The 122,777-nt window shown below is 46.9% G+C and overlaps 6 protein-coding genes across 37 annotated transcripts in view; 2 read left to right on the top strand and 4 right to left on the bottom strand.

The window, feature by feature from the left end:
* Positions 1–15,884, bottom strand: part of TTLL4 (tubulin tyrosine ligase like 4) — a 45,951-nt gene extending 30,067 nt beyond the window's left edge. For all 6 annotated transcript variants that reach the window (XM_017856891.1, XM_017856890.1, XM_017856889.1 and 3 more), the window contains exon 1: positions 15,615–15,884. The gene's annotated coding sequence lies outside the window, so the exon portion shown is untranslated. The remainder of the gene's footprint in view (positions 1–15,614) is intronic.
* Positions 15,885–22,445: 6,561 nt separating this feature from the next.
* Positions 22,446–54,662, bottom strand: STK36 (serine/threonine kinase 36). Of its 4 annotated transcripts, none has more exons than XM_017856822.1 (27): positions 54,478–54,662; positions 53,777–53,949; positions 52,919–53,059; positions 52,728–52,805; positions 51,223–51,353; positions 50,419–50,668; positions 47,129–47,222; positions 46,664–46,833; positions 46,313–46,500; positions 45,684–45,783; positions 40,770–40,913; positions 36,723–36,902; positions 35,643–35,740; positions 35,037–35,142; positions 33,287–33,437; positions 32,870–32,997; positions 32,235–32,339; positions 31,752–31,850; positions 31,577–31,665; positions 31,233–31,296; positions 30,934–31,044; positions 29,143–29,217; positions 28,531–28,705; positions 28,137–28,284; positions 27,768–27,915; positions 26,426–27,172; positions 22,446–23,287 (listed from the first exon to the last, which is right to left on the bottom strand). In XM_017856822.1, the coding sequence occupies exons 2-27, from the start codon at positions 53,858–53,860 to the stop codon at positions 23,144–23,146; spliced, it is 3,948 nt and encodes a 1,315-aa protein (XP_017712311.1). In that variant the 5' UTR covers positions 53,861–53,949; positions 54,478–54,662; the 3' UTR covers positions 22,446–23,143. The 4 variants fall into 4 exon arrangements, with proteins under 4 accessions (XP_017712311.1, XP_017712313.1, XP_017712312.1 ...); XM_017856824.1 differs by having other exon boundaries at positions 28,531–28,702; positions 54,478–54,620; XM_017856823.1 differs by lacking the exon at positions 54,478–54,662 and adding an exon at positions 54,326–54,405.
* On the top strand, positions 54,619–62,092 carry RNF25 (ring finger protein 25). Its single transcript, XM_017856826.1, has 10 exons — positions 54,619–54,763; positions 57,690–57,764; positions 58,028–58,130; positions 58,223–58,290; positions 58,387–58,456; positions 59,739–59,810; positions 59,908–60,051; positions 60,723–60,815; positions 61,098–61,232; positions 61,436–62,092. Exons 1-10 carry the CDS (start codon positions 54,723–54,725, stop codon positions 62,012–62,014), a joined length of 1,380 nt encoding a protein of 459 aa, XP_017712315.1. The 5' UTR covers positions 54,619–54,722; the 3' UTR covers positions 62,015–62,092.
* Positions 62,093–62,524: 432 nt separating this feature from the next.
* BCS1L (BCS1 ubiquinol-cytochrome c reductase complex chaperone) lies at positions 62,525–66,634 on the bottom strand. 8 transcript variants are annotated; one of them, XM_017856851.1, is made up of 9 exons: positions 66,552–66,634; positions 66,141–66,270; positions 64,995–65,363; positions 64,757–64,896; positions 64,352–64,546; positions 64,048–64,111; positions 63,303–63,472; positions 62,982–63,099; positions 62,525–62,834 (listed from the first exon to the last, which is right to left on the bottom strand). In XM_017856851.1, the coding sequence occupies exons 3-9, from the start codon at positions 65,312–65,314 to the stop codon at positions 62,582–62,584; spliced, it is 1,260 nt and encodes a 419-aa protein (XP_017712340.1). In that variant the 5' UTR covers positions 65,315–65,363; positions 66,141–66,270; positions 66,552–66,634; the 3' UTR covers positions 62,525–62,581. The 8 variants fall into 8 exon arrangements, with proteins under 8 accessions (XP_017712340.1, XP_017712335.1, XP_017712338.1 ...); XM_017856846.1 differs by having other exon boundaries at positions 66,062–66,270; XM_017856849.1 differs by lacking the exon at positions 66,552–66,634 and adding an exon at positions 66,379–66,550.
* A 10-nt stretch (positions 66,635–66,644) lies between these two features.
* On the top strand, positions 66,645–91,496 carry ZNF142 (zinc finger protein 142). 8 transcript variants are annotated; one of them, XM_017856829.1, is made up of 12 exons: positions 66,709–66,920; positions 67,159–67,309; positions 67,484–67,584; positions 70,125–70,438; positions 75,053–75,652; positions 76,836–77,003; positions 77,914–78,738; positions 81,028–81,205; positions 82,309–85,279; positions 87,007–87,112; positions 88,947–89,447; positions 91,414–91,496. In XM_017856829.1, exons 4-11 carry the CDS (start codon positions 70,159–70,161, stop codon positions 89,414–89,416), a joined length of 5,598 nt encoding a protein of 1,865 aa, XP_017712318.1. In that variant the 5' UTR covers positions 66,709–66,920; positions 67,159–67,309; positions 67,484–67,584; positions 70,125–70,158; the 3' UTR covers positions 89,417–89,447; positions 91,414–91,496. The 8 variants fall into 8 exon arrangements, with proteins under 8 accessions (XP_017712317.1, XP_017712322.1, XP_017712318.1 ...); XM_017856828.1 differs by lacking the exon at positions 91,414–91,496 and having other exon boundaries at positions 66,645–66,920; positions 67,409–67,584; positions 88,947–89,831; XM_017856827.1 differs by lacking the exon at positions 91,414–91,496 and having other exon boundaries at positions 88,947–89,831.
* PLCD4 (phospholipase C delta 4) lies at positions 80,353–120,500 on the bottom strand. 10 transcript variants are annotated; one of them, XM_017856838.1, is made up of 18 exons: positions 119,777–120,498; positions 111,904–111,958; positions 111,609–111,767; positions 108,986–109,214; positions 106,156–106,285; positions 105,195–105,426; positions 100,542–100,743; positions 98,329–98,473; positions 97,194–97,346; positions 95,671–95,862; positions 94,502–94,597; positions 94,226–94,382; positions 93,757–93,873; positions 93,346–93,518; positions 92,127–92,262; positions 91,664–91,813; positions 91,480–91,587; positions 80,353–80,378 (listed from the first exon to the last, which is right to left on the bottom strand). In XM_017856838.1, exons 2-17 carry the CDS (start codon positions 111,923–111,925, stop codon positions 91,481–91,483), a joined length of 2,400 nt encoding a protein of 799 aa, XP_017712327.1. In that variant the 5' UTR covers positions 111,926–111,958; positions 119,777–120,498; the 3' UTR covers positions 80,353–80,378; position 91,480. The 10 variants fall into 10 exon arrangements, with proteins under 10 accessions (XP_017712327.1, XP_017712326.1, XP_017712325.1 ...); XM_017856837.1 differs by lacking the exon at positions 80,353–80,378 and adding an exon at positions 90,566–91,142; XM_017856836.1 differs by lacking the exon at positions 80,353–80,378 and adding an exon at positions 90,566–91,201.
* Between the last annotated feature and the right edge of the window lie 2,277 nt (positions 120,501–122,777).

Genomic DNA, 122,777 nt, shown 5'->3' on the forward strand with positions numbered 1-122,777 from the left:
ATAACAGCTACGGCAACTTCTTAAGAAATAGGCAAATAAGGTTGGGCACGGTGGCTCACATCTGTAATCCCAGCACTTTGGGTGGCTGAGGCAGGCAGGTCACTTGATGCCAGGAGTTCAAGACCAGCCCGGCCAACATGGTGAAACCCTGTCTCTCCTAAAAATACAAAAATTAGCCAGGTGTGGTGGCGTGTGCCTGTAATCCCAGCTACCTGGGAGGCTGAGGCAGGAGAATTGATTGAACCCAGGAGGTGGAGGTTGCAGTGAGCCGAGACCACGCCACTGCACTCCAGCCTGGACGACAGCATGAGACTTTGTCTCAAAAAAAAAAAAAAAAAAGCAATATAAAATATGTAAATTGAGACACAAAAGCTAAAATGTATGGGGGACAGAGTTAAAGTGTAGAAAGTTTTTATGGTTCTCAATTTGTTCATTTCTATTCTTTTGGAGTTTGAGACCAACCTGGGCAACATAGTGAGACCCTATCTCTACAAAAAATAAAACCACAAAAAATCAGCTAGGCATGATGGCACATGCTGGTAGTCCCAGCTACTTGGGAGGCTAAGGTAGGAGAAGCGCTTGAGCCCAGGAGATCAAGGCTGTGGTGAGCCGTGAATACACCATTGCATTCCACGCTAGGGGACAGAGCAAGATTCTGTCTCAAAAAAAAAAAAAAAAAGTTATCATCTCTCAAAATGACTTGAGAGGGTGGGCTACTTGGGAAGTTGAGGTAGAAGGATCGCCTGAGCCCAAGAAGTCGAGACTGCAGTGAGCTGTGATCATGCCACTACACTCCAGCCTGGATGACAGGGCGAAACCCCGTCTCAATAAAAAATAAAATAAAATAAAAATAACTATAAGCTGTTTTTTGTAAGTCTCACAATAACCACAGCGCAAAACCTCTAATAAATCCACTAAAATAAAAGCAATTAATTAAACCATACTACCAGAAAAAACTACAAAAACAGTAAGAAAGAGGAATTACAAAGCAACCACAAAACAAGCAGCCAAATGGCAGTAGTAAGTCCTTACTTATCAATAACAACACTGAATGTAAATGGACTATGAATAAAGGAAACGTGATATATATACACAATAGAATATAATGGAGCCATAAAAAAGGAATGAAATCCCATCATTTGCAGCAACATGGATGGTACTGGAGGTCATTATGTTAAGTAAAATAAGCCAAGCACAGAAAGACAAATATGGCATGTTCTCACTCATATGTGGGAGCTTAAAAAAATGGATTTCAGAATATAGAGAACGGATTGGTGGTTATCAGAGGCCAGGAAGAGTAGGGGGAAGGGTAGGCCTGTTTCAGGTAATGGAGCAAGAAGTAAGTCCATTTGCTTGAGTTGTTCACTGTTAAATTCCAATTCTACCAGTATAATTTCAAAGAAAAGTTGAAGTTGATTGGTGTGCTACCTGCTTTCTGGTCTGAGGAAAACCAAACTTCCCTTTAAGTAGTACTGAGGTTTTAAAAATGTTTTTTTTAATTTTGCAATTATCTCAGACTTGCAAAAAGTTACAAAAATAGTACAAAGAGCTCCTGTTTACCCTTTACCCAGATTCATCAAATGTCAATACTTTACCACACTTGTTTCATTATTCATTCATATTCTCTCTCACATCTCGGTGTGAACCGGTTTTTGAAATGTTTGAGAGTAAGCTGCAGACATGATACCCCTTTACATCTGAATACTTCCCAAAAACTTCCTAAATGTTTGCTAAAACCAGGATATTCTCTTATACTCAAAAAATTAACATTGATAATACTATAAACTATATTATTATTATCTACTACACAGACCTTATCCAAATATTGCCAATTGTCCCATCAATGTCCTTTATCTGGCCCAGGATCACAAGCTGTATTCACCTGTCGTATCTTTTTAGTGTCCTTTAATCTGTAATAGTTCCTCAGCCTTTATTTTTCTTTAATGAGCTTGACACTTCTGAAGAATACAGACCAGTTATTCTAAAGAATGAAACTCAATTTGGTTTTGTCTGAAGTGACGATATATCCTTAGTGGCATCATATCATGAGGCCCATGTCAATTTGTACTATTACTAATGATATTATGTGCTTCATGATATGATGCACTTAAGGATATATTATCACTTGTGCAATTTCCAAACAAAAATGCATCATCTTGAATGTGTTTTTGTACCCATTAATCAACCTCTCTAACAGCCAGTGAATTTGTAAACTCTGGCTCAAGGTGAGTTCAAGGGAAGGCATACTACTTAAGCCTGGCAGATAAAGTTTAATGGAAGCACTTTCTCTGGGACCCATCAACACACAAGCTGGTAGGAGTTCTCCAATACTTAGAGGAAAAATGCTATTTAAATGTGATTCTGTGTAAAACCTCACATCCCAATAAAACACAAGTCTTTGTTGTGTCCTCAATGGAGAAAACAGTTGCTGTCAGCACCCAGCTGAGAAACAGGAACCTAGAGGCTAAGACAAGGATTTTAGGGCTAGAGTCAAGGAAACAAGGGGTGGCAAGCTCAAGGGTTTCTATAACCACTGTTATTCAAAAGAAAAGAACATGTTATCTGTTCATCTCCTTGAAAATAAGGTGAGAATGTCATACTCTAACAAAGTCATGCTAGGGGAAAGTGAGAGAAGAACAGATCACTCATATTCCCCTCTTGTCCAATTAATCTTTCAGAGTCAGGGCGAAGAAATAAGCTGTAATTGCACAAAGAAGACTTCAATAAAAAATATTCAGGCACAAGGGGATCAAGGGGCTCAGTTCCTGGACAGGCATCCACACAACACAGAAACTCCCGACATGCCTGTCATAATGATGCTTTCACCCTGACCTTAGCAGATCTTCAATTCCACTTAATCCATCAACAAGTCCTTCCAGCTTCAAATATATGTCTTTGAATCTGGCTATTCTTCCCCATTTCCACTGTCATTACCTTAGTCAAGCTACCATCATCTCTCAACTGCTGATTTCCTGGCTTCTATATCATCTATTTTCCAGACAGTGGCTACTCTTTTCAAAACACAGTACTCTTTTTAAAACACAGCTTAAGACCATCTGATGGCTCCAAGGACTATGTGATCCGATTCCTGACTCTGACCTTATCCACAGCCATTCTTCCCCTCATGAGGAACGTTCCCACCCGTGGGCCTTTGTGGTTCCCTCTGAAACATTCAGATCTCTGAATGGCTCGCTTAGTTTCTTCACTCAGTATTCAGCTAAAAAGGCCTTCCTTGTCAACCCTATCTAATATGTCCTACCCCAATCATTTCTTATTTCATTACCTTGTTTTATTCCCTCCATTTCATTCCTCCACTATCTAAAATTACTATATGTTAATATTTCCTTACACTTGGCTCAAAAAAAACAACAACAATAGATGAACAAAGAAGCTGGTAATTTTTTTAAAAACTACCAATGAGATTGGAAAGAGACAGATGAGAAACTTATCTGTGTATACCTTTTCCTATAATTTTAATTTCTTTTTGTTTCTTTGAGACCAGGTCACTTGGTCACCAAGGTTTGACCTCCTGGACTCATGGTCCTATCTCACCCTCCCAAGTAGCGGGAACTACTGGTGTGTGCCACCACACCCAGCTAACTTTTTTATTTTTTGTAGAGACGAGGTCTTGCTATCTTGCCAGGGCTAGTCTCAAACTCCTGGGCTCAAGTGATCCTTCCACTTCAGCTTCCCAAAGTGCTGGGATTGCAGACATGAACCCCTACACCAGGCGCTAATGTTAACTTCTGAGTTTTAATTTTTTTTTTTTTTTTTTAATAGAGACAGAGTCTCACCATGTTGCCCCAGTTGGTCTCAAATTCCTGGCCTCAAGTGATCCTCCTGCCTCAGCCTCTCAAAGTACTGAGATTACAGGCATGAGCCACTGGCCCTGGTTATTTTAAAACAAAATAAAAACTTCAATTCTTTATGCATTTCTTTGCTATCTATCTTCCAGAATGAAAGCTCTTTGAGCACAGGGACTTTGTTCAGAGTTTATGTATCCAGTGCTAGAATGGTAATCAGGGCTCATTAAATATTTGCTGAATAAACAAATGCATCTACAACAGCTATGACCAGCTAAGGGGGGAAAAAAAGTTTTTCACTCTCTTACATAGTCACTCTTAACACAGCACAGAATATTTCACCTCTGGTCATCAAAATGTGTGTGAGACACACACACCAAGGAATGCTCCAGAGGCAACGAGCTGGATACCCTTTAATTCAATTCTGACATTCTCTACCTAAAGATAGCATCAGATCACACAGGTTAAGGGCTCAGTACCACAAGGCTGCTTCCATTTCAGATGACAACTGCAAGGCACAGGTTGTGACCTGTGCTTCTGATTGATTTGCTATAAATTGGTGTTCCCTGGCCAGGCGCGGTGATGCACACCTGTAATCCCAGCACCTTGGGAGGCAAAGGTGGGTGAATCGCTTGAGCCCAGTAGTTCAAAATTAGCCTGGGCCACATGGCAGAATTCCATCTCTTAATTAATTAATTAATTGGGGTAAACTGAAAACCCTCTCCTTTGAGTTTGATCAATTTGTTAGAACAACTCACAGAACTCAGGGAAACACTTCACTTACATTTACCTATTACAGAGGATACAGATGAACAGCCACATGGAAGAGATACACGATGCACAGGGCAAGGGATGTGGGAAAGGGCTTGGAGCTTCCGTGCTCTTACCAGGAGTGCCAGGTACATTCATGTGCTCAACAATCCAAACCCTGTTCTTTTGGGTTTTTATGCAGGTTCCACTAATAGGCATGACTGAATAAATCACTAGCCATCGGTGGTCAGCTCAGTCTTTGGCTCCACTCCCCTTCCCAGAAGTTGGGGGATGGAACTGAAAGTTCCAACCCTCTAATCACATGGTTGGTTCCCTTGGCAACCAGCCTCCCATCTTGAGCCTATTCAGGAGTCCCCAGCTATCAATCATCTCATTAGCATATAAAAAGACATTTATAACTTAGAAGTTCTGAAGGTTTTAGGAGCCAGGAACCAGGGGCACACACCAATTATAATCACACAATATGTTTTTTTTTTTTTTTTTGAGACAGAGTCTCAGCTCTATCACCCAGGCTGGATGCATGCCAGATCTCACTCACTGCAGAAGCTCCGCCTCCTGGTTTACGCCATTCTCAGCTGCTCAGCCGTCCCGAGTAGCTGGACTACAGCACCCGCCACCGTTCGCCCGGAGCTAGTTTTTTTTGTATTTTTTAGTAGAGACGGGTTCACTGTGTTACCAGGATGGTCTCGATCTCTGACTCGTGATCCCCCCGTCTCGGCCTCCCAAAGTGGCGTGGGATTATAGCTTGGAGCCCACCGGCACCGCGGCACTCTTTTTTATTTTTTTTTTGAGATGGAGTGTCACTCTGTCGCCCAGGCTGGAGTGCAATGGTACGATCTCAGCTCACTGCAACCTCTGCCTCCCGGGTTCATGCAATTCTCCCACCTCAGCCTCCCAAATAGCTGGAATTACAGGCACCCGCCATCATGCCCGGATAATTTTTGTGTTTCTGTAGAGAGGGGGTTTCATCATGCTGACCAGGCTGGAGTATTTCTTATTATATCACAATATCACATCAGCAAAGCTACAAGTTGGACCTCTTCACATGAAAAAGGAGCTCCCCTCTTACCACCATCTCCTTGTTGCTATTTTTTACTCAGTGCATGCACTCTGCCACAGCTGTACCCAACCCCTTCAATAGTGTCTTTCCTCCTCCTGAGGCCAATCCAAAATCCTCCACAGTTCTTTCATCCTCCCCCACATCAAATCAATCTGCTCTCACAATGTCAACTATTATCTGCAGAAGAGTCATTTTGCAGACTTGTCCTCTCAAGTTTCACGTCTGCATCACCAGCTGCCTGTTCCACCTTTCCCAATGCATGTCCAACCACTTCAATCTAGCGTGTCAAACTAGCTCTCCACTCCTAATCGTCCCATTTCCTTGAGTGGACCCTTCTTTCTCCAAATCACCTGAGAGGAAAACTAAGATATTTCTGACTTCTTCCTTTACTTTATTTCCCCCAAGGGAAACCAGTCATGAAATTTACGACACTCTGTCTACTTAGCATTCTTCCTCCTTTTATTATTTCTACCATGCCCCTAGATCTGGACTTACTGCAACAGTATTGACTGAAGCATGTGTCTCCAAGGTGTGCCCTTCCTAATTCCACCCTGAAGGCAACCTCCAGATTAACTTTGCTATATTGCTTGATGAGGTCATTCCCTTTTCAAAAATGGTCCATGAGTACTTACTAAACACTGTGGTGGCCCACCCGCATCAGAATAACCTGGGATGCAAAGTCCTGAGACTCATCTTCAAGAGGATTCAGTTGGTGTAGAGCAGGGCCATGAATCTGCAGTTTTAACAAGCATTCCAGATGACTGTCAAGTGAGATTTCTTAGCTTGGGTCCACAAGACTCCACAGTCGACCCTTCATTTTTTTTTTTAAGGCTTATTTCCGTTTCCTCCTACCTTGAACTCTGTTATGTGAACTGCGCTGGTCTTACACTGAACTCCTGGAATAAACCTTTCAAATGCCTGTCTGCAGGGCTTTACTCCACTAAGCTTCTTCCTTGTGAATCCTTACCATATTTTATTTACCTTTTCCAGACCCAGTTCAAGATCCACCCTCTCCATGAGCACCTGTGGTGTGTCCCTCTCACGTGGTAACTTCCCAGCTATCTTACACCACTGTTCACTTACCACATGCATATGCCCTATAAGCTTCATGACAGCTTTTATAGGAAATCTCTGGGGATCTTTAACCTCAAATGCAGAGCCACACTGGCAGAAGGCGGTGGGAAGAACCCTGGTCCAGTTTGGCCTCCTATTAGCAATATTGCCCAGTCTCCTTCCCCAACAACTTTATGGAACACTAGGGCTTCCTAGAACAAAGTTTTAAAAACAATTGACTTAGAAAAGATGGATATGTTCGATGTGAATTATACCTCCACAAAACTGTTAAAAATAAAAATAAAACTTGAATAAAGGGATAAGAGTGAAGAATAAAAAACTGCAGAGTTGTAGAGATCAACAAAATGGTCTGAAACATCCCTTTCTATTTGCATGGCTGCCTCAGCCCAGTCTCTAACCCCTCCAACACCAAGTGCAGGACTGTTAAGGCAGCAGCCTGACTGATGTCCCTGGCTCCAGACTCTCCCCTTTAAAACACCCAATCTCAGGAATCTGAACATCCTACTTAGTCATCTTCATGCAGCATTTGGAAACTGCCTATACAGTTCTGTCCTCCAATCTTTATGGGGTAATTTTGCCTCAAGTTTCCTCCTTAAAGGAGTGTGAATGATTAGTAGCCTATGTTAGAAAATCTATTGCTGGCTGGGTGCAGTGGTTCACGCCTATAATCCCAGCACTTTGGGAGGCTCAGGTTGAGTGGATCACCTGAGGTCACGAGTTTGAAACCAGACTGAGCAACATGGAGAAACCCCGTTTCTACTAAAAATACAAAATTAGCCAGGCATGGTGGTGCATGCCTGTAATCCCAGCTACTTGGGAGGCTGAGGCAGAAGAATCACTTGAACGCGGGAGGCGGAGTTGCGGCGAGCCGAGATTGCGCCATTGCACTCCAGCCTGGGCAACAAGAGTGAAACTGCGTCTCAAAAGAAAAAAAAAAAAAAAGAGATGAAAATCTGTTGCTGCTGTCACAAACCAACAAGTCTCCAGGGACCAGGCCCAGACCAACTTGGACAAGGTATCTATTTCTAGAGAAAGCAATTATTCATTACCCACTGATTAAATCACTCTCCTATATTACAAGAGAGTGTGGCTCTTGGGAAATGCAGTTTTACTTTCTTCCTTCAACTGTTTCCCTCGGTCACCGGGGGAACTCAGGACATCAGAAATGGTTCAGTCTACAGTCCACAGGATCTCTGATGAGATTACCTCAGTTGCTCAACAGTTATGTTAGAAGATAGAATTGACTTACCTGGAATCAAATAGAGGGGAGTGTAGGAATCACATCCATTTTCTCTTACAAGATAAATCCCAAGCTCTCTCTCCCTAAGGAAAGGTAGAGGAGTAATATATCTCCTAAAGCCCTACTAAGAGAGGAAGGTCAAGAATACAGCCTAGCCGGGCGCGGTGGCTCAAGCCTGTAATCCCAGCACTTTGGGAGGCCGAGACGGGCGGATCACGAGGTCAGGAGATCGAGACCATCCTGGCTAACACGGTGAAACCCCGTCTCTACTAAAAAATACAAAATCTAGCTGGGCGAGGTGGCGGGCGCCTGTAGTCCCAACTACTTGGGAGGCTGAGGCAGGAGAATGGCGTGAACCCGGGAGGCAGAGCTTGCAGTGGATCCGGCCACTGCACTCCAGCCCGGGCGACACAGCGAGACTCCGTCTCAAAAAAAAAAAAAAAAAAAAAAGTACAGCCTAGTGAGAAGGGTGGGTCCGTATAAGATTAGTGAAATTACAGGTAGCTGTTGTAGAGCACAGTTTAGGAATGCCAAACAAGTGAGCAAACCTGAGGAAAAGATACAGGTTACGGCAGCTAGATCTGAGGGAGGTAAATCTACAAATTACTGAAAAGTGAAACCAGTGGAAGGGTTTATGTAACTGAGTGACTACTCGCTCAAAGCATGGTCCACAAACTCTGAGGGGACCCTAAGATCCTTTCAGTGGTCCTGCTATGTAGAAAACATTTTCATAACAAAACTAAGAAGTAGCTGGGTGCGGTGACTCACACCTATAATCCTAACATTTTGGGAGGCCAAGGTGGGCAAATAGCTTGGGCTCCAGAGTTCAAGACCAGCATGGGCAACACGGTGAAACCTTGTCTCTACAAAAAAAATACAAAAATCAGCTAGATGTGGTGGTGTGTGCCTATGGTGGGAGGATCACCTGAGCCTAGGGGTGTCGAAACTGCTGTAAACCATGATTATGCCACCACACTCCAGCCTGTTTTCAAAAAAAAAAACAAAGAAAAAGAAAAAACCTAAGATGCTCTTTGCCTTTTTACTGCGCTGACCTTTCCACTGACAGCGCAAAAGCAATAATGAGTAAAACTGCTGGTGACTTAGCATGAATGAAGACGATGGCATCAAGTTGAAGTCTTCCCCACTACACCTTTCCACCACACAGTGAAAGAATACAGCCAGGTTTACTTGATGGCACAGTGCAAATTTTTTTTTTTTTTTTTTTTTTTTTTTTTTTTTTTTTTTTTTTTTTTTTTGAGACAGAATCTCGTTCTGTTGCCAGGCTGGAGTACAGTGGCACGATCTCAGCTCACTGGAAGCTCCGCCTCCTGGGTTCACGCCATTCTCCTGCCTCAACCTCCTGAGTAGCTGGGACTACAGGCACCCGCTACCACACCCAGCTAATTTTTTGTATTTTTAGTAGAAATGGGGTTTCACCATGTTAGCCAGGATGGCCTCAATCTCCTGACCTCGTGATCTGCCCGCCTCAGCCTCCCAAAGTGCTGGGATTATAGGCGTGAGCCACTGCACCCAGCCCGACACAGTGTAAATTATATTAAATCTTGATCCTTGAGCATGCTTTTTAATATTCTGTGTGATAAAATGTGAAATACATATAAAACATTTATACTGCATACAGAACGTGATGATTATCTCTAAATAAAGCACTTGTGTCATTGTCTGAATTGCAGGATTTTTTCTGTGGAACGCCATGTTTACTTGAAAGAATGAATGACACATAAGTAATAGTTATTCAGACTTTGGTATTTGGCAAAGGTTCTGGAAAATGAAACAAGGTAAGCCTGTCACTTCAAGGAAACCAACTGACTGTACTTGTTGCCAATGATAAAATTTGAGCTTCCCAAAGAAAATTAGAATTTTTGCAAAATGGGGCTGGAGGCGGTGGCTCACGTCTGTAATCCCAGCACTTTGGGAGGCCGAGGTGGGCGAATTGCCTGAGGTCAGGAGTTCAAGACCAGCCTGGCCAACATAGTGAAACCCCGTCTCTACTAAAAATACAAAAATTATTGTTGCCAATGATAAAATTTGAGCTTCCCAAAGAAAATTAGAATTTTGGCAAAATGGGGCTGGGCATGGTAGCAGACGCCTGTAATCCCAGCTACTCGGGAGGCTGAGGCGGGAGAATCACTTGAACCCAGGAGGTGGAGGTTGCAGTGAGCTGAGATCGCACCACTGCACTCCAGCCTGGGTGACAAGAGTGAGACTTCATCTCAAAAAAAAAGAAAAAAGAATTTTGACAAAATGGTATTTGCCACCATGAGTTTGAGTGCTTCCTAATACTTTACTTCTCTGAAGAGATTGTGGTGATATGATTTTTTTTGACACTATATAATAAACTGTGACATGTGGGAGATCTACATAATTCAGTGAACCAGTATTTTCAAACAGTCGCGCCTCGCATACTGTTTCAGTCAACAGAGAGTCCCCATAGAAGACAATGTCCCATATGATTTTCATTCTAGGCCAGGCGCGGTGGCTCACACCTGTAATCCCAGCACTTTGGGAGGCCAAGGTGGGTGGATCACGAGGTCAGGAGATTGAGAGCATCCTGGCTAACACGGTGACACCCCGTCTCTACTAAAAATACAAAAAAATTAGCTGGGCATAGTGGCGGGCCCCTGTAGTCCCAGCTACTCGGGAGGCTGAGGCAGCAGAATGGTGGGAACCGGGAAGGCACAGCTTGTAGTGAGCGGATTGCACTCCAGCCTGGTGGCAGAGCGAGACTCAAGAAAAAAAAAAAAAATTATCATTCTGTATTTTTACAGTAGCCTTTTCGATGTTTCAATGTTTACATGCGTTGTATTGCAACTGTGTTGCAACTGCAGACAATACTCAGCATGGTGACATGCTGTTCAGGTTTGTAGCCTAGGAGCAACAGGCTATACCACGGCTGTAAAGCATGACTGTATCACGTTACAGAATCATGCATGGATCTAAGACCCAGTCAAAGTGAGACAGATCCATGGATTTTAACGTAACAAAGTATGAAAAGTTCACTGATACCATTTCAGATTCTACACTGTAACTAGCCTTTACAAAATCATGCCTTGTTTTGCATAGCCAATAACCACAATTATCTGAGAAGACTACTGAAATACTTCATCCTTTTCCAGCCATATGTGTAAGGCTGGATTTTCTTCATTATTCAATCAAAACAACTATCACAATAGATTGGAGAAACAGATATGAAAATCCAGCTGTCTTCTATTAAGCCAGACACTAAAGAGATCTAAAAAACAATGACACTCTTCTCACTAATATGTTTTAAACAGTAGCATTTTTAAATGAAAACATTAAGTGAACTTATGCTAACCATAACTTAGGTCAGAAATGCTGTTTGCGTTAACTAACTTATGTTAGCATAAAGTTAATGTAAATTTTAACATAACTTATGTAAAAACGTTATTCATGTTAGTAATGGGCTTATTCCTTCTAAATGAGTATTTCAGTTTCTAATATGATAAATATTAAAATATAGGCTGAGCGCAGTGGTTCAAGCCTGTAATCCCAGCACTTTGGGAGGCTGAGGCAGGAGGATCGCTTGAGCCCAGGAGTTCAAGAGCAGCCTGGGCAATATAGTGAGACCCCATCTCTAAACAAAATTTAAAAATAAAAAATCGAATATTGAAATACATATATATCCCCTTTTTCTACTGAAGATTCCAAAGAGCTTTTTCAAGTACATAAAGAAATCCTGAGCCCAAAAGTTCTGAGCACTGCTGGTCTAGAGAAGCATTAGGGTCCAGCTTATCTATGAGGGCTCTGAAGGACAAGGTCCTTTGTATTGTAAGGCCTAAAAGAAACCAGCACTCTCAGTATTTGTTCCCAATTCTGCCAGAAGAGAAGGTAAGAAGTAAAAGGCATTAAAGGAAAACCTTTTATCTGCAATCTACTGACTTTTGGTGATTTACCAAAGCACCTGATCTCAGGTTAAAATCCAGACATTATGATCAGACAATTCCAAGGTCATAGAAGGAATCTAGTGAGAAAGATTCTAAACCTAACTCCAAATTATGAGTATCAGATAGATTCTAAAGTTAAGGCTTCATCTAGATACAGATTTTCAACAAGTAACAACTTGCTATTCACACATATTAATTTCTGTATCTAGTTATGTATTCTCTCTGTCCCCTTCTTCCTTCCTCTTTCCTCTGCCCATCCTTTCAATGTTGGTGTTCTTCTGAGTTCATACTTCTCACTCTACCTGACACACAGTGAGCACTCAACAAGTGGCAGCTGCCATTATTACCTCTCTCCCAGAGCCATCCCTTCCATGTCATGGCTTCAACCACCTCCTATATTCTCAACTCTGTCATCACCCAGGCCTCTCTTGTGAGCTCCAGATCTACAGAATGAACTCCTGGGCCTTTCTACCTGGATGTGCTGCTGCATCACCACCCACATGGTCACTGAAATCAGAAACCTACAATCATTCTACACTGCTCCTTGTCCCATTCTCCTACCTCTATTCTGCCACCAGGTTTTGCCAACATTACCATGGTTAAATCTCTCTAAACCCTCTCCATTTCCACTAGAGCAACCATAAAGCCTTCATCATCTCTAGCCTAGGCCACTATAATAGCTTTCTCATTGGCTCCCTGCCTCCAATCTAAAATTCTTCCTATTCAACCAACATATTGACACTACAGTAATCTTAAACCCAAATCTGACATTATTTTTCTGCTAATTATCTTTTTGTGGTTTTCCTGGAACATACTCTTTACTTGATTTTACTCATGTATCCCTAAAAGAATTTTTTTTTTTTTTTTTTGAGACGGAGTCTCACTCTGTCCCCAGACTGGACTGCAGTGGCATGATCTCAGCTCACTGCAAGCTCCACCTCCCGGGTTCACGCCATTCTCCTGCCTCAGCCTCCAGAGTAGCTGGGACTACAGGCGCTCGCCACCATGCCTGGCTAATTTTTTGTATTTTTTAGTAGAGACGGGTTTTCACCGTGTTAGCCAGGATGGTCTCGATCTCTGGACCTTGTGATCTGCCTGCCTCGGCCTCCCAAAGTGCTAGGATTACAGGTGTGAGCTACCGTGCCCAGCCCCTAAAAGAATTTTTAAAACCATGTGTTCCTTACATATGCGGTAACATCTAGACCAGACACAGTGGTTCACTCCTGTAATCCCAGCACTTTGGGAAGCTGAGGCAGGAGGATCACCTGGGCCCAGGAATTTGAGACCAGCATAGGCAACATAGCGAGACACCTATCACTACTAAACATTTTTAAAAATTAGCCAGGTGGGTGGCGCATGGTTGTAGTCTCAGCTACTCAGGAGGGTGAGACAGGAGGATTGTTTGAACCCAGGAGTTGGAATTTACAGTGAGCTATGATCACACCATGGCACTCCAGCCTGGATAACCTCCTGGGCTCAATACATCCTGCCACCTCAGCCTACAAACAGCTGGGACTACAGGAGCATGCCACCATGCTTGTCTAATTTTTATTTTTTTATTTTTTTTGTAGAGAAGAGGTTTCACCATGTTGCCCAGGCTGGTCTCGAATTCCTGGGCTCAAGCAATTAGCCTGCCTAGGCCTCCCAAAGTGTTGGATTTACAGGTGTGACCCAACACACTCAGTCTTAAAAATAGGTATTAACTAACTATCTTACTGAGTAACACACACCTAAACTAAATCTCTTTAAAATTTTACAAGTTTTATCCAAAATAACTTAAAACCCCACTGTCCCAAAAGACATTCCCATTACATTTAACTACTGTGTTCTTTTCAGAATATCCTAACAAGGAACACGCTTTACACTAATGGGATTGTGTATTGGGAAGCCTTCTGGGTTAGGAGGTAACCTAAATCACTAAAGGAGGTGTTCCTGAAAATAAGTATTTCCAAAGTATTCCTTGTTTGTATCTGAGGACGTTTTTACACTCAGGTCCATACACCACAGTAAAATTTAGGAAGTGTGAGGGATTTGCCACACACAGCCTCCTCCCCCTTTTTTGTAGGGGCAGTTTTAGAAAAAGAGTTCACTGGGGCCGGGCACAGTGGCTCACGCCTGTAGTCCCAACACTTTGGGAGGCTGAGGCGGGTGGATCACGAGGTCAAGAGTTCGAGACCAGCCTGACCAAGATGGTGAAACCCCATCTCTACTAAAAAATACAAAAAGCTAACCAGGCGTGGCAGTGTATGCCTCTAATCCCAGCTACTCGGGAGAATGAGGCAGGAGAATCGCCTTTACCCGGAGGTGGAGGTTGCAGAGAGCCAAGATCGCACCATTGCACTCCAGCCTAGGCGACAGAGCAAGACTGTCTCAAAAAAAAAAAAAAAAAAAAAAAGAGTTCATTGGGAAGCTGACGATCTGGAAATGTATTCATCTAAAGCTAGATGAGCAAGTGTATCCCTTGGGAGTCTAGGACCCTAATTACTCCACCTTGAAAACCACTGCTCCAGGGATGTAGTTCTAACTCAGCAAAACATCCAAGGCCCTTTGTAATCTAACCCCTACTAACTTCCCTCTTCCTGGATGGCTCCCTCCAAATCTAGCTCAGGTCTGTCAAACTGTTTCCAGTTCTCTTTTCAGGACTTGCTGCATCTTTCCTAAATCCACTGTGAATATGGAATGTCCTCCCACCTCTTTACTCCCAGAAAACACTTGATAATTTTTCAAGGATTGATTCAGTCCAATGAATAAGTAGCTGCTAACTTTCTGAGCACAAAGTGGGTGGTTTAAATGCAAACAGTGTCTCAGTATTCAGTGCAAGAAACAGAAGAATGGGATGGAACACTGTCCCAAAGGGTCCCCTAAATACTTATTGATTGGCTAAATCAACAGGTGTTGCAGTTAAGGAACAGGTGATTTGGAGTATCTGAGAAAGCAAAGACGATTCCATCTAGGAAGGATTAAAATATTTCCTAGATCCAGAATGGGAATGTGAAGACCAGGAGGAATGGGAATAATGTCGTTTTCTAAGTAAGTCCGGATTAAGTATGTCCCATTCTATCACAGCACACACCACAGTATGGCAAATGCTCGTTTACTTGATTAATAAACTCCTAGACGATAAATTCCGTGAAAACATGCTTGTCCTATTAGCCACTCTATCCCCTCAATCCCTTCCATTGTACCCAGGCTCACTAAATACTTGTCAATGTTTACTAAAAATTGTTTAGTGAATGATTAAAGGAATGGATGAATGAATTAAATTCCACAGGATCTCAGATCCTGTTTGAATCTGTAGAGTTTAGGAACGTATTCCTCTACAGATACTGAGGATGGAGAAGTAAAAATGTAGACATTCATGTTAAATTCGGCCCTGGAGCCTGCGAGGAGCTTAGGCTCACACCCAGAGAAAATTTAAACCTCAGCACGGCGGGACAGAGGTGGCTCGGAGGCAAGGACTAGGGGATGGGGCAGGGTTCGGGCATCCGGAGGCGAGGCCGACTAAGTTCGCGGGGCGTGGCGGAGAGGAGAAGGGCTCCGAGGAGGCGCGAAGTCCCGGCCACCCCAGGCCGCGGCTCCCTGGCCTCCCGGGTGATAAGAGGTGGAGGGAGGAAGCGGGGCTAGGGTGAGAGTGGCTGGAGGGCTGGGGACCCGCGCGAAACGACTCCGGTAGAGGGAGGTCGGGAGCGTGGGACCGGTGGAGGGTCTGGGGTGGGTTCCCCTGGCTCCGCAGCCGCACTCACCTAGAGGATCCACCTTCGCCCCGGCTCGGCACCTGCTCCACGCTACTTCCTCCCTCGGCCTGCTGGGCTACCAGGCAGCCTCAGGCGCCCCTAGCAACCACGCACCGCCACGCGTGACCCGCGCACTCGGCCGCCAGCGCTGCTGCCGCCTGCCACTCGCTGCGCGCGCCCCCAGCGGACAGACAGAGGGTCTGGAAGGAGAGGGCGGGAGACAAGCGCGGGTAATCTCGGGGGTTCTGGGGCCTGTGGGGCGGGTCGTCACCTGCCCCGCGCACGCGCAGTCCCTTCAGTGCGGTGTGATCCGGCGAGTGGAATTCTGGGAGATGTAGTCCCGGGGTTAAAGCGCTGAAAGGCTCCATTCTGAGCGTCCAGGACTCTCCCTTTCTACTCTGATTCCACCTACTCCCTATGGACTGTTTTCTTTTTTAGAGACAGAATCTTGCTCTGTCGCCCAGGCTGTAGTGCAGCGACGTAATCATAGCTCACTGTGAACTTGAACTCCTGCTCAAGCGATGCACCCGCCCCCAGCCTTCCTAGTAGCTGGGACTACAGGCACGCCACCATGCTGGGCTATTTTTAAAATTTTTTTCTTAGGACAGGGTCTCACTATGTTACCCAAACTGGTCTTAAACTCTTGGCCTCAAGTGATCCTCCTGCGTCAGCCTCCTGGTCGCTGGGATTACGACGGGAGCCCCCACGCCTGGCCTGGACTCTTTGGCCTTGCCTCAATTGAAAATCAAAGGGCCCAGTCTCTGTTGAAGGATTTCTAGTAAAAGCCTTTGAGTTTGCCCCCAGGAAAGGGGAGATTGCCCGATTCACTCCGCCTCCCTCTAACCCGACGCCCTTCCCTAACCCCAACCTATCCAGCAGGGCAAAATTAAAACCACCTGCCTGCTTTATGGGCTTCAAGTGTGAACGTTAGGAAATACTGACTCAATTCCTTATCTCGTTAGCTCCCCAGGCAAGACAGATCGTGCTCCTATCTCAGATGTCCGTAGACCTGAGAGATTTGGAGATCTAAGAAAGCTGGAAGATGAAAGGATCTTTCCTAGGCAATTGGCTACAGAAATAAAGGGGACAAAGATAAAACTAATCTGATGAAAACAATCTGGACCAGAGGAAGGATCTCAATAAATAACTTATTTAGTCAACAGTCGTTGATGGATGCTAAAAGTATTAGATAATCTACGGGAGAATTTTACACTGAAGGATGTACACTGAAGATCACCTGTATGTACTAATCAATCTTAGATAATGAAACATAGAACAGCTGTGCATTGTGTTTCTTGATGTGATGCAATTGCACAGAAATATTTATGAAGTATAGTGTATTTTTGTAAAAAAAAAAAAAAGTTGAGTGACTCTAATCAAATTTTGGCTATAATTTCCAGTTGACAGGAAAGAAACAACTGAATAACACTACAAAAAAGCAATCAGACAAATCCAGAATGTGGGCCAATGTTCAGAACAAATGACCTTTTCTTCCTTCAGCAATTTCAGGGTATAAAAATGGGGGGAGATGTTTTAGATTATAAGAAATTTAAGAAATATATTCAAATGTTGGCCAGGTGCAGTGTCTCACACTTGTAATCCCAACACGCTGAGGATCACTTGAGGTCAGGAGTTCAAGACCAGCCTGGGCAACATGGTCAAACCCCGTCTCCAACAAAAAATACAAAAATTAGCCAGGCATGGTGGTGCACACCTGTAGTCCCCAGCTACTCAGGAGGCTGAGGCAGGAGAATAGCTTGAACTCAGGAGGCAGAAGTTGCAGTGAGCCGAGATTGTGCCACTGCATTCCAGCCTGGGCAACAGAGCAAGACTCCATCTTGAAAAAAATAAAAATAAAAATAAATATATTCCAATGCAATGAGTACAGCTTGTTTGGATCCTGATTCAAACAAACTGTAAAATGACATTTTGAGACTGAGAAACAAAAATTCTAAGTCCCAACCAACTGAATGGACCCCGCCTTGGCTAAGGGGACGCTAGAGCAACCTTAAAAACTGAGTTCATGGCTATGATGAGATGGGAGGTCTAACATGCCTCAATATGCCCCTTCCTTATTAACCTTTAAGCAGAATTCTTTCCTAAGGAGTAAGCAGAAACCAGCTCTAGAAATCAAGAAAGGGATGATTCATTGGTTTTAGAGGCCAGAACCAGACTCCCTACTCTTTGCACTTTTCTTTTCTTTTCTTTTTTTTTTTTTTTGAGAAGGGATCTCACTATGTCACCTAAGCTGGAGTGCAGTGGCATGAACACAGCTCACTGCAGCCTCAAACTCCTGGGCTGAAGCAGTCCTCCACCTGAGCCTCCCAAGCAGCTAAGACCACAGACACAAACCACCACACCTGGCCAATTTTAAAATTTTTTGTAGAGACAAGATCTTTATGTTGCCCAGACTGTCTCTGCAGTTTCAAAGTGAAAGCTCATCAGTTTCACAATGCATCCCTTCCTAAAACTGACCATCTCCAGATGGGTTTTGGAGGAGGGTGCACAGTGAGGGTTTTCATTTCCTGTGCTATACCTTTTGACATCAGAGGGCTGAAAACTGCTCCCTAGGATCACGTGAATGCAGCCATTTTTTTTAATATGCAACCCATGAAGAGGCATGAAGCTCAGTTGTGCATGTACTTGTTTCTGTCATAAACAATCATGACTCCTCCTATAGCTTATTAAATATGTATATTTAGCCAGCCCACTCTGTGTAAATTCCTGTTCCCTTTACCCCTCCCTCAAAGTACCTGCTATCAGCTTCTGCCAGAAACTATACTTCCCAGCCTGTCAGAATGGTCACCTTGCAGGCTGCAACCCTTTATAAGAAATAAAGCTCTCCTTTTCAAATTTATGAGCCCCAAGATTCTTCGTTGTCAAGACTATGGAAAAATCTGAATAAGGATTGGGAACATTAAGAACATAGCTGATGTGGTAGGCCCAATGGCTCAAGTCTGTACTCCCAGCTATTTGAGAGACTGAGGTGGGAGGACTGCTTGAGTCCAGGAGTTTGAGGCTACAGTGAGCTAACACTGCACCACTGTGCTCCACCCTGGTGATCCCCTCTCTTAAAAAAAAAGAAAAAAAAATAGAGCATAGACAATGTTAAGAAACTACTATTTATTCTCTTATTGTAGGGAGCTGAATGGTGGGCCCCCATAGAAAAGATGTATCTGTATCCTAATTCCAGGAACTTGTAAATATTACCTTATATGGTTGATGGTGTTTAGGAAATGCCACCCCAAAATATGACACTCTGGTATGTTGATTACATTGGACAAAGGGCACAAGGTAATAGCAGATGCAGTCGGGGGGTTGTCTGAGTTCCTCCAAAAGGAACTCAATTGGTATGAATCCTTTCCCTGAGAATATTATCAACTGGGAAAAATGAACTCAGATCACAGGAGAGGAAACTGGAGGTTCACACTGTGCCCAGACAATCACCTATTCTCCTGACGGCTGCTGTGAGATAACTTTATTTCCTGAGAGACTTTTATCTACAGAACAAGACCACTTTCATTCACCACGTAATTCCTCCCCTCACCATCCCATAACTTGTGTCTCCACCACCTCCCAGAAGTCCCAAGCTCCTATTCCTTCCTGTAGCTCAGGATGCTATATAAGCCTTGAACATCTGACCCTTCTTTTGAGTCTCATATTTTGTAGGACACTTATGTGTATGTACAACAATAAATGTGGTTTTTCTCCTGTTAAACTCTTTTTTTTTTTTTTTGAGACAGGGTCTCATTCTGTTGCCCAGGCTAGAGTGCAGTGGCATGATCTCGGCTCACTGCAGCCTCTGCCTCTCGAGTTCAAGCGATTCTCGTGTCTCAGATTCCTGAGTAGCTGAGATTACAGGCATGCATCACCATGCCCGGCTCATTTTTGTATTTTTAGTAGTTTCACCATGTTGGCCAGGCTGGTCTCCAACTCTCGACCTCAGGTGATCCACCCACCTCAGCCTCCCAAAGTGCTGGAATTACAGGCATGAGCCACCGTGCCCAGTCCTTTTTTTTTTTTTTTTTTTTTTTTTTTGAGATAGTCTCGCTCTGTCATCCAGGCCGGAGTGCAGTGGCACGATCTGGGCTCACTGCAACCTCCGCCTCCCATGTTCAAGTGATTCTCACGTCTCAGCCTCCCGAGTAGCTGGGATTACAAGCGTGCACCACCATGCCCGGCTAATTTTGTATTTCTGGTAGAGATGGAGTTTTGCCATGTTAGCCAGGCTGGTCTCAAACTCCTGGTCTCAAGTTATCTGCCGCCTGTAGTCCCAGCTACTCAGGAGGCTGAGGTAGGAGGATTCCTTGAGCCTGAGAGGTCGAGGCTACAATGAGCCATGATCATGCCACTGCTCTCCAGCCTGAGTGACAGAGCGAGACCCTGCCTCAAAAACAAACAAACACCTGAGTAACAAAAGAATAGATATGGTAGCTGCTCAAGTAGTGATAGAGTACACTGAACTATCCTCTACCTGTGTGTGTGTTCAAAAATTTCCAACTGAAAGACAACATGTTCACATTGAACTTGTTCCCACCCATTACCACTCCACTGCTAGCTTTCTCCATTTCAGTTAATGGCAATTCCATTCTTCCGATTGCTCAGACCAAAAACCTTGGAGTCACCCTCGANCTGTCATCCAGGCCGGAGTGCAGTGGCACGATCTGGGCTCACTGCAACCTCCGCCTCCCATGTTCAAGTGATTCTCACGTCTCAGCCTCCCGAGTAGCTGGGATTACAAGCGTGCACCACCATGCCCGGCTAATTTTTGTATTTCTGGTAGAGATGGAGTTTTGCCATGTTAGCCAGGCTGGTCTCAAACTCCTGGTCTCAAGTTATCTGCCGCCTGTAGTCCCAGCTACTCAGGAGGCTGAGGTAGGAGGATTCCTTGAGCCTGAGAGGTCGAGGCTACAATGAGCCATGATCATGCCACTGCTCTCCAGCCTGAGTGACAGAGCGAGACCCTGCCTCAAAACAAACAAACACCTGAGTAACAAAAGAATAGATATGGTAGCTGCTCAAGTAGTGATAGAGTACACTGAACTATCCTCTACCTGTGTGTGTGTTCAAAATTTCCAACTGAAAGACAACATGTTCACATTGAACTTGTTCCCACCCATTACCACTCCACTGCTAGCTTTCTCCATTTCAGTTAATGGCAATTCCATTCTTCCGATTGCTCAGACCAAAAACCTTGGAGTCACCCTCGACTGCTTTCTTTTGGTCATACCCCCACCTCCAATCAGTCAAGAAATCCTGTTTGCTCCATGTCCAAAATATATTCAAAATCTGACTACTTTTTTATCACCCCATTGGTATCACCCCAGTTGCCATCCAGGACGCCATTGTCTCTTGCCTGGATTATTATTGCAATAGCCTCCTAACTGCTCATCCTACTTCCCATTCTCCCCTACTCCCCATAGACATTCACAAGACCAGAATGAAGAGTGATCCTTTTAGGATGCAAGGTAGATCATGTAATTCTCTGTTCAAAAGGCTCCAATAGATGCATCCTCCATTCAAAGTAAGAGGCCAAGTCTTCACCAAAGGTCTACAAAGTCTGCAACATCTGGCCCCCACCATTACCTTCCTGTCTCATTTCCTACTATTCTCCACCTTTTTTTTTGAGACGGAGTCTCGCTCTGTCGCCCAGGCTGGAGTGCAGTGGCCGGATCTCAGCTCACTGCAAGCTCTGCCTCCCGGGTTTACGCCATTTTCCTGCCTCAGCCTCCTGAGTAGCTGGGACTACAGACGCCCACCACCTCGCCCGGCTAGTTTTTTTTTGTATTTTTTAGTAGAGACGGGGTTTCACCGTGTTAGCCAGGATGGTCTCGATCTCCTGACCTCGTGATCCGCCCGTCTCGGCCTCCCAAAGTGCTGGGATTACAGGCTTGAGCCACCGCGCCTGGCCTTCTCCACCTTCTTAAACTCATTTCATCCATACTGGTTCCTCATAGCTCCTCAGGTATGCTAGGCATGCTTTCATCTCAGGGTCTTCGCTTTTTCCCAGAATAGGTGCACGACTCACTCCCCTCGCCTCCTTCGAGTCTTTTCTCAAGTGTTACCTTCTAGTGAGGCCTACCCTGACCATCCAACTCAGCACTCCTCATCGCCTTTCCCTGCTTTATTTTTCTCCACAGCTTTTATACCTTTTCTCACCTTTCTATATATTATTCTTTTAATAATTTCACTATCTCCTCGACCAGAATGGAAACTCTATGATGGGCACTGTTTTATCTCCTGTACCTAGAATAGCATCTGGCATACAGAAAGGACTAAAAAAAAATACATTCAACTGAATTGAGATAATCTGGATAGGAGAAAATTATGGTGCTCCCTAGAAAAATATTATTTTTGCTAAAGTATAAACACAGTGGACAATGAAGAAGAGGGTTAAACAATAAGGGCACTTGACTTGTCTTTCATATCTAAAATGACTGGAATTTAAGGAAGGACAGAAAGGAGCCTCATTTTATGGATGGAGAAATCAAGGCCCTGGAAGCTTGTTCTAAGCCATCCAATGAGTTAAGGTTTTCCAATGCTTCCAATTAGATTATAATTCTAACAGGTCTGACTGAAAGCCCTTTCTGGTAAATTGCACAATCTTTATAATAGCTACCCTTCATAAAGCAGCTTGGATTCCCTACACATTAGAACTCCACTAAATATTAAAATTAGTCACTAAGTCTGAGCAACCTAATTTACCGCTCTGTTTAATCCTACCCTTTCCTATTTCAGCTCCACCAGCCTTGACTTGAAAGTAGGTAACCAAATATAGTTCATCTAGGAAGGAGGAAATTGGAAGGCAAGAAATGATATAAATAAGCTGCCAGACCAGGATCTTGTGTGAACAGGACACCAGCACTTCCAACAACACCACATAGAAGCTAAAAGAGGGGTTGAGCCTCCCAACCCTTGTCCTGGGAGCTTCAAGTATGGTGAGGCACAATTTTTATTAAAAGAGTTTACAAACAGATTAAACACACACACACACCCCAAAAAAACATACAATCTCCATGCTCACCCACAGATAGGAATGTTGGCTAAGGGCTAAGGAATCCCTCAATAACTGGGACTGATGGCATTAATCCCCACAGCCTAGAGCTGGGACAGGCTCTGTCTTCATCACTGTCCTGGGGCCAGCAAGTCTAAGGCAAAAACCTGCTGGGAGGATTAAAGGTGCTCCAGAAAGGAAGATATCTTTCAGGCTGAGGTTTTTGCCTAAGGTCCATGAGGAAGGTCCCTAGAGTTAAACGCACATTATTGGAGAAAAGGCCCCTGGATGTAGAGAAGAAAGGACTCTTCTCTGGCACCAACAGCAATAAAATTTACTGGTTGAAAACATCCTGAATCTGGGAGAAGGAAGAAGCTTTATATATAAATCTCTTCTAGTCTCTTGTTCTCAGTTGAGTTGGCAGCCTATCTCTTTTCTAGTCTCTTTAGTTCTCAGTTGAGTTGGTGGCTTGTGTAGTAGAATAAGGAAGAGTTGACAATAGCAGGGCAACCAAAGTTGGAGGCTGGACCACAGGAATCTGGAATCACATGCTATGGGTTGGCCTCAGGAGGTGAATGAGTTTCCTGCAGTGTTTGGCAGAGGCAGGCCTAGGACTGCTGTGTGGCAGTGACTGATTCCCCAGAGAGAGCAAGGCTAGTTTCTCACTGGCACCCAGGGACACCAGTACCTGTAGGATAGAGAACAGATGATAGAACAGAACATGAGGCTCAGAAATGGTGGTGTCTGGGGCAGGTGCAGAGGACTTTCATTTACCCAGGAATTCCCACTTGAGAAGAGGAAGAAAAAGGAAATGGGCTCTTGAGGACTTGGAAAAGACTGAATGGGAGAAGAGAAACCTTGGAGATAGGAATCATCAGGACCAGAAGTCTACTTCCATTCTCTTTGGTTATAGACCATGAAACCAAGGCACTAAGGGACACATATACATGTCCCCAGGAAGACTTGATGAATGCAGCAGTAACTCACAGTAAGCCAAAAGGTCTAATTCCCAGCCTTCAATGCAGATGAGTGGGTTCTAACCTCATTACCACCAAGAATCCCATTAATTATTTTCCCCATGGATTGAACAAGATTCCTATAGGATCTTCATCATCAGCCAGGCAAGGTGGCTCACGCCTGTAATCCCACACTTCGGGAGGCCGAGGTAGGGGGATCATGAGGTCAGGACATCGAGACCATCCTGGCTATCACGGTGAAACTCTGTCTCTACTAAAAAAAATAATAATAATACAAAAAAATTAGCCGGGCATGGTGGCAGGTGCCTGTAGTCCCAGCTACTCGGGTGGCTGAGGCAGGAGAATGGCGTGAACCCAGGAGATGGAGCTTGCATTGAGCCGAGATCGTGCCACTGCACTCCAGCCTGGGCGACAGAGCGAGACTCTGTCTCAAAAAAAAAAAAAGAAAAAAAAGATCTTCACCATCCTCTCAAATTTCTGTTCTGCATGAACTTCCCAATGCTACCACTTTGAGATGTCATAATTTGTATTACCATATGTAGATATGTGTGATTTCCAATGGGCTTTTTTTTTTTTTTTTAGAGAGAGAGTCTCGCTATGTCACCCAGACTGGAGTGCAGCGCCATCATCTCAGCTCACTGCAACCTCCTCCTCCCAGGTTCAAGCGATTCTCTTGCCTCAGCCTCCCGAGAAGCTGGGATTACAGGCACCTGCCACCATACGCAGCTAATTTATGTATTTTCAGTAGAGACAGGGTTTCACTATGTTGGCCAGGCTGGTCTCAAACTCCTGTCCTCAAGTAATCTGCCCACCTCCATCTCCCAAAGTGCTAGGATTATAGGCAAGATCCACAGAGCCTGGCCTATTGGGCTCTTTATATACTGAAAATCGCAGTCAGGCAGGGTGGCTCACACCTGTATTCCCAACACTTTGGGAGGCTGAGGCAGGTGTTCAAGGTCAGGAGTTCGAGATCAGCCTGGCCAACATGGTGAAACCTTGTCTCCATTAAAAACGCAAAAATTAGCCAGGTAAGGTGGTGCGTGCCTATAATCCCAGCTATTTGGGAGGCTGAGACAGGAGAATTGCTTGAACCTGGGAGGCAGAGGTTGCAGTGAGCCAACATCGTGCCATTGTACTCCAGCCTGGATGACAGAGTGAGACTCCATCTTAAAAATAAATAAAGGCCGGGCGCGGTGGCTCACGACTGTAATCCCAGCACTTTGGGAGGCCGAGGCAGGCGGATCACAAGCTCAGGAGATCGAGACCACAGTGAAACCCCGTCTCTACTAAAAATACAAAAAATTAGCCGGGCGTGGTGGCGGGCGCCTGTAGTCCCAGCTACTAGGGAGGCTGAGGCAGGAGAATGCCGTGAACCCAGGAGGCAGAGCTTGCAGTGAGCCAAGATCGCGCCACTGCACTCCAGCCTGGTGGACAGAGTGAGACTCCATCTCAAAATAAATAAATAAATAAATAAATAAATAAATAAATAAGTAGGCTGAGCACAGTAGCTCACACCTGTAATCCCAGTACTTTGGGAGGCCAAGGAGGGCAGATCACGAGGTCATGAGATCAAGACCATCCTGGCTAACATGGTGAAACCCCATCTCTACTAAAAAAATACAAAAAATTAGCCGGGCATGGTGGCGGGCGCCTGTAGTCCCAGTTACTCGGGAGGCTGAGGCAGGAGAATTGCATGAACCCAGGAGGCGGAGCTTGCAGTGAGCTGAGATTGCGCCACTGCACTCCAGCCTGGGCGACAGAGAGAGATTCTGTCTCAAAAAAACAAAAAAGTAAATAAATATATAATAAAAATACAAAAATTAGCTGGACATGGTGACAGGCACCTATAGTCCCAGCTACTCAGGAGGCTGAGGCACAAGAATCGCCCGAACCTGGGAGGCAGAGGCTACAGTGAGCTGAGATTGCACCACTGCAATCTGGCCTGGGCGACAGTGTGATTTAGTATCAAAAAAAAAAAAAGAAAAAAAGAGCAGCTCACACCTGTAATCCCAGCACTCTGGGAGGCCAAGGCAAGTGGATCACATGAGGTTGGGAGTTTGAGACCAGCCTGACCAACATGGAGAAACCTTGTCTCTACTAAAAATACAAAATTAGCCAGGCGTGGTGGCACATGCCTGTAATCCCAGCTACTCCGGAGGCTGAGGCAGGAGAATTACTTGAACCTGGGAGGTGGAAGTTGCGGTGAGCCAAGATCACGCCATTGCACTCCATCCTGGGCAATAAGAGTGAAACTCTGTCTCAGAAAAAAAAAAGAAAAAAGAAAATTGCGCAGAAGAGGCAGGATAAAGTAGTGGTTAAGAGAATGGGGTCTAGACTCAGACTTCTAAGTTCAAAAGCCCAATCCTACACACTGTCCTTGTAACTTGGACAAGTTATTAAATTATCTGTACCTCAGTTTTGTCATCTGCAAAATTAGGATGGTAATAGTTTAAACCAGAAAATAAAGGTAAAATGCTTAGCATCGTGCTTTTCTCATGGTAAGTCTAAAAAAACAGTCAGCACCTTTGTGGTACACAGAGTAAAACTATTCTATCTCAGCATCTCTTAGTCTCCCCTCATCTCCCTCCTGCACAGCTCTAGAAGAGATCAACTGTGGTCCTTGAGATCTCAGACATTTCCCAGCCCATTGGCGCCCTCTTCTAGCTCCCTTCCTTTCTCCAAGGCTGGAGATGGTAATTGGAACACTCACTCCAACACACTGTCCCTGGGAGAAACACGGCATAAGTTTCTGGATGTCCTGATTGCAATTCCTTACAGCTGATCTCAGATAAATGTTGTGAACTATAGGGGCCCTGATCATCATGATTCATAAGCACTGTAGGGTATACCTGATGGATGCCAGGCTCCTGTTGCAGGCTCCGGAGGGCAATGAGGGCGGCCTCCTTCACATTTGGCTGGGGGTCTCCACATGCCATCTCTAGGAGTCGCTGGGGTACTTGGCACTGTAACAGCTCCTCTCCCAACCCTTCAGGTCCCAAGTTGCCCAGAGCTGATGCAACATTGCGCCGGATACCAGCCTGAGGATCTCCAAGCAGCTGGGTCATACTGGGCACTGCAACTGCCAGGGCAGGTCCCAGAGGACCAGCCTGATAGGTTGCATTGCCCACAGCAAAGCTGGCACTGCACCGCACAACAGGATCCTTGTCTCCAAGCCCAAGTAGCAGAAGGCTGAGCAGTCCAGACTGGCTCTGCAGTGCCCCACGCAGGGCCACGCTGTGTTGGAGCAAGTGTCCCAGGAGCCTATAAGTGTGTGCCCGCACAGAATTCCCTGGGTGGCCCAGGAAGCTGCGCAGGGGCCGATAGGATTCATCAGAGCCAGCCAGAAGCTCTTGGATAAAGGACAAGTAGCTGGGAGACAGGACCCTGGCGGTATGGGCCAGTAGGGAGAGAAGGTCAGAGGTCAGCAGTGGCTGGTCACTCAGGAGGGCAACTGAGAGAAACGAGACGATGGTTCTAGGAGAGGCAGCCACTGTGTTCACAAACTGATTGAGAGAGGTGGGATCCGTGAGGGCCAGGCGTGTGAGGAGGCTGATGGGCAGCTCTACTTGCGTCAACGGAAGATGGTAGCAGCAGACCTGATAGAACAGGAGGTAAAATGATTCAGGGAGAGGGAGAGTATATGCTGCTAGAAAGAAGCCCAAAACCTGAGAGAGACAAAAGCCAAGCTATGGTGAGAAATGCCACAGAGAGCTGGAAGTCCCGCCCCACAGCACTCCACATGAGATACGATGTGGAGCCTGAGAGAGCAGGTTCTTTCCAAGATCATTCCTTACTTTGCAAGGACTCGGTCTCTGCCTTCAAAGATCCACTGTGAAAAAACAAAAAAAAAAAAAACAAAAGAACCAAGACCCACTGTGCAATGCCAATAATTGCCAGAAACATGATTCCTGGCCAAGGAGCTGAGTCTTCAGTGCCTAGAGTAGGATGTTCTCCCCAGTGAGCACCAACAGAACCAGGTGACGGACTGATGGAGAGGAGGAGGCACCAACCCAGCTCCCACCACATGCCTCTGCACAGGCCTGAGTACTGTCTCCATGCCACCTTTTGAGTCAAGCCAGCTGCTCCACACTTACAGGGGCCTAGAAGAGCCCTGGAGCTGCTGGGAAGTAAATTAGAGGATATAAGGTTGGCTATCTTCCTCTCCCACCTTCATGCTAGCTGCCCAAGTACCTGCAGCAGATGGGCTGCAACTTCTGAGTCCCTGAGGTCGGCCAAGATGTCTATAAGGAGGTTGGCATCCACGTCCAGCGCAAAGGGGAAGCAAAGGAGCTGGCAGACAGAGAGCACCACGACAGGGAGAAACTCAGACCCATGAGGCCTAAGGAAAGGAATGTCAAAGAGACTTTTATCATTCCCCCTCCCTCCTCCAATTCCTTCGCCCAGCTCCCGTTCTACAATCTCAGCCAGTACTTAGGTTTCCAGCCTAAACCTGATCTCATCTTTCTTGCTTCATAGTTCAATCTGTCAGTAACTTCTCTCCTGCCTTCTCTCTCCCTCCCCATTGCTGACTCTGTGGCTCTTCCTCTAGCTCAAACTCACGCTTGGCACAGTTGATTCAGGAAGCTGGGGCGAAGCAGATGCTTTAGGATGGACATGAGGATACTTCCATGCTGGGACAGGCAGCTCAGGCATAACTGGGGCTCCTGGGTAAAGGTGGCCATGGCCAGGCTCAGCAGGGCTGCCATGCCTGGGAACACCAAAAATAGAGACCCAATGGAACAGGCAAGAGGCCCAGATACCCCTGCTTCCCCACAGTTCCCAGGGCTACACCTGTTCAGTCCCTTCCCCGTCTTAGAGCAGCTCTAGCGCCGACACCGCTTCCTGTCCCCAGGCAAAAGCAAAAAAAAAGAAACCTCTGTGGGTTAACCCAGTTCTGGGCTGCCTCCTGTTGGAGATCAATGCACTCCCAAAAAGGATACTGATAGAAAGATACCCTGGGGAGAAATCAGTGTCCAGTCTGGCTCTGGGCTTGGTGGACTGGATAGCGAAAGCTCCCCTTCCTGTGTAGATGCCTCCTTGGTGAGCCTCAGGACCATGGAGAAGCGGTGCCACAAAACGGTCCACATTTCCGAACTGGCCACATCCCTGATTAGGCCAGCCTTCCCCTGCTAGAAATAAAAGTGAAAGAGGGCCGGGGGAAAGACAGAAGCCAGGAGTTCAAATGCTTTTATTCATTCCTGTCCCTGACTTACAAGGAAAGGAAATCCCAGAAATAATTCCTTCTGCTTTCCCACCTAGTATTTCCTTGTTGTCTTATTTCACTTTCTTGTCAAACCTTAACCCTCTGACCTCACAACTCATGTGTATGTCTGCTGAAACCCAGGGAATTCATTTTATCCCCCACTGGATCCCAGGGGATGCAGCGAATGGTTTCCTTCAAAGGGTCGGTACTGAGGGCAGGCAGGGAAGTTCCAAGGCTATCACAGGCACAGTAGCTTGAGATGGGAGGCTGTGGGTTGCTTCTTCATTCCTCTGGTCCAGAGGCTCCCCAAAATGCCCAGTTCCTCTCCCTTTACTTCCCATCCATCCCAAGATGCATCTGTACCTCAGTGAGGAGCTGCAACAGAAGGATGAGGAGACCATCATAGAATCCACAACTACCTGGTGGAGTCAACCGAACCTGTCAGAGAGAAACAAGAATAATGCAGGTGCCTAAGAGGAATGGGGTGGCCGTTAAACCAAGGCAGGTCAGTGATGGTGCCATGGAGGGAACAGATTTGAGAGTCAACCGGAAGGTAGAATATATGGGATCTGGGGGAACCATTTGGATGGGGGAATAATGGTGAAGACAGAACAGTCACTGATGACTCCCAAAGTTCTGACTTATGCTCCTGGATGAGTGTTAGTACTATCACTAGTGATACAACCTGTCTGAAGGCTAACTTAGTCTAGAAAAAGCAGATGAGTATTATTACATTGGTGTGTCTATCTTTCAAGTGTGTTGTGACATAACATGTGAAAATGTTTTATAAATTATAAAGAATTCAGCCAGTGCAGTAGCTCACGCCTATTATCCCAGCACTTTGGGAGGCCAAGGCGGGTGGATCACGAAGTCAGGAGTTCAAGACCAGCCTGGCCGACATGGTGAAATGCCGTCTCTACTAAAAATACAAAAATTAGCTGGGCATGGAGGCACGCACCTGTTGTCCCAGCTACTCAGGAGGCTGAGGCAGAAGAACTGCTTGAACCCAGGAGGTGGAGGTTGCAGTGAGCCGAGATCATGCCACTGCACTCCAGCTTCGCAACAGAGTGAGACTCCATCTCAAAAACAAACAAACAAAAAAAAGAATTCTACATATATAAAGGATGACAGGCCGGGCACAGTGGCTCATGCCTGTAATCCCAGCACTTTAGAAGGCGGAGGCGGGTGGATCACTTGAGGTCAGGAGTTCAAGACCAGCCTGGCCAACATGGTGAAACCCCATCTCTACTAAAAGTACAAAAAAAATGAGCCAGGCGTGGTAGTATACACCTGTAATCCCAGCACTTTGGGAGGCCGAGGTGGGTGGATCACATGAGGTCAGGAGTTCGAGACCAGCCTGACCAACCTGGAGAAACCCCGTCTCTACTAAAAATACAAAAATTAGCCGGGCATGGTGGTGCATGCCTGTAATCCCACCTACTCGGGAGGCTGAGGCAGGAGAATCACTTGAATCCAGGAGGCAGAGGTTATGGTGAGCCGAGATCGCACCATCGCACTCCAGCCTGGGCAACAAGAGGGAAACTCCATCTCAAAAAAAAAAAAAAGGATGACAATAATTTGATTATAAAGTCTATCCTTCTTTTTACAAAATGAAGGAAAGATGAGTTCCAAAGGGTCTAAAAATGAAAGGAAGAAAAGTCCTGGGAAAGGAGAAAGCAGAAAGAAGCCTACATAATGGACTGATGTCCTGAAGAATTCACAGGATGTCAGCCACCTTTTCCATCTGTTAAGAAGAACAAGTGGGAAAAGCAGAGTGGAAGCTGAAGTCAGAGGTGAAGAAATTATGCATTAGGAAGGACTCTGCCAAGAGCATGAGCTTCTGGAGGAGGAGAATGAAGCAGGCAGGGTTATCACACTACTCAGAAAACCCAGGTTAGTCACCCTTCCTCTTCCCTTCCCTCCCTCACTCTCTAGAAGCCCTGCATATTAAAAAGAAATCTAAAGTCTGGATCAATCTGGGTTCAGAGGGGCCTATTATCCGGCAACAAATCTAGAAAAGGAAGGGCTCCTTGATTCCTTTTCCATTCCTCAGTTTACTCCAGGCTTGCTAGCATTTCAGTCTTTTCCCCTTGAATGCGGTCCTAGTGTCTGACTCAGAGAAAACATGTCTGTGCCCTCCCTGGGGAGCCTCACCTCTGCAGGGGCAGACAAGGCATGTGTGGCTGCAGCCATCCATTCCATGGGCTGGAGGTTAAAGGTCACCCCTTGCTGACCAAGCTGTCCCAATAGACAGGCTGCTGCACTCTGTGGGAGAGGTAGAAGAGGAGAAAGAATGTCCAAATCTAAATAGCATTCAGGACAGGCAGAGAGGATTTATGTCTCTGCCAAAAGAATGCCTCCAGAAACATGCAAATTGGATAGTGACTCCCCCACTTCCACAAGGGGTAGATGCTAGGGTGAAAAGGGGAGAAGGGTGAAGGTTAAAAATTTACCACAAGAGAGACGACATGCGAATGGGTAAAGAGAGTAGCAACGTCACTGCCTAGCTTCTCCATTCTGGAATAAACAGATATATCAAGGGGTGCAGCAGTATTAAAGGAGGTTAGTAAGCGGCCTCCCCTCTCCCTTGCATGACGTTCTTCACCTAGGCTGCATGTCTACCTCCAAGGCACAAAGTTGATGGGAGTCTAGGTCTGTTCTTTGTAGAGAAAGCTTCAAACTCTCTATCCCAATTCCTCCTAAGGATAGGCTGTAGGGTACCATTCTACATATTCTTTGTGAGGGTTAGCTATGTGGCTAGAAGACTTCTGTGGAGACACCCTACTTTATGACTTACCCACAAGGCAGGTTTTGGAGCCGAAAGACAAGAAGGGAGAGGAAGTAGAGTGTCACTTCAGTAGACTCTTCCCAATCTACTACCTTTACCTACAAAGGAAACCTAAGATATCAGAACAACCTCTGGTTGAGACAGTGGGGCCACCAGGGGAAGCCCACCTGTGCTGCTGGCTTACCTTGCCCTGAACCAACACAAACAGGGATTCCAAGGCCAGGGGATCCTGCCCTAGAAGATGGCACAGGCGCTCACTGACAAGGCAGCAGGAGTACAGAACCTGAGAGAGAGGGAATGAGTCTGGCAGTGAAGCAGAGCAGGCCCCGGGCTCCAAGATTGAAAGCTCAGCTGAAACACCAGCCAGCCCCTCAAAAGATCTGGTACCCACACTTGGGAGTGTGAGAGAACCCCCTTCTGCCTCTTGCTGTGAGATAGCGAGACAGGGACCCTTCTCGGTTCTGCTGAGGACTGGCTAACAGTGGGGTCCTCTCAGTTGAACAGATTTAAAAACAGAAAGGAGTCTTCCAAGGGGGTGTCTCAATTGGTCTCTCTCAGTCTCTCTCTCTCTCTTAGTCCCCCTCTCTTGGTCTGTCTCTCTGTTTCTCTCTCTGTCTATATGGGGAGTTAAAAATAAAGCTGTGACGCCAGGAGTTAAGAGAATTACCTTGAGAAGGTGCAGGCACAGGATGGGATGCTGCAGGCCAGAGATGAGGGATGGCCTGAGCTGGCTGCTGTCTTCAGTTAGCTGATTTGCCAAATGCCAACAGACCTATAGAGACGTACCTGAAGGCTCAATCCTATCCATATTATTACAACCCTATTCCTCACATATGTCCAAAATGATCAGGACTCTCAGTCTCTTCCTAGTCACTCTTCCCACATTCACCAGAAACTTCAGATCCTATTTTATCCCCAGTCTTCATCACCAATAGAAAACCAAAAGTCATGGCATAGTTTGGCCCCAGTGTAGCCAGGTAGAGAGGAAAGGATTACTGACCAACAGGGATCAGGAAAGTTGAATCCTCAGTCCTTGAGGAAGCATCAATGGAGGCTTCAGATCAGCTGCCCCACCACCTGGGCAGTTTATCACTGTGCTCTCTCCCTCACCAACTGGCCATGGGCTCTGGGATTCTGGCTATATCATGTTCTACAAATGGCCCAGGGTGGGAGCATCTGTTTCTGGAAGTACTAAAGGAGGGGCTTAAAAGCTTGTTTTTCTGTCTTTCTGAAAAACTGGGGCTAGCCTCCCCAACTCCTCTGGCAGAAGGGATGAGAGGAACAAGCAATTGTAGCTCGGACCTGCTCCTTGGCGTCCCAGCACTCAGGCAGTCCCACAGGAGCAGTGCATATGGCTGCGAGGGCAGAGGAAATGGCTCCAGGTAGATCCTCACTCTGCTCTCGCAGTGGCTGGCTCACTTGTGGGGCTCCTATGGAGAAAAGCAAAGAGTGACTCCAAAGGCCTGGGGCTCTTGCCCTAGACAATAGCACCAGTACTCACTGATATGGCAGCAGGAGTAGGGAACCTAAGGGAGTGGGAAGAATGCAGGATGAAGTCTGTTTGTTTCCCTCAGATCCCCATTCATCCTCTCAGTTCACAGTTATTTACTGAGCACCTACTAAATGCCAGGCGCTATCTAGGTGATGGCACTAGAAAGAGCAGAACCTGAGCTATGCAACAAAGAAGTCAAGAGAACCTCCCTTCCCCACTCAGGTTACCTGGGGGAGTGTGGACAGGGAGCTGTGGAACTGTCAAGCCATGAAGGAGCCCATCCAAGACAACCTGCTGTGTCGTCAGCAAGCTGGAGTAAAAGGCTTTGGAGATGGCCCGGCTGTTCCCATCTATGGCTTCACACAGGACAGTAAAGCACTAAAGGAGACAAGTGCAGAGGTAGCATCAGGGCATCAGAAGACTGGGCTTAGTGTAAAAAACAAGAAACCCTGAGGATCTGAGGAAAGAGGACAAAAACCCAAGCAAACACATGTCTAATTTTAAGCATTCTTCACACCAAAAATGCATTATAACTGCCTTCATTCATGCTTCAAGGACAATAATTTCAGGTGTAAATCCTTCTATTCTCTGATCAGCTGCTCCCTAGATGATGTTTCTCAAAGTGTTTTTTATAGACTGTGAGTATGAGAATTCCTAGCGGTCAAGTGCAATGGCTCATGCCTGTAATCCCAACAGGGGATTGGGAGGCTGAAGCAGGTGGATAGCTTGAGCTCAGAAGTTTGAGACCAACCTGGGCAATATGGCAAAACCGTGTCTCTACTAAAAATATAAAACAAAAATAGTCAGGCCTGGTGGAGTGCACCCATAGTCTCAGCTACTTGGGAGGCTGAGGTGGGAGGATTGCTTGAGCCCGGAGGGTGGAGGTTGCAGTGAGTCAAGATCATGCCACTGCACTCTAGCCTGGGTGACAGAGAGAGACCCTGTCTCAAAAAAAGAAAAGAAAAGAAAAGAAGAAATCCTAGGGATTCCTGGGTCCCTCCCAACTCAGTCCTATTGATTCAGAATTTCAGCAGGTAATTATTCCAAACTCCCCATTCTATTCATAGCACATGACATGAGAAGTGCTGGCCAATAACATGAGTCACTGCTGGCCAAAATTTAGGTTAGACAGTAAAAGCTTTCTGACTTGAAAGGGTGAGGGATATTAAAACAGGAAAACAGGATCTCGGACCAGGAAAGTTTGAGTGAATGCTAGCTAAAGGCAAGAAGTAGTCCAGATTCATGTTCCCAATTACCAGTTTTAACAATGACCAGGCAATTATTTACTTCCTTACACATATATGTTCCTCTCTATCTCCTCTGAGGTTAGTCAGAATACAGCTATTTTCTCATTCAATCCTCCATTCTCCTGTCCCTTACCTCCAGAATCTAGGGAAAAGAACTGAATAGTTTACTAATCCTCAGGACAAACGAGGTTAGACAATACTAGATGATTTGCAAGTCTTTTCAAGAAGAAGTAGTTCTTTTTGTGGTCTCCTGAAATATGCCAAACTGCTTAAAGCCTCTGGGCCTTTATATATGTTACTCCTTCTGTGTAGAATTTCTACGTTGTGCCTCATTTACATGGCAAACGGCAATGTATTCTTCAGATGCTAGCAGAGATGATTTCCTTCTTCGAGATTTCTTCTATGATGCTCCAAATAGTGTTAACTGCATCTTCTTCAGTGGTTAACTGCATCTTCTTCATAAAATACAGTGGTGCTCTTGTATTATATGCAAAGTTCCAATGTACTTTTCACTATTGTCCCTAATCCCTTTACCTCTCCCCTGTTAAATTATCCCTAGTCCCTTGAAGGCAGGCACTTTTTCTTACTCACATGGCATATGGCATGGTGAGAATTCAACAAATGTTTGTTGGATTAACTTGATCTGACCCTACATAGTCATAAGAAAGGGGATGGGAGAAACATGGGGAAAGATAGGAGATACAGAAATCTGGAAGTGGGAGCAGATTACCATGAGGCTGTCCCTCCGCAAAGTCTGCTCAGAGTCATCTGGTTGGGCCAGAAGTTTCCCCAACAGGTCCAGAAAGAGGTTGGCAGCCTCCTGAAATACCTGTAGGCTGGGGGTGGAAAATGAGCCCATGATTTCTTACTTCTCTACTAAAAGCCTGGATATAGTGAATGGGTCAGTTCTGGGCAGGTAGGAGAATCTCTGCAAAGGGACACATCAGAACGTTCTCCCTTCTCCCTTGCCCCCCCCCCCCCCCCCACACACACACACCCTCCAAGCCCCTTCTTTGACATTTTATCTAGGTTATTCACATATTTTTTTTTCTTTCTTTCTTTAATCCACTTGGCTTCCTGGAACAGGTTATTTACATCTTGACCTTTCCATTTTAGGACCATGGTGACTGCTGACTCTTAGAACCTGTAAGTCTTGAGGCCAAGTTGGAGCTGTCTTAGGGTCCTTAAAAGGACTATGAGTGGCCACTCAGCTGATTCCTAAACCTGTAACAAATCACAGCTTCTTCATACTTGTCCTGTTCCTAAATGGGAAGGGCACATGGGGTAGAAACAGAAACCAAACTTGCCAACAGTACAAAAGCACCTCTTATCCTACCTGTCACCTGTCTGGCTCCTCTCCAGATTGAAGGTACAGGCAAAGTAGGCCTGAATCACAGCCATCAGGTCCCGTAAGAAAGTCCCATACCAAGATTGCTGCCCAGGAAAAGGAGAAGAGAGGAAGGGTAATGTGGAGGATGGAAACAAAGAATAGAAAAAACAGTAGAAAGGGTCTATAGAGACCCAGTCAAGTTGATCAAACAGAAAGGGACAGAAGAGAAGTACAGGCAGAGAGAGAGTTCTAGGGGTAACAGAGAATCTGCCAATGGGCTGTAAACAGCCTGGATTAAATGTGTCTTGTTTGGCCTGAATAGCACTTTGGAGTATAGGAGGTTCTATTTTTCAAAAATCTTTTTCTCTAAATTCCTTAAAACCACCCAAGATTAATACTCATCAACAAAGTACAGCTTTCCAGCTGCCTCAGCCTAGGCCCTATTAAGTATTTACACTGACTCTGAAATATTCCCCATCCTCTCAGCCCAGCTACAGTAGGACACAGAAGGGGGAAGTAGAGGTTTGGCCCCAAACACACTGAGTCTCTGTCCCAGCTCTTCCACTTGTTATCTCTGTGACCATTTACAAATTAGTAACTGTGTATGAGTTATCTTTGAATTTTAGTACTCTGCTCTGTAAGATCTGTAAGATCAATGAAGCCTAGGATCTAACACCTCAAAGCACAGTGCTCTAAATATTTAAAAATTACACATAAAAATTTGGGTTTCTACTTTTCCTTAGAAAACTAGAAGATCTGGCAATACCAGGCTCATATTTCCCTGTGGCAACAACGGGCTGAAGGCTGAGGAAAGGATGCCTCTACTCTATTTAGAGTACGCATGTGAACTCTAGTTCATCATATTCCCCACTACACATATAGCCACACGCATAGCCTACTTCACAGCTGACATTATCTGCCTGGCCCCAGAAGGCATTAGAGTTTGCAATTAATAGTTTATTAACTAGAAAGAGGAGGAAAGAAAATAAAAGGCAGTCAGACCAAAGACAGATGGCAATCTGAATGAGAGAAATCCAAGAAAAAGAACCTCTGTGAGTCTTCAGAGGCTCCTGTCCTGGTGCTTACCTGCTGGAGGCTCTTGCTCTCCTGACTGTGCCTGAGTAGACTGAGCGGCAGCCCTGGAAGCCCTGCCTCTCGGCAGAAGGAATACAAGGCAACAGAGTCACTGCAGCTGGAGAGAAGACTGCTTAGGACCCGGAATGCAGGCAGGATGTGGGAAGCACCCTCCAGGATGCCTTTCAGGATCTGGGTGACATGAGGGAAAGAAGCAATGACTGATATTTTCAGAAGTAAAAGAAGAAGAGCTACATATACCAAGTATCCCCAAAGAGCTGGCAAAGCAGACCAAATGCTTGCATTCCTTTCTTTGCAAGCCTAAAACACAGAGAAGGAAAGCAGGGAAACAGGGGGACTGTACCAGGGAAGAAGACAATAGATGGTCAGGTTACCTGACACAGAACACCAGTGACCAGGGGGTAGGGGCCTCTCCTCAGGATCTCTGTCACACTAAGTGCCATTCCCATCTGCTCCCTCCCTTCTCCAGCCCTTTACCTTAAAAACAAAAAACATGTGCACTGCACATGCTTCTGAAAATTCAAAACAATGCATATAAAACAATATTATTCAACCATAAAAAGACAAAACAACATTATTCAACTCTAGATCAGGGTTGACAAACTATGACTCATAGGTCAAATCCAGCCTAACACTTATTTGTATACAGCCTGCATGCTAAGGATAGTATTATATTTTTATTATTTATTTATTTATTTATTTATTTATTTTTCAAGACAGAGTTTCACTCTTGTCCTCCAGGCTGGAGTGTAATGGAGTGATCTTGGCTCACTGCAACCTCTGCCTCCTGGGTTCAAGCGATTCTTCTGCCTCAGCCTCCCAAGTAGCTGGGATTACAGATGCCCGCCACCACGCCTAGCTAACTTTTATATTTTTGGTAGAGATGGGAATTCACCATGTTGGCCAGGCTGGCCTCAAACTCCTGATCTCAAGTGATCCGCCCATCTCAGCTTCCCAAAGTGCTAGGATTATAGGCGTGAGCCACCATGCCTGGCCAGTATTATATTTTTAAAATGGTTATTCTTCAAAAGAAGAACATTTACATCAAGTATTTTATAATATGCCATTAGCTTTTCTAAATGTTGGCATTTGCTCATTTAATATTTACAATAACTGTGAAATAAACAGAATTAGCCATTTTATAGATGAAGAAACTGAAGCTTCTACATAGGTCAAAGAAGCAAAGATCACACAGCTAATGAGTAGTGCAGCTGGAATTCCACCAGAGGGAGTCTTATCCCTAAAGGCAGAGCTTTCAGTCCGCCTCCCCACACTGCAAGTTATCCAACACTAGGAAGAAAACCTGTTAGTGCCAAAAGACAAGTGCAAAGTGCCAAGCCAATTCAATAAGGAAAGGAGAGTTCTTTTCAACAAATGGTGCCAGGACAATTATATATCCACATGCAAAACCAATCAACTTAGATCCTTTTCTCACATTATACACAAAAATTAGCTCAAGATGGGTCAAAAACCTAAATGTAAGAGCTAAAACTATAAAACTTTTAGGAAAAGAGAAAATCTTTAAGACCTTGCATTTGGAAAAGATTTTGTATACCCAACATCAAAAGCATGGACCACAAAGGGAAAAAACAGTAACTGAACTTAATCAAAATTCAACATTTTTTGCTTCAAAAGACACTCTTATGAGAAGGAATGAAAAGACAAACCACAGACTGGGAGAAAATATTTGCAAATCACCCATCTAATAAAGGTCTTATGTTGAGAATATACAAAGAAGTCTTATACAACTCAATAATACAAACAACCAAATTAAAAACTGAGCAAAAGACTTGAGATATTTCACAAAGAAAATATACAAATAGTGACTAAGCCACGAAAACATGTTCAACATTCATCATTAGTGGAATGTAAATTAAAATAACAATGAGATACTACCTCACACTTACTAGAATGGCTACAGTAAAAAAGTTAGACAATAACAAGTTGGAGACAAAGACAAGGATGTGAAGAAACAAGGACACTCATATAATACTGGTGGGAATGTAAAACAGTACAGCCACTTTGGAAAATAGTTCAGCAGTTTCTTAAAATGTTAAATATAAATTTACCATATGACCAGCAATTCTACTCCTATGTAATTACCCAAGGGAAATAAAAACATATATCCAGGCCGGGCGCGGTGGCTCAAGCCGGTAATCCCAGCACTTTGAGAGGCCAAGACGGGTGGATCACGAGGCCAGGAGATCGAGACCATCCTGGCTAACATGGTGAAACTCCGTCTCCACCAAAAAATGCAAAAAACTAGCCAGGCGAGGTGGTGGGAGTCTATAGTCTCAGCTACTCAGGAGGCTGAGGCAGGAGAATAGCGTAAACCCGGGAGACAGAGCTTGCAGTGAGCTGAGATCTGGCCACTGCACTCCAGCCTGGGTGACAGAGCGAGNGCTACTCAGGAGGCTGAGGCAGGAGAATAGCGTAAACCCGGGAGACAGAGCTTGCAGTGAGCTGAGATCTGGCCACTGCACTCCAGCCTGGGTGACAGAGCGAGACTCTTTCTCAAAAAAAAAAAAAAAAAAATATATCCATACATAGACTTGCTTGTGAATGTTTGTAGCAGAATTATTCATAAAAGCCAAAAAGTGGAAACAACCCAATATATCAATGTCTAATCAACTGGTAAGTAGATAAACGAAATGTGATATATCTATATAACGGAATAATAACCAGCTATAAAAAGGGGAATGATGATTAACTAAATGGGGGCTGGGGGCTAGGGGCAGTGGCTCACACCCATAATCCCAGCACTTTGGGAGGCCAAGGCGGGAGGATTATTTGAGCCCAGGAGTTCCAGACCAGCCTGGGCAACATGGTAAAACCTCATCTCTACAAAAAATACAAAAAATTAACTAAGTGTGGTGGTGCACGCCTGTAATCTCAGCTACCTGAGATGCTGAGACACAAGAATCCCTTGAACCAGGGAGGTGGAAGCTGAAGTGACCCGAGATCATGCCACTACACTCCAGCCTGGTGACAGAGTAAGACCCTATCTCAAATATTAAAAAAAAAAAAAAAAAAATGCCGGGCGCAGTGGCTCATGCCTGTAATCCCAGCACTTTGGGAGGCCGAGGAGGGCGGATCACAAGGTCAGGAGTTCAAGACCAGCCTGGCCAAGATGGTGAAACCCCATCTCTACTAAAAATACAAAAAATTAGCCGGGCATGGTGGCACGAGCCTGTAATCCCAGCTATTCTGGAGGCTGAGGCAGAGAACTGCTTAAACCTTGGGGGACAGAGGTTGCAGGGAGCTGAGATTGTGCCACTGCACGCCAGCCTGGGCAACAGAGCAAGACTCTGTCTCAAAAAAAACAAAAAAATGAAAATGGGTATGAGGGATTTTATTGGGGTGATGAAAATGTTCTAAAACTGAACTATGATAACAGTTTTAAAATTGGCAAATTTACTAAAAATCATTTATCATACATCAAAAAAGTATAAATCTTATACATAAATTATACCTGAATAAAGTGATACAGCAACATAGTTTAGCGAGTACCCAGGAAGGAAAAGCACTGTGTTTCAGACAAGCAAAGTAAGGTTTTGCAGGAGGGAACACTAACTTTGCACTAACTTTGAATGCTAATTAAGCAAAATGTCATTCCCCACCCCCCTGCAAAATAACCTTATTCTTCTCACTAGTGTACCTGTAGTACAAAATATTGTATATTCAATTGTTATGTATAATTTCATCAATAAAAAATTAGTGAAAATGTGTTTTCCCTCATTATGTAAGTACTTAACATAATATCCTCCATTTTTGCCTATTGGCTCACAATGCCTAAAATATTTACCATTGAAAAAGTCTGATCCCTGCTCTAGTAGGTATTCTTCCCTTCAGAAACAGAAACCCGAGGGCTGCTCTTTCTGTGTTACTAACGAGGCTGGCAAACCTCCTCAAACTAAGCAGACAGATTGAAGAATTAGAAAAGGACAAACTTTCTCTTTCTCCTGAAGTCAGCGTATTTCAACGCTCCATCTGTGAAAATAGTCTTGATCCCATCCACAGTGTTTTTCTGCCCATTACCTGCCCTCCAGCCTCATGCAGCTGACTCTGGACGCGCTGGCAGAAGTCAGGATTGCACAGCAAGGTGAGAGGAGCCTTCAGTTGAATAGGCACAGGCTCAGTGGTCTCCAGCAGGTGCTGCCACTCATTGTCACTGTCTGGCTCCTGAGGCAGAGGGGAGTGGAAGGGGTCAGGAGTAGTGTGTAAGTCTAAGGTAGTAGATCCCAACCAGTAGAAACCATGGGGAATCATGAAGTAACTGCAAGGAGCCAGGGACTGCTTTAGCACAGATGTAAACCTTCAGTCACCTGCTAAAAAAGGTGCAGCTGGCAGTCTGTGAGGGGTCTTGAAGAGTCTCTTGGAGAACACTGGCATGTGTGCATAAAGAGATACTTAGAAAGATGTCCACTGCAGCATGGTTTGTAATAATTTTTAAAAGGAAAAGATTATAAAATCAGTCTAAGGGAATAAGGGAATAATAAACCAGGGTCCATCCATATTGGAAAATACTATGAGGTTATTAAAAAGATTGTGAGGGCCGGGCACATGGCTCATGCCTATAATCCCACCACTTTGGGAGGCCGAGACTGGCAGATCACCTGAGCTCAGGAGTTCAAGACCAGCCTGGCCAATGTGGTGAAACCCCCTCTCTATAAAAATACAAAAATGAGCTGGGTGTGGTGGCACACGCATGTAATCCCAGCTACTCAGGAGGCTGAGACAGGAGAATTGTTAGAACCCAGGAGACAGAGTTTGCAGTGAGCCCAGATGGCACCATTGCGCTCCAGCCTAGGTGACAGAGCGAGACTCCGTCTCAGAAAAAAAAAAAAAAAAAAAAAAAAAGGCCAGTGTGAGCAGTAGCTCACACCTGTAATCCCAGCACTTTGGGAGGCTGAGGCAGACAGATCACCTGAGGTTGGGAGTTCGAGACCAGTCTGACCAACATGGAAAACCCTCTCTCTACTAAAATACAAAATTAGCTGGGTGTGGTGGCGGATGCCTGTAATCCCAGCTATTCGGGAGGCTGAGGCAGGATAATCACTTGAACCCAGGAGGCAGAGGTGGCAGTGAGCCAAGATCATGCCATTGCACTCCAGCCTGAGCAATAAGAGTGAAACTTCAGGCCGGGCGCGGTGGCTCATGCCTGTAATCCCAGCACTTTGGGAGGCCGAGGCGGGCGGATCACAAGGTCAGGAGAGCGAGACCACGGTGAAACCCCGTCTCTACTAAAAAAAATACATAATTTAGCCGGGCATGGTGGCGGGTGCCTGTAGTCCCAGCTACTCTGGAGGCTGAGGCAGGAGNAAAAAAAAAAAAAAAAAAAGGCCAGTGTGAGCAGTAGCTCACACCTGTAATCCCAGCACTTTGGGAGGCTGAGGCAGACAGATCACCTGAGGTTGGGAGTTCGAGACCAGTCTGACCAACATGGAAAAACCCTCTCTCTACTAAAAATACAAAATTAGCTGGGTGTGGTGGCGGATGCCTGTAATCCCAGCTATTCGGGAGGCTGAGGCAGGATAATCACTTGAACCCAGGAGGCAGAGGTGGCAGTGAGCCAAGATCATGCCATTGCACTCCAGCCTGAGCAATAAGAGTGAAACTTCAGGCCGGGCGCGGTGGCTCATGCCTGTAATCCCAGCACTTTGGGAGGCCGAGGCGGGCGGATCACAAGGTCAGGAGAGCGAGACCACGGTGAAACCCCGTCTCTACTAAAAAAAATACATAATTTAGCCGGGCATGGTGGCGGGTGCCTGTAGTCCCAGCTACTCTGGAGGCTGAGGCAGGAGAATGGCGTGAACCCGGGAGGCGGAGCTTGCAGTGAGCCGAGATGGCGCCACTGCACTCCAGCCTGGGTGACAGAGCGAGACTCCGTCTCAAAAAAAAAAAAAAAAAAAAGAGTGAAACTCCGTCTCAAAGAAAAAAAGATTGTGAGGCTGGGCATATTAGCTCATGCCTGTAATCCCAGCACTGGGAGGTTGAGGTAGGACTGCTTGAGGCCAGGAGTTTGAGATCAGCCTGGGCAATATAGTAAGGCTCTGTCTCCTTAAAAATAAATAAATAAATAAGCCCGGTGCAGTGGCTCATGTCTGTAATCCCAGCACTTTGGGAGGCCAAGGTAGGCAGATCACAAGGTCAGGAGTTCAAGACCAGCCTGACCAACATGGTGAAACCCTGTCTCTACTAAAAATACAAAAATTAGCCGGACGTGGTGGTATGCGCCTGTAATCCCAGATACTCAGAAGGCTGAGGCAGGAGAATCACTAGAACCCGGGAGGCGGTGGTTGCAGTGAGTCTAGATCGCGCCACTGCACTGCAGCCCGGGCGACAGAGCAAGACTCCGCTTAAAAAAAAAAAAAAAAAAAAAAGCCGGGCATGGTGCCGTACACCTGTAGTCTCAGCTACTCAGGAGGCTGAGATGGGAGAATTGCTTGACCCCATGAGTTCAAGGCTGCAGTGAGCCATGATTGCACCACATTACATTCCACCCTGTTGTCCAGGTGACAGAATGAGACACTGTCTCAAATAAATAAATAAATAAAAAGATTGTGGTACTGAGGATGTATCACTTATGTAGTATTCCTACAAAAATATATACAACCTGAATCTATTCATGAGGAAATAATCAATTTGAGGAACATTCTACAAAATAACTGACATGTATCTCAAAACTATCAGTCATTAAATACAAAGAAAGACAGGAACTGTTCCAGATTCAAAGAGACTAAGGAGGCATAACAACTAAACGCAATGTGTGGGCTGGGCGCAGTGGCTCACTGTAATCCCAGCACTTTGTGAGGCTGAGGGAGGTGGATCACTTGAATCCAGGAGTTCGAGACCAGCCTGGACAATATGGCGAAAACTTCTCTCTAAAAAAATACAAAAATTAGCCAGGTGTAGTGGCAGGTGCCTGTAGTCCCAGCTACTCAGAAGGCTGAGGCAGGAAAATTGCTTGAGCTCAGGAGTCGGAAGTTACAGTGAGGCGAGATCGCACCCATTGCACTCCACCCTGGCAACAGAATAAGATCCTGCTAAATAAATAAATAAATAAATAATGTAATGTGTGATACTGGATTGGATCGTGGAGCAGAAAAAAAATTTTCATAAAGCATACTACTGAAGTAATTAGCAAAATTTGAATAAGGATTATAGATTAGTTTATTAATCTATCTTAATAGTATCATATCAATGTTAAATTTCTGACTTTCATAATTGTACTGTGGTAGCGTAAGTGAAGGATCTTGTTTTAGGAAATATGCACTAAAGTATTTAGGGGTAAAGGGGCATGTGTACAATTTACCCTAAAATGATTCAGAAAGATGCTATGTCCATAGGGAGAGAGAGAGAATGGTAAAGCAAAGGAGACAAAAGTTTTACAACTGATGAATTTGGGGTAAAAGTGTTGTTAAAGGCTGGGTGTGGTGGCTCAAGCTTGTAATCCCAGCACTTTGGGAGGCCGAGGCAGGCAGATCAGCTAAGGTCAGGAGTTTGAGACCAGCCTAGCCAACATGGTGAAACCCTGTCTCTACTCAAAATACAAAATTAGCTGGGCATGATGGCACATGCCTGTAATTTCAGCTACTTGGGAAGCTGAGGCAGGAGAATTGCCTGAACCCAGGAGGCAGAGGTTGCAGTGAGCCAAGATCATGCCATTGCACTCCAGCCTGGGCAACAAGAGCAAAATTCTATCTCAAAAAAAAAAAAAAAAAAAAAAGTGTTGCTATAGTTGGAATGTTCTGTCCTCTCCAAAACTCACGTGTTAGAAAATTAATCCCCATTGCACCAGTGTTAGGAGGCAGTGCTTAATCAGAAGCGTTTCGGTCACAAGGGCTCTGCCTTCAGGAACAGACTGATGTTATAAGAAGGCCTTGCAGGAGTGGGTTCATTCTCTTCTGCACTTCTGCAAAGTGAGGACACTGCATTCTTCCCCGCTAAAGGACTGGGCATTTGGGGCACCCTCCTGGAGACTATGACCCAATCTGCTGGCACCTTGATCTTGAACTTTCCAGACTCCAGAACTGTGAGAAATAAATTTCTGTTCTTTATAAATTACCCTGTCTTAACTATTCTGTTATAGCAGCACAAAACAGACTAAGAGAAGGGTATACACAGGAATTATTTGTGGTATTTTCAAAATTATTCTTTAAGTTTGAAATTATTTCAAAAAAAGGCAAAACTAAAAAAGAAACATATTAATAAAATACTGTAGACCGGGCACAGTGGCTCACGCCTATAATCCCAGCACTTTGGGAGGCTGAGGCGGGCAGATCATCTGAGGTCAGGAGTTTGTGACTAGCCTGGCCAACATGGTGAAACCCCATCTCTATTAAACATACAAAAATTAGCCAGGTGTGGTGTTGGGTGCCTGTAATCCCAGCTACTTAGGAGGCTGAGGCAGGAGAATCGCTTGAACCCAGGAGGCGGAGGTTGCAATGAGCCAAGATCGCGCCACTGCACTCCAGCCTGGGCGACAGGGTGAGACTCTGTCTCGAAAGAAAAAAAAATGGATTATGGTAAAACTACATGCTCTGGTGTAGAAAGATCCCAGATTATATGGTGAAAGAGGTATGATGCAAAACAATACATGTAATAAAACTCAGTAATGTAAAAATTGCAAACTATAAATGTCTATGTGTGCTTATGCATGTGTGTGAAATTACAGAAAGTTTGGAAGGAGATAGACTAAATTAATAACACTAGTCACCTTGGAGACTGACCCGATGAGGACTTTCATTTTTACCTATGTGTTTCCATTTTAAATAATTATATTTTCAGATACTGTGCAATTAAAATCTATAAATGAATAATAAAGCAATACTTTTTAACACAAAGGGAGCTCATACTTAGGGAGCTGGGAATCACTGTTCTAGAAAAACATCTACCTAGACCCAACATCCCATGAAAGAGACAAAGTCAATAAGAACCCCTAGGGCTTACCTCATTTTCCAGGTCCACTGCATCAGTGCCCCGCTGGCCCAGCACCTCCGGCGTCTCCTCTGGGAATGCTTGTCCACAATCTGGGGTGGTCCAGTTTTCCCTGCCAGAGGAAGCCAGGGAGTAGAATGGGTTCCAAACCTATGAGTCTTAGGGTTCATTAACTTGTCACTCTCTGTAGGCCCATGATAGGAATGAGAAAAAAGCCATATAGGATTGACTAGAGGAGACTTCTTTCTGGGATGTAGGATATGACCAGTACAGGATATGATGACTACTACACAAATATCCTTAACTGTCTTCTTATTTTAGAGCTTATTCTCGAGTCTACTTTGCAGTTTTCACCTATGGCTCTCAACTCAAAACAATCTTCCCTCTTGGATGGAGATGATTCTTTCCCTTTCAGCCAACCTTTCAGTCAATGTACATAAAGAAGAGAGAGTTCCCAAGTTTCCTGATGAATCAGAAAAACATCTGTAATTAGAATCCAAGAACCCAGGACTCAGACTCTCAAGGCTCTACCCATATTCAGGCAATGGCTAGTGACAGGGACTATTTTGTATTTGCTTTGACTAGAGTCAAAGATATGCAAGATACCTCACCCTATAAATACCTAGCTATACCCTTCTCACCGAGGTGCAGGTGGCGCCTCTCCAGTCTCTGACTCAACCCAGCTGCTCTTCATTTCTGAGGCTAAGATCCCGGCCAGGAGGCTTGATTCCTGAGGAGTGGCCCCGAGTCTGGGCAGAGGGACTGTGCCAGGAGCCACCTTGCTGGTCTTGTCCTCTTGCTCAAGGGCAGGTCCTGTGTTCTGATGTTTCTATGGGAGGTAGGGGGCAATACTGGATCAGAGCTATTTGGTTGCTATAGGACAATAAGAATGCTATTCATGGCCCTTCTCCAACCCTAGAAAGTCACCCTCCTCCTCTAACTCCCCAGTCACTAGCCTGGTCATTTCACATATTTTCCTCTGCCCTACACACCTTCTGCATGGCCTCCTCCGCCATGCGTTTATAGGCCTGAGTCAAGATGCGAGACTGATTACCCTTGGGGGCCAATCGATGGGCCTGTTCGTCCTTTAGGACCTGAAGTTCTGGGGGTAGGCGGCTGGTGAATGGAGTCCCCAAATCTGGGCCTGCCGGCTCAGTTATTACTGCAGGGAGGGAAGAGGAGGAAGACATGATCATGGGGGCTGTAGTCTCTATGTCCACTTGGCCAGGGACAACTTCAGTGTCTCCAGGCTTTTGTGGAAGAAGATCATTTTGAAAAAGCGAGAGAGAGTGGGGTTGCAAGGGAAGTGGCAAAGGTTAGGCAAAGGGCTAGGAAGAAAGTTCAAGCTGGTGGAGGACAGAGGATATGTTAGATCTAGATGGTCAGGGAAGGGAAAGGGAAGTAGCCTGGAGGAAGTACTGGGAAGTACAAGAGCCCTGGGAACCCTGACAACTCACTCGTGACACGACCAGCAATAAAGGGGTGATGTAAGAGGTCTGGCCAGGACAGTCGCTGCCGGGGGTCTTTGGTGAGCAGTCCCTGCAGGAAGTTCTACAGAGAGAAAAAATATTCCATCAGTCATTCTTTCTCTTCCCTTAAGTCTCTCTCTAACTTATCAGCAGAACTGGCAAACCAAGAATCCCATATCCATTCTCACAGCAGACGAGCTGCTCTTGATCATGCCCTCCGAAAACTTTGTTCAGGTCCCATTTTCCTGGCTGAAATCATGGACAGACTACTGTTTCACCTCCTAGGGACAGGACCCTAAATCCTGCTCACAGACATTTTGTAACCCCAGAAGTAAAAACAAATTTTAATGCACCAACTTTGTAAAGAAGGGAGAAAAAACACTGGGAGAAAGAGATGTCACCTTCATAATGATCTTCAGAAAGCAAACATTCAAAGAACTCCCAAACTATTCACACTGCCCTCCCTTTGACTATGGTTTGTTTGTGGCTGGGTAGGAACAGACGCATTTTTGGTTAAAAGCACACTCACACGCACAAGTAATTGTGTGAAGGTGCGTTTGGGAGTACTCAAAAACAGAAATCTTTCTGCAAGTCTTCAGAGGTGGAGAGATAGGGAGACAGTCTCTGAAAAGGATATACCATAACAGGAATCTTTGGGGAAATCCTCAATTGGGCCTCAAATAGGAAGAGAGGTACTAGTAGATTCTGACCACTGTTCTAAAACAAAGTGATCTGTATAACTATGGATCTTGCTGGAGATACCTGTGTATCTGCCCATAGGGAGAATAAATATCCTATGTGCACCTCCTCCACTTAAGGATCCTTCATTTAGATCATTCTTGACAATTATTTGGGACCCCTCAACTCAACAGGGGAGGAATTTATTGTTCCTTTTCATCTCAGATAAAGCAAAGCTGTAATGAGGTTTCACTCTGGGAGAAGACTGCATTTAAATGCCATTGAAGATCTATAATCTTGCCCTACATAAAATAAAAGAAGGTTGGGTGCAGTGGCTCATGCCTGTAATCCTAACTCTTTACAAGTTGAGACAGGAAGATTGCTTGAGGCCAGACATTTGAGACAAGCCTGGGCAACATGGTGAGACCTTGTCTCTAAAAAATTTTTTTTTAATTTAATTAATTAAAAAAGAAATAGAGGCCGGGCGCAATGGCTCATGCCTGTAATCCCAGCACTTTGGGAGGCCAAGGTGGGCGGATCATGAGGTCGGGAGATTGAGACCATCCTGGCTAACATGGTGAAATCCCGTCTCTACTACAAATTACAAAAAATTAGCCAGGTGTGGTGGCGGGCACCTGTAGTCCCAGCTACTAGAGAGGCTGAGGCAGGAGAATGGCATGAACCCAGGAGGCGGAGCTTGCAGTGAGCCGAGATTGCACCACTGCACTCCAGCCTGGGCAACACAGCAAGACTCCATCTCAAAAAAAAAAAAATAGAAAAGAAGACCAACTCCTCTCCAACTCTCTTCCCTCCTCCGGCCTACTGACTTAGTCACAATGAGTAGGCACCACCTCTGTCTTCTGCTCCTAATCGCTGAACCAGCTCCACCAGCTCTCACCATTCTGATAGCTTTGGACTGAAAGCTATGTAGACAACACCTAGAATGTGAACATTGCGTCTGACAGGAAATAAGTGGAATCGATGGCATGCAAGAGGACCAGTATCGATCTCTGGTATCTTCCAGTTACCTTTTCGTTGTAATAAAGCATAGCCTGGCTCGAACTGGAGTTACCATTCTCAGGTTTGGCAAACTTTAGAACACCCTCCCAGAATAAGACCCTGCAGTAGAAAAGCAAGGCTGCCTGGCCCAGCTCCGGCATTGATATGGTTTGGATTTGTGTCCCCATCCAAATCTCATGTTGAATTGTAATCCCCAATGTTGGAGGAGGGGCCTGGTAGGAGGTGACTGGATCGTGGGGGAGGACTTCCCCCTTGCTGTTTTCATGATAGTGAGTGAATTTTCACGAGATCTGGCTATTTAAAAGTATGTAGCACCGGCCGGGCACTATGGCTCAAGCCTATGATCCCAGCACTTTGGGAGGCCGAAGCAGGTGGATCACCTGATGTTGGGAGTTCGATACCAGCTTGACCAACGTGGAGAAACCCTGTCTCTACTAAAAATACAAAATTAGCTGGGCATGGTGGTGCATGCTTGTAATCCCAGCTACTCGGGAGGCTGAGGCAAGAGAATCACTAGAAACCAGGAAGCGGAGGTTGTGGTAAGCTGAGATCGCACCATTGCACTCCAGCCTGGACAAGAGCAAACTCTGTCTCAGGCTGGGAGCAGTGGCTCACGCCTATAATCCCAGCACTTTGGGAGGCCGAGGCAGGCGAGTCACGAGGTCAGGAGATCGAGACCATCCTGACTAACACAGAGAAACCCTGTCTCTACTAAAAAATACAAAAAAATTAGCTGGGTGTGGTGGCGGGCACCTGTAATCCCAGTTACTTGGAAGGCTGAGGCAAGAGAACAGCGTGAACCCGGGAGGCGGAGAATGCAGTGAGCCGAGATCACGCCACTGCACTCCAGCCTGGGCGACAGAGCAAGACTCCGTCTCAAAAAAAAAAAAAGTGTGTAGCACCTTTCCCTTCTCTCTCTTCCTCCTGATCTGCCACGTAAGATATGCCTGTTTCCCCTTTGCTTTCCATCACGATTGTAAGTTTCCTGAGGCTTCCGTAGCCATCCTTCCTGTACAGGTTATGGAGCTGTGAGCCAACTAAACCTCTTTTCTTTATAAATTACCCAGTCTCAGGTAGTTCTGTATAGCAATGCGAGAATAGACTAACATAGCCATTAATTCAGTAACTGCAAAGTCCCGCCTCAGCTCTGGAAAAGGATTTTGGAAAAAGGAACAGAGGTAGAGGGAGACAGATTTCTAATGTAAAAGAAAAAAAACTCTGTCTCAAAAAAAAAAAAAGTGTGTAGCACCTTTCCCTTCTCTCTCTTCCTCCTGATCTGCCACGTAAGATATGCCTGTTTCCCCTTTGCTTTCCATCACGATTGTAAGTTTCCTGAGGCTTCCGTAGCCATCCTTCCTGTACAGGTTATGGAGCTGTGAGCCAACTAAACCTCTTTTCTTTATAAATTACCCAGTCTCAGGTAGTTCTGTATAGCAATGCGAGAATAGACTAACATAGCCATTAATTCAGTAACTGCAAAGTCCCGCCTCAGCTCTGGAAAAGGATTTTGGAAAAAGGAACAGAGGTAGAGGGAGACAGATTTCTAATGTAAAAGTCATCTCCCTTTCAATATTCATTACCTTAAAGCAGGGACTGATGGTTGAGGGCCAGCGCACAGGGTCCTTGAGAATGAGGCTGACCAGCTGAAAGATGCTTGTAGCATAGAAGGGAGGGGTGCCTACTGCCAGTTCATACAGTATGCAGCCAACAGACCAGAGGTCAGCTGTGTGGTCGTATGGTCGCTCCTCCACCAGCTCTGGAGACATATAGAGTGGTGTGCCTTTGATGGATGTCAGCACCATTGTGTTGGTGCTCATAGCCCGGGCAAATCTGCAGAAGATAACGGGATGGATATGGAAAGAGAAAAGATATTCTAAATCTGGTCACTACTACCTAACATAGAGATATTCCAAACCGGAGCAGTGTGAGCACCTTTGATTAGGTTCCAGAAGACCCAGCAGAAGTCCCAATCTCCAGCTCTGGTTCTAAAATGAGGTGCAAATAAGTCAAGAGTATGGTCTAAGATTCCCTGTGGGGCCGGACGCAGTGGAGTAATCCCAGCACTTTGGGAGGCCGAGGTGGGCAGATCACCTGAGGTCAGGAGTTCGAGACCAGCCTCACCAACATGGAGAAACCCTGTCTCTACTAAAAACACAAAATTAGCCAGGCGTGGTGGCACATGCCTGTAATCCCAGCTACTCTGGAGGTTGAGGCAGTCGAATTGCTTGAACCCGGGAGGCAGAGGTTGCGGTGAGTGGAGATCATGCCGTTGCACTCCAGCCTGGGTAACAAGAGTGAAACGCCTTCAAAAAAAATTTAAAAATAAAAATAAAAAAAAGATTCCCTGTGGAACTGGAAGCATAGATGGATGCTAGAATCTTTACCCAAAGTCACAGAGCTTGATGCTACCACCCTTGGCAAGGAGGATGTTCTGAGGTTTCATATCTCGGTGTAGGATGCGGTGGGAATGCAGATAGTACAGGGCTGATACCAACTGGGCAGCAATGGCCTGAACCTAGAGGTTAAAGAGGTGAGAGAAAGAAAAAAAGGTTAGAAGCAGCAGCTGGCTGACAAATCCAAAAACTTCTCCTAATACTACTGCTAATCTTTTCTTCCTTCCCTTTCTTGCAGAGCTTCACACTATTCCTTTCTTAGTTATTGTTCCCCTTGTTTAATCCCTCTTTCATTTGCTCATTCATTCATTCAAGAAAAATTTATTGAATCTCATTTACTATCTGCTTGACCATGGGCAAACTAAGGTGACAATCTATATACTGACACCATCTACCCTGGAGGATTATTGTGAGGACTGAGTTAAAGCATGCAAAATAATACTCAGAATGGTGCCTGGCACAGAGTAAATATTCAATACACATTACCTGTTATTAAATAAAACAAAATGCCTTTTTTTAAGAAAAGTAGTCAGACAATCAAGACAGATAAAACAAATATGGTGATTAGGCATGGTGGCTCACGCCTCTAATCCCAGCACTTTGGGAGGCTGAGGCGGGCAGATCACCTGAGGCCAGGAGTTCGAGACCAGCCTGGCCAGCATGGTAAAACTCCATCTCTACTAAAAGTACAAAATTAGCTGGGCATGGTGGCACATGCCATAATCCCGGCTACTGGGGAGGCTAAGGCATGATAATTGCTTGAACCTAGGAGGCGGAGGTTGTTGTGAGCCAAGATCGTGCCACTGCACTCCAGTCTGGGCAACAAAGCGAGACTCCGTCTCAAAAAATAAAATTCAATTAAAAATAAAATAATAAAAAAAGATTACTTACAAATAGTGGTGAGTGCTCAGAAGGAAAGGGAATGCTGCAATAATGAATCCCAAGGGGGGCCTACTTGCTTGCGTACAGAGAAACCCCTAGAATAAATGTGACTGGAGGATATGTGCAACAAAATCCCACTGCTAACCACTATGTCCTGGTGCCAAATCCTGACTCACCACAACCTTTATTCTTACTGTCCTCTTTCTGGTACCATTTCACTGGCCCTTCTTCCCTAAAGGTATCTAATAACAACAATGTTAATAATAGCAACTATTCAAACACAGTACATGACTTATCACTCTTCACCATAGACTTATCAGGCAAACATGATTATTATCTTCATTTTACAAATGAGGAAACTAAGCACAAAGAAATTAAAGTAACTTGTCCAAGCAGACCCAGCTAGGAAGGTGCAGAGCCAAGCTTCCTACTCAGATATTTTGGCTCTAATGTTTATATAATTTACTCCCACATCACACTGCCTCTATATACCTAGACTCTTTTATTCTTCTCAGAAGTCTTTGAAATGGAGACTCTCAGTGTCCTTAGCTTGCTCTACCAGTTCCTAACCTGGAGAGAGGTTGGTGGTGGGAAGTTGAAGGCAGGAAGTATACCTGGTCTTCGGGAAGTTTTCCATCATCTTCTAGAATCTGAAAGAGCTCTCCCTCAGCATAGTCTGTCACCACCACCACCTACAGAGAGAAGGCAGTGGCACTGATGGCTCCAGATTCACGTATTCTGAGGTTGGGAAATTCCTGGAACCCTTGTGCTTGGGGAGACAGGGCCCAAAACTGTCAAAGCACACCTCTTTGTCTGTTTCAAAGCTGTCAAGCATATGCACAATGTTGGGATGCCGCAGACCCCGCATTATTTCAATCTCTCGTTGCAAATTCCTCAGCTCCTTCTCTGAGCGCCCCAATTTGGGGATGAACTTCAGGGCCACGACCTGTCAGTGGTAAGGTGAAAAGTTAATGCCCAATCACACTACTGAAAACAGCCAGAATTTCAGACTTAATCTCAGAGCTCCAGAAGTCAGACTTTAGAGTGTTTGAGTAACTCTTATTATTCCTATCAGTCTCCCACTTCCATTTTCTCCATGGTACCCTGGCCTTATCCAGGCCTTCCCCACTCCTCATCCCAGGAGGAAACAGCATGTGCAAAACATCTCACCTTCCAGGAGAAGCGTTCTGATTTGACCAAAGCAGTCAAGATGAGATTTAGGGGAAAGGAAAGGAAAAAAAATGAAGAGGAAAAAATAATAGAGTTCAAGTGGTTTACCTCTTACTTCATGGTGTGCTAGAGACTAATAATAATATTTGTTGCTTACTAAGAGCCAGGCACTGTACTAACTGATTTAATGTGACAACATACTTAATCGTCAAACGCCATTAATCAGTTGCTGTTCTTATCCCCATTCTAGAGATAAGGAAATTGAGACATAGAGAAGTTAAGTAATTTGTCCATAATTCTAGGGTTAGAAAGCGATGGAGATGGAATTTATACCCAAATAATCCAACTTCAGAGCTTATACTCCATAAGAAGTATGAGAGAGTCAATGCCTTAGGAATATAAACTGGTATACATACATCCCTTCTAGACCCATTTTCCACTGGAGTTGGGGGTACCAAATCCCACCCAAAAGGTATCCCTCTTTGCGCAATACCTGAGCACTGTATTTTCTTCGACCCTTGTACACCCTCCCAAAAGAGCCTTCTCCAATCATCTCCAACACGTGGTACTTTTCCATGACAGAGGTTTCAGAATCTCTTAGAAGGAAAAAGGTAGAGACGGTGAAGAGCTATAGATCCAGGGACAATTCCACAACATCTGGGAGGCCTAGTTGGGGCATGGGAAAGGAAAAATATTAGCCACCTTGCCTTTCCTCTTTTTCACAAAGACCAAGCCTCAAAAAACATGGGAGGGTAGAATGATGCAAAGATGATGCGGTCTTGGAACAAACAGAGCATCTCTTTGTAGTTCCTCTCCACTTTCAGCCTCCTGTCCCCAACCCGGCCCCATGCCCACCTGACACCTGGTCCCCCTTCTCCCTCACCCAGCTTGGCCCACTCGACCCTGCTCTCTTAACCTAGCATCGCCCACCCAACCCTGCTCCTTCGAGTCTCCCCCAAGTTCCTGCCACTCCCAGATTCCTCAGCACCTGCTCTCAGACCCCCTGGCCCATGCGCTTCGCAAGCCAGGGTCCCTCTCTCACCCCCAGCCTAGGAGATCCAAGCTTCTCAGGCCCAGGGACGGATTCCCTGGCCTTTAGCCCCATATCTCTTCTGGCTGCCTGCATACGTTGCCTGACTTACAATTCTTTTCCACCCGCCTCTCCCGCCAGTCTCTTTCGGCTCCCTTTCTTACAATTTTACTCGCTAGAACTGGTGAGAAGTTCAGAGGACAAAGGCGCTCAGAGGTGTGGGAGGGACGGCGGACCACACATGGGAACTTCCTAGGCCACATCCGAACTACCTCTGGGCCATCAGGCCCGGCTAAGGACCCGGAGTCTGCGGTTGCCTAGAAACGACGCTAGCTGCCCACCCCTCTTAGTTTTCCGCCTCCGACTTCCCTAAGGGCATTTCCGGTTCCGGCTGCGGGCCGGTGAAGACATGGCGGCGTCTGCGTCTGCAGCTGCAGGGGAGGAGGACTGGTAACTTCGGGGGCATGGGCTTTGGCTGACAGTTTGGATCTAGTCCAGAGGCCTAGCGGCTGTCGCAGACCGTCCGTACGGCGGGCGTGTGGGGTGGAGCGAAGGATGAGGGATGGCAGAGATGCTGACATCTCCTCTGGGAGATCTTCTAGACTGGGGAACGGGAGGGTGGAGGGGCGCTGATCTGAGTGAGAAGAGACCGGGTCTGCGCCCGCTAGACCAGTTCAGGCCTCGTCTTATCCGGTTCGATCCCCTTTCCTCCAGCTTCACGCCATCCCTTTCTCTGCTCCTCAAATGAATTTTCTCAGGGGCTTTGGGGATGCCTGCCCGTCAGACCTCCCCATCTCCCTTTCGCTTCTCAGAACTAGTGCCCTCCAGTTCGGTCCCTCTTTCTCCTTGGATCAGCGTTTTTCCGCCGACGCTTTCCTCAACCTTCTCTCTCCCACACAGCACTAGTGAGGACTATTGTCTGAATAAAGCTTTACACCTCACATAAAGTCCCTCTAGTCCCTCTCTCAAGCATTCTTAACTAAAGACTAGAACATGGAAGGACTCTGGGATTTGGAAGTAGGATCAATGTGGGTTAACTCCGCATTTTATCAGCTGTGTGATGCTGACCAGGCCATCTAGCTTCCGTGAGTCAGTGTCCTCAGCTGTAAAAAAAAAGTGGATGTGGTATTTACCTCAGAATAGTTGAGGATCATGATGGATTTGTAATGTACTTAAGTCTGTTTTTTTGTTTTGTTTTGTTTTGTTTTGTTTTTTGAGACAGAGTCTCACTGTCTACCCACGCTGGAGTGCGGTGGTGCGATTATGGCTTACTGCAGCCTCAACCTCCCCAGGCTCAGGTGATCCTCCTGCCTCAGCCTTCCAAGTAGCTGAGGCTACAGGTGTGTGCCACCAAGCCCAGCTAATTTTGTATTTTTTGTAGAGACAGAGTTTTGCCATGTTGGCCAGGCTGGTCTTGAACCCTTGGGTTCAAGTGATCCTTCCACCTCAGCCTCCCAAGGTGCTGGAATTACAGGTGTGAGCCACCACACCCGGCCTCCTTTTCATTAATAACTGAGGTGCAGGCACCTGGGAAGATTAAATGAGCCCCAAAGAAGTAAAGTGATTTGCCAAAAGGTAGAAAATTGCGACTAGAAATCCACATCTATCTGACTCCACACCTTAGATTCTTTGTACTAGGACATTCTAGAGTCCCCCCTCCCCCATTTTGTTGTCACCACCTTACCAGCATCCCATCCAGGACCCACATAACTAGGGTAGGCAAAGAATTGAAGGGCCACTTGACTGAGGCTACACCTCAGTGTTACATTGGTTCAGGGAGCCCTGCTAGTACTGGCCTTTTTTAAGACTATCTAGACTACTGGTTTTCAAAGTGTTCAGGGAAACTTTTTCTTTCCTTTTTTTAAGAGACAGCGTCTTACTTTGTCACCCAGGCTGAAGTACAGTGGCAAGATCATGGCTCACTACAGCCTCGACCTCCTGGGCTCCAGCAATTCTTCTGCCTCAGCCTCCCAAGTAGCTGGGACCACTGTGTCCAGCTAATTTTTTATTTTCTGTAGAGATAGTGTCTCGCTTTGTTGCCCAGGCTGGTCTCGCACTCCTGGCCTCAAGTGATCCTCCCACCTCAGCCTCCCAAAGTGCTGGGATAACTTATAGTTGACCTGTTCAGGGGAACTTTTAAGATTCAGGGGAGACACCTTGAGCCATGGAGAGAACAACAGTGAGTGCAGCAGCCTGTAGTGCTGTGAGACTCCCATTCCATGTCAGCCAAAACTACACTGTTATCTGTGAGGTGTAAAGCTTTATATTTTATATTTTGAAGTTTCTGCCTAAGACTTAACAACAACTGACATAAGTCGTGCTGGAGCAGCCTTACTCTTAGAATGAAGAGAGAGCAGTATGAGAAAGCAAAGTATGCATTTTTCCATGTATCACCTGGTAGAGCTGTAGACACAAACTGATCACTCAGCTTCAATTTCAATACAACTACTGTTTCTATGCTTAAGCATGTGTGTCCTCTGATTTACATCGGAACATGGATGCTAACCTCAACAGGCTGATCTAGATCAACCAGACAGCCAGGGTCATAAATACATCCAAAGTACTCTACTACCTCCCTCCTTCCCTCTTCCTTCTAAGAGAGAAGGTTATATACAGACAGGAAGAAAAAGAGGATGTAGACTAGCTACTATAGCCCAGATACTATTAGGTACTTTATATAAACAAATCACCTTTTATCCTCATAATAACCCTAGAGAGTAGGTGTTATCATCTATATGTGATAGACAGGATAACTTAAGCTTACAGAGAGGTCACTTCTCAGATCACATAGCTTGTAAGTGATTGGTACCTGTTACTAACACCGAGGCTGCTGGCTCTTCCATTACAACACAGCCTTTACACCACCCTAGACCTGTTGTGTTGAGGTTGCTATCTCCTTTAAGGCTTAGGGTGACTGGTGTTAAAAGTGTATGTAGACAGTAGCCAAGGCACTGGGATCCACACTGGACAGTGATGTAGGGAAAGGCTGGAGTAATTGGTAACGTTAATGCTAGTGAATGGGTGCCATACCTCTAGACCAGAAAGTCAGCCACTGAGGGGAATAAAACTTAAACAGGGAGTCAGGAAACCTGACTCTGGGCCCAGTTCTACCTATGTTAAGCCTTGGTTAGTCATTTTACTTTTCTGGAATCTACTTCTTCATCTCTTGGCAGAAACAATGCTTAAAATTCTGATTTTCGTGTCTCCTATTTGGCCAGTTGAAAACTTAAGGTAACATTTTCCTTGTTTTTAAGGAGTTTATCAGAAAATACATTCTGGTAGATTGCCATTTTCTACAAAGCCCGCCTTTATTCGCCTTAGCAGGCTTCCACAGGGAGAGTTGTAATGGTGAGTCAGTCTACTCCTGTCTCTCTAGGGTCCTTCCCTCTGAAGTTGAAGTGTTGGAGTCCATCTATCTGGATGAACTACAGGTGATTAAAGGAAATGGCAGGTATGTATTCAGCCAGCGGTGGGCAGGACTCCCCTTAGTAATGAGGAGAGGTTCTATGCCGAATCTGGGTCTTAAGACAGTGTGAGCCTTGATTCAGAGATAATATTTCTCTTGTGTAGATAAAAGCTATTTCTTTAATCCTACCCCAAAAGAAAGAGTCCAATGTGTACTTTCTTTGCCCACTTTACTGTCTCAACCCCATCCTCCCCAGCCCCCAAGTCCTTACCCAGTCACATCTGCGTTTCTACTTGATCCACCTGCAGAACTTCACCGTGGGAGATCTACATCACTTTGCATCCTGCCACTGCAGAGGACCAGGATTCACAGTATGTCTGCTTCACTCTGGTGCTTCAGGTCCCAGAAGAGGTGAAGCCCCTACTCTGTGGCAGCAAAGGGAGGAAGGGGAGAGTCCCTGGGATGGATCACTTCAGCAGTAACTTGTTATTTGCCCCCACTAGTATCCCCACGAGGTGCCACAGATCTCTATCCGAAATCCCCGAGGACTTTCAGATGAACAGATCCACACGTAAGTTAAACCTGTCAAACAGGGAAAGCTCAGCTACAGCTTTGCCCAGTGATGGAAATGGGCAGGCCTAATATTTGGTTTGCCCTCTTCCTCCAGGATCTTACAAGCGCTGGGCCATGTGGCCAAGGCTGGGCTGGGCGCTGCCATGCTCTATGAACTCATTGAGGTAAGAGGTGCGCTAGTCTGGGATATGTTCTTTCCTTCGAGCTAGAGCAGTTTCTAGCTGTAAAAGGGAAACCATGGGCCTAGAATCTTAAATAGATCTGGAATCATTAGGTAAGGCCTAAATTAATCCAGAGAAATGACTCTTCTATTTGAGAAACTTCCCAAAAGACACTGCTTAATGAAACAACCCACATGAAGCAACACCTGGAGCTCCAATATACACGGAAAACTTGTGTTGTTTGAGATTAAAAATATAAAATTAAGTACAGTCTTATTTTCCTCTCGTTTGTTTATTTTTTATTTTTATTTTATTTTATTTATTTATTTATTTATTTATTTATTTTTGAGACAGTCTTAGTCTGTCACCCAGGCTGGAGTGCAGTGGTGTGATCTCAGTTCACTGCAACCTCCGCCTCCCAGGTTCAAGTGATTCTCCTGCCTCAGCCTCCCAAATAGCTAGGATTACAGGCGTGCACCACCACACCCAGCTAATTTTGTATTTTTAGTAGAGATGGGGTTTCTCCTTGTTGGCCAGGCTGGTCTTGAACTCCTGACTTCAGGTAATCCACCTGCCTTGGCCACCCAAAGTGCTGGGATTATAGGCGTGAGCCACCACGCCCAGCCTCTCCTAGTTTAAATTTTTAAGAAAAATGTTCAGAATAGAATGAAGGTGGGTGGCCGAGAGTCAAAGAGAGTGGGTTTGATAGGCCACTGTAGCAGTCCTAGGTCAGGCCTCCACAATGCAGCCTTGGACTTTGTGGAATTCCAGAGTACACTATTAGCTATTCAAATAACAATTCAGATGTATAGTTCACAGCCCAACTCAATGCCTTGTGAGTTTTCTGTCCATTCGGGTTGTCCGTGCCTTGACATGCTTTCTGAAAGCTAACTTAGAACAAACTCATTGCCCCATGGGGAAATGATATCAAAGGGGGCTAATCAAGAAAGGCCTCCCAGAAGATGAGTTTTAATTGAACATTGTTTTCTCTCAAGGTGTATTATTTTCATCTCCAAGATATATTAAAAGTGACTTAATGAAAGGAAAAACAATTAGGTTGAATTTTGAAACCAGGAAGATCAAATTTTGGGGGAGGGGTGGAGACGTGGAGAAGGATTGATTCCCAGCAGAGGGAGCATCACCAAGACAGAATTGCATAAACACAAGGTAACAAACTGGCCTGGTAGGAGCCAAGTCCAGCCAGTCACTCCTAGGAGTAGTAGACAGGCCTTGCTCACCATTCTTCCCCCTAACCCCCTGTTTAATCAGTGTCTTCTCTCCCCAGAAAGGGAAGGAAATTCTCACAGATAACAACATCCCTCATGGCCAATGTGTCATCTGCCTCTATGGTTTCCAGGTGGGTTTCTCTCTTGGGACCTGGCATGCTGCTTGGGACCAAGATGAGGGCTGTGAGAGAGCTCTGACTTAGTGCCCTACATCTGCCTTCCCTCTAGGAGAAGGAGGCCTTTACCAAAACACCCTGTTACCACTACTTCCACTGCCACTGCCTTGCTCGGTACATCCAGCACATGGAGCAAGAGCTGAAGGCACAAGGACAGGAGCAGGAACAGGAACGGCAGCATGCTGCAACCAAACAGGTAGACCTCACCAGACCTGCACGCTCATCTGACACCCTTAGGCACAGCCTTTCAATCCCTCCACTCCAGTGGCTCTTCACCTTTTTAGGGTCATAGATAACCTAGATAACCTTGAGATTAATGAACTCTTACCTCTGTCCAAAAAAAAGGGCATCTTTTTTTTTTTTTTTTTTTTTTGAGATGGGGTGTCACTCTGCCACCCAGGCTGGAGGGCAGTAGTGCAATCTCAGCTCACTGCAACCTCCGCCTCCTGGGTTCAAGCAATCCTCCTGCCTCAGCCTCCCGAGTAGCTGGGATTATAGGCATGAGCCACCATGCCCAGCTAATTTTTGTATTTTCAGTAGAGATGGGGTCTCACCATGTTGGCCAGTCTGGTCTCAAACTCATGACCTCAAGTGATCTGCCCGCTGTGGCCTCCCAAAGTGCTGGAATTACAGGCGCGAGCCACCATGCCTGGCCAGGGTATCCTTCTATACACTTACATATTGCATGCAGTTTCAGGCGGTTCCCAGATCTCTAGTTAGACAACCCGTGCTCTGTCCCAACTCACTGCTGAACCGGTGGTCTGTGCCCTTTAGTCCCAGCCCTCTGCAGATTAGGTTGGCTGATGGGTCAGCACCAGGGAGCATCCTGGGCTGTGACACAGGCATATGATTTTTCCTCTTTTTTAGAAGGAAGTCGGTGTGCAGTGTCCAGTGTGCAGAGAGCCCCTCGTTTATGATCTTGCCTCGCTGAAAGCAGCCCCTGAACCCCAACAGCCCATGGTAAGGGGTCTTTCTTCCGGTCTGAGCCAGGAGTAATGGCATTTTCTAAAGAGTAAGGAATGGCATCTTGTCTGTATCAAATGGGATCTCTGAAATTGGGCTTGAACTGCCTTAGGACCTCTCTGCAAAGCCACATTCCCCACTGGTGGGAGCCTAAGACTCTGGGAGCCCAGACCTGAAGGGCAAAACCAGTGCAGATCTCCTGAGGCAGCCTCGGGGGAGTAGGGATTTGAGTCTGCCTTCTGCTGTTCATTATTTCCTCTCTGCCATTCTTCCTTCCAGGAGCTGTACCAGCCCAGTGCAGAGAGCTTGCGCCAGCAAGAAGAACGCAAGCGGCTCTACCAGAGGCAGCAGGAACGGGGAGGAATCATTGACCTTGAGGCTGAGCGAAACCGATACTTCATCAGCCTTCAGCAGGTGAGGGAAGGGTTTCCCAGTCATCCCGTAATGCCACCAACCTTCCTACAAACCCCAATTGGCCATGGCCCCAGAGTGAGCTTTGTTCTAACCATGGAGATGATAGGCTGATCATGGTCAGCCCAGATAGTAGGAGAGGGGCCTGTAGTTCCCTGCCTCGAGGAGCTGCATCTCCCTCACTGCATCTTGTCACTTCTTTCTAGCCTCCTACCCCTGCGGAACCTGAGTCAGCTGTAGATGTCTCCAAAGGATCCCAACCACCCAGCACCCTTGTAGCAGAACTGTCCACCTCATCAGCTGTCCAGTCCACCTTGCCAACTCCTCTGCCTGTGGCAACCCAGTACATGTGTGAGAAGATTCCAGGGGCTGGGTCAAATCAGCAAAGGTTGGGCGAAACCCAGAAAGCTATGCTAGATCCCCCCAAGCCCAGTCGAGGTCCCTGGCGACAGCCCGAACGGAGGCACCCGAAGGGAGGGGAGTGCCACGCCCCTAAAGGTACCCGTGACACCCAGGAACTGCCACCTCCTGAGGGGCCCCTCAAGGAGCCCACGGACCTAAAGCCAGAACCCCATAGCCAAGGAGTTGAAGGTCCTCCACAGGAGAAGGGGCCTGGCAGCTGGCAGGGCCCCCCACCCCACAGGACTCGGGACTGTGTTCGCTGGGAGCGCTCTAAAGGCCGGACACCGGGTTCTTCCTACTCCCGCCTGCCTCGGGGCCAGGGAGCATACCGGCCTGGTACTCGGAGGGAGCCCCTGGGCCTGGAATCTGAGGATGGTTCCTAGCAGGACTTGTGGGGGACAGGGAATTGGGGACGGGAGGGGGGCAATAAAGATATTTGGCCTTGTTTGGCTTTCTTTGCTCAGCAGCGCCTAGCCTGTGAGGAATGGCTCTTTTTCTCAATTCCTAGTAAGATTGGGGTGTGGCAGAGCAGTCCCCAACTTCACTCTGAAGTCTGTTCTCCAAAGAGCTGGGTAGAGGGTCTGACATCTCAGCAGCTAGTATAGTGGGTTTCAGGGAAAACTAGTGGGATGTCAGCATGTAAGCAGAGTCCTTAGGACCCACCATTAACAACCCATTGTGTACACATCCACGCCTGTCCATTATTTATGTACGTAGAATGCCTTTAGGTAGAGGAATTTAGTTTCCTGTTTTGTGTCTCATCTCTTTATCTTAGGCTGTGCCCCATCATTTGTGTGTCTGGTTGCCTGGCTGATCCCTGTAAGCACCTGTGATTGCAGCCCCTGTCTTACTCAAGTACCAATCCAGTGATGAAGGGAGATGAGAGAGCAGAGTAGTGTGGCAGATGTTTATTGAACTAGAGGAGGAGAGCTGAGCTGAGCCCAGCCTGATCACCTCCTCAGAGACTCAGCATTGTGAATTGCCCCTACAGGGTCATTTTTATACAGCATGAAGTAGCCCTGCACCTGGGCAGGACTGATCTGGGTTGTAGCTTGAAGGACACGTTCTGCAAAGTCCTCAGCTAAGGAAGGTGCCTGCCCTGGATAGAACCTCTGGAACATCTGGGTCAGCTGCCAGTGTGAGCAGTAGCCCACATACTCCTTCAGGTCCACTCGCCCCGGGCGTATCAGGGCGGGGTCCAGCCTGAGAGAAGATAGGGAAAGCAGAGTCACAGGCAGTGGTCACACTAGTACCCAACAGAGATGGCTCCTCGACCTCCTGTTCCTCCCAAGGCACTAGGGGAGTGGGTGGGCTCTTGCCTCAGTCTCAGGATGCTTGGCTCCTTCCTACCTGTCAACGTGGTTGGTGGTCATGAACACAATGCGGGCCTCAGTGGAAGCCACACCATCCAAGGCATTGAGCAGTCCACTGAAGGTGAGGCGACCTAGGCCTTGGTACTTTACTGGGTCTGGAGGAAGGCAAAGATAAGGAAGCATGAGTAGTCATAGCCCAGCATAAAATCAGCATGCCCCACTATGTTCCCCTACTTATCCATGCATCTCATGGGCTCTTGTCACTAACCCAGGCATCTGCCACCAGCCCTCTAGATTTCTATTTTCTTCCCCTGTTCCACAGTTACCCACTCCCCTTCCTCCAGAACCCCTCACTTACTCTCCACAGCCAAGTCTCGACTGAGAAAAGCAGCATCCACATCCTCCAGGAGCACCAGGCTCTGCTGCGGGGCCACGCTCAGCAGGTGGTTGAGCCGGTCATCAGAGAGGCTGGAGTCCGTGAGGCTCAGCAGGCAGATGCTGTGCTGCAGTTCCCCAGCCAGGGCTGTGCTATGGAGGATGGGATGGCAGGAAGTAGCAGGCAACCTGGAAATGCTTCCTCAGGCCCAGCTACTCTCCTCACAGTCTGGGGACATGTGTCTCAGAGGCCTGATTTCTACCTCACACCCTAATGTTCCACACGTTTCATGTTTATCCTGGTCCCCGGTCCCCAGTCCCCAGATTCATTTCCCTTTCCAACCCCATCAGCCCAGTGTTTCCAAAAAGGCTTCATTTTGCCAAGTTAAGAGAATTTTTTTTTTTTTTTTTTTTTTTTTTTGAGACGGAGTCTGGCTCTGTCGCCCGGGCTGGAGTGCAGTGGCCGGATCTCAGCTCACTACAAGCTCCGCCTCCCGGGTTCACGCCATTCTCCTGCCTCAGCCTCCCGAGTAGCTGGGACTACAGGCGCCCACCATCTCGCCCGGCTAGTTTTTTTTTTTGTATTTTTTAGTAGAGAAGGGGTTTCACCGTGTTAGCCAGGATGGTCTCGATCTCCTGACCTCGTGATCCACCCGTCTCGGCCTCCCAAAGTGCTGGGATTACAGGCTTGAGCCACCGCGCCCGGCTGAGAAATTTTGAATACTCACATAAAACTGCTCTTTCCGCAACCAGGGGGCCCATAAAGCAGGTAGCCACGTCTGTAGGGAATGCCTAGGGATAGAGCCAGGATGATCATGTCTTGCCCCAGATATCCACGTTCATTCCCAGCCCTGCCCCTTGGAAGCCTGATAATCTTGGTACAGAAGTAAATCATTCTCATACACAACTTTTCATTCCTCTTAATCTCTGGGAATTGGACTACAGCTTTATATCACCCATCTGGCCAAAGACCAACCTGTCCCCTCTAAAAATGTCAAAAACAGCACAGCCAAGACCCCAGCTGCTTCTCACCTCTGTCAGTGTACCACTTGGGGTTATCGATGAATTCCTGGACGTCTCTGACAATTCGGTCAGCCAGACCCTGTTGTAGAACCACAGAATTCAGTGGTCGCCGGCGGCGTGGATAGCCAAAGGGACGCCATTCAGAGCCCACAGCTGTGTACATCACAGTCTTCCCTTCCTCCTGCTGCAAGGCTAGCTCTCGAGCTGGGAAGGAGAAGAGATAAAGCCAGTAATTCTCTTCACCATGGCTGATTCTTCAATTAGGTGGAGCTGAGCCAAACAGCTTCCTTCTGGCCCCCTGTTCCCATGAGCTCACCACAGCCTGCTTATTCCACCTCTCCAAACTGCTCATCTGATGTCAAATGTCCCCATCCCTGCAATGTCCCTAGAAAGCCTGCCTGTGCCATCCCACACCTTCCTCCAGGATGTTGAAGAAAACCTTTCGGTCAGTGCCCAGGGCCGTGAAGGTGACAGATTCCCAAGGAGTTCCCGTCTGCAAGTCTATCATCTGCATCTCTCGACTTCGTTCTACCCGGATCCATTTCCCTCGATACCTGAATAAGAACGATCAAAACAGAGTGAGTGAATAGGTCAAACCCAGCTTCCATCATTCTTTTCTAGTCGCACAGCCCTCCCTAGCTCCCAACCTTACCAGATAAAGTGGTTTCCGGGGCTGGGGACAAATTCAAACTTAGTGGAAATGCGGCCGCTCTCATGCTGAAGGTACGAAGTCTCGACACTGAGGTGCTGAGTACGGGTACTGTGCCGGGTGAGCCAGCTAAGCAACCAGGCATAGCTCCTGTCTCGAGCAGGGACTTCCAGTGTGATCATGTAATGGCGCCGGAATGCCACCAGGCCCAGTTGGGCACCCTTCCGGGCCAGGGCCAGGGCTGTGCCCACACCCACCAGCCCAAATCCAGCCCCAAAGTAGGGATTGTCCTTCAGGGCCAGAATAAAGTCTGAAAGTGGCATCTTGAAAGAGAAACACCAAACCTTACAGGCCCTGTGGTGTTACAAAAACCTAGGGGTGGGGAACAGTGGAAAAGGGACAAAGCACAAGATTACTTTAGAAACTGGACCTCCCCAGCCCTGCCCACAGGTCAGCACTACTGTGTGGGTCAATATCCTCCTTTTGTGGGGTAAGGGTAGTGTTGGAATGCAAGGGTGGAGACTCCAGGCCCCTCATCCCATTTTGCCCTTCATTAGTCTACTCATACTGTTTCCTACCAGAGGACCATGTCTGGAGATGCCTTAAACCAAAAAGAGCTATATAAACCGGCTTCACATCAGGGTAATGGATGGACAAGATTTTTGTCGTCCCTGGGACCATCTTTGATAAAAAGGGGCCCACTGGCTGCAGTCAGCAAGGGAGACGTATCCATTGACTTGTCAGTAACCCTATGCCTTGTTATGAGTAATGTCCTTCAAATATCCTCTCCCTTACATCCCCAATATCTAATGTCCTGTTTATACCTTTATTACCTCCCACCTAAACTGTCTTTAAAATCATAGTTCTTGAAATGGCATTTTAAAAGGTCTTCACCGCCGGCTTCACGGAACAGCTACAAAAGGGTCCAGATCTTTCATCATAGGCATCAGCTTCAATTCCATATCTCTCTCTGCTCCAGCACCTTCAATGGCTGGCTCCCAACAGACCCCTGAACTGGGTACAAACTCAGCCTGGTACTCAAGGCCCTCTACAATACGGCGCCCACCTACCTTTCATGGATTAGCTCCCAACACTACCTGGTCAGCAAATATGCAAATACGCAACAAATACGTTCAACAAGTAAGTAACCTCCCAAATCCTTGTTCATGCAGTTCTCTTGGCTCGGAATGCCCGTTCTTTTCTCCCTCATTCTCCCCAGCTGAAAATCTGCCCATCTGCTACTTTCTCCACGGATCGTCACATTGTAGACAATAAGATCCTGAGGGATAAGCGCGAAGTTGTTTCTAGTACACCTCTCCTCCAACCCCGAACCCCGGCCACTTTGCCCTGCCCCTGGCATGCAGGGAGATGAGCTGACAGCAGAGACCTCGGCTGAGCCTCAGAATTGGTATCCAGAATTCCAAAACACCTATGCCTGGAAGGCCACAGACAAAGGTCTCCCGCCTCCGGCCCCTCCGCGACACCCAGGAACCTCGCCCACACCCCAGCTCGCGCCTCCAGCCACATGCTTTGGGGTAATCCGTCGCTCAGCCTTCTCACCGATACGACTCTCTGGCCCTCCGTCTCGATGGTTTCACCGCGCCTGCACTTTGGGGAAGCTGCGCTCGGCCCCGCCCCTGGTCCTTTCATCGACTTCCCGCCACACCCACCAAGAAGCCCACGCCACTCTATCCCACAGCTCTCGATGGTGTTTCTCCGGCTTCAGGGCTGGAGTGGGGGTGGAGGGCGGGAAAAACCACAGGGAGAAAACATAGAGTACCCCGGCAGCCGGCAAGAGGAAGAGAGAGTGGCTTCCACATCTCCAATATCCTAGAGGCGGCTGGGCCGGAGGCGGTCGCATAAAGGGGGCACCGGGGGCCGCTCCAGCCGCGGCCGACCATAGAGATGCGGCTCCAGCGGGGTCTGGAGGTGAGTGAGTAGCTGCGGGGCGGAACTGGCAAGGGAACGCGGGTGGAGCAAGCTGGAGGCAAAGTTTTTCGAGCCCCGGGATCAGGGTGGGCCTGGGCGCTGGGAACTCTCGGGAGGAGGTACTGAAGGGAGCACCCAGAGGAGCTGGGCCCCGGCACCGCAGTCGCGTCACGCTTCTGGACCCCGCCCGGTACCCGCTGCTCTCAGGACCAAAATCATGACGATGCTCCATCCCAAGCCTTCCAGGTTACAAGCTGCCTTTCCCGTTCGCTGGCTCTTATGATCTAGCTCCCGCCCGACTATGTGGACACTGTCATCACCTCCATTTTACAGACAGGAAAGCTGAGGCCCAGAGAAGCGATGCGACTCTGTCTGTCCAAGGCTATGCGGTGAGTCAGAGCCAGAGGCAAGTGGGAACCTGGGTCCCTAGGCCGGGGCCCGTTATTTCTCCAGACCTTCTCTCTGCCTTTGTCTTTTCTCTTCCTCAGTCCTCCTGCCCGGAAGATAAGCGTATTTCTTCTCTTGTGCCCACCTGTCTCCTACCTCACCCTGCCCTCCCCCAGGTGAAGGTTCTTAATCTTGACGGCTCAGCGTCCTCCTTGGCTCCCCCCGGAGGCCATGTATGGCCAAGCTGGAAGATTCCCCAGAGCAGCGATAATATTCAGTAAGTGGAGGCTGCAGTTTCCAGAGAATCCCTCTGGCCACGGGAGTGCACTTCCCAGCCACCTTGTGAATCCCTGTGATCTGTTGTTTTGAGTCCGTGGGATTCTGGAAATAGGGACTATCAGATTGCAAGATCTTGGGTTTTGTTTGTTTGTTTGTTTTTTGAGACGAGTTTCTAGCTCTTGTTGCCCAAGCTGGAGTGCATTGGTGCGATCTCCGCTCACTGCAGCCTCCACCTCCTGGGTTCCAGCGATTCTCCTCACTCAACCTCCCGAGTAGCTGGGATGATTACAGGTGTGTGCCACCACGCCCTACTTTTTTTTGTACTTTTAGTAGAAACGGGGATTCACAATGTTAGCCAGGCTGGTCTCGAACTCCTGACCTCAGGTGATCGGCCCGCCTCGGCCTCCCAAAGTGCTGGGATTACAGGCGTGAGCCACGGTGCCCTGCCTGGTTTCTTCTTCTTTTTTTTTCTTTTTGCATCTTCTCTGTGACTCAATTTCATGAAGTGATTCCTATCATTCTTATTAACTACTAATTATTCAGCTTAAACTCATTTTAGCCATGTATAACAGGGTATGCAATCAATTGTCATTCATTCCTCAGTTATGTTCTCATATTTAGTTTGAGGCCATAGTCAGTTAATAAGTTTGAAATTTCTCCAAACGTGTTATGTTATAGGTGAGGAACCACTGGTTTAGTGCAAGATACCTAGCGTTACTCCAGTGCAGCTCCATGTCTGTGCTTCTTCACTGGAAGCTTCGATTGTGGGTGATTTGTGTTCGTTGAAGTGATAACATCAGTATCACAAAGTGAGGTCATTGAAGTGATCATGTCAACAAATTACTAAAAAGCTATACATCTAGGGAGAGAGACTGATGGGTAAAAAACAGTGCAGTGTGACCTCGTTTCTGAAAGGGCTGTGTACAGAGTGCCCTCAGGATGCCAGAAGAGAGAAAATTAGAGTGTCAAGAAGCCAGGCCAGCGCAGTGCCTCACGCCTGTAATCCCAGCACTTTGGGAGGCTGAGGCGGGTGGATCACCTGAGTTCGGGAGTTCAAGACCAGCCTGACCAACATGGAGAAACCCCATCTCTACTAAAAATACAAAATAGTAGCCAGGCGTGGTGGCGCATGCCTATAATCCCAGCTACTCGGGAGACTGAGGCAGGAGAATCGCTTGAACCCAGGAGGCGAAGGTTGCAGTGAGCTGAGATCATGCCACTGCACTCCAGCCTCGGTGACAGACTAAGACTGTCTCAAAAGAATGTCGGCCGGGCGCGGTGGCTCAAGCCTGTAATCCCAGCACTTTGGGAGGCCGAGATGGGCGGATCACGAGGTCAGGAGATCGAGACCATCCTGGCTAACACGGTGAAACCCCGTCTCTACTAAAAATACAAAAAATTAGCCGGGCGAGGTGGCGGGCGCCTGTGGTCCCAGCTACTCAGGAGGCTGAGGCGGGAGAATGGCGAGAACCCGGGAGGCAGAGGTTGCAGTGAGCTGAGATCTGGCCACTGCACTCCAGCCTGGGCGACAGAGCAAGACTCCGTCTCAAAAAAAAAAAAAAAGAATGTCAGGAAGCCTTCATGGTGGAAGTGACATTTGTGTAGCTTCTTCAAGGATAGTTAATTGGTTAGCCAGACAAGAGAGAAAGATTGAAAAGGGGAAAAGGCATATCAAGCCAAGAGACGCAAAAGGCTATGAAGGTATGCAAGCAAAAGAGAATGTGGTGAGTCTGGAGAATGGCACGTCATCTGGTTCAGAGATCTGCTGAGGGGAGAAGTGGGAGATGAGTCTGGGGAGGTCAGCAGGATCCAGATGATGAAGGAAGGGCCTTCCTTATAATCCATTCTGAGGAATAGTGAGATTATCAAAGGTTAAGAGAGAAAGGGGCCAGGCAAGGTGGCTCATGCCTGTAATCCCAGCACTTTGGGAGGCCAAAGTGGGCCGATCACCTGAGGTCAGAAGTTCGAGACCAGCGTGGCCAACATGGTGAAACTCTATCGCTACTAAAAATACAAAATTTGCCCAGGCGTGTGTGTCGCCTGCCTATAGTCCAGCTAGTGGGGAGGCTGAGGCAGGAAAATTGCTTGAACCCAGGAGGTGGAGGTTGCAGTGAGCCGAGATCACTCCACTGCACTCCAACCTTGGTGACAGAGCGAGACTCTGTCTCAAAACAAAAAAAAAAGGCACTTCTGAGATTCTTTGGCCCCACCTGATTTTGCTGCAGATAAGAAATCTGAGACCCAAATTGCTTAATGACTTGGCTAAGGGTACTTAGCTAGCGGGAGACAACCTGCAGTCATTAATATGTTGGCCAATACTTGTTGGCTCTCTCCTAATATTCTATTATCATTTTTATACTTTTTGTTCTGAACATTATCATAAAAGAAAGCCTCTATTTAGTCTCATAAGGTATATGTGGCATATTGCCATGCAAGAAAATGCCTAAGTCGGTGGGCACTGGGCTGTGTTCCCACGCCAGCTGGGAAGAAAGTAAGAACTCTAACTTTACTTTGTTTTTCTTCTGGTTGGCTTGTCAGCATTTAAGAGGCCAAAACACACAAGTCGGTGGTGATGACAGACCCACTTTTGGACTCACAGCCAGCCCATAGCACCGGAGAGATGGATGGACTGTGTCCTGAGCTATTGCTGATCCCCCCGCCTCTCTCTAACCGTGGAATCCTGGGGACTGTCCAGAGCCCCTGTCCTTCCGGGGACCCTGCGCCTTTGCCTACTGAGCCAGGCTGCCTGCTGGTAGAGGCCACAGCAACTGAAGAGGGACCAGGGAACGTGGAGATCATTGTGGAGACAGTAGCTGGAACCCTGACCCCAGGTGCTCCTGGAGAGACCCCAGGTACAAACACAGTTGCAAGCAGGCCAGTGGGACAGGCGGCTCTGAGGTTTTGTCTGGGTTATTTTTGATTCTGTATAAATATGATGAGAACACAAGGTAGCATCCTATTTTTATACTTGGAGATGTTGTCATTTGGTTTGCAGTTGGTGCATGTTGATTGAAGGCTGGCGAAGTGGTGCACAGCCTTCTACCAAGCTTTTGGCAGTCTGTCCTGCAAGGGCTTCATGTGTGTGCTCGGCAGTAATCCAGAAAGTAAAACCTTTCTGACACCTCTGCCGAATCCTGGCTTGTCCCTACTCTTACAGTCCTTGGAGATTCTTTCCTCCATATTGACCCTCCTACCCAGGAACTGCAGCCAGGGATTAAGCAAAAACCCTGTCTCTACCACCCTGGGCTTGGCAGGGCTTTCCAGAGTGATCTGGTATTTCCCTGCCCTAGTTTTTTGTGTATAACATACTTTACTCATTCAAGGCATGTTGTTAAGAATAAGAGTTGAGGCCTGGTACAGTGGCATGCACCTGTAGTCTCAGCTACTTGGGAGGCTAAGGCAAGAAGATTGCTTGAGCCCAGGAGTTAGAGGCTGCAGTATGTTATGATCATACCTGTGAATACCTGCACTGCAGCCTGGGCAATATAGTGAGACCCCCACCTCTTTAAAAACAAAACAAAACAAAAAAACAGTAGAAGTTGAGCATTTGTATTTAGCTCAGATGAAAGATTCTCCCTTTATTCATCCCATTATCATCACCTCTTATTTTCAGGAAGCTTCCCTGTTTTTTAATTGCCATCCTCCAGCCATAGTTGTCACCACTTCACTTGGCACTGTAGTGTAGTGACAAAGAATATTGGGAAAGATTAGCTAATTTGACCATATAATATTTCCAAACTTCTATATTTCTTCTAAGAAATTAAAAAAAAAAAAAAGAACCTAGGAAAACATTTGCAATATATAAGAAAGAGTTAATATCTTTTTTTTTTTCTTTTTTTTTAGACAGAGTCTCGCTCGGTCGCCCAGGCTGGAGTGCAGTGGCGCCATCTCGGCTCACTGCAAGCTCTGCCTCCTGGGTTCACGCCATTCTCCGGCCTCAGCCTCCTGAGTAGCTGGGACTACAGGCGCCCACCACCACACCCAGCTAATTTTTTGTATTTTAGTAGAGACAGGGTTTCACTGTGTTAGCCAGGATGGTCTCGATCTCCTGACCTCATGATCCGCCTGCCTCGGCCTCCCAAAGTGCTGGGATTACAGGCGTGAGCCACTGCACCTGGTCAAGAGTTAATATCTTTAAAATTCAAAGAGCCACAATAAGAAAAGGGAACCATCTTTTTTGTTGTTTGCTTTCCTTTTTATGTTTTCTTTTGGTTTTGGGGGTTTTGTTGAGACAGGATCTTGCTCTGCCACCCAAGCTAGAGTGCAGTGGCACAGTTATGGCTCACTGCAGCCTTGACCTCCTAGGCTTAAGCAATCCTCTTGCCTCAGCCTCTCATGTAGCTGGGACCACAGGTGTATACCACCCACACCCAGCTAGTTTTTAAATTTTCTTTTGTAGAGATGAGGCCTCACCTTGTTGCCCAGGCTAGTCTTGAGCTCTTGGGCTCAAGCAATCTTCCCACCTTGGCCTCCTAAAGTTTTGGGATTACAGGTATGGGCCATCGCACCCAGCAGAAACCTTTTTTTTTTTTTATGGAAAAAAGAAATCTATGTGCAATGCTCTAAAGAAATAAAAGTAATAACTATATGGAAGGATGCTTAATCTCACTAGCAAACAAATTCCTGTCAAAAATAAGAGATGCAGCCGGGCATGGTGGTTCATGCCTATAATCCTAGCACTTTGGGAGGCCGAGACAGGCGATTGCCTGAGCTCAGGAGTTTGAGACCAGCCTGGGCAAGATGGTGAAACCCCATCTCTACTAAGATACAAAAAAATCAGCTGGACGTGGTGGCAGGCATCTGTAATCCCAGCTACTCAGGAGGCTGAGGCACGAGAATTACTTGAACCCGGGAGGCAGAGGTTGCAGTGAGCCAAGATCGTGCCCCTGAACCCCAGCCTGGACAACAAAGCGAGACTCTGTCTCAAAAAAAAAAAAAATAGGAGATGCACTTTGACATAAATTAAACATTTTAAATAATACCTAGTGTTGACCAGGCTATAGGAAACACCATGTTATAGATTATGGAGATACAAATTATTATAATCTTTTGAAGGTCAATTTAGCTACATAGCAAATTTTACAGTTTGCATACTCTGACCACTGTAATTCCACTGTAGGAATCTGTCCTATAGAAAGACATATATACGTGCACAAAGATACAAGGATGAGAATATATAGGCATGCTTTATTTGTAATGGTTGGAAATAGCCCAGATGTCCATCCGTAAGGGCACAATTTATTTATTTTTTAAAATTATTTTTAGAATGGACAACATAGGGAGACCCCATCTCTACAAAAAATTTAAAAATTAGCCAGGCATGGTGGTGCCTGTAGTCCCACCTACTCAGGAGGCTGAGGTGGGAGAATCGCTTGAGCACGGGAGGTCAAGGCTGCAGTGAATTATGATCACACCACCACTGCACTGCAGCCTGGGTGACAGAGAGAGACCCTGTTTCCCCCACCACCAGCCAAAAAATTTATTTTTATTTTTTTTGTCCCCAGGGAAGCAAGGGCAGAATTTCATTTTGATTTGTCCATGCTCTGCAAAAAACAAACTGGACAAGAAAGTACGAACTAGATATAAATGTAATCAAATATAAAAATATCTTTGATATATATAGCAAGTGGGAAGAAGAGGGTCAAAAAGAAACACACCAAATTGTGTGTGTGAAGGGGCTGGGTGGTTATTCTTCCTTTGTATACTTACGTATCATTTTAGATGTTGCACTAAAAAATTTTTTTTTTTTTTTGAGACAGAGTTTCACTCTTGTCACCCAGGCTGCAGTGCAATAGTGTGATCTTGGCTCACTGCAACCCCTGCCTCCTGGTTTCAAGTGATTTTCCTGCCTCAGCCTCCTGAGTAACTGGGATTACAGGGATGCGCCACCACGCCCAGCTCATTTAGTATTTTAGTAGAGACGGGGTTTCTCCATGTTGGTCAGGCTGGTCTTGAACTCTTGACCTCAGGTGATCCACCTGCCTCGGCCTCCCAAAGTGCTGGGATTATAGGCATGAGCCACTGGGCCCGGCCTGAAATTTTTTTTTTTTTTTTTTTTTTTTTTTTTTTTTTTTTTTGAGACAGAGTCTCTCTGTTGACCAGGCTGGAGTGCACTGGGCAATCTTGGCTCACTGCATCCTCCACCTCTCAGGTTCAAGCAATTCTTCTGCTTCAGCCTCCCGAGTAGNTTGAGACAGAGTTTCACTCTTGTCACCCAGGCTGCAGTGCAATAGTGTGATCTTGGCTCACTGCAACCCCTGCCTCCTGGTTTCAAGTGATTTTCCTGCCTCAGCCTCCTGAGTAACTGGGATTACAGGGATGCGCCACCACGCCCAGCTCATTTAGTATTTTTAGTAGAGACGGGGTTTCTCCATGTTGGTCAGGCTGGTCTTGAACTCTTGACCTCAGGTGATCCACCTGCCTCGGCCTCCCAAAGTGCTGGGATTATAGGCATGAGCCACTGGGCCCGGCCTGAAATTTTTTTTTTTTTTTTTTTTGAGACAGAGTCTCTCTGTTGACCAGGCTGGAGTGCACTGGGCAATCTTGGCTCACTGCATCCTCCACCTCTCAGGTTCAAGCAATTCTTCTGCTTCAGCCTCCCGAGTAGCTGGGACTACAGGTGTGTGCCACCACACCCAGCTAATTTTTTTGTATTTTTAGTAGAAACAGGGTTTCACCATGTTAGCCAGGATGGTCTTGATCTCCTGACCTCATGATCTCCCTGTCTTGGCCTCCCAAAGTTCTGGGATTACAGGCGTGAGTCACCACTCCTGGCCCTGAAATTTTTTTTTTAACAAAATAACAATAAAGAGTAAAAGGACCAGCAGAATAAATGTAGGACGAACCTGACCTTGAGTCATGGCTCTACTACTAATAAACATAGTAGTCTTAACCTCGTAGAATCTCAGGACCTTGTTGTCATAAGGCTGTTGGAGGACCAAAAGAGAGTGTTTATTAAGCCTTTTTTAATCAAAGTCTTGCCCATTGCTTTTAAAACGGCAGCAATTATGGAGAAAAATAACTATTTTCAGAAAGGATATTCTCCATTTTATCCATTCCTGTGCCTTTGTAAAGCTCTTTACAGAATTTGAAAGTAAAGCTCTTATCATTTATATTGCAGATGTTATCCCTAGTTTGTCATTTTCTTTTGGAAGTTTCTGGTTTTCACTTGGGCAAAATATACTGTCTTAATGCTTTCTGGATTTGCTTGTTTATTCACTCATTTAACAAATATTTATTAAGCACCTACCTTGTACCAAGTATTGTGCTAGGAGTCCAAACACACATGCCAGATAGATGGTCCCTGACCTTATGGGGCTTACAGTCCAGGTGTAGGACCAGACTTAAAGTCCATCTGTACTCTACGAATATTAAAAGATTCACCTACATTTTCTACTAGTAACTAACTCCTATGAGTCTTGTTCCATCTGATTCTATGCCTTTCTCTGTCGGTCCTCTGCCTGCAGGTGTCCTGGTAAAGGTGGTGGAGGTGTACTTCTGTGAGCGCTGTGAACAGAGCTTCGCAGAGCCCACTCTGCTGGCCCTGCACCAGTGCAGTGAGACCCATATACAGCCTGTGCAGGGCCTCTCTAGCCCCCCATGCTCTGTAGAGCTGCCTCCCGGCAACCCAACCCTCCCTGGCCCTCTGCAGGGCCAGAGCCCACCAGTTAGTCCCCTATCATGCCCTGTGTGTAGACAGGAGTTTGCCCAACCCCAGGCCCTGAAGAGCCACTTCAAGATTCACCGGGGCACTCCTGACACCTTCTCCTGCCCAGAATCTGGCTGTGTGTTCTCTGCTGAAGATCGCAAGGGTCTGCAGCACCACCTGAGGCAGACTCACAGAGCAGTTCCTGTGCCCTGTTCTTTCCGGGGCTGCCCCCTGCTTTTCGGGAGCCAGCAGGGCATGGAGCTGCACCGGCAGGCGCATTACCCTTTCCACTGCAGCCACTGCAGCTTCATGGGCTCCAACGTCAAACTCTTCCGGCAGCATCAGCGGAGCCATGGTGCTGGGACACAGGGAGAACTTTCTGCCGTTCAGGGCCTTCCATCCCAGGAGCTGCTGCCAGGTATGAGGCCAAGGGCCAAGCAGTTCCTCTCCTGGAGTTCAGCCACAGTTGATCTTATAGGAGAGGCAGTTGTTTCCAAGGCCATGAATGTACATGAATATAAGAGAATCTAGATAGTGGCTCAGGAGGATGGAGTTACTGGATGACATGGGAAGGCATCTTGAAACAGTGGAATACATGGGACAAAGAGGAAGTCTTTGTGACAATGAGTGACAGTTGGCTTAGGCTACCTGTGGCTTGAAGTTACTTAACCAATATTCTCTAATGATCCATTTCACAGCTTTCTGAGAGCAAAAGCAAAAATGACCATCATTGGCTATGGCCACTGATGGAATGCCCGTAGACTTTCCTTTAGAGCAACTGGGGATTGAGCAGTAGAAGCCAGGGTTATTTTAAAAAGGAAATAACCATTTGGGCTAGGCACTGTGGTGCATGCCTGTGATCCCAACAGTTTGGGAGGCCAAGGTAGATGGATCCCTTAAATCCAGGAGTTCAAGACCAGCCTGGGCAATGTGGTGAAATCCTGTCTCTACAAAAGTACAAAAATTAGCTGGGTTTGGTGGCGCATGTCTGTAGTCCCAGCTACTCAGGAGGCTGAGGTGGGGGATCACTTGTGCTCAGGAGGCGGAGGTTGCAGTGAGCCAAGATTGCACCACTGCACTCCAGCCTGGATGACAGAGTAAGACCCCTGTCTCAACCCAAAAAAAAAAAAAAAAAAAAAAAAAAAGAGAGAGAAAGAGAGAGGGAGGAAGGGAAAGGAACTTTCAAGGGAGATGGTATTTTACTAGTTGTCATTCCTCTTGGTCCCAAAAAAGCATTAGAGAGCAGAGGAGCAGGAGGAAACAGAGAAAACAGGCCAGGAGAGGCCAGGATTCTGATAAGAGAAGGAATTGCAGTCTACCCATTCTCTACTTTCAGCTCCCGATGACCTCAGTGACCTCACTGCTGTCAAAAGGGGTGCTCTCTGAGGTTTGAGTTACTTTAGACTGGAACATTGCTAATAACTTAGCTCTTGGTCCTCCTATTTCTGTCTTGAGTGGAAATACATTTATACATAAAACCCAAGATTTCCTTATGCTAAAAGTGGAAGAAGGTGATTATTTCAGCCAGTAGGTGGAGAAATATAAGCATTTAGTGCTGTCATTGGCTCCTGTAGACTTTATCAAGTTTTATGTATCTCCAGCTCCCAAACTGCCTCCAGGAGGGAGAGAACCTTCACAGGAAGCAGGTACACCCCTGCCTGGGCAAGAGACAGCTGAAGAGGAGAATGTAGAGAAAGAAGAGAAGAGTGACACCCAGAAGAACTCCCAGAAGGCTGTGGATAAAGGCCAAGGGGCTCAGCGGCTAGAAGGTAATGACATCCTAAGGCTTGAAGCCCTTGGTGGTGGGGAAGAATGGATTGTTGAAACGGTGGTATTGAAGCTCTGGGGTTTGTTTTCTGAGCTTTGGTTCGGATCCTTTTATTCTGTTCTACCTTGACTCAAAAGTCAAGGTCTAGTGGGAAAATGATGAATGAGTGAATGATAAAGACTTTAGTAATATAGCATTGGGGTAAATCGAGTTTGCTTCACTGGGCTGGTTTTCCTCAGGCAGAAAACTCTAGCAGGGAAGCAGGAGGTGATCTTCATTATAATATAGAGATGCCAGAAGTTATTGATGATCAACAGCCTATTTTGTCTGGCACTGAGCCCTCAAATACTTTTTTCTGAATCTTTGCTTCCCAGTTTTTCACCTCAGTAGAATATTTGAAAGTCATCCCACAAGGAGCACAGTTGTTATCAAGGTGAATAAGAAAGATTTGGTTGTATTTATTACCAACTTCATTATTACCTAGAGCCTGTGAGGCAGTGTTTGGAAGTAAGAGTTCTTTACTTTCTTTTGGCTCACTCCCTTGGGGACTCTTTTCCTTCTAACTAATCTTGCTGATGCTTCTGCCTGCCCCCATAGAACAAGGCAGGAAAGAACAAGAATGCTCCATTCAGATTGTTTTAAGCAGCTCTAAACAAAGACTCAAGAGCAGGTAGCTGAGTAAAGCACTTCAAACAGGATGTCACAGCAAGGCCTGAGAAGCCCTTGTGGTTTTGCTTCTCTTAAAACTTGAGTTTCTCACCTTTTCTTTGAGACTACAGTGTTTGAGACCCTTTTGCTTGGTTTCCCGGAGAGAGGCCACACATTGTTTGTGTCTGAGCAAATTGTGGTTCTCCCATTATCTGGCTATCCCCAGAAAAATCTCACTCTCTCAACTCTATTTCCTCCCCCAGGGGATGTGGTCTCTGGCACTGAGTCCCTCTTCAAGACCCATATGTGTCCAGAGTGTAAGCGCTGCTTTAAGAAACGGACCCATCTGGTGGAGCACCTTCATCTCCACTTCCCAGACCCCAGTCTCCAGTGCCCCAACTGCCAGAAGTTCTTCACCAGTAAGAGCAAGCTCAAGACCCATCTGCTGCGGGAGCTGGGTGAAAAGGCCCACCACTGCCCACTGTGCCACTATAGTGCGGTGGAGAGGAATGCACTCAACCGCCACATGGCCAGCATGCATGAAGATATTTCCAACTTCTACTCAGATACCTATGCCTGTCCTGTCTGCCGTGAGGAATTCCGCCTCAGCCAGGCCCTCAAGGAGCACCTCAAGAGCCACACGGCAGCAGCCGCAGCAGAGCCGTTACCCCTTCGCTGCTTTCAGGAGGGCTGCAGCTATGCAGCACCCGACCGCAAGGCCTTCATTAAGCACCTGAAGGAGACGCATGGGGTGCGGGCTGTGGAGTGCCGCCATCACTCATGTCCCATGCTCTTTGCCACAGCCGAAGCCATGGAGGCCCACCACAAGAGCCACTACGCCTTCCACTGCCCCCACTGTGACTTTGCTTGTTCCAATAAGCACCTATTCCGTAAACACAAGAAGCAGGGCCACCCTGGCAGTGAAGAGCTGCGCTGCACCTTCTGCCCCTTTGCCACCTTCAACCCAGTGGCTTACCAGGATCATGTAGGCAAGATGCATGCTCATGAAAAGATCCACCAGTGTCCTGAGTGCAGCTTTGCCACTGCCCACAAGAGGGTGCTCATCCGACACATGCTTCTACATACCGGTAGGATGGTTTCCATCCTTACAATAATGTAATAATGATGGTGGTGATAATGGCTACAAAGGGCCTTGCATACATTTTCTCATTTGACCCAAAATTCCTAGAGATAGATCTAGTATTCCAGGTTTACAAATGAGCCTTAAGTTGAGTGTCACTTAGCTAGTAAAGTAGTCGAGCTAGGATTTGAATCCATGCAGTCTGATTCCAGAGCCTGTGCTCTAACCACTGTGGTGCTATGCCTCTTAAGCCCCTGTCCAGTTCTGCCCACCCCTGGTCAGGCTTGAGTGGGTTAACATCAAGCCTGAAGAAACCCAAACCAGGACAAATTACCTTACGTTGCAATTCATGTTTTGGGATGTGCTAAGAGAGACAGGCGAGGGGACTGAGCCATCCACATGCATATGGCCTTCTATAGCTTGGGTGTCCATGTCACTGAACAAGATCACCTTCAGTGACCTGGAAGTTGCAGATGTTTAACTGGCACTCGTAACTGTCTTCCAGCATTCTTGATGCTTTAGGTAACAACCAAACCAAGCTTCCTGCTACAGCATCATCCCATTTGTGATCTCTATGTCAACATCAGTGGATTGACAGGACATTTTTAGAATTTTCATCAAAGACACTGGTTTGGGAGAAAAAAAATTAGGTAGCCTGGGACAAAGCCATTATTCTCATTGAACTCATTCCTGTACATGCTTTAGTCACAGAATCTCATGTTTCTGAGGTCTTTCCAAGAGGCTTAATCTTGTAAGTAAGGCAGGTAAAGATGAGAAAAGAGACAAACTCTGAGACCTACTTTAAGACGACACAGATAATGTTAGAACTCTGCAGAGTACCATGTTGCCAGCCTTTCACCATAGGGAATGGGGCTGGGTGAGTGGGCAGGGACAACAAGGAGGGGTCTTGAAGGAACCTGGCCCAGCCTGTCAGTGCCAGGTCTTGACCATCAACATGAACAGCTCACCTTTGAGTTCTCACTGAGTTTCACTGACAACTTTGGAACATCTCATATAATCTTTATACCAACCTTTTGGAGACAAGGAAACAGACTGCTGGAAGCCATATGGTAGTCAGCTAGGATTTAAACTACCACTTAATGGCTCTGTGATTTCTCTGTGCCTCAGTTTCCCTATCTGTAAAATGAGGGTGATAATAGCACCTGCCTCTTAAGGATGTTCTGAAAATCTGAGGAGAGGAGGCTTTTTTTTTTTGAGATGGAGTCTGGCTCTGTTGCCCAGGCTAGAGTACAGTAGCCCAATCTCAGCTTACTACAAGCTCCGCCTCCCGGGTTCCCTCCATTCTCCTGCCTCAGCCTCCCGAGTAGCTGGGACTACAGGCATCCGCCACCACGCCCAGCTAATTTTTTGTATTTTTAGTATAGACAGAGTTTCACCGTGTTAGCCAGGATGGTCTCGATCTCCTGACCTCGTGATCTGCCTGCCTCAGCCTGTCAAAATGCTGGGATTACAGGCATGAGCCACCGTGCTCAGCCAAGAGGAGGCGTTTTTTTACAAAGTGCTCAGAAGAGTGCTTATTCACATAGTAAGAACTTTGTTCATGTTGGCTGTTAATATTTTTATTACTATGTTGGACTTCAGAATTCTTGACCATTCTGTTCTGTTGTCTCATTTATTTTTCCTTTTCTGGAAAACAAAAGAATTAGGCTTAGTAGAGCAGTTGACCATAGTGACAGCAAACTATAAAACAAATCAAGAGTGGACTTTAAGCTAGTTTTGAAAAGCTTGGGCTGGGCACAGTGGCTCATGCCTGTAATCCCAACATTTTATAAGGCCAAGGTGGGCGGATCACCTAAGGTCAGGAGTTCGAGAACAGCCTGGCTAACATGGTGAAACCCTGTATCTACTAAAAATACAAAAAATTTAGCCAGGCGTGGTGGCAGGCGCCTATAATCCCAGCTACTCGGGAGGCTGAGACACAAGAATCGCTTGAGCCCGGGCAGCTGAGCTTGGCAGTGAGCTGAGGTCACGTCACTGTGCTCCAACCTTGGTGACAGCGTGAGACTCTGTCTCAATTAAAAAAACAGAAAGAAAAAAAAAGAAAAGCTTGGTCTTTACTTTCTTCCCATCTTCATTGGTGTGAGAGTTGGGGGAGTAGTTATCTGAGAGGGCTGTGAAGCAGCCTTCATTATTGTGAGGTTTTCACCGTCGCAGGTAGCACATGAAGCTGTTGTTCCTCACTGGCATCAGGGAAGCCTTGCTGGAAGAAATGGTCTGTCCACTTGCTCTGTATCTGACCTGTGTTCTCTCCCCTCATCCTCATCCCCCATATAAGGTGAGAAGCCTCACAAATGTGAGCTGTGTGACTTCACATGTCGAGACGTGAGCTACCTATCGAAGCACATGCTGACCCACTCCAACACCAAGGATTACATGTGCACTGAATGTGGCTATGTCACCAAGTGGAAGCACTACCTCCGTGTGCACATGCGAAAACATGCAGGAGACCTCAGGTACAACACACTCATAGGCCTCCGTCCCAATCCCGAGAACCTTATGCCAAGCTAGCTTCCTCTTGGATCTAACTTCTGGCCCTATTGCTTTCTCCGGTCCCTGGGGAGTCTCTTCCTAAGGCCGGGCGCAGTGACTCACACCTGTAATCCCAGCACTTTGAGAGGCTGGGGCGGGCAAATTGCTTGAACTTGGGAGTTCAAGGCCATCTGGGCAACACCCCATCTCTACTAAAACTACAAAAATTAGCTGGGCATGGTAGCAGACGCCTGTAATGCCAGCTTCTTGGGAGGCTGAAGCACTAGAATTGCTTGAGCCAGGAGGAGGAGGTTGCAATGAGCCGAGATTGCACCACTGTACTCCAGCCTGGGTGACAGAGTAAGACTGTGTTTCAAAAAAGAAAAGGAAAGAAAAAAGAGAGTCTTTTCATAACACCCTTCTCTGTTCCCACTTTCTCAACTGCATTGCCTACAGCTGGCCCCTGTGACTGTGGCTCAAGTCACATGGCGAGCACTCTCTGGGCTCTGGGAAGGGAGTATAGACCTACAGTATAGGCCTAGAGGCTAAGGTGTACTTGAGTTCTCAGAGTTTGGCCCTGGGAAAGTGAATAGACTCTATATTCATGCCCCAGTCTTGGCCACTTCCAAATCCAGGCAAGTTCTCTGACCTATGGCACAGCTGGCTAAGGGGTTTCTAGAGCTGTCATGCTTATGTGGGAGAAGGGAAACGAGGCACAGAAACCTGCCCTGTGGAGTTGTAGCCATGTCAGCTCCTTGGAAGTGTACAGTGGGTCATGCTGATTCATGATTATTTTAGGAAGGCAGTACAGAGTAGGGCTTAGAACACAGGCCCTGAAGCTAGGCTGTCTCTGCTCCTGGCTTCCTTTGTAACCAACCTTAGTCAAGTTACTAACTTCTGTGATTTAATTTTTCTCCCTTGGAAAATAGAGATACCAGTTTCATAGGGTAGTGAAAAAGAGGGTTATATCAGGTGACACATGTACGATACTGAGTGCAGAGCCTGGCCCACAGTAAGTATTTACTGAGTGATTCTTAGTTGTTGTGATTAATTATTGTGGTTACCTCCCCCTTTCTCTCCTCGCCAGGTATCAGTGCAACCAGTGCTCCTATCGCTGCCACCGGGCTGATCAGCTGAGCAGCCACAAGCTGCGGCATCAGGGCAAGTCTTTGATGTGTGAGGTGTGTGCCTTCGCCTGCAAGCGGAAGTATGAGCTGCAGAAGCACATGGCTTCCCAGCACCACCCCGGCACAACGGCCCCGCTCTACCCTTGTCACTACTGCAGTTACCAGAGCCGCCACAAGCAGGCTCTGCTGAGCCATGAGAACTGCAAGCATACCCGCCTCCGTGAGTTCCACTGTGCCCTCTGTGACTACCGCACCTTCAGCAACACCACACTCTTGTTCCACAAACGCAAGGCCCATGGCTATGTGCCTGGAGACCACGCCTGGCAGCTCCGCTACGCGAGCCAGGAGCCAGAAGGGGCCATGCAGGGCCCGACACCCCCACCAGATTCAGAGCCCTCAAGCCAGCTGTCTGCCCAGTCTGAGGGGCCAGGTCACGAACCTGGGACTGTGGTGGATCCCAGCTTGGACCAGACCCTGCCAGAGACAAGTGAGGAGGTCAACACTGGAAGACAGGAGGGCAGTGAGGCTCCCCATGGGGTTGAGCTGGCTGGCAGTTCCAGCCCAGCAGAGGTGGAAGAGGGCAGCTGCACACTACACCTAGAGGCCCTGGGAGTAGAGCTGGAGTCTGTGACTGAGCCACCCCTTGAGGAGGTCACTGAAACAGCCCCTATGGAGTTCAGGCCCCTGGGACTGGAAGGGCCAGATGGACTGGAAGGACCAGAGCTATCTAACTTTGAAGGTATTGGGACTTCTGACTTGGGTGCTGAAGAAAATCCCCTTCTGGAAAAGCTAGCGTCGGAGCCCTCCACAAATCCATCCTTAGAGGAGGCCCCTAACAACTGGGTAGGAACCTTCAAGGCAACTCCACCTGCTGAGACAGCACCCTTGCCCCCGTTACCTGAGTCAGAGTCGTTACTCAAGGCTCTAAGGAAACAGGATAAAGAACAAGCAGAGGCATTGGTGCTGGAGGGGCGGGTGCAGATGGTAGTGATCCAGGGAGAGGGGCGAGCCTTCCGCTGCCCACACTGCCCTTTTATCACTCGCCGGGAGAAGGCCCTGAATCTGCACTCCAGGACTGGGTGCCAGGGCCGTCGAGAGCCCCTGCTGTGCCCTGAGTGTGGGGCTAGCTTCAAGCAACAGCGTGGCCTCAGCACCCACCTGCTAAAGAAGTGCCCTGTTTTGCTCAGAAAGAACAAGGGCTTGCCCAGACCAGATTCACCCATCCCTCTGCAACCTGTGCTCCCGGGTACCCAGGCCTCAGAGGACACAGAAGGTGGGAAGCCCCCACCTGCACCACTAGAAGCAGAGCTACTGCTTCCGAAAGATGTTCCTTTGGAGCTTCCCAGGGAGCCAGAGGAAACAGAAGAGCCTCTTGCCACAGTCTCTGGTTCCCCAGTCCCTCCTGCAGGAAACTCCTTGCCCAGAGAGGCCCCTAAGAAGCACTGCTTTGACCCAGTCCCTCCTGCAGGAAACTCCTCGCCTACAGAGGCCCCGAAGAAACACCGCTTTGAGCAGGGCAAGTTTCACTGCAACTCCTGCCCATTCCTTTGTTCCCGGCTCTCCTCTATTACCTCTCACGTGACTGAAGGCTGCAGGGGAGGACGTGGCGGGGGAGGAAAACGAGGGACCCCCCAGACCCAGCTTGTGTCCCCATTGAGCAATGGGGACTCTGCTCCCCTGAAGAATGGGAGTACAGAGTCCAGCTCTGGTGATGGGGATATAGTTCTGGTTCAAAAGCAGAAGGGGGCTCGCTTCTCCTGCCCCACATGTCCCTTTAGCTGCCAGCAGGAACGGGCTCTGAGGACTCACCAGACCCGGGGCTGTCCCCTCGAGGAGTCTGGAGAGCTGCACTGCAGCCTCTGCCCATTCACTGCTCCTGCTGCCTCTGCCTTGAGGCTCCACCAGAAGCGGAGGCACCCCACTGCAGCCCCAGCCCGTGGGCCCCGGCCCCATCTGCAGTGTGGGGACTGTGGCTTCACCTGTAAACAGAGCCGGTGCATGCAGCAGCACCGGCGGCTCAAGCACGAGGGGGTGAAGCCTCATCAGTGCCCCTTCTGTGACTTTTCCACCACCAGACGGTACCGGTTAGAGGCTCACCAGTCCCGACACACAGGCATTGGCCGCATCCCCTGCAGCTCTTGCCCCCAGACATTTGGTACCAACTCGAAACTGCGCTTGCACCGGTTAAGGGTACATGACAAAACACCCACCCACTTCTGTCCACTTTGTGACTATAGTGGCTACCTTCGCCATGACATTACTCGTCATGTCAACAGCTGCCACCAAGGCACCCCAGCCTTTGCCTGCTCCCAGTGTGAAGCCCAGTTCAGCTCAGAGACAGCACTTAAGCAGCATGCTCTGCGCCGACACCCCGAGCCTGCACAGCCTGCCCTTGGCTCTCCTGCAGAGACCACTGAGGGCCCCCTGCACTGTTCCCGCTGTGGGTTGCTGTGCCCCAGCCCTGCCAGCTTACGAGGACACACCCGTAAACAGCACCCACGGCTTGAGTGTGGGGCCTGCCAGGAGGCCTTCCCTAGCCGACTGGCTCTGGATGAGCACCGGAGGCAGCAGCATTTCAGCCACCGCTGTCAGCTCTGTGACTTTGCTGCCCGGGAGCGGGTGGGCCTGGTGAAGCACTACCTGGAACAGCATGAGGAGACTTCAGCAGCTGTGGCAGCCTCAGATGGGGATGGGGATGCTGGCCAGCCCCCTCTGCACTGCCCCTTTTGTGACTTCACGTGCCGCCATCAGCTGGTACTAGATCACCATGTGAAAGGGCATGGGGGCACTCGTCTCTACAAGTGCACCGATTGTGCTTACAGCACCAAGAACCGGCAGAAGATCACCTGGCACAGCCGTATTCACACTGGGGAAAAGCCTTACCACTGTCACCTCTGCCCTTATGCCTGTGCTGATCCCTCTCGCCTCAAGGTAATGTCAGAGGATATGGGGCAGGAAGTGGAAGGAGCACAGGCTCTGGAGTTACACTGCCTGGGTTCTGTAAAGCTGATGCCTCCAGATATTAGCTCTGTGACTTTGGGAAAGTTCCTTTACCAAGCCTCAGATTATTCATCTGTTAAAAAGGAGATAATACCGGGCCGGGCGCGGTGGCTCAAGCCTGTAATCCCAGCACTTTGGGAGGCCGAGGCGGGCGGATCACGAGGTCAGGAAATCGAGACCATCCTGGCTAACACGGTGAAACCCCGTCTCTACTAAAAAATACAAAAAACTAGCCGGGCGAGGTGGTGGGCGCCTGTAGTCCCAGCTACTCAGGAGATAATACCAACTTCATAGGGTTGTTGTAAAGATAAAGTTCCATATTGTGGCTCACACCTATAATCTCAACACTTTGAGATACGAAGGTAGGAGGATCGCTTGAAGCCAGGAGTTGAAGGCCACTTGGCAGCAAATTGAGATCCCATTACAAAAAAATTTTTTTAATTAGCTAGGCATGGTGGTATATACCTGTAGTCCCAGTTACTCAGGAGGCTGAGGTGGGAGGATTTCTTGAGCCTAGGAATTTGAGGCTGCAGTGAGCTATGATCATGCTACTGCACCCCAGCCTGGGTAACAAAGCAAGACCCCATTTTAAAAATTGGGGCTAGGCGCGGTGGCTCGTGCCTGTAATCCCAGCGCTTTGGGAGGCCGAGGTGGGCGGATCACGAGGTCAGGAGATCAAGACCATCCTGACTAACACTGTGAAACCCCGTCTCTACTAAAAATACAAAAAATTAGCAGGGCATGGTGGCTGGTGCCTGTAGTCCCAGCTACTCGGGAGGCTGAGGCAAGAGAATGGTGTGAACCCAGGAGGCAGAGCTTGCAGTGAGCCGAGATCACGCCATTGCACTCCAGCCTGGGCGACAGAGCGAGACTCTGTCTCAAAAATAAATAAGTAAATAAAAATTTATTGGCCAGGTGCAGTGGCTCATGCCTGTAATCCCAGCACTTTGGGAGGCCAAGGCCAGAGGATTGCTTGAGCCCAGGAGTTTGAGACTAGCCAGGACAACATGTGGAGACTCTGTCTTTATAAAAATAAATTTTTTTAATTAGCTGGACCTTGTGGCACATGCTTGTAGTCCCAGCTACTTGGGAGGCTGAAGTGGGAGGATCGATTTAGCCCAGGACGTTAAGGCTGCAGAGAGCTGTGACCATGCCAGTTCACTCCAGCCTGGGCAATAGAGTGAGACCCTGTCTCTTTTAAAAAAAAAAAAAAATCCCTAGCAAGAAACTGAAGATGAAAAAAAATGAAGTTCCATAATGTCTGCTTACCATATGATAAAGGCATAGAATAGAGTGAGAACAATCTGGATAATAACAGCTAACATTTATTGAGCACTTACTATATTTCTAGCACTATAATTCTAATCATTTCAAAAATATGAGCTATAGATACTTGATTCCCCATTTTATAGATTAGTAGTCTGAGAATTAGGGATTAAACCATCTGGGACATAGCTAGTAAGTGACAGAGCTAAGGCAAACCTAGGATACCAAACTGACAAAACTCAGGGACCTGGTTGGTAAGTGGCCTATGGACAGGATGGGAGCAGGGAACAGGGTTATCTGCCAACAGTTTCTCTGCCTATTTACCCCTACTTCTACATCCAGTGAGTACCAAAGGGTACACATTTTCTGCTTTTTGCTCTTGCCTCTTCCAGTACCACATGCGGATCCACAAGGAGGAACGGAAGTACCTGTGCCCTGAGTGTGGCTATAAGTGCAAGTGGGTCAACCAGCTCAAATACCACATGACCAAGCACACAGGTGAGTCTGTGTGGTTTCACAGGCCTGAAGGGTTCCCTTGTTCCCTGGCAAACCTCACCTCACCAAGGTTGGTCCTTGTTCCAATTCAGGGCCAACATCAATTTTCACATTGGGAGTAGAGGGTAGGCTGGGGTTGTATGTGCCAGAATGGCTCCCCAACCCACTGAAGACCTGTCAGAATCAGAAGAGTAAACCTGAGAACCTGTGCATATGTAATTTCCAAAAGCTTCCCAGGTGACTGTGTTATGAGGTCAGTCATTTTCCCCTCGTGAGAACCCCAACTCAAACTTAGGTGGCTGAGGGCAGATTTGCCTGGCTCTTATACAGACATGACAGAACCATCATGAGTTAAAAAGGAGAAAGTGGAGGGGTCTCCTGTTCCAGTCTGTCCTTTTCTTCTCCTGGGTATGGATGGAATCCACAAACTCAGTTCTTGAAAGCACACAATCATGTGCCTGTGCTTACTGCATCTTATCTTCCCTGTGTGGAGGAATTGATTAGGAGCATTTCAAGGCCCTCTGCTTTTGTGAATGCCATTTCTTTCACCTCTACCTCTTCCCTCCTAAGTATTTCTTTTTCTTTTTCTTTTTTTTGAGACGGAGTCTCACTCTGTTGCCCAGCCCAGAGTGCAGTGGCGCAGTCTCAGCTCACTGCAAGCTCTGTCTCCCAGGTTCACACCATTCTCCTGCCTCAGCCTCCTGAGTACCTGGGACTACAGGCACCTGCCGCTACACCCGGCTAATTTTTTGTATTTTTAGTAGAGACGGGACGGGGGTTTCACCATATTAGCCAGAATGGTCTCAATCTCCTGACCTCATGATCTGCCTGCCTCGGCCTCCCAAAGTGCTGGGATTACAGGCATGAGCCACCATGCCTGGCCCCTCCTAAGTACTTTTTTTTTTTTCAGTGACAGAGTCTTGCTCTGTTACCCATGCTGGAGTGCAGTGGTGCAGTCATAGCTCACTACAGCCTCAAACTCCTGGGTACACATGATCCTCTTGCCTTAGCCTCCCAAGTAGCTGGGACTACAAGTACACGCCACCATGCCCACCTCATTTTTTTGTAGAGACAGGGTCTCACTTTGTTGCCCAGGCTGGTATTTGTCTTTTCGAGTTGAACAAGCAGTTGTGTTTAAATGAATTGACAAATTCCATGAGTACCCTGTAACCAAAAGAGGGTTATAATTTCCCATGTGGAAACCCTTCCATATTTGAATATTCATTACTCTCACGTAGTTAGTTGGTTAGAGGTCCAGTTAATTTTCAGCATCCATTGGGCACCCACAACATTGATTGCTGGGACAACAACATTGATTTCTTGTTGATGTACAAGGACTCTGTGTTGGAAAGGCACAGAAATGTCAGATAGGGCCGGGCGCAGTGGCTCATGCCTATAATCCCAGCACTTTGGGAGGCCAAGGAGGGCAGATCACCGGAGGTCTAGAGTTTAAGACCAGCCTGGCCAACATGGTGAAACCCTGTCTCTACTAAAATACAAAATTAGCCAGGTGTGGTGGCGCATGCCTGTTATTCCAGCTACTTGGGAGACTGAGGCAGGAGAATCACTTGAACCTGGGAGGCAGAGGTTGTGAGCAGAGATTATGCCACTGTACTCCAGCCTGGGCAACAAGAACCAAACTCCATCTCAAAAAAAAAAAAGAAAAGAAAAGAAAAAAGAAATGTCAAACAGGACTGGAGGACTGGAGCATTCCAAAGATATGGTCATTAGTCAACTTGCTGCTTGCATTCTTTATATCCACCGATCACAGTAACTCCATGGCCCACTGAACCTTGCTCCACCGCCTTTCAATGATGATTTGTTCTCTGTCCTGTAGGACTGAAGCCATACCAGTGTCCCGAGTGTGAGTACTGCACCAACCGGGCTGATGCACTGCGTGTGCACCAGGAGACCCGGCATCGAGAAGCACGGGCTTTCATGTGTGAGCAGTGCGGCAAGGCCTTCAAGACGCGCTTCCTGCTGCGCACCCACCTTCGCAAGCACAGTGAGGCCAAACCCTATGTGTGCAACGTGTGCCACCGTGCTTTCCGCTGGGCTGCTGGCCTGCGCCATCATGCCCTCACCCACACCGACCGCCACCCCTTCTTTTGCCGCCTCTGCAACTACAAGGCCAAGCAAAAGTTCCAGGTGGTCAAGCACATACGCAGGCACCACCCTGACCAAGCCGACCCAAACCAGGGTGTGGGCAAAGACCCCACCACCCCCACAGTGCACCTGCATGATGTGCAGCTGGAGGATCCCAGCCCTCCTGCTCCTGCCGCTCCCCACACTGGACCTGAGGGCTGAAAGCCTGCCCCACCTCCTGAATAGGAAGAGGGTATGGTCTGGGATGTGCAGACTGGGATCAGCACTAACCTGAGGAGCCTAAGGAAGGACTGGCTTTTGGGGAGCAAGGGTGACTAGAACCCTCCTGGGACTCTGGCTATAGTACTTTGAAATTATCATCCATATAAAAGGGGGACTGGACTACAATGTTGATTTCTTATTGCTGTACATTGTGTTTTTAACCTGTGAGTTCCCGGTTTCTTCACCATCACTCCATCAAAGTCCCTGGCTATAAGATCTGGATTTTACCCACTCAATCTTCTCTTTCCTTCTTACTGTGTCAAGTCCTATTTTCTTTCAGAATCTTCTAAAAACGGTTGTATCTAACCGCATGTGCTGTTGTGCCTGATGCTCTATAAAGCATGTTAAACAGAAAGTGGTTACTACATTATAGATTTATCCAAATCCCTGTCTTAACATTTCCAGGCTGTCATCTTGATCAACTCTGTCCCCTCTCAGACCTCTGCCTCCCTTTTGTCTCCTTCCATCTTCACTTAGTATTGATTCTGAAACAGGCCTAGGTCTGCCTTCTCTCTGTCCTTGAGCTGTCTTGACCCTTGGCCAGCTCCCTACTTCAAGCTCCTTTGTCTACCTATATCTATAAAGGGAGGATTGCTACCCACTAAGCCTCCTCCTAGAAGCAACTTTAGCTCATCATCAATCCTCAGACTGGCTCAGCACCTGCAGTAAGGTGTTAAAGTACCAGGATACTATGGAAAGGCAGATGACTAGAGAGGAAAATCTCCAATTCAGAATTCTGTAACTGCTTCACAGATAATTCTGTAGTGCCTTACTATATAATTGATCATCTAAACTGGGACACACTGGGAAAACTTAAAGAGGGTACAATTTTTTTTTTTTTTTTTTTTTTTTTTTTTGAGATGGAGTCTCGCTCTGTTGCCCGGGCTGGAGTGCAGTGGCCGGATCTCAGCTCACTGCAACCTCCGCCTCCCAGGTTCACGCCATTCTCCTGCCTCAGCCTCCCGAGTAGCTGGTACTACAGGTGCCCGCCACCTCGCCCGGCTAGTTTTTTGTATTTTTTAGTAGAGACGGGGTTTCGCCGTGTTAGCCAGGATGGTCTCGATCTCCTGACCTCGTGATCCGCCCGTCTCGGCCTCCCAAAGTGCTGGGATTACAGGCTTGAGCCACCGCACCCGGCCGAGGGTACTATTAATAATTATGCTGGAACAATAGACATAAACCAGGATGGTTCCAGCCAGAATCTTCAGGAAGGCTGGGACCACATAATCTTTTGTCTTCTTTTGCCCTGATTCTTAAAGGCCATACTCTGTGTCCTTCCTATGTAGCACATACAGGAGGTCTCCTGGGAACTTCTTTCTCTACCTTTTCCTTCTCTCACCTGACTACCCAGATGTCCCCACAACCCTTATACCTCCCCTCCTTGCCCAACAGTGACAGACCATATTGAAGCCAAATTGGAGAGAGATGTATTTATACCAGTGGGGCTAAGGAGGAAGCAGTCCAGTGGGGACTGTGAGTGCTGTGCAGTGTTCTCTTGAGAGTCGTACAGTCCTGGGGTCAAGTCTCTCCCTAATCTTTGCCAGGGAAGCCTTGAGCCTTGATTTATCCTTCCCTTGGCTTTGGGCTTTGAGGAAGTTGGGAGTGGAGGGGATGATGCTTCTTTAGGTTTCTCTGTTCCAAGCCCCTCTGAATTTCTAGTTGCAATCTGCCTTCACACAGAGTTGATGGGAAAGATTAGTCATAGATGTTGGTATGGGATTGAGCCTATAGCAAGAGGAAGAAGGGAACTCCAGTATAGAGTACACAAAGGGAAAGGGCAGGAAAGATACCAAAGGCTTATGAAAACGAAGGAAAGAAAAGAGAAAAAAGGTGGAAAGTCAGGTCCCAGATTTGCTTGTTAGGAAGGATGAGGTAATTTTGTGCCTAGGAATGCACAATCCAAAGCTTGGTTTTCACCACTTCCATTTGTTCTCTAGAGCGTCCTTCCAGGTGTTTCGCACCATCTAAAGCCAGCACACCAACCCTTCCCGTGAAGTGCCCACCTCAGGACTCATCCCCCTCCAGATCTTCCCGGATGCAGATATATACAAAGATGGAAGCTGGGCAGAGGCTGATGCCATCTTTGGACAGCAGGTGAATGTGGCGGTAACCTGGAAGGGGCAGGAGGACAGCATTAAGAAGGCAGTCAGCTGGGGTATTGGCCAGGGGTCAAAGGGGCTGGCTCACCTTGTTGCATGCAGGTCCAAGGCAGGGTGTACTGACCAATAAAGTCATTTCGGGATTTCCAGTCATAATCCATTACCACAAAACGCAGCATGGCAAGTTCAGGCACCAGCACCCGGAAACACAGTGTCTGCCCCCAGTATGGATTAAAACCTGAGTTGGTGGATAGAAGGAAATGAAGAAGACATTATGACAGTCTTCTTGACTGGGTTGCTTTTCTTGTGTTCTCATTTAATCTAGATGGCAATCAGCATTTTATAGGTGAGGAAGAAGGCTCAGAGTAAGCAAGTAATTTGCCCAGGTCCACTGGAGCTTTTAAGTAAAGAGCCAGGATTCTTTGTACTGTTCCACACTGCCTCCCATGTAGGGACATGCAATAACAGAGACTATACTTAATGGAAGGCAGACTAGAAGGAAAACTAATCATGCTCCTACCCCCACTTCCCCAGCACTGCCAGTTTCTCACCATTGTTCTCCACATAGTTGGTCTCCTGCCGTGCTGTGTCTAGACGGACACCAAAGATCTGCACTTTCACCAGTGGATCCACAATGGACCCCTCTTTGGTCTTGTTGAGTTTGGGGAGTTGCTGACCACTGATCACCTGTAACGAGGGCTCTGGAATCTCACGAGTTCCTGCTCAGCCCAGCCCCACCTGACCCTACTCCCAATCCCAGGGGAGGAGAAGCTTTTTGGTTTGCAGAACATCCTCCATGGGTAATATATTTTCTTCTAGTATTCTATCTGCAATTTAAAATGCATCCAAGGGCCAGGTGCAGTGGCTCACACCTGTAATCCTAACACTTCGGGAGGCCGAGGTGGGTGGATCACTTGAAATCAGGAGACCAGCCTGGGCAACATGGTGAAATCCTATCTCTGCTAAAAATACAAAAATAAGCAAGGCGTGGTGGCGGGCGCCTGTAGTCCCAACTACTCGGAAGGCTCAGATGGGAGAATCGCTTGAACCGAGGAGGCGGAGGTTGCAGTGAGCCAAGATCATGCCACTGCACTCCGGCCTAGGCAGCAGAGCAAGACTCTGTCTCAGAATAAATAAATAAATAAAATAAAATGGATCCAGGTAGAAATTCAACAGTTTGAAAGTAGGCATGCTAATGACAGCAGCCTCTTTTTTTTTTTTTTTTTTTTTTCAAAGAGACACGATGACACTCTTGCCCAAGCTGGAATGCAGTGAGGTGGTCATCACTCACTACAACCTCCAACTCCTGGGCTCAAGTGACCCTCCAGCCTTAGTCTCCTAAGTAGCCAGGACTACGGGGGTCTCACTATTTGTCCAGGCTGGTCTCAAACTCCTGGGCTCAAGCAATCCTGCCTTGGCCTCCAAAGCGCTGAGATTACAGGTGTAAGCTATCGTTCCCAATCAGCCTCTTTTATAGCACTTCCTGTGTACCAGGAGTTGTAAGAACTTCGTATTAACAGCTATACTCCTTATAACCCTGTCAGGCAGGTGGTAATGTTACCCCCATTTTGCAGGTGAGCAGACTGAGGTATGGAGAGGTTAAGGAACTTGCCCAACATTACCCAATTAGGAAGTTGTGGTTTGAAGCTAGGCAGCTGGCTCCAAAAGCTAAAACTAGACAGTTAATATTCCTGTCAGGCCTAGCCACCTCTTTCCTCACTTCTATCCCAGTTATCTCAGTTTCTTCCCAACAGTTTATTTCCATTGTACCTGGATTAAGAGAGTCTGGGCCTTGAAAGGGCTGATGGGTCTCTCGGGGTGGAAGGAACTTTGGTTATCACGCAGGAAATCTGGCTTCAGCACATAGCCACAGCCGCCATTCTGGCGGAAATGCCCATCACAGATGTCCATTTCAAGCCCTGCAGTCTGCATATTCATGGCCACTAAGGGCCCCAGGAGAAAAGAAGAGCAAGATTCACCATGGAGGCCTTCCAGCCCCTCTTTCAGGGAGTTAAGAAGATAGGTATTGGGTACATGGTACCTGCTGGTAATACCTCCACTGATAGCACTTCTCAGCCTAGCAATTTTCTTGAGCATTCCCCAACCCTACTGTCACTAGAGAACTTATTTCCCACCTGCTGCTCCTCCACTCCCTCTTCCCAGTTCCTGCTGCCGCCTCACCCATCTGGCAGCCTGCATTCCAGAGTTCCTGGGGGTTGTAGTTGGAAGAGTCTGTCCTCAGGCCGCTGGGATACACACGGCTTAACTGCCAAGTATTGTGCTGCACAAACTCATTGCCTGTAAAAGGGTATAGAGAGGGAGATGGAAGTGGGGTGGAATCTCCCACTTCACTAGTCCTAAGACCCTGCCTACCCTTCACCCTTCTCTCCAGCATCTGAAGCTGGCTCCAGAAAGTTTCACTATGCCTCTCTATTCTGTTCCATCCAGACCATTTTCCCCAGCTTTCCTGCCTCTAGACCCTTGAGCCACTATTCATAACTCCTGTACCCATGCCTGTTCTGAGGAGTTTCTGAATTCCTTCATCCCTCCTTAGATACTTTGTCTTTTTTCTTGGGACTTACCTGCCAGTCCTTCGGGCCTGAACCTATCCATCCCACTTCCCTCCCCATCCCTCCATTTTGGTCCTGACCAGCCTCCTTGATGAGGCGCTTGGCCTTGGTTTCAGAGAAAGATGATATCTCATAGAAGTGGTAGTGCTCCTTTGAATGTGTGAAGCTGCGGAATGAGACAGACTTCAAATAGATAACCAGGGAAGAGAGGGCTGGACACAAGATGTTCTTGGATTTCTGGAAAAGGTGTAAAAGAAGATGGAATTGAACCCTCAGCAGTCAGAGAAGAAGCTAATGGCCATCCAACCTAAACCTCTGCCCACTGCCTCCCCGGTGTATTCTCCCTCCTGCCTCACCTGCCGGGACAAGAGAAGGGACTCAGGCTTGGAAATAGGAGCCTGGGTCACAATCTGACAACAGATAGACGGACAAAACAGCGGACACGTCACAACCTGGGGGTGGGAATGGGAATAAAGGCGGTCTGCATGTACTGGTGGGATCAGTGTCAGCCTCTGGGCTTGTGTTTGCTCTATGTTACGTCCTGGGTAAGAGGTTTTAAATTTATTATTTTTAAACAGGCATTATCCTCCCTCCCTCTCATTTAAAACAAAGGAACAATAATCTTTGGTCAAAATGTACATGAATCCAGACAGATATGTCAAGGTATGCAAATGGTCATGGAAGTCACACCTGGAAGGATGTGAGAGTCCCAGAGTTATATCTTTGGATTTGTCTCCTGAATTCCCATTTCCATCCCTGGACATGGCAGCAGGTTAGACACCACAGCCCCAGAAAGCACAGGATAAGCTAGGAGTCAGTCAGCTGAATGAGCCACACAAATGCACAAGAGAGAGAAAGGCAGACTTCAAACCAGGATCTTGGAGGCCCCACCAGTGGCATCCCTTCTCCCTCTGCCTCCCTTCCCCATAGGGAGATGGACCACTCTAGCATAGCCTTCTCAGAGCCTTCAGCTTCCCCACCTCAAAGCGCTCTCCTTCCTGCTCTGGCTACTGCTGGTCCTTCCTAAAACCCTTTCCAAGAAGCTTTCTCTGTGCCCACTTTGGTTGAGGTCACAGCAATCATTCCAGTAACCCCTACTTACCCAATATAATAATGTTACACATACAGACACACATCCCCTCATTACTGGTTTTCAAGCTGGCCTTTAAGAAGACCAAGAAGTACAAAAATGTCTTAGGAGTCACTAGGGCACCCAGGAGAGAGCCAAATGGGTGCTTCAACTAGGATGGTTCTGCATTTATCTATTTTGTATAAGATTTCATTAATAAAAAAAATTAAAAGATTTTGTGGCCCAAAGAAGTTGGAAAGCCACTGCAACATACCTATATATGGCAGTATATAATATATGTTGATGCCATATATGCATTCTTAAATCTCCTTCATTGGGAGGAAGGGTCATTGCTCCTTGGCCCTGGCACCTTGCACAGCTCCAGTCTTCACGAACAGGCCCTCAGCTTGTGCAAGCTGACTAAATACCAAAGCAGAAAGACCACTCCTGGCTTACCTTCTTTTTGTCCTTAATCTGAAGGTTCTGCTCCTGGGGCTCAGGCTCAGGCTCAGTCTCAAACTGGGACTCCAGCGCCAATTCTGACTCATGCTCACCCTCCAGCTCAGGCTCTACTTCCTCTTCCTCATATTCCAGGTCTTCCTCAAGTGTTAACTTCTTCCCCTTCACCAGGATCTTCCTCCGAAGCTCCTAGGGGACAAAAATGAAGGGGCCTGTCTACCTGTCTGCTCTCGGGTACTCCTGGGAATCATGCCAGCCTCATTGTTCTCAAAGGCAGAGGAAGTGAGTGAGTGGTCGGAAGTTCCTGAGGGAAGAGATCAGCTGCTTGATACATACAATTGGAATTCCCATATTGTTAAGCAAACTTTTAACATCTCTATCTATATGGAAAATAATATATGTGGCTTCCTGCCACACATTTGACACAGTAAATACTCCTTATAGATTAGAGATTTACATGTCAATATAAAGAACATAAGAATACCATAAGAAAATAGGGAATCTTTTTTAATAATCTTTTTTTTCTTTCTTTTTTTTTTTTTTTTGACGGAGTCTCCCACTGTCGCCTGGGCTGGAGTGCAGTGGCACAGTCTCAGCTCACTGCAACCTCCACCTCCCATGTTCAAGTGATTCTCCTGCCTCAGTCTCCCGAGTAGCTGGGATTACAGGCGCCCACCAGCATGCCCAGCTAACTTTTTGTATTTTTAGTAAAGACGGGTTTTCACTATGTTGGCCAGGCTGGATTCGAACACCTGACTTCATGATCCACCTGCCTCGGCCTCCCAAAGTGCTGGGATTAGAGGCGTGAGCCACTGCACTGCACCTGGCCTGAATAATCTTACCGTGGGAAAGCCTTTAGAAACATGACTTGAAAACTCAGGGCCAGGCGCAGTAGCTCAGGCCTGTAATTTGTGAGGCTGAGGAGGATGGATCACGTGAGGTCAGGGATTCGAGACCAGCCTGGCTAACATAGTGAAACCTAATCTCTACTAAAATACAAAATTTAACCAGGTGTGGTGGTGCACGCCTGTAATCCCAGCTACTCAGGAGGCTGAGGCAGGAGAATCACTTGAAGCCAGGAGGCGGAGGTTGCAGTGAGCCGAGATCACGCCATTGTACTCCAGCCTGGGCCACGCGCGAAATTCTGTCTCAAAAAAAAAAAAAAAAAATCTGTCGATAGCTGCTTGTTATGGGAGAGGTTGGGATTATGATAGGAGGGGAGATTTCCCTTTGTATGTTTTGTATAGTCCACAACAACTATGAACTACAAGGAAAAAAATCAAGATACTTCCACTGAGAAAAAAAAAATGTAAATTGTTGATTTAAAACTTAGAGAACTATAAATAGAATTCTGTGTTCAATTAGATTTTAAGTTAAAATTGTCTCCAAGGACATTAAAGAGCAAGGTGGTCCATCCGAGGATAGAAAGAAGGGAACAAAGAGGGGCCTAGAGGAAGGAGCCCAGGTGGAGGAATCCGGAAGCCACAGCAGAGTCTGGGCTGGAGGAACAGTGTCCCTACCTCAGGTGAGGGCAGCTGAGTGGGCAGCACCCCATCCAAGGTGGTGCTCAGCAGCTGCTCCCCCAGGATCTCAGTCAGATGGCGGGCCATGGTCTGTTGCTGCTCCCAGCTGCAGTGGGTTTCCAGGGACAAGATGACTGGATAGTCTGACGTCTGGTGGTGAGGGGAGGGAACAGTGGATTCAGAGTTCTAAAACACTGCAACCTACTTCTTCAAGTACCTGCTTCCTAGGCCTCCCTACTTACTCACTCAAATGAGTATCCTGATCGCTAAACTCTTCCAACTCCATTATAGGATTCAGTGAGATCTTGCTGGGTCTGAGGCCCATGCCTGAGACACTGTCCACAGCTAAAGACACATTCACATCTTGGGATCCTAAATCTCATACCTGTGCCAAGTCTGACCCAGGCCCCTCTGGGACCTTTGAGTTTTCAGGCTCTGAGTGGGAAGGCCAGGCCACATTCCCTGGTTATGTGTTCATGTTGCACTCTTATGCTTTCATCCTCCAGATTCCCATTGTTCTTCAGCCCTACTCACCACTATCTCTGTGTTTCCTATCCACTTCTTCCAGAAGGGTGATAGAACTTGTTAGAAGTAATAGTTTTGTTTTTTTTTTGAGATGGAGTTTCGCTCTTGTTGCCCAGGTTGGAGTGCACTGGTGTGATCTCAGCTCACTGCAACCTCCGCCTCCTGGGTTCAAAGGATTCTCCTGCTTTAGCCCCCCAAGTAGCTGGGATTATAGGCATGTGCTACCATGCCCAGCTAATTTTCTGTTTTTCTATTTTTAACAGAGACAGGGTTTCTCCATGTTGGTCAGGTTAGTCTCAAACTCCCAACCTCAGGTGATCCACCCGCCTCGGCCTCCCAAAGTGCTGGGATTATAGGTGTGAGCCACCACGCCTGGCCTGAAGAAGTAATAGTTTCTAACCATAAGTATAATCCATAACTATGAATTATTAGTAACACGTCCAACACTTATTCATAATCAGCCTTTAGTATTTGCCTGATGCTTTACAGTTAAATCCTCTCTTGCTGGAGCTTCCCCTGCACTCCTCCACCCTCCCCAGACCCTGAGCCAGTCGCTCTTCCCTCAGACCTTCTGGCCTCACCAGTGTCCCCATTCTGGGGCTACTACCTGGAAGGCATACTGTGCTACTGTGGCCACGACATCTTTGAACAGGATGCGGGAGGTCAGGGTGTGTCCGTGGTAAACGACAGGTTCCCCACTAGGTCCATCCCATACATCCACCTCCACGCAGCGGCACCCCCGCTTCAGGGCCCTGAAAGAACCCCATCCCCCCAAGAGATAGGAGAGGTCAATATCGGATCTTCTACCTAGGGACTGTCTCCCCACTCTGGAGAGAACAGCGCTCACCAGCACTTACCCATCCAGACCCCTTCAAGCTACATCTGCATAGAGCCTTCTCCATCCATGGGGACACTGCTACAAGCTCACGCTGATCTCCACCCATACTTCAGCCCACCCGACTCACAGTCCTTCCATAGCAATCTATCACACATTGGCTCATGATGCTTCTGGTGTTCTGGTTTTACTTATTTATTTATATTTACTTTTATTTTTTTGAGACAGGGTCTAAATCTGTCACCCAGGCTAGAGTGCAGTGGTGCGATCATGGCTCACTGCAGCCTTGACCTCTCAGGCTCAAGCGATCCTCCCACGTCAGCCTCCCGAGTAGCTGATACTACAGGCACACATCACCATGCCTGGCTAATTTTTGTATTTTTTGTAGAGACGGGCTCTCACTATGTTGCCCAGCCTGGTCTCAAACTCCTGGGCTCAAGTGATCTCCCCGCCTCGGTCTCCCAAAGTGCTGGAATTACAGGCATAAGCCAAGGTGTTCTGGCTTTATATCCCTATACAACACCCTGGTTATTCAAACTGTCAGTAAATTTACACCTTAATTTCTCAGCTAGACTTCCTAAGGTGGAAACTATATGTTCCACTCATCCTTGTATCCCTTGAAGCTACTAGTTCAGTTGCTGGTAATACAAAGATATCTTGACTATTCAATCTAATCCATGATTAGTCACCATAAAATCAGCAACTGCTTATTAGCTATTGACATATGGATTATCTCTTCACAACAACCCAGACAGAATAGGCACTGTTACCATCCCTGTTTCATAGATGGGGAGACTGAGGCATAGAGGTTAAATACTTAGCCCCAGAGTACCAAGTGAAAGAGCTAGAAATTATATCTGATTTATATTTATATATTATATCTGAAAGATATAATTTCAGATGGTCTGACTCCAGAACCTATATCTATACATATATATATTTTAAATATATTTATTTATTTATTTATTTATTATATTTTTGAGACGGAGTCTCGCTCTGTCGCCAGGTGGAGTGCAGTGGGCGATCTCGGCTCACTGCAAGCCCTTCCACCTCCTGGGGTTCACGCCATCTCCCTGCCTCAGTCTCCCAAGTAGCTGGGACTACAGGTGCCCGCCACCTGTAATTTTTTGTACTTTTTTTGTTACGAGACAGGGTTTCACTATTGTTAGCCAGGATAGTCTCAATCCCTTGACCTCGTGATCCGCCACACCTCAGCCTCCCAAAGTGCTGGGGATTTACAGCGCGTGAGCCACCGTGCCCACCCGATACCTATATTTTTTGTTTTTTCCATTTTGGTGTTGTTTTGTTTGTTTTTTTTTTTTGAGGCGGAGTCTCGTCTGTCGCCCAGGGTGCCTGTTGAGGGAACTTCTGGCCTCCAGGTTTGCTCAGTGACGCAATCTTGGCTCGGACTGCAAGCTCTGCCTCTCGCGCCCGGTTCAGACATGTGGCATTCTCCTGTGCCGTCCAGCCTTCTGTACAACAGGCCTGAGTAGCGCGGACTACAGGCAACCCGCCACCGCGCCCGGCTAATTTTTTTGTCATTTTTCATAGCAGGGACGGGTTCACCGCGTGGTCTTGATCCTCCTTGACCTGTCGTGATATCGCCCACCCTCGGCCTCCCAAAGTGCTGGGATTACAGGCGTGAGCCACCGGGCCTGGCCCAGAACCTATATTTTTAACTCCTATTCTCTATTGCCTTCCATTTAACAATCTGTTTATTTATTTGTTAAATATAAATCTGTGAGGGCCTCTGAGTTCCAGGAGAGTTTCATAGCTTGTGAAAGAGAAGTTCCATTTACCCATTGGGTTTCATTACCATTCTCCCACCCATCTTCAATATCTCTGCCAAGTGTCTCTGGTATCCAGGGCTCCTCAGCCCCTAAACCCCCACAACACTGTCCCAATCTGTTAGACACTGACAGCTCCCCTCACTTTTCTACACGGTCCCTCTCATGAGTTGGACCCCTTCTCTACCACCACTGCACCGTATATATCCCTCGACGCTGCTCTGGCCACAAAGCTGGTCCCCCACTAGGTAGGTGTTATGAGAAGAGCAGATGAAGTAGTGGTTCAGGGGTTGAGTCATATCCTGATAGATGGGGAGGCAGTCTGGGTTGAAGATGTCTCCATCCTTAGAGCAGAGGTAGCTGAGGAAGCCATCCATGCTCAGCACATGCCGCAGTTTGCCTGGAGTGTGGATAGGGGAACACTAGGTAAGAAGCTCTGAATGGGAGCATCCCAGCACACCTACAGACCATCCTTCCTCCCACTCCATCCAGAGTCCTGCCTTTCAGATGGCACCCATTCCCAGCCTTTAGATCCCAAACTTGCCCCACCTAGTGTGTATCATTTCAATCATTCCCACCCTCAAAGAATGTTAAAAGGAATCATTAAGATAATTCAAGTCCAGTGCTATCCAATAGAACTTCCTATAATGAGATAAATGTCTTTTTCTTTTTTTACTTTTTTTGGTCTTTTTTTATGTTACAGTACTAATGAGAAAAAGTTTTATTCTGCAGTGTCATATATAGTAGCCTCTAGCCACATGTGGCTACTGAGCACTTGAAATATGGCTTGTGTAACTGAAGAACTAAATTTTCAATTTTATTAGATTTTAGTTAATTTAATTTTAAATAGCCAAATGGAGTTCACAGTTACTATAATGGACAACATCCAAAGGGCTAATTTTATAGATGGAGAAACTGAGGCCCAGAGAGAATCAAAGTCAAAGGCTTAGTGACATGGCCAAGCTACCTGTATTTTCTTCCTTGGGCTGTGTACCTGTGACTAACTATGGCCTGAAGGTTTCTTCTTACTGTCCACGTTCCCATATGATGTTTTGAGGAGCATTTGTCAACATCCTCTTAGACTACACTCCCATTGAGGAAAGGGCCCTGCTACTCCTTCCATAGCTCCTTCCAATCTCAGTATGGGCTTTATACAACAACAATAACAATGACTTAACAACTGTTAAGCACTCGCTCTATGCCCAGGGCATTCCATGCAGCATCTCACTCATGTTCTTACTAACATGATGAAGTAGATGTAATATAATCTGCCATGAGAGGTTAGGTAACTTGCTCCAGGTCTCATAATTACTAAGTGTAGAAGCTGGGATTTGAACCCAGGCCGCCAGGTGTCAGAGCCATGCCCTGTACCACTGGGCTGTTCAGTCTCACTGAGAATAATGTTGCTACAAGGAGGCTCACCTGGAAGGTGGAACAACCTGACTCTCATGGCCAGCTTCCTTGCTCCAGGTTTCACAAGGCCTGGAGATTGTGAAGAAGGACAGGAAGTCGGGCAGGAAGTTTCCTTTTATTTTTTTGAGACAGAGTCTCACTCTGTCACCCAGGTTGGATGCAGTGGCACAATCACAACTCACTGCAGCCTTGACCTCCGGGCTCAAGCAATCCTCTCACCTCAGCCTCTCAAGTAGCTGAGACTACAGGAATGTGCCACCAGGCCTGGTTAATTTTTTTTTTTTTTTAGAGATGGGGTCTCACTATGTTGTCCAGGCTGGTCTTGAACTCCTGAACTCAAGCAGTCCTCCTGCCTCAGCCTCCTGTATTATAGGCATGAGCTACCACACCTGGTGGAAGTTTCATTCTTTTTGTTTGTTGGTTGGTTGATTTGTTTTTGAGACGGAGTCTCACGCTCTGTCACCCAGGTTAGAGTGCTATGGTTCAATTTCCACTCACTGCAACCTCCGCCTCCCAGGTTCAAGCGATTCTCCTGCCTCAGGCACCTGAGTAGCTCAAATTACAGGTGCCCACCACCATACCTGGCTAATTTTTATATTTTTAGTAGAGAAGGGGTTTCACCATGTTGGCCAGGCTGGTCTCGAACTCCTGACCTTAAGTGATCCGCCTGCCTCGGCCTCCCAAAGTGCTGGGATTACAGGCATGAGCCATTGTGCCCAGCCAGAAAGTTTAATTCTTGACAGTAATAAATCACTCAGGTAAATTTACTGTTGTCAGATACTTTTCATGTGCATTATTTCATTTGGTCATCAATTATTTTACAAATGAGAAAACTGAGTTAGTTAGATTAAGTGACTTGCTCACAGTTACTCAGTTAATAAGCACATTGGAGACCTGAGCCCAGGTTTTTTGACTGATACTACTCTCTGTAGCCAGATGTAGTATCTGATTGCCAAGTTCAAGGGAAGGAAATACCAAGAGGGGTGGGGGTCGAAAGTTGAAAGAAATGTGACTGATGTTTACTGGATTCTGCACAGGGAACAGAAGATCCTCTTTCTTTCTTTCTTTCTTTCTTTCTTTTCTTTCTTTTCTTTCTTTTCTCTCTTTCTTTCTTTCTTTTCTCTCTCTCTGTCTTTCTTTCTTTCTTTTCTTTTCTTCTTTTTTTTTTTTTTTTTGAGACAGAGTCTTGGTCTGTCGTCCAGGCTGGAGTGCAGTGGCATGATCTCGGCTCATTGCAACCTCTGCTTTCCAGGTTCAAGCGATTCTCCTATCTCAACCTCCTGAGTAACTGGGATTACAGGCTCCTGCCACCATACCCGGCTAATTTTTTGTGTTTTTAGTGGAGACGGGGTTTCACCATGTAGGCCAGGCTGTTCTTGAACTCCTGACATCAGGTGATCCTCCTGCCTCGGCCTCCCAAAGTGCTGGGATTCCAAGTGTGAGCCACAGCGCCTGGCCTAGAGATCCTATTTCTTAACCTTTCTTAACTCTCTTCACTTTCATTTTCTGAAATGATTGCTTTAGAACCTCCATTCTTTTTTTTTTCTTTCTTTTTTTTTTCTTTCTGAGACATAGTCTGCCCACGACACTCAGGCTGGAGTGCAGTGGTGTAATCTCGGCTTACTACTGCCTCCACCTACCAAGTTCAAGCGATTTTCATGCCTCAGCCTCCCAAGTAGCTGGAATTACAAGTGTGCACCACCACGCCTGGCTAATTTTTGTATTTTCAGTAGACACAGAGTTTCACCATGTTGGCCAGGCTGGTCTCGAACTCCTGGCCTCAGGTTATCTGCTCGTCTTGGCCTCCCAAAGTGCTGGGATTACAGGTGTGAGCCACTGCACTCAGACTACAACCTCTATTCTGAACACCCAAACAAATCTGAAATAACTGATTGTAATGTTTTCTGTGTGACTCTAAGTTTTACGAGGGCAGTGTCCTTGTCTGATCTAGGCACTAATATATCTCCGGTGCCTAGCATAGGTCCTGACACATTATAGGAACTCAATAAGCATTCACTGAAGTAGTGAATGAATGAATGAATGAATGAATGAATGAATGAATAAAAGGGAGTAAGAGTTTAGACCCAGAATACCTGGATCACTTGTCGAGCTCTCATTCATCCCAGCTCTTACCCTCATTCTCAAGAGAGGCACTGGCTAAGAGTCAGATGACCTGGGTTTGAATCTCAGTTCCTCTCTCATTATGTTGGCTTTGAGCAAGTCACTGAATCTTTCTAAACCTCAGTTTTCCTCTTTTATACAACTGATTTAATAGCAGGACCCATTTCAACAGATCATTGTATTAGAAAAGGTAGATACCAGGCCTGGTGGCTCATGCCTATAATCCCAGCATTTTGGGAGGCTAAGGCAGGTGAATCACCTAAGGTCGGGAGTTCGAGACCAGCCTGACCAACATGGTGAAACCCTATCCTCTACTAAAAATACAAAATTAGCCGGGTGTGACGACGCATGCCTGTAATCCCAGCTACTCGGAAGGCTGAGGCAGGAAAATTGTTTGAACCCGGGAGGCGGAGGTTATGGTGAACCAAGATCATGCCATTGCACTCCAGCCTGGGCAATAAGAGCAAAACTGTCTCAAAAAACAAAACAAAACAAAACAAAACAAAAAAAGAAAAGAAAAAGGAAAAGGTACATAGAGATATTAGAACATTATGGGATATGTAATAAAGGACCAATAAAGATTACTGTTGACTTGCAAGGTTGTACTAAGGACTAAATGAAATGAGGAATGTGAAAGTTCCTTGTAAATTATTTATTATTAATGTAAATTTCTCACAATCTGAAGGGAATGGAGGGCAGGAAATGAGTCTACTGAAGAGGCAAGAGGAAGAAACTTTGAAGACCAAGAGGGTATATTTCAGCTGCACTTGTTAAAAGCTAAGTAACTGGCCTCCTTATTCCCCCAGCCAGGGGCTAACTGGCTTTCTGGCTCAGGGGCTTAGAGACTCAAGAACCACTTGAATTGAAGACAACTCAGGAAAGGGCAGAGAGCCAGCATTTAAAGGAATAGCAAACAGGAACCATGAAAGAAGAACCAGAGGAAAAGGAATCATTTGCACTACAGAAGAGGCCAAAGAAAGAGGATCAAGGGTTTTCTGTTTCCAGTGAGAGCAAAGCTGGTATCAGAAAGAACTTCCTGAAAGTAAAGGAAACATGAGCATAATGGAGGAATGGGGAGCCATGGACTCTTCTTCCTCCTGAGAGATGTAGCACCTCAGAGGAAATCTCTGTCTTGTCTGAACAGGGAATGCCTGCCCTCCTTTGGGAGGAGTGGTTAAATGAGATGATTGGGTAGGGATCAGGATAGGGAAAGACTCAATCTTCACTCAGGCAGATGGCTGCTTGTCTCTGGACCTTGTAATCATGCCCCTCTCTCCAACCCCTATGTCTGGTGCCTCTCCACCTGATTCATCTTACCACTGTCTGAAGGTTCATAGCGGTCAATGAGTTCCAGAGCAAGCTCGGAGGTGCAGTCTCTCTCCTTCTGCTCCTCTCGGAGGAAATCCAAAAATTCCAGCAGAGTCAGCTTCTGCCCATCAGCTGAAAAACTTTCAAATAGTTCTTGCACCTCAGCACGTTTAGTCAATGCCTTATAGAACTGTACAAATTCTTCTCCTTCCAGAGTCCCAGACTGGGACGTGTCTGCTGCCTGCAAGAGAGGGTTTAGGGGAGAGTGAATGTACCTTTTAATGGGAAATGTTATGATCTTTTTATTTTAATTTTTAAAAATTTTTTAAATGTTTGTGGGTACATAGGTGTATATATTCATATGGTAAATTAGATGTTTTGATATAAGCATGCAATGTGAAATAAGCACATCATGGAGAACGGGAAATGTTATGACCTTGACTTGCACTGTAAAAGCAATTTTACAGACAGATAGATCCAAACATGCTTCCATAAAACTCCCACGGAACTCCTAACATTTAGTGTTCATAGAATAAATCACTTCAGTAGGTAAGAAGCAAAAGTTTAGCCATACCATTTGCTACTAGAGAAAATTTTCAACTAGAAAGAATTAAATCTCCCAAAGGTCCCTAAAAGGTCAGAAGGTCCCTCCTCCTATTTACTCACATTCCATCTGGGGTTTTCCATTATTCTAGCACCTGTGAAATTCTGGCCATGGACAGAGAGGTCCTTGAGGTCCAACGTAATAACATATTGTTATTTACCTTTCATAGAATTATGACTTTTCAACAAGACTGAAAGGCAAGAATCACCCCCTATACTTCCCATCAAGCCTAGAGCATTGAGCCTAGCACTTAGGGCACATAGCAGAGATTTAACAATTGAGTGTTGTGAACTGGGGTCAGAGGACTTCTGGCCAAATGAAAATGTGGCCTGGTTGGCTGTTGGAAATCCTTCCCCGCAGACTCACCTGAAAAAGACTGAAGGCATATTCTTGGTCCATTTCCACATTCATTAGGTGCAATAACCGCTGAACTTCTTGGAAACTCATCTTACCATCCTGATTTTTGTCTCCACGTTGAAACCAGTCACTCAGCCATCCAGGTATGAGTCAAGGCAAAAGTACTAATGTGTCTGTTTGTGTGTGGAGTTGTGTGTGCACATTCATCCACTTACATCTCTCCCGTCTTTCCTGCCAGTCTCTCTCCCCAGTGCCAATCCATTCTCCACACAGCTTCTAGAATAATCTCTCTAGAGTACCAATCTGTCTTGTCACTGTATGGCCCAGGCACCTGCAGGGACCTCCCTGTTGCCTGCAGAAAGACATCTATATTCTGGCCAGACACGATGGCTCACTCCTGTAAACCCAGCACTTTGGAAGGCCAAGGTGGGTGGATCACATGAGGTCAGGAGTTTCGAGACCAGCCTGGCCAACATGGTGAACTCCCATCCCTACTAAAAATACAAAAAATTTATCTGGGTGTGGTGGCACACACCTGTTGTTCCAGCTACAAGGGAGGCTGAGACATGAGAATCGCTTGAATCAGGGAGGCAGAGGTTGCATGGAGCCGAGATCGCACCACTGCATTCCAGCCTGGGTGATGGAGTGAGATTCTGTCTCAAAACAAAAAAAGTCCATATTCCTTTAGGCGTTTTTGTTTTTGCTTTTGAGACGGAGTCTTGCACTGTCGCCCCGGCTGGAGTGTAGTGGCGTGATCTCAGCTCACTGCTACCTCCACCTCCCAGGTTCACGTCATTCTCCTGCCTCAGCCTCCCGAGTAGCTGGGACTACAGGCGCCCGCCACCACACCAGCTAATTTTTTTTTTTTTTTTGAGATGGAATCTTGCTTTGTCACCCAGGCTGGTGTGCAGTGGTGCGATCTTGGCTCACAGTGTTGACGGGGTTTCACAGTGTTAGTCAGAATGGTCTTGATCTCCTGACCTCGTGATCCTCCCACCTCGGCCTCCCAAAGTGCTGGGATTACAGGCGTGAGCCACTGCGTCCAGCCTTTTTTTTGTATTTTTAGTAGAGATGGGGTTTCACTGTGTTAGCCAGGATGGTCTCGATCTCCTGAACTTGTGATCTGCCCACCTCGGCCTCCCAGAGTGCTGGGATTACAGGCATGAGCCACGTGCAGTGGCACGATCTCTGCTCACCGCAAGCTCCGCCTCCCGGGTTCATGCCATTCTCCTGCCTCAGCCTCCTGAGTAGCTGGGACTACAGGTGGCCACCACCACACCCAGCTAATTTTTTGTATTTTTAGTAAAGACAGGGTTTCACCGTGTTAGCCAGAATGGTCTCGATCTCCTGACCTTGTGATCCGCCCACCTCGGCCTCCCAAAGTGCTGGGATTACAGGCCTGAGCCACCGCGCCTGGCCTTTTTTTTTTTTTTTTTTTTGAGACAGAGTCTCACTTCGTCACCCAGGCTGGAGTGCACTAGGGTGATCTTGGCTCACTGCAACTGCCATCTCCTGGGTCCAAGAGATTATCCTGCCTCAGTCTCCTGAGTAGCTGAGATTACAGGCACCCACCACCATACCTGGCTGTTTTTGTTTGTTTGTTTGTTTTAGACAGAGTCTCGCTCTGTTACCCAGGCTGAAGTAAAGTGGTGTAATCATGGCTCACTACAGCCTTGAGCTCCCAGACCAAAGTGATCCTCCCACCTCAGCCTCTCAAGTAGCTGGGACTATAGGTGTGCACCACCACACCTGGCTACTTTATTTGTTTATTATAAATAAAGAAATAAAAATTCTTTTATAATTAAAGAAAAAATTTTTTTTGGAGACAGAGTCTTACTCTGTCACCCAGGCTAGGGTGCAGTGGCACCATCTCGGCTCCCTGCAACCTTTTCCAGTTCAAGTGATTCTCGTGCCTCAGCCTCTGGAGTAGCTGGGATTGCAGCCATGTGTCACCATACCCAGCTAATTTTTTTGTATTTTTTGTAGAGGTGGGGTTTCACCACATTGTCCAGGCTGGTGTCAAACTTCCCAAGCAGCTGAGATTACAGGCTTCCCAAGCAGCTGAGATTACAGGCATGTAATCCACCTGGCTAATTTTTTGTTTTGTTTTGTAGAGATGGGATTTTGCCACATTGCTCAGGCTAGTCTCTAACTCCTGGGCTCACATGATTCGCCCACCTCAGCCTCCCAAAGTGCTGGGATTACAGGTGTGAGCCATTGCACCTGACCCATAAAATAAACTTTAAAAAATTAAATTAGCCAGGTGTGGCCAGGTGCAGTAGCTCACACCTGTAATTAATCCAAGCACTTTGAGAAGCTGAGGCTGGTGGATCACCGGAGGCCAGGAGTTTGACACCAGCCTGGACAATGTGGTGAAACCCCACCTCTACAGACCCCTACAGTCTGGCATAGTGCCTGATATGTTCTGCTTAATAGATCATGAATGAATAAATGAATGAAATGGTAAACAATCCAGGAAACTTGGAGTGAGTCTGTCACTGAGCCTTCTAAGGGGTTGCTTCCCACCTATATACTGGTTAATGCCACTGGGATCTTCTGTGCAGCTCTTAGGAGAAGCATCTTGTTTGCTCCTCTGCCTCTCACTGCCTCTTCCTCCAATCCTGGGGTTCCTGATTCATGCCTGGCTGTGTCATCCCTAGCATCCATTCCTCCCTCAGTATTCTGTCTCACATTGACCTGAGCTGTCCCTGCCCATACTATCTAGACACTTGGGCCTCCCTAGCTGTGCACCCCTTCTCACTTTTCCTAAACCTGTTACATCTGGCTCCTTCAGGGATAGAGTGATCCCTCACCCACCCTGACTCCATCCTGCCGATACTGGTCCAGGCGCTCCTGATGGTCCATGCTGGTGACAAGATCCACCAACAGGTGGAGCCCTCGCATCCATATCTGGGCCTCCTCAACACTGTTGGCCACCAGGTCCAGGTTGGAGCGGCGGCCGTGGAAGACAACGGTGAAGCCCTGCTCCAGGGGAAGCTCCTCTGTCAGGCTACGCAGCAACTCGGAATCATGGCCATTACGTATTGTCTCCACATCAGAGATTGAGACTGCCAGAGAAGAAGCAGGTGGAGGCATTGAGGAAGGGAGTCCAACAAATAGCAGGGGCTAAGAGTGAAGGACCAGCACCCCCTTCTCCATGACACCATAGAAAAGAACCCCAGCCTCTGCAGACTGAATCCCAAAAAGCATTACGGGAAGAGAGATGCAGACACCAGGGATTCAGGAGTCCATATGAATCACCAGGGATTCAGGAGTCCATATGTTTTCAAAGGCAGCATGGCAAAGGGCCTGTGCTGCGAGTGGCAAGACATGGCTTCCAGCCACAAGCTGGCAGTATGACACAAACCAAATTGACTTAACTCCTCAGTGTCCTCATCTGATATAATGGATAATCCCCTTCCATAGGCAGCCCCAATGGTGATCACAGGAGGACTGGTAGGGATGACAAATGGAAATACATTTGAAAGGCAGAAGCAGTTATACTAAAGCATTATATCCCTAAGTCCAGTTCTCCCATTCCAGGTTTGAGGGCTTCCTCTTTCCAGATGTCTACAAGGGAACCAGAGAAATTCTTTCACCCTCTTACCTCAGCTGGGGGTGGTACGGATTGTGAGCAATTTGTCTCTAAAACAGACTCTCTTAGATGTGTCCTGTGATCAAATTATTTCCTGTTATCATAAAGAGTTTGGCCAATAAGTGCACACTGCTTTGTTTTGTTTTTTGTTTTATTTTGTTTTTTGAGACCAAGTTTTGCTCGTCACCCAGGCTGGAGTGCAATGGCACAATCTAGGCTCACTGTAACCTCTGCCTCCTGAGTTCAAGCGATTCTCCGCCCTTAGCCTTCCGAGTAGCTGGGACTACAGGTGCCCGCCACCAAGCCCGGCTAATTTTTGTATTTTTAGTAGAGATGGGGTTTCACCATGTTGGCCAGGCTGGTCTCAAACTCCTGACCTCAAGTGACCTGCCTGCCCTCAAACTCCTGACCTCAAGTGACCTGCCTGCCTCAGCCTCCCAAAGTGCTGGGATTACAGGCATGATCCACTACACCTGGCTGCAATTTTGTATTTAAAAATATTTATCATGATGGCTAACATTTATTAAATGCATTCTGGTTTTACATCGCATGCTAAGTGTTTTACATGTTAACTAACTGAGTCCTTGTAACCTACTAAGCAGATACTGTTTACTCCCCATTTTACAGATGAGGAAACTGAAGCTTGATGTATGTATGTATGTATGTATGTATATATGTATTTTTTTAGAGACAGGGTCTCACTCACCCAGGTGGAGTGCAGTGGTGTGATCACAGCTCACTGCAGTCTCAACCTCCTGGGCTCAAGTGATCCTGCCATCTTAGCCTCCCAAATAGCTGAGACCACAGGCGTACAGCACCACACCCGGCTAATTTTTTATTTTTATTTATTTATTTATTTATTTTTTGAGACAGAGTCTCGCTCTGTCACCCGGGCTGGAGTGCAGTGGCCGGATCTGAGCTCACTGCAAGCTCCGCCTCCCAGGTTTACGCCATTCTCCTGCCTCAGCCTCCCGAGTAGCTGGGACTACAGGCGCCAGCCACCTCGCCCGGCTAGCTTTTTTGTATTTTTTTANAGCACCACACCCGGCTAATTTTTTTATTTTATTTATTTATTTATTTATTTTTTGAGACAGAGTCTCGCTCTGTCACCCGGGCTGGAGTGCAGTGGCCGGATCTGAGCTCACTGCAAGCTCCGCCTCCCAGGTTTACGCCATTCTCCTGCCTCAGCCTCCCGAGTAGCTGGGACTACAGGCGCCAGCCACCTCGCCCGGCTAGCTTTTTTGTATTTTTTTAGTAGAGACAGGGTTTCACCGTGGTCGCCAGGATGGTCTCGAACTCCTGACCTTGTGATCCGCCCGTCTCGGCCTCCCAAAGTGCTGGGATTATAGGCTTGAGCCACCGCGCCCGGCCTATTTTTATTTTTTATAGAGACAGGATCTCCCTATGTTATCCAGGCTGGTCTTGAACTTCTGGTCTCAAGCAGTCCCCCTGCCTCGACCTCCCAAATTGCTGGGATTACAGGCATTGAGCCACCAGGCCCAGCCATAGCTTAACTACTTGATTTTCCACAGCTATGCAGAAAGTGGCAGAGCTAGGGCTTTAATTCAGGCAGGCTGATGCCCAAGATGATGGTCTTATTATAATAATAACAAGATGTAACCAATGATTTATTATGTCTTACTATGTTCCAGTACTCTCCCGAGCCTTTTATATACAATAACTAATTTAATCCTCATTACAGCCTTATGAGGCAAGTAGTGTTATGATTTCTTTTTACAGGCTCAGATATAGCCACAATTAGGACAGCACAAACGCACACTATCGTAGAACTTTGGTCCCTCCCCTGCCAGGCTCCTCAGGACTCTATCCACCCATGTATCCACCCCCCACTATCCAGGTCACTCACAGCTGGGCTTGGCACTGCCCCTGGCCTGCCGTGCATGCCAGACTGTCATGCCGTCATTCTGAAGTCTGAAGTATCTTAGCTTCTTCCAGCTTTTGGACCTCACCTTGCGCATCAGCATGCCTTCCTGCATCAGCAGCAAGTCCTGATCAGTGGTCAGCCCTAGGTCAGGAAAAGCAGGGGTTAGATAGCCAGCAGAGAGGGTAGCAGGCCCAGGGAAAGCTCTCGAACAGGGGTCCAGCCTCCTTCCCTTCCCTGAGCTATATGCTAAGCCCTCTTCCCCTGCAGGGACACTCACGGTCTTGCAGCAGGGACGCCATCACCTACTGTTCCACCGGCTGGCACCAGATCACCTAAAGGAGAAAGGAAGAGCAAAGGGCTCTGGGTGAATCTTAAAGATAGTCTGTAGCTGATTTTTGCTTCTGATTTTGAGTTTAGTGACTCTGAGACTTTAGATAGGTCTAGAAACCTGCCTCAAATCACATAAGGATCAGAATTTAAATCAAGATATGTCTGATCCCAGAGCCTCCGCTATTTCCCATGGCTATCTTCAGAGAAGGCTAAACCAAAGAGTCCACCAAGCACCCCCTTCCTACCCAATAACCCACAGTCTACTAGTGCCACATTTTGCTCACTCCCCACCCTCTCATTATTAGGAACTAACATCTTGTTGGATGTCCCTTTCAGAAACTAGAATCTCTTCACACCCTAGCCTTCTTATTTCCAGGTAGAATCCTTCAGCTTCCCTATTCTGGGAGCCCTCTCTATGCTCCCACGTAGACTGTCCAGCTCCTGAGGCGACTAGCACAGACTTTCTTTTTTTTTTTGAGACAGAGTGTCGCTCTGTTGCCCAGGCTGGAGTGCAGTGGTGCGATCTGCCTCGGTCTCCCGATTAGCTGGGACTATAGGCATGTGCCGCCACGCCTGGCTAATTTTTTGTACTTTTAGTAGAGACGGGGTTTCACCATGTTAGCCAGGATGGTCTCGATCTCCTGACCTCGTGATCTGCCCACCTCGGCCTCCCAAAGTGCTGGGATTACAGGTGTGAGCCACTGCACCTGGCCAGACTTTCTTTTTTCTCTTTGACAATACTTAGTTGTCTTCTTCTACCTTCACATGGTAAAGCATATTTTATACTTTTTCTTTACAGTTATTCTCACAGTTTTAATGGACCAAATAAATTATACAACTCTCAGAACGACATTTTCAAATTTTCTCTACCTACCAAAAAAGGTTACCTCTTTTAAGATATATGCTGTCGGCCGGGTGCGGTGGCTCATGCCTGTAATCCCAGCAATTTGGGAGGCCAAGGCTAGCGGATCACTAGAGGTCAGGAGTTTGAGACCAGCCTGGCCAACATGGCAAAACCCCGTCTCTACTAGAAATACAAAAAACTTAGCCAGGCGTGGTGGCAGGCACCTTTAATCCCAGCTACTTGGGAGGCTGAGGCAGGAGAATTGCTTGAACCCGGGTGGCAGAGGTTAGCAGTGAGCCAAGATCATGCCATGCACTCCAGCCTGGGTGACACAGCGAGACTCCGTCTCAATAAAAAGAAGAAAAAAAAAGTTAGGGCCGGGCGTGGTGGCTCACGCCTGTAATCCCAGCACTTTGGGAGGCCGAGGCAGGTGGATCACAAGGTCAGGAGATTGAGACCATCCTGGCTAACACAGTGAAACCCCGTCTCCACTAAAAATACAAAAAATTAGGCAGGTGTGGTGGCGGGCGCCTGTAGTCCCAGGTACTCAGGAAGCTGAGGCAGGAGAATTGCTTGAACCTGGGAGGTGGGGTTGCAGTGAGCCGAGATCGTGCCACTGCACTCCAGCCTGGGTGACAGAGCAAGACTCTGTCTCAAAAAAAAAAAAAAAAAAAAAAAGATATATGATGTGAAATATAGGACCTGGTTAAGTTATCCTAGTAGCTGACAACAAACTTCCCTTGAAAAGGACTAAAAATTTGATATGTGGCCATGCTGATTCTAGCTATGCCCCTATAGAAATACTCAATTCTTGGTTGGGCACAATGGCTCAGGCTGTAATCCCAGCACTTTGAGAGGTTGAAGAGGGAGGATTGCTTGGGCCCAGGAGTTCAAGACCAGCGTGGGCAACATAGTGAGACCTCCATCTCTACAAAGAATTTTAAAAAATTAGCCAAGTGTGGTGGTGTACACCTGTGGTCCCAGCTACTTGGGAGGCTGAGGTGGGAGGCTCGCTTGAGCCCAGGAGGTTGAGGCTGCAGTGAGCTGAGATTACACCACGGAGCTCCAGCCTGGGCGACAGAGCAAGACTGTCTCAAAAAAAACAAAAACAAAAAACCAAAACTCTTGACCAGGTCATGCTGAAACTGACAAATCTCATAAAATGTAAAGCTCTATGCTTTTGTGTAAGCAAATAACCTACATTTGAATAGAAATATGTTGTGTTTTCTTTTTTTTGAGACAGAGTTTTGCTCTTATTGCCCAGGCTGGAGTGCAATGGCACAATCTTGGCTCATTGCAACCTCCACCTCCTGGGTTCAAGCGACTCTCCTGCCTCAGCCTCCTAAGTAGCTGGGATTACAGGTGCCCATCACCACACCCAGCTAATTTTTTATATTTTTAATAGAGATGGGGTTTCACCATGTTGGCCAGGTTGGTCTCAAACACCTGACCTCAGGTGATCTGCCCGCCTTGACCTCCCAAAGTGCTGGAATGACATGCATGAGCCACCTTGCCCGGCCATGTTCCTTAATTTAAAAGTTTAAAATTTTGACAGTGGTGGACATCTTAAAAGAACTTTAAAAATTGGTAAAGCATCATTCAGTTAGTGTTCCATTAAAACATCATGCAGTGCCGGGCGCGGTGGCTCAAGCCTGTAATCCCAGCACTTTGGGAGGCCAAGACGGGCGGATCACAAGGTCAGGAGATCGAGACCATCCTGGCTAACACGGTGAAACCCCGTCTCTACTAAAAAATACAAAAAACTAGCCGGGTGAGGTGGCGGGCGCCTGTAGTCCCAGCTACTCAGGAGGCTGAGGCAGGAGAATGGCGTAAAAAACCCGGGAGGTGGAGCTTACGGTGAGCTGAGATCCGGCCACTGCAGTCCAGCCTGGGCAACAGAGCGAGACTCCGTCTCAAAAAAAAACAAAAAAAAAATCATGCAGTTAGTTCAACTCCCTATATTTTACAGATGAAAAAGCAGAAGTCCAGAAATGTGATGTGACTTGCCTGAGGTCACACAGTCTATTAGTGCCCTACTCTCTTTTGTGGGAAGACCCTATAAAGTCACCTAGTAGTGACCAAGCCTTCAGGGAGAATGTGGGGGGTCACTGAAAATACAGCTTCCCTGAGCACAAGACCTGGAGAAGACTTTCTTTTTTTTTTTTTTTTTTTGAGACAGAGTCTTGCTCTGTTGCCAGGCCGGAGTGCAATGGCACCATCTCAGCTCACTGCAACCTCCGCCTCCCAGGTTCAAGCAATTCTCCTGCCTCAGCTTCCCGAGTAGCTGGGGTTACAGGTGTGTGCCACCATGCCTGGCTAATTTTTGTATTTTGAGTAGAGACGGAGTTTTGCCATGTTGGCCAGGCTGGTCTCCAACTCCTGATCTCAGGTGATCCGCCCACCTTGGCTTCCCCAAGTGCTGTTATAGGCATGAGTTACTGCGCCCTGCCTAGAGAAACCTTTCTAAATGTGTGGTAATGTACAGGTATCCAGAGTGAGAGGGGAAGGTTCAGAAGAAGTCTGTCAGGAAACAATTTCAGGAAGAAAAGATTTTGCTGGCTTAGGATGAATGTGTGTGCCCGAAGGAGACCAGAAGAAACCTCTGATTGGATGAAGGGACCCAAAGTGTTTCCTGAGAGCCAGAAAATCATCTCTGCTTTTCTGAGTGGGGACAGAGTTTGGAATCTGAGGCTTACGGAAGCTATGTGAAGACTGAAGTAGAAAGTAACAGATCTGGCCGGAGGAGGTGGCTCATGCCTGTAATCCAGCACTTTGGGAGGCTGAGGCGGGTGGATCATGAGGTCAAGAGATTGAGACCATCTGGCCAACATGGTGAAACCCTGTCTCTACTAAAAATACAAAAATTAGCTGGGTATGGTAGTTACTAGGGAGGCTGAGGCAGGAGAATCACTTGAATTTGGGAGGCAGATGTAGAAGTGAGCCAAGATCGCGCCACTGCACTCTAGCCTGGCAACAGAGCGAGACTCCGTCTCAAAAAAAAAAAAAAAAAAAAAAAAAAAAAAAAAAAAAAAAAAGAAAAAAAAAAAAAAAAAGAAAAGAAAAGAAAAGAAAAAAGAGAAAAAAGAAAAGAAAGTAACAGACTTCTCTTAAATTTCTTAGGTCCAGCAGGGGTGCAGTGGCTCACGCCTGTAATCCCAGCATTTTGGGAGGCTGAGGCGGGTGGATCACTTGAGGTCAGGAGTTTGAGACCAGCCTCACCAACATAGTGAAACCCCATCTCAACTAAAAATACAAAAACTAGCCAGCCATGGTGGTGCACACTTGTAATCCCAGCTACTCATGAGGCTGAGGCAGGAGAATCACTTGAACCCGGGAGGCGGAGGTTGCAGTGAGCTGAGATTGTACCACTATACTCTAGCCTGGGCGACGGAGTGAGGCTCTGTCTCAAAAACAACAACAACAACAAAAATTTCTTAGGTTCTCAGACTCTAGGAGAGTGAATTGGCCTGGGGCTGAAGTCTAACCTCTTTTACCAATATCCTGGCTTATCTCCTCTCTGAATTTTAGCTCCCACCTCTGGGACATAGGGACTCTAGGATGCGGTGAACTTTGGGACTGCAAGAAGATGGAATTTCCTTCCCTTATGCCTGTGTCCAGGAGCCTCACAATGATGTCCTGAAACATGGGAAGTCTGAGAACAGAGCCCAAGTGCCTGAACACCCTTACTTTGGAGACTTCCTCCACTCAAACCTGCCTTAGAAAATTATTTTTTCCTCCTTTGTCCAATTCTTCTAACCCCAAAGCTTGGCCTTGTTCTTCCAATCCTTCCCCATTCATGAATCACTATTTTAAACCTGTATTCACATGACTGACATGTGGTCATAAGAGGGCCAGTTTCAAATCAGGGAGCCCTAGAGGGTCAGAGCTGGACTTCATTTTATAGAAAAGGAGCCTGAGGACTAGAAAGGTTAGGTGAACTAAAAATAATTAGTGCCAGACTCATTTAGTGAGTGACAGAACTGGAATTAGAACCAACGTCTCTGGCTGGGCGCGGTGGCTCACATCTGTAATCCCAGCACTTTGGGAGGCCGAAGTGGGCAGATCACGTTAAGGCCAGGAATTCAAGACCAGCCTGACCAACATGGTGAAACCCCATCTCCACTAAAAATACAAAAATTAGGCCGGGCGCCGTGGCTCACGCCTGTAATCCCAGCACTTTGGGAGGCTGAGACGGGCGGATCACGAGGTCAGGAGATCGAGACCACCCTGGCTAACACGGTGAAACCCCGCTCTACTAAAAATACAAAAATTAGCCGGGCGCGGTGGCAGGCGCCTATAGTCCTGGTTACTCGGGAGTATGAGGCAGGAGAATGGCGTGAACCTGGGAGGCGGAGCTTGCAGTGAGTGGAGATCGGGCCACTGCACTCTAGCCTGGGCAACAGAACGAGACTCTGTCTCAAAAAAAAAAAAAAAAAAAAAAAAAATTAGCTAGGAGTAGTGGTGCACACCTATAATCCCAGCTACTTGGGAGGCTGAGGTAGGAGAATTGCTTGAGCCCGGGAGGCGGAGGTTGCAGTGAGCTGAGATGGCACCATTGCACTCCAGCCTGGGCAACAAAAGTAAAACTCGGTCTTGGGCAGGAGAAAAAAAAAAAAGAACAGAGGTCTCCATACAATCAGCTCAAGGATCTCACAATGACTCTGCTCTTAGAAAGGGCCTTCTCTAGAAAGCAGGTTGAAGCAAGGCTAGGAATCAATAAGGGACATAGATATTTTGTCTCTCCTCTCCATCATTTTCTGTTCCCTCTGTGCTCTGAATAGACTTGCTTTTCTTTGGTCTCATTTTCTTTCTTTATTTCTATTTATTCATTTTTTTTTTTTTTTTTTTTTTTGAGATGGAGTGTCACTCTGTTGCCCAGGCTGGAGTGCAGTGGCATGATATCGGCTTACTACAACCTCTGCCTCCTGGGTTCAAGTGATTCTCCTGCCTCAGCCTCCCGAGTAGCTGGGATTACAGGTGTGTGATGCCACGCCCAGCTAATATTTTTATTTTTAGTAGAGATGGGGTTTCACTATGTTGGCCAGGCTGGTCTCAAACTCCTGACCTCAGATGATCCACCCGTCTCAGCCTCCCCAAGTGCTGGGGTTACAGGGGTGAGCCACCGTGCCCAGCCTCTTTCATCCCATTTTCTTTCCTTTTCCCATCCCATGCCTGATCTGGTCCTTTTCCTTTCTTCCCAGTTCACTTTAAAAATAATTTTTTAAATTTATTATTTGTTTTGTATGGAGATGGGGTCTCCCTGTGTCGCCCTAGTTTCAAACTCCTGGCCTCAAGCAATCCTCCTGCCTGGGCTTCCCAAAGTGCTGGGATTACAGACATGAGCCATTATGCCCAGCCCCATCCCCACCTCACTCTCTCTCCTAATCCTCTCTCTGTCTTCCTATTTGCTCACCTAGGTCAGTCTCTCCTCTTTTCTTCCTTCTCCTCATCCCTTCTCCCCATCACCTCTTCCAGTTGGTTCCCTCTTTTGACTCCACTAATTCCCAATGGCTCCGATTCTCATCTCCTTTGAGATTATGGTCCAGAAGGGAGGACACGTGGGTTCAGAACTCAGTAGCATGCATGTCCCTCTGCTCAGCCTCACTTTTCTCTGTATCCTAGGAGATTGACCAAACAAACTGCCCAGACAATGTGAGTTAGAACCTAGGAGTTCTAGGTCTTGCTGTTTCCTCTGGTGTCTAATGGTAGAATGGGAAGGATGCCCACAGCTGATGCAGATGCAGTGAGAAGAGAAGGAACAAAGGGTTTGGGAGTCAGGGCACTGGGAAAAACTCAGAGGGTGACATCTGAGAATAAGAAAGGTTGGTCTTAAATATTAACTCCTAGACGCATATATGGAGATCTTCAACGATACAGTAAATATCCCTCTAACACAGATATGAAAATAGAGACACAAAATGAGGTGGGAAGTAGCCCAGAGCTGCTGAGCATGATTTGGTCCTCAGTTTCTAAGAGACTTCATGTCACCTAGAGATATACTTTGGCAGAGTTACCAATGGCACCAAGGAGATTACAGTGGGATTCAGGGTGTCTCAGCTCTCTCTGAGGGGTAAGAAAAAAGATAATCATTTTGTCCACTCCCTTGCTTCTGAGAAGGATTATACCTAACCTGGTTCATATAGAGGACAAAATGGCTCTGGTCACAGGTCACAGAATGTTGGAGCTTGAAGGTTCTTTTATAACACATCTAATCCAGACATTCCCAGCTACATCAATAGCCTCTGGAATGTCTTAAAATTGAGATTCCTTAGCCCTACCCCAAAATCTACCAGATCAGAGTTTCCCAGGGTGGGGCTCAATAATATATTTATTTTTAACAGGTACACTTGGTACACAGGCAAGTCTGGGAAACCCTAAACTCTCTCCTATCACAGATCTGGAAGTTGTGGCTCCAGGTCCCATAGTTAGTTAATGGCACAGGCAGAACTAGAAGTAGGTTTTCTTACCAACATAGCACTCTGGTGCACTAAGAAACTGCCTGGCCCATTGAATAGGCAAAGAACAAGTTCCTTAGGTAACTTTCTAAGGGACTTCCATAACTCCCCCTATTACCAGGGATCTCTGATTCCCCACGGTTCTTGGCCAATCCCTATTTTGCAACCCTCAACAATCTGTTAATAAATCTATGCTAAAGCTTAGCTACTCCAATTTTTTCTTCCCTTATTGGGGGTGGGGCTCACCTCAGTAGTGGCTAGGGTTGGCACTCCTGGCCCTGCATAAGCTAAGAGGTACCTCATATAAAGGGCGACTGATACAGCCAGGAGGAAGGCTGTAAGGATCAAGGAGGATAAGCTAGAGAGAACCAGGAGGTGGGAGCCCTGTAGAGCTGTTGGGGTGAGGAAAGGAGTGTAGGGTACAATTTAACCAGGGTGGATAAGCATCTAGAGGGCAGAGGCAGGGACTCAGGGAAGACATAGCTTGGAGCAGAGGCTAATCAGAGCTTCCAGACCCTTACCGTGGGCAGGAAAGCAGAATAGCAGTCCTGTGTTTCCTGTGTCTGTGAGCTGTGCTTCCCGAGCTCTGCGATGCTGTGGGATCAGGAAGCCCAGCCTGGCTCCTTTTCTCTTTTGCTCCCCTTGCACTGGCTTGTTTCCTCCCTCTTCTACAGCAGCTGGCTGCTGTGACTGGTGAGTTATAGCCAGAGGGAAGCAGTAAGAAGGGGAGAGGTGTGAGCTCTCTCCAGTCCAGCCCATCCAACTCTTAAAGGCCCAGGACACTGGTCAATGTGAGGGAGTAGTGGGGGTGGGGTGGGGAGAGAAGGATTAAGGGCACCACATCTTCAGGGAGGAGCCCGGCTGCCCTTCATCTTGATGCCAGCCCTCATTGACCCCAATCCCGCAGTAGCTCTCAAAGTGAAGGGAGTGTCCTCAGTTGCAGTGCTCTGTGAATCACTGCTTTTCATTCTGGTTCCCGCATGTAATACGGCTGTCTTTGCCCTTATTTAATCTGGCTCCTTTCCAGAGTGTCTGTTTCCACTGGCCTGCTCCTGTATCTCTGAATCCTGCCTGCAGGGCATTCACTCTAGCTCTGTCACACAGGGAAAGAAAGAAATAAGATGGGAAAAGAGGAAGATGAGGAGAAGGGGAGGACAGGAATGATGACAGAGTGTAGAGGGACAGAGAGGTTAGAATCTACGTATATTTTAGGCACTCATTAAATATTGAAAGAATGCATAGATGAATGTGTGAAACAATTCTTTTTTTTTTTTTTAACATCCATTCATTCCTCCTATAAGCATTTGTTCAGCACCTCCGGGTTATAGGTCATAGCCCTCAGAATGGAGGTAGCACTTTCAGGACATACATGCATGTTTATAAAGATGTGTGCAGAGATGAAGCATAGGCCCAGAGGGGAACTGTATGAAATGGTGTAAGTGTGCTGAGGTCTGGCTGCCTATCATGGTTCCCACAAGCATCCCTCAACTGCCTAATATTTAACATTAGTGATTATAGTTACATTTTTTAGTCCCATTAAAATAAAATCCTCCTAAGTGATTACTATAAAAGTCAGGTTAGTGGTTACTGTTGGGAGGGGGAGGAATTGTGATGAGATAGGACACAGAGCTGGCTTCTGGCATAGCTAGCTAAACTGTATTTCTAGTTCTAAGTGCTAACAAGGGTCTTCACTTCATAATTTATTAAGCTATATATTCTCTTGATATAGTTTTCTATATGTTTTTAAATTTTTTAAGATCTCATTTAAAATATCATATATCTGTGTTAATTTTGAAGGCTTAATTATTTTAATTTTTTCTTTCTTTCTTTTTTTTTTTTTTGAGATAAGAGTCTCGCTGTTGCCCAGGTTGGAGTGCAATGGCGTGATCTCGGCTTAGTGCAAACTCCACCTCCCAGGTTCAAGCGATTCTCCTGTCTCAGCCTCCCGAGTAGCTGGGATTACAGGCATACACCACCACCCCCGGCTACTTTTTTTTTGTATTTTAGTAGAGATGGGGTTTCATCGTGTTGTCCAGGCTGGTCTCGAGCTCCTGAGCTCAGGCAATCCACTTGCCTCAGCCTCCCAAAGTGCTAGGATTACAGGCGTAAGCCACTGCACCCGGCCGATTTTAAATAATTTTTTAAAAATTCAATCTCAAGGTCAAAGTAGATTTTAAATAATTTATACCTAGGTCGGGTTGTTTATATTCTTTACTGAGAGCAGGTTTTGATAGAAGAGTAGTAGTATGAAGGAAGGGGAAGCATTAAGAGGGAGGCCAGTTATGGGGAACAGGAAGATTGGGGGGCATCATAGTTTAAACTGTGTTGATTTCAGATTTGACTTAATAGAGGCGTTTTACATGCTTGTCTTGCTCTCCCATTTCTACTTCCCCAACATGGCCAGCTTATTTTTCCAAGCCTCACCTTCACAGTCCACACTCCTCTTCTACACCCCCAGATTATATATCATCTTTCTGAGTCACTATTTGTATCAACTTAATGCTGCCCAACCTCCTTCCCTCCTGGGTGATCTGTGAGGGGTGTTATCACTCATAGTGGATTTTCTGGGAGAGTCCAGATCTCAAATATTCTGTTTCAATGTTTTCATGAACACAACAGTATTCTTCAGCCCCTATGTTCTGATTTTTGGGGCAGGGACTTGGAGATTTTCACAAGGCTAGTATGGTTCCAGAGTGCCAAGGCATGCCCACTTCAGGACTCTCATGACACAGAGGGAGGGAGCAGACAGACAGGGCCCCTGGCATAGTAAATGTCCATCTGGTATGGTTATTCCTATTTCCACTGTGATCTTGGCTGGCCCTTCCCCCACTGTTGTCTATTATTAACAGATCCAGAAACCTAATCAGGGCAGTAGCAGCAGAGGGACTTTCTGGGAACCATGCCCAGGAAAAGCCTGGAAGCCCTAAACTGAAATGAAGCAGCAGCTGGCAAAGAGGAAGACCTAAACATGGTACTCTCGCCCTGCCACCCAGGCCTGCCTAGACCCTCTTCCTGACATCCAGAGCAGATGCCACCCAATTAAATGTCTCCGCTTGTCAGGACACTCAGGCTGGAAAGTCTGACATCAGTTCCCCAGATTATCCAACCAAACTACTCAAACTTCTGAAATAAAGCCCAACTCCTTCCTGGTCAAAAACGCAACTCAAAATAGTAAATTTCATTTAAAAATCATCAATATAAGGCCAGGCACAGTGGCTCACACCTGTAATTCCAGCACTTTGGGAGGCCAATGTGGGAGGATTGCTTGAGTCCAGGAGTTTCAGACCAGCCAGGGCAACATAGCAAGACTCTGTCTCTTAAAAAAAAAATTAAGGCCGGACACGGTGGCTCACGCCCGTAATCCCAGAACTTTGGGAGGCCAAGATGGGCAGATCATGAGGTCAGGAGTTAGAGACCAGCCTGAACAACATGGTGAAACCTGATCTCAGCTAAATATATAAAATTATATAAAAATTATAAAAATATATAAAATTTATAAAATATATAAAATTAGCCAGGCAT

The sequence above is a fragment of the Rhinopithecus bieti genome, unplaced genomic scaffold (genome assembly GCF_001698545.2).
Source record: "Rhinopithecus bieti isolate Rb0 unplaced genomic scaffold, ASM169854v2 scaffold_42532, whole genome shotgun sequence".
Classification (NCBI taxonomy): Eukaryota; Metazoa; Chordata; class Mammalia; order Primates; family Cercopithecidae; genus Rhinopithecus; species Rhinopithecus bieti.

Coding starts and splice junctions, on each gene's coding strand:
- STK36 (XM_017856822.1), bottom strand. CDS start 53,860: ATGGAAAAGTACCACGTGTTGGAGATGATTGGAGAAGGCTCTTTTGGG. Junction 46,834..47,128: donor TATTGCTGGTCGTGTCACGA/GTGAGTTGTCAG, acceptor CCCTCCCTGCAG/TAATAACTGAGCCGGCAGGC. Junction 27,916..28,136: donor CTGAATCAACTGTGCCAAGC/GTGAGTTTGAGC, acceptor TCCTTTCCTTAG/GCCTCATGGGTCTGAGTTTC.
- PLCD4 (XM_017856838.1), bottom strand. CDS start 111,925: ATGGCGTCCCTGCTGCAAGACC. Junction 111,768..111,903: donor GGCGTCCCTGCTGCAAGACC/GTGAGTGTCCCT, acceptor TTCCTGACCTAG/GGCTGACCACTGATCAGGAC. Junction 105,427..106,155: donor ATGCCTTCAGTCTTTTTCAG/GTGAGTCTGCGG, acceptor CCTCTCTTGCAG/GCAGCAGACACGTCCCAGTC.
- ZNF142 (XM_017856828.1), top strand. CDS start 70,159: ATGACAGACCCACTTTTGGACTCACAGCCAGCCCATAGCACCGGAGAG. Junction 70,439..75,052: donor TGCTCCTGGAGAGACCCCAG/GTACAAACACAG, acceptor CTCTGCCTGCAG/GTGTCCTGGTAAAGGTGGTG. Junction 85,280..87,006: donor CTGATCCCTCTCGCCTCAAG/GTAATGTCAGAG, acceptor TGCCTCTTCCAG/TACCACATGCGGATCCACAA.
- BCS1L (XM_017856851.1), bottom strand. CDS start 65,314: ATGCCACTTTCAGACTTTATTCTGGCCCTGAAGGACAATCCCTACTTT. Junction 64,897..64,994: donor CCCGGAAACCACTTTATCTG/GTAAGGTTGGGA, acceptor GTTCTTATTCAG/GTATCGAGGGAAATGGATCC. Junction 64,547..64,756: donor CTTCAACATCCTGGAGGAAG/GTGTGGGATGGC, acceptor TCTCCTTCCCAG/CTCGAGAGCTAGCCTTGCAG.
- RNF25 (XM_017856826.1), top strand. CDS start 54,723: ATGGCGGCGTCTGCGTCTGCAGCTGCAGGGGAGGAGGACTG. Junction 58,131..58,222: donor TGCTTCAGGTCCCAGAAGAG/GTGAAGCCCCTA, acceptor TGCCCCCACTAG/TATCCCCACGAGGTGCCACA. Junction 61,233..61,435: donor ACTTCATCAGCCTTCAGCAG/GTGAGGGAAGGG, acceptor ACTTCTTTCTAG/CCTCCTACCCCTGCGGAACC.